At 40.7% G+C, this 144,179-nt stretch overlaps 1 protein-coding gene and 1 long non-coding RNA gene across 5 annotated transcripts; one reads left to right on the top strand and one right to left on the bottom strand.

Annotated features, from left to right (window-relative positions):
• Positions 1 to 5,599: 5,599 nt before the first annotated feature.
• LOC308624952 lies at positions 5,600 to 56,061 on the top strand. The gene is made up of 4 exons (XR_014017028.1): positions 5,600 to 5,675; positions 54,820 to 54,907; positions 55,017 to 55,107; positions 55,717 to 56,061. It is a non-coding gene; the product is annotated as an uncharacterized lncRNA (long non-coding RNA).
• Positions 54,500 to 66,526, bottom strand: PTHLH (parathyroid hormone like hormone). 4 transcript variants are annotated; one of them, XM_081248780.1, is made up of 4 exons: positions 66,372 to 66,526; positions 65,685 to 65,807; positions 59,341 to 59,763; positions 54,500 to 54,869 (listed from the first exon to the last, which is right to left on the bottom strand). In XM_081248780.1, exons 2-4 carry the CDS (start codon positions 65,783 to 65,785, stop codon positions 54,860 to 54,862), a joined length of 534 nt encoding a protein of 177 aa, XP_081104906.1. In that variant the 5' UTR covers positions 65,786 to 65,807; positions 66,372 to 66,526; the 3' UTR covers positions 54,500 to 54,859. The 4 variants fall into 4 exon arrangements, with proteins under 4 accessions (XP_081104906.1, XP_081104905.1, XP_081104904.1 ...); XM_081248779.1 differs by having other exon boundaries at positions 66,327 to 66,526; XM_081248778.1 differs by having other exon boundaries at positions 66,311 to 66,526.
• Positions 66,527 to 144,179: the final 77,653 nt, after the last annotated feature.

The following is a 144,179-nucleotide window of genomic DNA, read 5'->3' on the forward strand; positions in this document are numbered from 1 at the left end:
TCCCTGTCCTGGACACACAGCCAGAACATGGTTGCCCATCATCCTCTGTTACGTCTCAAATCTAGCATTAGGAATTCTGTTACATTTCATTCCGTCTTGAGATATGGAAGTAAGAACATACAATTACTTTTGTTAATTATCATTGTTTCTGGATTTTAAGTCCTGGAACACGATTATGGAAGACATCTTAGGTCATTATGGTAAATTTAATTATATGGCAAATCAATAGATATAAGGGCTTCACCCCCCACCCCCACTAAAATCAGCAAAGTTAGAAGAAGAAATGACCTAACTATAACCCTAAATATAAAACCAGATATTAAACTGGCACATACTGACTTGTGTTTCCCAGACCCAGATGACTTTGGCAAACAGCATGGGGAGATTCCTTTGTGTCTGTTGTGCTAGTGGCCATGGCCTCCAAGGACAATCTGCTACCACAGCATATGACACTGTCACCTTCCTCAGTAGAGAATCCTCCAGGGTGTCAATTTTCATATTTAATCTTTTCCAATATTATTCTCTATTTGGTTTCTATACAGATATTGTAGATGCTCTCAGGATAGAAGAAAATTGAACTTCTTGTGGAAATACAAACACACCAGGAAAGAAAGTAAAGGTCATTTGTCACATGATGGTGAGGTTTTGGCTCTTATTAGAACATCCACAGAGTTTAAAAATCATTCAGTATTTAATAGAGACTTGGAATCATGTAACTGCATGTACCTCTAATTATTACCCTTATGAATGTGCATTCAGGGTTTTTTCTCTCTTATTTTCTCCTTTCTCCTTTTCCTCCTCTCCTTTTTTGTGCTTCAGCCCTAGGCTGAAATTTCCTGAGAAATGTCTTCATCACATTTCAGGAGTCCAGGGGTGTGAGCTCAGACACTTGGCTTTCAACATGTTTCAAATAGTTCTCTTCATGTTTGATGATTCACCAGTCATCTTTTAAGTCTCTACTGCAGGCATAAGGGGATGTGGAAAACAAAAGGATAAAGAAGTCAGAATCTTGACACTAAAAACAGATTTCACCTATGAAGGACTATGGGTGATGGTGACTGAAAATGAATGCTCTCTCGGTAGCTAGGGAATCTGTTAACTCTCTATATTCTCTTGACTTAGTTAAAATGCTGATACCTCCTATGAGATTACTGCTAATGGACATTTCAAACAGTGAGTTTGTTAGGAGAGGGAAAAGTGTGTGGGAAGGTGGGTCATTCACAGAAAAGGTGGGGAAATCTCTCTCTTCCTTTACAGAGCTCACCTTAATTTTTCTTCTTTGAAAGATAAGGATATTCATCGAAGCAGCCTTCTCTCTCTGATTGAGACCCTTCTATAGGATCTTACCTTCCTCCCGTACCATCTCCCCACTTCTATTCGTTATGTTTCTCCATGTGTCTGATTGACAACTCAGCTTTCCCTCTTCAAATCTTAAGCATGAATGAGGGAAAAATATTACAGGGACTGGCTATCCTTGACTTCTTTTTACTCTTTATTTTTCTTTCCACTGTTTGTTACTTTTGAGTGCTACAGCCTCCAAGTTTATATACCCAAGTCACGGTAGGAGGTAATCTCTAAATAAAATCAACATTAGACGATTTTGCAATGAGTTATTTTCCGTATTTGCTGGTGCTTTTCCCTTTGCCTGTCCTGTCTTCATGTACAGTGGAGGTTTGATTTCTAAGGTTCATACTGGAAGTAAATCCTTTGGTTTTTTCCCTTTGGTGTTTTCAAAGGCAGGAAAGAATTTCTCACCTCTGGAGTTCTGCTCTGCTGCAGGTAAAGAATTTAACAGTTATGGGGGTGATAATTAGAGCCAGTAATAATTTGACTGACCTATTCTAGGCACTAAATTGGACAGTAGATCTCTCTGTCATGTTGTAAGATGCTTATTTGACTCTCTACATATATGGTTTAAGAGATCTACATTGCCTCAAAGTCACTGATAAGGTGATTTAGCCCAGAGCACATGAGTGACTGTTGCCTGTGTAGATTTATGTGGATGAGTTTCAAAATTTATTTTGAAATAATTTTAAAATATTTATCCTGTTAAATATTGGGATGAAGGGGCGATTCAGAGGTTGGTGATCAGTTTTGGCCCTAGTGTTACAGGAGGAGCTGGGGACCCTGGGGCTCAGAGGAGCAGGGCAGCAGCCTTCACCGAGAAGATGGCAGGGAAGTGTGGATCTGGGTTCCACCAGGCCAAGCCAGATGCCTCGGGATCTTCCTTAAGTTTCTCCCTTTCTCTTACTCTCAGATTCAGTGTCACCTCTGTGCACCATGGCCTCCTTTTCTGTCCCTACAGGCGTTACCTTAATATGGGTCTCGTCGTGTCTCACTTGGATTAGTTGCACAGGCATCCTGGCCAATCAACCTACTGTTTTTTGTCCCAAGGAGCAGAGATGTTTTCTAAAATAAATATCCAGCCGTGTAGTCAACACTGCCCCCAAACACACACATGCTGGCCTGCACACACACGCATCTTAAAGTTCTTCTACTGCTTCCCTTAATCTAATAAAGCACAGAGCCTCTCTGGCGGCATTTCTGTTTTCCTACTTAGACACACCTGAGGGGAGTGGCCTGCTCAAGGCCTGATGCCTGAGGGAAGGAGGCAGAGAGGAGGTGTGTGGTGAAACTGCTATGACCGGTGTGTAATTTTGACATAGCTCCTAACGGGGTGGGGGGAGGGAGTGGGCACACTTCACCCCCAGCTCCCTTTGGGAACAACGGCTCTAAGGCACCAGAAGGAGAGAGACCCCCAACTTGGTTCACTGAAACTCTGACTCACACCAGACAAATCTCCGCATTCAAAGATACCTTCCTAAGAATATGAAAATGAATATATATATGTGTGTGTGTGTGTATATATATCTGAATCACTTTACTGTACACCAGAAAACAAAACAACATTGTAAATCAACTACACTTCAGTAAAAAAAGTATTTTTTATGTGTAAGTTAAAGTATTTACATAAATAGATGGTAACTTGTATAAGACTAACAAAACTTTTATTCACTTATGTGAATTATTTAATTAGTGTTAATCATATATTCATTTAATAATGGATAAATAATTTAAATTCATAAAAATATTAATCATTTTTATGGTCAAAACATAGACCTTTGGTAGAATACCACAGGTGACATCATAAGATTGTTTTAAAAATATGATTCTAGGGCTTCCCTGGTGGCGCAGTGGTTGAGAGTCCACCTGCCGATGCAGGGGGCACGGGTTCGTGCCTCGCTCCGGGAAGATCCCACGTGCCACGGAGTGGCTAGGCCCGTGAGCCATGGCCACTGAGCCTGCGCGTCCGGAGCCTGTGTTCCGCAACGGGAGAGGCCACAACAGTGAGAGGCCCGCGTACCGCAAAAAAAAAAAAAAAAAAAAAAAAAAAAAGATTATAGTTGGTTTAAAACTGTTTTTCTAAATTAAAAAAAAAAAAAAGATAACTTCCTAAGTACTGAGGAGCAAACAAAAGCTCTTTAATCCTGATGGGGCCCAGTTTCCCTCTGTCCAGCGATGCGGACTTTCAGCTGTGTCTTCAGCCCCTCAGTCTCCTCTCTCCTGTGCTCCTGACTTGCCCACCTTTCCTGGGTGCCTGGAATACTCTTTCCTCTTTCTGGCTAATTCTCACTCACCCTTCCAGTCTGAGTGGGTGCCCCACCCTTTGGCACCTACCACACTGTGGTGATGGCCACACAACCTGTCACTCCAGGGAACACCTGTCTTGCTTATTGTGGTCTCCCAGGATTCAGCCCACGGCCTTGCCCACATCGGTTCTCAGTACCTGCTTATTACATGAAAGAACAGGGAGAACAATGGGAAGTAAACAAGAATGATGTAGGCAGCATGACACTCCCCCAGAGATCTTCTCCCAGCTGCTTTTCTCGCAGGAGCCTTGGGCTTTGACTCTGCATCTCATCTTAGTTGTCACACTCCAGCCTCCAAGGGCTGGTCTGGCTCTGAAGCAGCTTGGGTTTGCTTTCTGTTTCCTCTCTCACTTCTATGTGAGAGGCACTGTTGATTTTCTAGCATTCAGGAACGAATCTCGTTTTGCTTCATCTATGATCGGGAGCTTCCTATCTTTCTTCTCGTGAGGTTTGGCTTTCCCTCTCACACTCCTGGGAGCTGTCACGGGAAGAGCATGCTCCTTGTGCTGTTGCCCTTTCAGCTGGGCCTCAAAATGAAGGCATAGGAAACAGACCAGACTCTAACCACATCCTGAATCAGGGCCACCCTTCTAGTCTCAGTCCTTAGAGTAAGAAGAGAGATGTCTGTTTTTTTTGTTTGTTTGTTTGTTTGTTTGTTTGTTTTGCGGTATGTGGGCCTCTCACTGTTGTGGCCTCTCCCGTTGCGGAGCACAGGCTCCGGACACGCAGGCTCAGCGGCCATGGCTCACGGGCCCAGCCACTCCGCGGCATGTGGGATCTTCCCAGACCGGGTCACGAACCCGTGTCCCCTGCATAGGCAGGCGGACTCTCAACCACTGTGCCACCAGGGAAGCCCCCGAGAAATGTCTGTTTTTAAGGCCACTGGGATATTTGGGGCTGTTTGTTACCTGGCATTACTGTAGCAATGGATGACTAATATAACATCTGTAATATAGGGAGCAACGGGTTCTCCTTGACTCCAAAGTAATATATCCTTAGGAATGTAAAAACTGTGGATTGCCTCCTTCATCATCCATTTCAACCTCATTCTAGTATTGTAGAGGCTGGGAAAGCTATCAATTACATTTTCCAGATTCTTTTGCAGCTAAGATTTCAAATGCAATTTAGGTTCCATCAATCAGATGAAGTGTGAAACTTGAATTTAGATCTGAGTTGAGCAAGGCAACCATTTTTGTTGGTGCAGATCATGGTAGATCATGGTAGAAACTTCCTGACTTGGTGACTTTTTGCATAGGCAGTATTGCTTACTATGGCAGTGGTCCTGTGGTTCTGGGCCTGGGAGTTTTACCTGGATCCTCTGTCCAGGCTGTTCCTCTAACTCTTCCAAAATTTTTGTGAACTACCTGATATTGTAAGTATAAATTCCTTTCTGCTTACATGAGTCAGAGTGGTTTCTGTGTCAGCTACCAAAATCTAACTAATAAAAATCATAAAATAGGAATCTCAAATGATAAACTCATAAAAATCATACAGTAAGAATTTCAAACTAAAAATTCGAGGCTGATCCATCATAGACTTTCAGTCACCTATGGGGAAAAGTCCAGACTGAGCCTGATATATGAGTTCCTTCACAATTTGGCCCAAACTACTTTTCCAAACTCTTTCCTTACATCTTTTCTTAACTATCATAACCACCAGCCATGCTGAGCCCCTAGACTTTCCCAAAGCACAGTATGCCTTTTCTGTGACTTGGACATGCTGTTCTCTCTACCTTCAATTACTTTTTAACTCATTGGTTCATTTATTCAGCTAATGTTTATTGACCATCTACAATATGCCAGGCCCTATGCTAAGGCACTGGATGTACAAAGGTAAGTAAACAAGGCCTCTGTACATAGGAGCTCCTAGTCCAGTAGAAGAGATTAATGTATAAATAATTAACTATGACAAATCCTGTTAAGTGCTAGAATATGAGTTTAAAAAAAGTTCTGGGACAGTGGAAGAAAAGAGGAACTTGTTTACCTGAAGTCTTGGTGAACATTTCCCAGAGAAGGTGATCTGGAGGTGAGTGTTATAATGTGAGTAGTGTGGAAAATTGACATATATACACTACCAAATGTAAGATAGATACCTAGTGGGAAGCAGCCGCATCGCACAGGGAGATCAGCTCGGTGCTTTGTGACCACTTAGAGAGGTGGGATAGGGAGGGTGGGAGGGAGGGAGACGCAAGAGGGAAGAGATATGGGGATATATGTATATGTATAACTGATTCACTTTGTTATAAAGCAGAAACCTACACACCATTGTAAAGCAGTTATACTCCAATAAAGATGTTAAAAAAATAATAAAATAAAATTAAATTAAAATGTTGTTTACATTAGGGAGAATGGTAAATCAGGAAAGAAAAATATGAAGTTTCAGCTTTTAAGGGGATGGGGGGTTGGAGAAGTAGGGTTGAAAAAGTGACACTCAAGCAAAGACCTGAAGGAGGAGAGGAAATGATAAAAAAAAATAAAAAAGAAAAAAGAAAATGATGAGGAGCAACTGAGGTTTCTATAGTAGGAGAGTGAAACAAAATGAGGCTGGATTCCAACTGCCAGACCCATTTGAAGCAATACTGTAGATTCCGTTAAGCCATGGAGAGTCTATGGAGGTTTTCCTATAAGGAAGTAATGAGATTAAGCTACACGGTCAGGCTAACTCTGGTGGCCGAATGGAACATGGACCACAGTGGAGGAGACTGATAACCAGGATATGATTTAGGAGGTGGTTGAAATACAATGAGACTTTGAACTAATTCAGTAGCAGTAGCGGGTAGAGAGAAAGGGGTCAGTTGTCAGAAATGTGTTTCTGGAGGGAATGGAAGGACCTGATGAACAGTTGCATCTGGGGAATGAAAGGAGGGAGGAGTTGGGATGCCTGAAGTTTCTGGCTTTGATTACTGGTTAGATGAGTACAAGGACTTAGTAGCACTCAGTACATATTTGTTGACAAAATTACTGCAATTTGTTTCACTCACCAAGATGGAGAATATGAAAGAAGGATGAAGGAGGATTGTGTGTGTGTGTGTGTGTGTGTGTGTGTGTGTCTGTGTGTTTTGGAGTTGGGGGAGGAAAAGATGATGTTTTGAAATGTTTCTGGTAGACAGGAAGTGATCTGGGGCGAGAACAGAACTAGAGGTATGTATTGTGCTTGGGTGTGGTCAGCGTAGAGGAAGGTGAGAGTGGTAAGATCGCCCAGGCAGAGTGTGTAGAGTGGAAGGCGAGTGGCCTAGGGATAAGTGTTTGGGAATACGGAGAGACAGAGGGGGGAGGAAGAAGAGGGGTCAGAGAAGGAGACAGGGAACAAATCCAGGGGAGAAACCCATGTTAAGGAGGCATTTATGGAGCCAAATGCAGCAGAGTAAGAACGGTCAGTGTCCAGTGGATTGACAATTAGGAGAGCCTTGCCCACTTGGCAAGCGCAGCTTCACTGCAGTTTTGTGGTAGAGGAGTGGACAGCACCTGAGAGTTGGAGAGAATTAATACACTTACAGGTGGGGCCTGGGGGAGAGGAGGAGGAGCGGTGGCGTAGTTCTTCTAGGGAAGCCAAGGCTAAAGGGAAGACCTTTTCTAACGGAGAATGAAGAGGAAGGAACTAACAAAACTGCTTTCACCATCACCACCAGCTCTGCTAACACCACCATTTACTGAAGGTGAACGCACCTTGTCACCATTTTACATCACAAGTGTGGCGCTAGAAACCTTTTCCTAAGTTTCACAACAGCCATGCAAGTTGGGAATATCTATTTCCTTTGCTCAGTAGGAGGAAAATGAGGTCCAGAGGTCACGCAGTGCAGAGGCGCTGGACCCAAGATCCAAACCCTGGGCTAACTGTCTTCCAGATCAGCATAACAATGACTCCAAAGCCCACCTGCTTTCTATAGCACCGTTGTATGTCTTATTTAGAATGGGAGACGTTGGCAATAGAGAGAAGCGAAGGATAACTAACAGAACAGAAACAGAACCGAGGCCTGGAGGAGATAAGGCTAATAACAACAAGAGTCAATACTTATGGAGAATTTACTATATGCCAAATGATGGAATATTTAATTTTCTTTTTACTGTGGGTTTTTTTTTTTTTTTTTGCGGTACGCGGGCCTCTCACTGCTGTGGCCTCTCCCGCTGCGGAGCACAGGCTCCGGACGCGCAGGCTCAGCGGCCATGGCTCACGGACCCAGCCGCTCCGCGGCATGTGGGATCCTCCCGGACCGGGGCACGAACGCGTATACCCTACATCGGCAGGCGGACTCTCAACCACTGCGCCACCAGGGAAGCCCTACCGTGTTTTTATTAGTCTCATTTATGGATGTTTCTTCATTGCGGCGGCAGCAAGGGAAAAAAAAAAGGAAACTTTCTTAATGCATGCACAAAGGGTATGATACTGCCCTAAGGCAATGGCGAACATTTCTCCACGTGCTTACGCCCGCTGAGGCCGGCCTGCAGTGCCCGGAGCTAGCCCAGCATGGGTCAGGGGGCGCACTGGGGAGGGAGGAACCTGTCCCCTCCTTGGCCGTCTTACCTCACCCAGGGACGTCCAGAAAAAAATGTTGCCGTGTCCCCGGTCTCTGGTCTGTGGTCCCTGGTCCCTGGTTTGTAGCCCCTGGCTCCGGTCACGGTGCTGAGCAGAGAAAGGTACACCGGGAGGATCGGAACCAGGCCCTGCTCTTGGGGGTCCCTCAAAGAGTCCCCACTGCCCAGGGATCATAATGCGTCCCACTCACTCGACTGCAGGCTGTCCTGATGGAGTATTCATTAAATCATCACAGGGGCTTCCCTGGTGGCGCAGTGGTTGAGAGTCCGCCTGCTGATGCAGGGGACACGGGTTTATGCCCCGGTCCGGGAAGATCCCACATGCCTTGGAGTAGCTGGGCCCGTGAGCTATGGCCTCTGAGCCTGCGCGTCCGGAGCCTGTGCTCCACAACGGGAGAGGCCACAGCAGTGAGAGACCCGCGTACCGCAAAAAAAAAAAAAAAAAAAAAAAAAAAAATCATCACAAACAACCCTCTGTATTGTTTCCCTTTTACAGATGAGAAAACTAAGGTTCAGAGATATTAAGTAACCTAAACGTATAAGGGTCCATAGCTAATGAGTCAGAGTCAGGATTCACTCAGGCATTCTGACTCTGGAGCTCATATTCTTAACTCTTGGTCACTGGTCCCCCAGGTGGAAGGTTTTTTTTGAACATGAAGAAGGAGGGACCCATTGTTCTCTGAGAAGGAAGAGAGAGTTAAGGAACATGTAGATCTCACTGTCGATGAGTTGGATGGTGGTAAGGATAAATGAAGGAGTTCATCCTGATGACTTATTTTCTTGGCGAATCAGGAGGCAGTTACCTGGGTAGAGGAAGAAGGTTGGGTAGAGGGAGGCTGGGCTTGGGGGTTGAGCAGAGCAGCAAAGATTGGGTTTGGCCACTGGAAGAAGTAGAAATCAAGGCAGAGCAAAGTTCAACGAGAAGTGCTGGGGAGGCTTTACAGAGATGAGAGACCAACTGTTTGCACAGGTATGTGGTCACCCGGTTTTGCATATTTCTCCAGTGCACACAGTTGTCAAAGAGTGGAGAAAGCAGATTACACCACTGATCCAGGCCTGGGGGTTTGTGCAGCATACCCGGATGACCCCTTGTTATTGATACTCCATCGGTAAGCTCTGTCAGTTTTACTTCCTACCTCCTAAATACCTCTTAAATCTATTCACTTTTCTCCATCTTTACCATCATCACCTTAGTCCAAGTTACAGTCACCTCTTCCCTGGACCACTGTGTTAGCCTCCTAACTAGTTTAATCCTCCCTCCGTGGTCTCCATCCCTTTCATTCTCCACACAGTAGCTAGAGTGAGTTTTTCAAAAGCTAATCTGGTCCCACCATATCCTTTCTTAAGCTTTCTCAGGGGCTCCTCTTGGCCCTCGCTCAGCATGGAAGGTCCTGCAAAGCCTCTCAGTCCCAGCTCATGCACTTGCTTTCTCCATACCAACCACACTGATATTCCCCCCTAACCCCCCCAAAAAATTGCCATAAGGCCTTTGCGTGTGTAGTTTCCTCTACTTGGAATACTTTCCCCTTCCATCTTCACCATAGACAGCTTCTACTCTTCTTTCAGATTTCACCTCTAGCACTATTTTCTTTTCTTTGGGCTGCGTTGGGTCTTCACTGCTGTGCTCAGGCTCTCTCTAGTTGCAGTGAGCAGGGGCTACTCCTCGTTGCAGTGTGTGGGCTTCTCATTGCGGTGGCTTCTCTTGTTGTGGAGCACGGACTCTAGGCGCGTGCGCTTCAGTAGTTGTGGCTCGTGGGCTCAGTAGTTGTGGTTCACAGGCTCTAGAGAACAGGCTCAGTAGTTGTGGCATATGGGCTTAGTTGCTCCACGGCATGTGGGATCTTCCCGAACCAGGGATTGAACCCATGTCCCCTGCATTGGCAGGCAGATTCTTAACCACTGCACCACCAGGGACGTCCCTCTAGCACTATTTTCTGAGGCAGCTTCTCCATCCTCCTTGTATCAAACCTCCCCAGTCTCGGTTTTCACAGCACCAGGTACCTTTCCTTTACAGCACTTGTCACAGTCTTACATTTTTGTCTCTCTCTACTCTCTAGACTGTAAGCTCCAGAAAAGAAGGGACCATGTCTTTTTTTGCTCATTATTATCTTACCCCAGCAAATGGCATGATGTTTAGTAGGTGATCAATAAATATTTGTTTAACAAGTAAATGGTTGAATAAAAGCATTTATTAATTGCCATCCATACTATATACAATGTTCTTTCATTAAGTAGGCATAATATTCAGTGATTTATAATGTCCCTTTGGGGCTTCCCTGGTGGCGCAGTGGTTGAGAGTCCGCCTGCCGGTGCAGGGGACACGGGTTCGTGCCCCGGTCCGGGAGGATCCCACATGCCGCGGAGCGGCTGTGCCCGTGAGCCATGGCTGCTGAGCCTGTGCGTCCGGAGCCTGTGCTCCGCAATGGGAGAGGCCGCATACCACAAAAAAAAAAATAAATAAAAATAAAAAATATAATGTCCCTTCAAACTCTTAGGCTAATTTTTACATGAGGAAAATTTTTTTTTTTTTTTTTTCGGTTCGCGGGCCTCTCACTGTTGTGGCCTCTCCCGCTGCGGAGCACAGGCTCCGGACGCGCAGGCCCAGCGGCCACAGTTCACAGGCCCAGCCGCTCTGCAGCATGCAGGATCCTCCCGGACCGGGGCACGAACCCGCATCCCCCGCATCGGCAGGCGGACCCCCAACCACTGCGCCACCAGGGAAGCCCTCATTTTTAGGCTATATTTATCACTTCTTCATGCCAAATATTCTTATGCCAAGACAGTATGCCATTTATTTATCCCTTGAATATTAACTCATGTTATTAAAATAGTTGTCCAATTCTAGGAGGCAAAGATGGAATTTGACTTAGATAGGTGAAGAAAAATATTGTCAAGATATATTAAAATATTTTTAAAGAATAGTTATAAAAATAGATGATTAGTCCCTTTGAAGAGAGGGCTCTGATGACTTGGAATGGCCTAAATAATAATATATATATATGTCATGATACAAATTTAACTGGCATGAAGCAAAATAGAAAATACATTATGGCAGTTACCTCATGACCAACAACAAGAGATTTTTTCACTGTTGGAAACCTTAGAATTATGAAAGGACCTGTCTATGAACCAATAGCCACACTTGTTTTTAAGGGCACAAGGGTATATTTTTAGAATAATATGTCTTTTTAAAAAATTTTTATTTTATATTGGAGCATATTTGATTTACAATGTTGTATTAGTTTGAGGTGTACAGCAAAGTGATTCAGTTATGCATATACATATATCTATTCTTTTTCAGATTCATTTCCCATATAGGTTATTATGGAATATTGAGTAGAGTTCCCTGTGCTATACAGTAGGTCCTTGTTGATTATCTATTTTAGATACAGTAGTGTGTATATGACAATCCCAAACTCCTTCCTCCACCATAAGTTTGTTTTCTATGTTTGTGAGTCTGTTTTTGTTTTGTAAATAAGTTCATTTGTATCATTTTTTAAGATTCCACATATAAGTGATATCATATGATATTTGTCTTTCTCTGTCTGACTTACTTCACTTGGTATGATAATCTCTATGTCCATCCATGTTGCAGTTGATGAGACATTTCTGAGAATTGAAGATATTCTTAGAAATAACTCCATTAGTTGGTGAAGAAGTATCTATTTTATTCTTTGCTGGATCAATAAAATATCTAGTACAGTGCTATATATACATGGGTCCTTAAGAGTCATTTGATTCTGATAAGGAAATATACACTAGGAAAAAAAATCAAACCCTCTCCTTGGAGGACAATATGGATGAAAGCTATGGCAGGTTTTCTTCTGAGCTCTTTGTAGCCCACTCTATTTTTTTTCTTTTTTCGGTACGTGGGCGTCTCCCTGTTGTGGCCTCTCCCGTTGTGGAGCACAGGCTCCGGACGCGCAGGCTCAGCGGCCATGGCTCACAGGCCCAGCCGCTCCGCGACATGTGGGATCTTCCCGGACCAGGGCATGAACCCGTGTCCCCTGCATCTGCAGGCGGACTCTCAACCACTGCGCCACCAGGGAAGCCCAGCCCACTCTACTTTTAAAGGGTGAGATCAGTCTCACTTAAAGTATTCAGTACTTAGAGGCATGATTACTGAGCTTAACATACAGTAATCTACTGCCTTGATTTACTTCTTATATGTCTTCACCTCTTCCACCGCCTCATCCCAGAACTTTGCATGGTCCTCAGACCCTGTCTCTCTTGATTGATCAGTTTGTAGCTTTTCACAACAGTACTTTAGAGACATTAAGTTGTAGCTCCCAGTTATGAAAATGAATATTGGTCTTTTTTAAAGTAACAAATGTTTTTTTATCATAGGTATTATATTCTTAAAGATAATTATAGCTTTAATCTTCAATTAAAAAAACCCCATGATACAGTACTTTTCACAGTCTCCCACTTTTATTATAGCCTTAATATTCTCACTCTCTGATTTCGCTGGAGCAACCTTCCTATAATATTCATGTAAACTGTACTGTGAGAAGATCAGTGCCTTTCCTAGGGTTCTTGACGATACCCGAGGTGGGGAGTTGGGGAATGGGGTGCCCGATACCCCCTTTGAGGGGATGAATGGCCCCCAATCCCTGCTCCGTGTGAACATTCAATCCCTGCCCATGGCTTTGCCTCTGTGATGGCTTCTCTCTGTTCATACAGTTTTACCTCCCTGCCCATGGCTTTGCCTCTGTGATGGCTTCTCTCTGTTCATACAGCTTTACCTCCAGCTCCCTCTCCTTCCCCAAAGCACAATACAGCAAAGCTGCTGAGAACTGAGGGACAAGGACGGGGGTCACAGCAGAGCACCTGTGGGTTGGCTTTTCCTTAAGCCTCTTTGCCTCCATTTTGGTCAGGCGTGCTTGCTCTACCAAGATCATTTTCCCAATCCCTTTATCTGCTTTGAGGTCCCAGTTCCTTATCCACTCTCTCTGAGATACCATCTGAAAACTTTAAGTCCCTACTACCATACAGCTCGGTTCGGGGCCAAATTGTGTGTATATATTAAAAGGCCTGCTAGCAAGCTCCTCTAAAGACAAACACATAGAACTGATAGATTTGGAAATTTTTTGGCAGTATTCCACCTCTAGTGTAGATCAAATCTAATTCATATGTAGAGCTACCCATACCCACTGCACCCCCGTCTCCTTGTTGATGCCAAGAATTCCTACAGGGAAGAATCTGGGTTTATTTTTTTCTTTTACATTAAAATAACACTGATGATATTATCATGATATTATCAGTAACCTGAAAAATAGAAAAATCTTGTGAAATACTGGTCTCAAATGTTGAAATTAAAAATAGAATTGTTCTTCCATCATAATTTCTTTTCTATCCTGAGTCTGAAAGCTTCTGCTAAAGGGTATGGTACTCCTGATACTTGCCAGCAGGGCTTTTCAAATCTTTTTGGTATTACATCTCTGTTTTTTATTTATAAACGAAAAATTTGAAATATGTGAAACTATAAACCATGAGCATGGAAATAGAAATGAAATGCACTATCTCATAGCACACTCAGAATGGAGGAGGAGAGAAAATAAATGTTAAAGGGTATTCTTTAGCCTTAAGGGGAGAAATCAAGGTCAGGGATATTTGAGAGAAAGAGTTTATTTGATCGACCATGTCTTTGGAGTGAGAAAGATTTTGGATCACAATATCAGTTCTGTCTCTAATTAGCTGGGCAAGTAACCTTGGACAACCCTCTCTATATCTCACTTTCTTCCTTTACAAAATAGGGATTATAATACCTCCATCTAAGAGTTATAGTGAAGATTAAATATACTGGGAATGTGTCTGGTATGTGATGAGTGTTTGATAAATGCCACCATCCTTCTGTTCTCCCTTCCTCTCTTCTTCCTTCTAAAGTGGGGACTGCAGCCGGGCAAAGCCACACAATTCTGTAAATTAGAAATTCTTATAATTAGGATGAGTAAAATTTTTTATAAAAAGGGTTATATGTATATTTAATATATATTTATATTTTAAAGCAGAGAGGATAACTAATTTAAAATTTTTTATCTATAAGGAATGGGAGAAAATATAGTGGAGGAGAAAGGGATGCAAACCAGGTTTCTTAGAATATCCTTGTTTTGTTTATTTGACTTTGAAACTGTGAAAATATTTTATATAATTATAAAACAAAATTAAGGTTAAAATCCCTAGACAGTGAAGAGTAAATGAAACAAAATCAACCTTACTGCATATTCAGTTGTTGACAGAAAAGAACTGTACTGAGTAACTTAAAACCTGGTAATTGGGGCTTCCCTGGTGGCGCAGTGGTTGAGAGTCTGCCCACCGATGCAGGGGACACGGGTTCGTGCCGCAGTCCGGGAGGATCCCACGTGCCGCAGAGCGGCTGGGCCCATGGGCCATGGCCGCTGAGCCTGCGCATCCGGAGCCTGTGCTCCGCAGCGGGAGAGGCCACAACAGTGAGAGGCTTGCGTACAGCAAACAAGAAACCAACAAACCAAAAAACCTGGTAACTAGACAGTATATCCCGAGTAGTTTATATCCTAAGCTGAGGGGAGAATGAAAACCTTTTTATAAATAGTTTTCAGGGGTCATATGTTTACCTGAGACTGTTCTATGTGTATTGTGGGACAAAGCAAATGAGTAATCATATGACATTCTAAATCAAACTTTAGGATTCTCAGCTTGAAAGATACAAGAGTGTAAATAAAAATACTCTACTCTCAAATTTGAATTAGGAGTATCAGTCGAATTCAAGAGGAATTTTTTTTTTTTTTTTTTTTTTTGCGGTACGTGGGCGTTTCACTGTTGTGGCCTCTCCCGTTGCGGAGCACAAGCTCCGGACGTGCAGGCTCAGCGGCCATGGCTCACGGACCCAGCCACTCCACGGCATGCGAGATCCTCCCGGACGGGGCACGAACCCGTGTCCCCTGCATCGGCAGGCGGACTCTCAACCACTGCGCCCTCAAGAGGAATTTTATCTTACAAGTTTTTCCCAGTTTTGTCCACTTAAAAGGCCTAGTAACAGTAGCTGACCCATTAACAATGAACCCTCTTTGTGTCCAGATTGTGGTTTCTAAATACCGTATCCCACTAAAAGGACCCTCAGCCCCTTGTAGAAATGTCTGAATCCAAGTCTGGGGTAGGTAATGTACACAATGAGCCTAGAGCATCTTGTCATATCAGAAAGAAAGGAAGGAAGCTGTGGTATAAAATTTATATTTACATTTATATTTCTTATATGGCATTTGTCCCCAGTTTCTGGCACAGGTCTATTAAAACCTTTGCAATTTCCTGAGTGATAGCAGTGCGTTTTGTTATTCATTATAAACACCTTTCAACGATATCTGAGTTTATGCTAAAGAGGTGATTCTTGGTGGCCCCTAAATAGAATTAGGATGGGGGCTGGTTACAGAGGAACCAAACACATGATTTGAGGGTCTGAACTTTCAGCCCCACTTCCTTCTGAACTCCAGGGGGAGGAAGGTGGCTGGAGATCAAGTTCATTCACCAAAGGCTAATGATTCAATTAATCACGCCCAGGTTATGAAACTTAGATAAAAACTGAGAAAGAACGAGGCTAACGGAGCTTCCAGATTGGGAGGATGGCAGGCCCAGGGAGGGTATGGAAGTTCTGCACCCCTCCCCCCTTGCCCTATTCATCTCTTTGTCTGATTGTTCATTTGTATCTTTAATGACAATATGAAACAACAGAAATTTGAATGCTCCTGCAGGTGTGGTTCTCTGGAAGGTAGACTCTGAGACAAAGATTAGTAGCAGGGAATTGGCTGGGGAGTACTCCAGGGACCAGCACCTGTGGGGGAAAGGAAAGCAGCAGCACTGAACAGAGGAAGCTGGGCTCAGATGTAGTTACAGCAAGGCATCTGCCATACCCACAGGGAGCACTGCAGCTGCGATGGTTCCTCAGAGCAGGACCAAGCTGGGGCGGGGCATGTGGGCCTTTAGCCCTACACTCACCAATCACTGGGTGTGGGCTGTCCCAGGGAAATGTGCATGACTTTGAGGGAAAAGGGTAAAAATAGTGAGGGCTGTCAGCTGGTAGCACACCCAGCAGCTGGAGGAATAAGGCCTTCGACACTGAAGGGAGAGCTTGGTGGCACCATGCACCATCCACTACAGATGCTGGCTGGTGGTTTGATGAAATTAGAAAATGACTTTTAATCTTCTTTTAGGTGTAATGCTTTTATTATGATTATGTTTTAAAATGAGTCACTATCTTTTAGAAATAGAGACTAAAATATTTACTAATGAAATGATATCACAGATGGGATGTACTCCAAAATAATATTTGGGGGGTGAGGGGTTGTGGAAATATAAATGATCCGAGTTGATAATTTGTTGAAGTTGGTAATGGGTATATGGGCATCATTATACTCTTCTCTCCATTTTTGTATATTTTGACTTTTTCCATAATTAAAAAAGTAAAAAGAGATAATAAAATTAAAAAATCATTTATAAAACAAATAGGTCACTTCATATGGCATAACAGATTACATTTCTGTGAACATGATTAATGTTCATTTAATACAATTCTTCTATATAAAATGTTCATAAGTAGATAGAGATTCTATTATGTTTTAATTTCACAGAGAAGATAGTAAGAAAAAATAATGAGAGAAGGATGAATTTAGGTTTGAATGAAGGACAAATGCCCTAAGAAATAAAAAGTTATTAAATATCATATTATTGGGAAAGAGTAATCTGGGCATCTTAAGAGTAGAACAGATATACATCCTTCTGAGAAGCCTTACGTGAAATCTGACTGAAGGCAATCAGGGGCATTGCAGCCCTCTGACTGTCTTTTGTGCTGTAGAATGTAGTGGAGTATTTTTTTCCTTTCAACACATGGTAATTATTTCTCCCCCTCAAAGGGAAAAATGGCTTTTATGTGTGTCATGAACACAAGATAATTTTGTCCTTGGTAATGAAATATTTGTACATCTAGTTTAAGAACTCGTGATAAATAAAGCTAGGTTAAAAATAACAGCGAATGTCATTTTTTTTTAATGAAAATTCTTTCATATAGCACATTTCCTGACTGTGCTGTTTCTAATTTCTGTTTTAGTTCCTGCACTCATTGTCAAGAGAAGTGAGTCAGACTAGCTGCAGAGAATGTTACCTTGAGCTCTATTCTGTAATTATGATTCAGTAGGAAGACTCTGTGTGTGTGTGTGTGTGTGTGTGTGTGTGAGAGAGAGAGAGAGAGAGAGAGAGAGACACTGAAAAGCATTTAGGGAAAAAAAAATCTTAAATTAAGCTTATAACCCACATAACTATTTCAATGGCACAATAAGGTGAGTTTGTGTATGCCATATGCATCATTAATAATTAGAAAATATACCACATTGCCCATGCTTCATGCCATTCCATGTGGGGGACTTGTCTTCACACTAAAAGGATAAAAGAACATCTGTTCCTTGGCAGTTTTGGCCTCCCTGGGGCCTAATTTGGCCCACTCTATTTGGACCAGATTCCCAGCAAAATGGGATGTGGGCCCTGCATCCTCTAATTAATCTTGCTGTATTTCTTGCTCTTTGCATGGCTACTTTTCTTCTAACTTTCACTTTGGGTCCTTGTCTCAGATGTTATGCCAAGATAAGTTGAGAGAAACTATTGGTAGGCCAGGAGAAAATCTAGAGGTCTCCTGGGTTTTCTGAAACATTAAGGTTTTAGACAGTACTAAGTAGAGTAAAAGCATAATATTAATGCTAATGCTCTAGAAATCTCCACTAAACCAAGCACTGCTAATATTTCACTGCCATTATTACAAATATCTGGGTCATTCATTAATGAGGAGGTTTTCTCTCTTCATGGCCCAGATACGAGAGGGTCCAAACTACCAACAGAGGCTCCTCACCCAGACACGGGCCAGGAGGTCCTGCGTTAGCAGGCACTGTCTGGTTCTTGCTGGTGCTCACACCATTCCCATCCATCATTTTTTTTGCCTTGGCTCTTCTTTCTGCCATTTTCTTCTTTCACAATCGTTTCTTACCCACTCTCTCTTGTCACATGGTTCTTTTTCCCAGCATGCTTCACTCACCTACAAAAGCTGCCCCAAACCAGAGTGTGAAGTCGAAGGATTCCTCTTGGGGCCCTTTTCTCCTTTAGTCCGTACCCCTCCTCATTGTCAAAAATGCTTTCGTCACCCTCCCTCTGATCACAGCTTCCTGGAAGGGAAGGGGCTGCTGAACTCATGCAGATACTGAGATATAAATAAGGATGCAGAACACCTCCTCCCCACAGTGAGATCTGTATTTTAATAGTTGCCCCATTGCTGCCATTTTCACACTTCACCCTCCTTAGTTCTTTCTTCTCATTTTTGCCCATAGCATGCTAGTTCTTTGCTTATACCTCCACCACTGCTAGAATACAGGGTAGCCCACCTCTCAACATGTCTTCCTTTGACCTTCATGAATCCTAATATCTGTCAGCTTTTAAATATGTGTGCCTGGGCTTCCCTGGTGGTGCAGTGGTTGAGAGCCCGCCTGCTGATGCAGGGGACACGGGTTCGTGCCCCGGTCCGGGAAGATACCACATGCTGCGGAGCGGCTGGGCCCGTGAGCCATGGCCGCTGAGCCTGTGCGTCTGGAACCTGTGCTCCGCAATGGGAGAGGCCACAGTGGTGAGAGGCCCACGTACCGCAAAAAAAAAAAAAAAAAAAGTTTGCCTGACTAAAAGGACCAGGAGCGTTCATTTCCTTGTAACTTGTTTTCTGTTACTTAGAGCCAGAAAATTCATCAACAACAACAACAGCAAAGTGGTGAGCTTGCAGTAAAATTATATATGCACCCAGGTACTTAAAGACCACAGCAAAGGAAGGAAGGCGACATCAGTTAGGGTCTTTTGTTGTGAGAAAAAAGAGATTCTGGCTAACATGGGGGAAAGGAATTTATTGGAAGGATCTGGAGTAGCTCCAGGAAAAACTAAACAAAGGAGTCATGAAAGGGATAAGGATAGGGGCAGCTCTAGGGGTCCAGGTGGCAGGAACTAAGGCCCAAGATCCTTGAGGCACTGCAGCCTAATGCAATGGTCAGCCATTCCCCAGTCTTTGACGCCCTATGCTCAAGACACAAATGACAGAGAAAGAGAGGATGATGGGTCCAGTTTGGGTCACAGGCCCACCCTTCCACCGGTGAGAGATGCGGGAATGGCGGGAATGGGGCATTTAGGCCTCTGAATACCAAGCAGTAGGTACCCAGAAGAGCCCAGAGTTCGAAGCAGGATCATGGTGCTGTGCTCAAAAGAAGAGGGTGCCAAGTGGGCAAAACCTACAAGGGGCCAGCAGAGTTGAAAAATAAATTGATTCAAATGGGGACAAGTAGATTTAACCTTTTTTTAAATTTATCGTTTTCTGTCTGTTGAGAGTAGCCACTTCCCCTCCCCTTTTTTAAAACACAGAAAGCCAAGATACAAACAAGTCAGTGTTCAAGGTCAGGCTATCAAGAGGATTCATTGACTAAAAATAGAACTACCATACGACCCAGCAATCCCACTACTGGGCATATACCCTGAGAAAACCTTAATTCAAAAAGAGTCATGCACCACAGTGTTCACTGCAACTCTATTTACAATAGCCAGGACATGGAAGCAACCTAAGTGTCCATCGACAGATGAAAGGATAAAGAAGGTGTGGCACATATATACAATGGAATATTACTCAGCCATAAAAAGAAATGAAATTCGGTCATTTGTAGAGACATGGATGGATCTAGGGACTGTCATACAGAGTGAAGTAAGTCAGAAAGAGAAAAACAAATATCGTATATTAATGCATATATGTGGACCTAGAAAAATGGTACAGATGAACCGGTTTGCAGGGCAGAAACTGAGACACAGATGTAGAGAAAAAATGTATGGACACCAAGGGGGGAAAGTGGCAGTGGGTGAGGGGGGTGGGATGAATTGGGAGATTGGAATTGACATGTATACACTGATGTGTATAAAATGGATAACTAATAAGAACCTGCTGTATTAAAAAATAAATAAAATAAAATTCAAAAAAAATAGCTAGTGGGAAGCAGCCGCATAGCACAGCGAGATCAGCTAGGTGTTTTGTGACCATCTAGAGGGGTGGGATAGGGAGGGTGGGAGGGAGATGAAAGAGGGAGGAGATATGGGGATATATGTATATGTATAACTGATTCACTTTGTTATACAGCAGAAACTAACACACTATTGTAAAGCAATTATACTCCAATAAAGATGTTAAAAAAAAGAGGATTCATTGATTAAGAATATTAAACATGATATAACCCTATGAGTCAGTATATGCTAAGTACTTTCCATATATTTGCTAATTAATTCCCACAACAACCCAGAGAGGTGGGATTCTTATCAATCCCGTTTTATGAAGGAGGAAACTGAGGCCCAGAGAAGTTAAATAACTTACCCAAGACTACACAGCTGGTACCATATACGGCAGAGTAAGGATTCAAGCGCAGGCCGTGTGGGTCAGTCTGTGCTCTTATCCACCATGCTGTCTACCTCAGAATCTTTCTATAACAAAATAGAATTTTACAACAAAATACTTCCAGAAAATGTGCAGCTCTGATCATCTTTCCTATGTTGGACGGAAGGAGCAACGGGAACAGGGACATTTTATGTTTTTTGTTTTTTTTTTTTGTTTGTTTTGTTTTTTTCTTTTTGCGGTATGCGGGCCTCTCACTGTTGTGGCCTCTCCCGTTGCGGAGCACAGGCTCCGGATGCGCAGGCCCAGCGGCCATGGCTCACGGGCCCAGCCGCTCCGCGGCATATGGGATCCTCCCAGACCGGGGCACGAACCCGTATCCCCTGCATCGGCAGGCGGACTCTCAACCACTGCGCCACCAGGGAGGCCCGAACAGGGACATTTTAAATGACAGTCAATAATCCCGCCCGCGTGGGCCCGACTTGGGGATTTTATCAATAAACACCTGTTTCCATTCAAATATAATGCACCAGGACAGAAGTCACTGTCACGGAAAGACACAGGCTCACATCCTGGGAAGCCGGCTACATGGTCCTATTTCCTCAGGGCAGTTATTCGAAAGTATGGGTCGTTTTATTTTTAGTTTCCTTCAGATTCCACCTCCGAGCACATCCCTTCACTGTCTCTCCCAGACACTCCTCTGCTTTTCAAAAAGAGAAACACTGAACCTTCTCTCCTTCACACTAAAAGGCCTTTGTCCGAAACCACACATGTCGATTTTAAACAGAAAATCATATTAAAGCACAGTGCTTCCTTTATGTGCCTCCTGCAGCTTTCTGAGTTCCTGTGTCCCTGGATTTATGATGTGCTTGCTCTACACTTTCCACATTCTCAGTGCTGTTTTCCCACATTTGAAGGAGAAATGATCAAGAGATTTGTGCTGGAGTAAATTTATTCTGTCTTGAGCTGTGTGAAGGTTCCAAATTCACCACAGCATGGAAAATATAAATGCCGTAAGCATCGTGCTTCCTTCCCAGACACTGCCGGCAGGCAAACACTGGGCCTGGGGCACCAATGAACGTGGCATTCTTGTCATCACGCCTCTGCTCAGAGCTGTTTGCCTTTTCTGAATTGAGTGACAGAAACCTGACCAGATTTCATGACCCTACCAGTTGGTTTCACACGGGGAGAAAAATCTCCTGGGCCCTTTTTAGCTCCCTTGCTCTCATGGAGGGGAACATGAGCTTTGGGGGCTGTGAGCACTGAGCTGGGGATGTGCCCGGAGTCTCAGGACAGGACACTGCGGAGAGCAATAGAAGAATGTGTAAAGTGGAAGTTCATCTTCACCTTTCAAGAAATTAAACTGTTGACTCTCAGTCATCATCTTAAAGGTGTACGTCGCTCTATTTAAGAATAAGGACCTTAGGCAAGGGAGCAGAAACTTGGTAATAATGGTTTGCTGGGTGGGATTTTCACCCAGGGGGTCAGGATGCTGCAGCCTTCTTTTCTGTTTACTTCCATATGTAATAGAACTGTCCACCTGCTCCTGCCCTGTCATGTCGAGAAGACTTCCTTCTGTAGTGCACTTGGTCCCTCAGTGAGAGGTGGTCAGTCACAGGGCTGGGTGGGATGTCAGCAGACAGAACAATCTGCAGGGTTGGCGAGGGGATTGGCCACCTCCCCTTGATGTTTGAGACGGGCCATGCCCCGTCATAAAGCATCTTTACTATATGAATTTGGTTCGGTCAGTTTTCGAGCCCTTCATGCTTTACTGCTTTTCTTCTTTCCCCTTTAGTATAAAAAAATCACTTATTCCATAGTTTCTTTCAGTGTCCTAATTGGTAAGACAGCAGGGCAAGGGCAGACAGTGTTCTGCCTTTGGGTGACCTGCTGGGTAAGACCAAGAGTATCTTTCATCTAGAAGTCGAGGCAAACAGAATTACGGACATAAAGAACAGACTGGGGTTGCCAAGGGGGAGAGGGTTAGGGGAGGGATGGAGTGGGAATTTGGAGTTAACAGATGTAAACTTTTATTTATAGAATGGATAAACAACAAGGTCCTACTGTATGGCACAGAGAACTATATTCAGTATCCTATGATAAACCATAATGGAAAAGAGTTTAAAAATGTACAAATATGTATAACTGAATCACTTTGCTCTACAGCAGACATTAACACAACATTGTAAATCAACTATTCTTCAATAAATTAAAAAAGAATGGAAAGAAAAAAAGTAGAGACAAATGACCAGGTAACATTAAAAATCAATGGAGGGAGATATGGACTAATCAATAAGGAAAAATGAAACCATTGCTTATCCTCATGGAAAAGAAATATCATAAAACCTTTGCTTATTATCATGTTAAAATCTCAGTTTCAGGCTTACTAAGATCTAAGTGGGAAAAATCAAAATTTTAAAGCTTTTAAGTAAAATATAACATTCTGTTCAGAAGACTTTCTTTAAAAGGGACACAAAAAACTGCACACCAAAACTGAAGAGTTGATAAATTTGAGTATATTAAACTTAAAATTTCTGTCAAACAAAAACACAAAAACCAAATAAAGATAGATAGCTACAGACTAGGGAAAGACATTTGCAAAGTACACACATGTGCGCACGCACACTCACCCACACAAATAAATAAAAAATAAAAGCAGAGACCTTTCATTTCCTCCCTGGCCTGGATCCAGTGTCTCTCCCCTCACTTTCTTGTCTCCAGTCAGGCTAGCCTCCTTGCTGCTTCTAGAACACCCATAGGCACTCTCCCACCTCAGGGTCTCTGCTCTGGCTGTTTCCGCTGCCTGGAATGCTGCCGCCCCATTTGGTATCCACTCGGCTAATATCCTCACTCTCGTCGAGTCTTTGCCCACTTTCTCATTAAGGTCCACCCTGAAACTCGTATTTCACTCAGCAACTGCTCCGTCCCCCCAACTCCCAGTTCCCTTGCCCTGCTCCTTTATTCTACAGAACTTACCCCTTTCTCACAGCTATAGCACCTATTTATTTATTATACTTATTATTTCCTTCCATTAACGCTCATGGGGACAGGGATCTTTCTTTATTTGGTTCACTGGTGTATCCCAATTTCCTGGAACACCGACTGGTACAATCACGCAAAATAGTTATAGGAACTCAAAAAAAATTTGAAGGAGCAAAGGAATGACCCTCATTGGAAGTCAGTGCTTACCAATCAATGTGACACAACCCTCTGATGTACCACCAGTGGTTTACAGATGTGCTGAGATATTGACACCCTCACCCTTGGGGCAGTTGGCCAGGGTCTGGGGCAGCAGAGGACCTGTGCAATTATGTCCAATTATGCTGTAAGTAGCCTTTTCCCTTTACCCCACCGTCTTCATAGTATTGACACTTTCTAGGTGTGCCAGGACATTAAAAGTTCAGGAAGTACTGCAATGGCTAAGCTGTGCCTTGTCATGTAAAAATGGATATATTGTGTACTTTTCACCCTAAGTGTCCCTCTCTGGATGTGCCGCTGTATCTTGACATCAGAATTCCCCAAACTCAATCAAATGTTGATTCAATGACAATTTCTGTTTTTCCCCCATGAAATGTTCTTTTAAACAAATGATTTTATGCCATAAATTGCATGTTTTAGAACATGAAGAATGTATGTTAAATGAATCAAAGAATTAATGAATATGTAACAAGAGAGTGGGAGAAATATTTCAAATGTTAAAATTCTTGATGGTTGTGGCAGAGAGTGGTGGTGAGAAAATCAGGAGGTCTGAAAGATGGTGCTAATGAATTTAGTCCTAAATTTTTCCACCTGGTTGCTCTAAAATGGAAGTTCCTTTAAGAGGGAGGGTGGATGGGAGCCCTTCCCTACAAAGACCTCAAAGTCTGGGGATCTGCTTCCCAAAATATTCCTCCTGGGCCCCTTAACACGAAGAAAGCTCTTAACATCACCTCTAGTTTAATCCTCACCTGGGTATATATAATAAGGAAGGTCATGGTGTTAGATCTACCTGCACTAGTTTTCTTAAAAAACATCACTGTGGGGCATATGCAAAGTCTCGGCTGCTGGGTGAACAGGTATTAAAGCAGAGCTATAAAGGACTGAGAGGTAGCGAGCCAGAGATTGAGAAACAAGACCAGAAGAGCCAGGGGAAGCCTGGGAGGAAACCTCAGGGCCAGACAAGGCAGTTGGCTGGATATGGGAGTGCCCGGATTCTGGCAAGCATGAGAGATCTTGGAGCCAGGAGTTAGGCAGAAGCCAGGAAACTCTGGGTTCATGAGGTGAAGGCTGAAGGGTGTGGGAAGAGAGAGTCAGGAACAAGGCAGCAGGAACCAGCATCAGGGATGCCTTGAAACCACGACAACTGCCTCTGCCAGGCAGGCTTTTATATGCGTCTTGCCAAGGCAAAATGCAGCATCTGGAACAGTGTGCCCGGGACTGCAGGTGGGAACAGGGTGAAGAGGTGACGAGGTTCGATGGCCGGGCTATAGCTACAGCAAAGGGAAGGTTCTGGCATTCAGCCTCTCTCTCTGAGAAGACAATCTTTCCCATCCCCTCTTTCTAAATCTTATGCAGCACTGAAGGATGAGAGTTGGATGTACTGTGACAACCTGTTAGGACTTTTTAGGACAGTCAGTAATGTCAAGCATTCCATCCCTAATAGACGTGGCCCTGCCTTGGTCCCTCCTCTGCCATCTCTCATGTTACCCTGGTCATTTGAACCCCATTTATGACCTAGAAACTCTGGGACAGTCTAACCATGAAGCCAAAAATGAGGATGCATGTTTGCCGAGGTCCCTTTAAGAGTGGGGTCATGGACAGAGGAGCCACAGCTATCCACTCTGAGGACTCCGGGAAAGGTTGATAATGTCTGAATGAGAGGAGTTCAGGATGGGACACATCCAGGATCTGACCATCACACAAAGGGCCTAGGTTCCATATTTGTGATTTTAAGAATTAATGCTCGTCAATTGATGTAATAAACATGGTTTCTCTTCTCCATTTGTCCAACTAATGTTTATTGACTACCTACTACATGCCATGCCTATGCTGCTCCTACCAGCATTAACCTGGCTCCCCTGACCAACATGGGATGCCTGTATTCTGTTGCTCAACGCCCTTCTCCACTTAGCTGATACTTTGCTCTCTGAATGAAGTTTGCTATAACTTTATGTTACTCTTACCTGCTAAAGATTTTTGCTGCTATCTGAATTTCTAACCCTTCTGCAGGCATTTAGGAGATGACTGTTTGGCTTCTGCATGTTCTTCTGCTGTTACATATTTCCAAAGCAAGAAAGGGCATTTACATGGAAGATGAAAACCCAAGAAGCAAACAGTTACAGTGTAGCCTGCAACCTGTTCTCCAGCCCCAGATGCACTTGGACTTGGTATTCTAGGGCCTGCAAGCCATTAGGGCATAGACTATTTAGGTGATGTGATTGGACCCCGGGGACCGATGTGTTAGATAGAGTAGGTCAGATCTAGCAAAGATGGAGAGAAAGAATAGATGATAATAAAGATGGATAATTACAAGAATAATAATAATATGGTAATCACTACGACATAGTTATGGGGGAAAACACAGACTTTGAAGTCAATAAGACATGAATTCAAATACCAGCTCTGGGCTTCCCTGGTGACGCAGTGGTTGAGAATCTGCCTGCTAATGCACGGGACACGGGTTCGAGCCCTGGTCTGGGAGGAGCTCACATGCCACAGAGCAACTAGGCCCGTGAGCCACAACTACTGAGCCTGTGCGTCTGGAGCCTGTGCTCTGCAACAAAAGAGGCCACGATAGTGAGAGGCCCGCGCACTGCGATGAAGAGTGGCCCCCTCTTGCCACAACTAGAGAAAGCCCTCGCACAGAAATGAAGACCCAACACAGCAAAAATAAATAAATTAATTAATAAACTCCTACCCTCAACATCTTCTTTAAAAAAAACAAAGCAAAAAAACAAATTAAAAAAAACCCAGCTCTGACACTTACTATCTGTGTAATCCTGACCAAGTTACTTGACTTTTTGGGTCTTAGTTTCTTCATCTCTGATATAAATATAAGAATGCCTACCTCACAGTGAGACTTGCTTTGAAGATTAGATAAACAAGGTCATACATTTAAAGTGCCTAGAGGACAAGTCCTTTGGTTGTGACACAAAACAGGTGCTTAATAAACGGTAGGTCATAGTACGAGTAGCTGCATGTGTTAGTGCTTGTAAAAATGCTAGACTCTGTAGCTGGAACAGTAATGTTTTCTCATTTACTGTCACCTGGGAAGTAAGAATTACCCCCCCATCTTAGAACTGAGGAACCTGAGACTTAGGGAAGTTCAATAAATTACTAGGTTCACATAATTAATAAGAGAGGTGGCCCAGGTAGGTAAGAAAAGGGGAAGCAAATGAATATTTACAGAATGCTTACTGTGTACCAAGCACAGTACTGATGCATCACAAGCATTAACTCATTGAATTATTATAATAATCCTACAAGAGAAGTGTTACTATCTCATTTTACATGAGGAAATGGCCATTTTCTCAAGATTGTACAAATGCCCATAGGTGGAAAGTCAGGATGCCATCCCAGATTCCCAAAGCGTATAACCTTTTCATCTTGAAATGAGAGAGGGAAGTTAGGGTACTGGTTTTGTCCACCATGAGATAAGGCTTGGGTCTTTAGAATTTTTTTAAATGGCTGATTTCAGGCATGGAGAACAGATTTTGAGCTTGGTTTTTTTTTTTTTTTTTTTTTTTTTTGCTGTATGCGGGCCTCTCACTGTTGTGGCCTCTCCCGTTGCGGAGCACAGGCTCCGGACGCGCAGGCCCAACGGCCATGGCTCACGGGCCCAACCGCTCCGCGGCATGTGGGATCCTCCCAGACCGGGGCACGAACCCGTGTCCCCTGCATCGGCAGGCGGACCCTCAACCACTGCGCCACCAGGGAAGCCCTGAGCTTGGTTTTGAAACTTATTAATAGTTTGAGCTCTGTACCTCCTCCGGTGACTCTCTTTGCTTTACTTCCATTCTCAGTCACCCCAGCTGTACTCCAGTAAAGACAGGAGCTAGCAGGTCCCCTCCCTAGGAGGTTAAACTTCGTGGACATTTCTGATGCCTGGTCACCTAGAGGATCGGTGGCCCTGGCTTGTGGGGTTCAGGCAAATGCATCAAATCAGGGCAGATGGTCTCTACACCTGGACACAAGACCCAGCTTTAAGAATGACAAAGAAAACCCTTACCTTATCTTGAGAAATTGAGAATCCTTGATCTGCCAAGCTGCCAGATTAGCTCACTTTATACCCAGGATGGTTCCATCCTGATTGAGAATCTTCCAGGGCATGTCTATAGGTGTGGGAGACATGACTGCTAAGGAAAGCAGGAAGAGAAAGGAGTGTTCTCCACCAGGTGTGCCGTGACAAAAAGCAAGAGAGGGAGGAAGATGGAAGAAAAACAAGCACAGTCCTCTTGGAAAGTCTCCATCAGATTAAATTCCCCATATCCTCACAATGACAGGAGTGAGTTCATTTGTATGCTTGGAGGAAAGGGGTCTTGCACACCACCACTGTGCTGGGGACTTTCATTTATTCAACATTCAATAAATAGTTACTGAGTTTCTACTGTGGGCTGGATAGGATACAACAGTGAGTAATCAAAGTCACTGCCCACCTGGGTCTTATATTCTAATGGGAGGGGGCATGTATAGACAACGAACCAAGCTAAGTAACTAATATAGAGTATTTTATACAATGCTAACTTTCATAGGGAAAATTAAGTTAAGAAGTGAGGATTGGGATAGCTGGGGAGTTTGGGATTGACATGTACACACTGCTATGTTTAAAATGGCTAACCAACAAGGACCTCCTGTATAGCACAGGGAACTCTGTGCTATAACTCAATATTATGTAACAACCTAAATGGGAAAAGAATTTGAAAAAGAATAGATACATGTATATGTATAATTGAATCACTTTGCTGTACAACTAACACAACATTGTTAATCAACTATACTCCAATATAAAATAAAAAGTTAAAAAAAAGTGAGGATTGGAAGTGCCGATACAATCACTCTGAGAGAAAGGTATTCTTATTATATTAATTTTTCAAGTGAGAAAACTGAGGCCAAGAGGAGTTAATTTCCTGAGGTCACACTGCTGAGTTACGGTAGACCTTCAACTGTAATCCAGGTTTGTTTGAAGAAAGCTCATTCTCTCTCTCTTTTTTTGAAGTGCCAACTTTTTATTTTAGAGTAAAAGACATTAAAAACAAAACTACCATCTGTTGTACCATCATTCTATAAAGTTAATAATTAAAAATCTTTAATGTTGTATCGCTCATTCTCTTCTTTATTGCCTTAGCTTCATGTTGAAACAAAGGAAGTCAGGAAAATATAAGACAATCTGTTATTTAGGAGTCTTTTCTAATTGTCTAGTGGGCCGTGACAGAATTCTTTAGCATGTGGTGATGGAGAATTTATGTAGAATATATGGTTCACTTAAGAAATGCTCTTTCTCCTGCTAAGAGCAAAAATGTTTTTGAGGTCAGCATTTCAGCCTTAGAGCTGAAGATGAGCTAGAATGAAAATTCAAAAAATTTAATTTAAGAAAATAATTTGTATTTCCATTGTGTGCAAACCCATGGGAGAGCTTACAGTAGGTTCTGCACTTTGCTGTTGACAAGCATTGTTATGAATCAGCAGCCCATTTCCAGCACTGTGGTAATCATTTGATCTTTTATTAAAGAACAGTCTTCCAAAAATATTAATTTAAAAATTAATGTCAACACTCTCTGACATTCCATCCCCGAATGCTGAAGAAGAAAAAAGTTTTAGAGTTTTTTAATAATCTTGGTAAATATTATTTGAACTTTACTTCAAGCCAAAACAAGTTTCATGGGGAAAAAAAATCCTTTCTTCAGCCATGGGCAATAAACTTGGCCAGGAGGGCCTGGAAGCAAGAAACTGAACACGCGAAATACTAAGTGGGCATTCATACTCGCGAACACCATGATTTTCCGGGACAGTGATTTTATTCCCCTAAAATCAGAAATGTTTTCAAGAAAATCCTCAATTCTTGTCCATCATCTCTTTATCTCCCCAGTGGGTATATGGATACACCTCATGGGCTTTATTTTATTTTTCAATATCCAGTGGTTAATAAAAAAACCCGCTGGCTGGACACATTATCCAGTGTTCTTCATGTTTGGTGGAAAGAGGAAAAAAATAGGAGGCTAATGATTCACTCAAAATCCAAACATCTCTCTCCAAGATCAAGGTTTTTTAAGGATTAAGGGGTGTGTGTGTGTGCGCGTGCGGGCACATGTGTGTGTTTGTAGTGACTGGTGTGTCAACGAAGCTTTCCCTCCTTTCCTGTAAATGGAGCTTTATTTTTCATTTCTTTTCATTGTGCTTATGAGGAAGATATCTCAGGGCTTGAAGTAGCAGAAAGGATTCCAAGTGGTTCTTTCCCACCAAGAGAATGTGTTTACTTTCTCTTATTTAGTAGTTGCTTGCGTCAGTGGAGGAGAAGGGAAGACAGAGAAACAAAAGCAAAGAAAGAGAGGAAGACAGTGGAAGGGGGAAAGGAAAAGCAGTGGGGGGTCCTGGGGGTTCTGGATTGGCTCCGAAGTGGAGAAGAATGAAAACTGCTTGAGTAACTGGACAGTAATCTCTCAACCCCAGGCTCCAGATAAACCTGATGCAAGAAAATAAGGTATAGATGGTGAAATGAATTTAGCCCATTACTTGGTAAAGAAGAAAACAAACAACTTTTGTTTTCTCACATAGCAGAAGTTGGATCTATTCACTGTAAAGCTTGGGAGGAGAAGCCATTTAACCTGGCTTCAATCTGACTCTGCTGCTCTCTAGCTGGTGACCTTGGCCAAGCCACTAGGAATCCTCCAACTACAACATGCTGACAGTAATATTCCTTTTCATTCCTAACTCATAGAGTTGCCCAGAGGATCAAATGAAATAATTTATTACATATGCGTTCTCTCATTCTACAAGATTTGTTGAGTATCTTCTATGAAGAAATGGACAAACACTTGCTTCCTGAAGCTTACATTCTAGGTACATTCTAAATATATTTCAGAATTTGCTGTAATATATGAAATATACATATATATACACACATATACATATCATTCTGCGCATATTATAATATACAGAAACATATTTACTTTGTTATGTAAAGATAGTTATTATGTTACTCTCACATGTGGTAGAAGTTCATAAGAGCACCTTCTGGTGGGTCACATACTATATATATTTGTGTGTAGATGTGTGAATTCAAAATGTAATTGAGCACATTTGTGGATGATTGGCCTGCCTCTTCCCTGACAGTTGGCCTCATCTAGCTTCATCTCTATTCATTTAGGTTTTCCAACACATAACTGGTGCTGCCAGAAAAAGAACACCTTAAAAAAAGAGCTGGGGCTTTGCCAAGTAACCGAAGCAAAAGATATTAACTGCTTCAGTCAGTTTGGATGGGACATTCACACCCAGCTAAGGCTCACTGCTCTCAGACTCAGAGTGGGAGGCGGTAGACTACTTTTCTTTAGCTGGAACAATACAACCCCTTCCTCAAAGGTCAGAAAACCATTGCTTCAATGGTTAATATCTGAATAAATTGTATTCAGATTTGCTCTTGCTTGAAAAAGCAAAGTTTCTGGAAAAGGATCAAGATTCTTTTTTGGACTTCTTGCCTCCCATCCTTACCTAGTTCAGTTTTGTTCAGATAGTTTACCACAAGGTAGAGGCAGCCAAGGTCAGGGTTAATGGAAGTTCATCTACCCCCAGAATAGTCACCCTGTGCCCTAACCAGTCCCAGCTGTTGAGAGCGGTAAGCTTGAGGATGGGAGAGATGATAGTGTCAGGGATGGAGATTTGGCAAATGGAAAACAGGTCTGTAAATTATTATTACTTCTGTTTTATAAAAGGGAAGATGAAAGTCCTGGTTCAAAATCTTAGAGGGGTGATTGCCAAGAGATATGTTCTTATAATAATAATTATTATTTTTTTCTAAGCTCTATTCCTGGAAGTTGTGGTGTGGCTCCATGGTACTGGTTGCATGACTTTGTAAGTTTGCTCTCTGAAAGTATTTTCTACCCATCCAATGTCCACGGTCACGTCTCTCCCTGGACACCAAAGAGAGAAAATCAACATGTAAAACTGTAGAAATGGAATGAATAGAATGAAGTAAGTATTGATTTTACTTCATTCTGTTTAATTCCATCTGCAGCACTACTACTAATTGTGACAATAATTTGTACCATTTAGTGATCGCTATATACCAGACATTTGCTAATTGCTTAACACACATTATTTAAATTAGTTCACCCAACAATCTCATGAGCTAGATTTGATTATTAGGCCCACTGTATAATTGAGGGAACAAGTGTAAAGAATTGAGTAGCTTGTCCAAGTCACCCAGCAGGAGAATGTGAAAGCCAGGATTTGAAATCATGACTTCATTCCATGTTTTCAATCCCTCACCATTCTGCCTTGCCTTAGATGTTCTCTTCAGCTTCTTTCCTGGCTTTGCATGACTCTTCTTCATTTTCTTCCCTCCACCCCACTCCTCACCTCTAGGCCTTCATTCCCATCAGGTAATTAAAGAAACCAAATGGTAACATTTAAAAACAACAACCAAAAAAAAGAGAGTAAACTCTAAGAACACACAGAACATTACTATGTTTTCTCACTCTTCTGTGTTTGGAAACACATGCTGGTTTCATGATGGCTTGGGAGAAGAGCCAGTCTTTTCCTTCAGGGACTCTTCACCAAGTCTTGTGCAGATCTAAGTGATAGCATTTCTTGGGCATCCTCAAAGCAGATTTCAGGCATGGCAGAGAACGTGCATTTTATGAGAGGGCTGGTTTCTAAAGCCTTCGCCCTTCCCAAGAGCAGCACAACAAGACAACTACAGGCCATCGGTGGTCTGTGGCAACCAGAGTGACAGGCTTCCTTGCTGCTCCCCAAGAAGAAAGGCAGCAAATATCTGAAGACTTCCATGAAAAAATTTCAAACTTGATTAAATAAGTAGAAAACAAAGAGGTGAGTTAGAAAGGTTTGCAAAAGTAAAAAGAGCAAATATAAATAACTCTGAAAGAAAGGGATAGAGTGCCCCAAAGAAAACCCTCCATATTTATTATGAAGAGTGTCTCAAGTATTTTTTAAAAGCAGTGGTTCCATTGGGTTGGAGTGCTTCATCTTGTTCCATTGGAATTGGGGTGGTCTGAGAAAGGAAAGGGCCTCCACATTTCAAAGCTGGATGGGGGTATAAAGAGCATAGCTCCAGTTGAGGGAACAAGCAAAAACAACATGGATTTATAATGCGCTAATCCTACATATAGACCCTACCCAGATGTCAGGCCTGAATTAAATTAACATGGAAAATTTTGGTCTGTTCCACTCACTGCAACTCATCTGTGTGGGACATTTAAAGTATATGTCTGGCAGGTGTATTGGGACTATTATTAAGTTATTTGGTGAATATATAAAATCTGTTTATAAAATACTAATACTTAATACTTTTGCCAGTAAGTCACATATCATCCACTAAACTGCCATGGAGACACGGTATTATATCCTTTACAAGGTCTTTCCCCTTATAGGCTCAGCCACAGGTCTCTCCACATGTGTACAACGGCCTCCAGGCTCCACCGTATGAGTCTGTTTCTTCTCACCTGCATAGTACTTTGGTCAACCTCTGTTTTAGATTCTTGTCTTACTCTCCAACTTGGTGTTGATGCTTTGGATTTTCTCTTGCTTTCTGGACTATCTTCATTTAGAGGAAACTCTTCAGTCACCATATTCTTTGTGCCTTGCAGCTGAAGGTCAGTTCTGCCTACTCCCAAGATCAGCCAGAGTCCCATAGATCCAGATTTAAAGCAGAAGCCTGGCCTGTCTCCCCAGCTCAAATAGGGGAATAAGCTGCACCATTACACAATGCTTAAAACAGGTAGTTTGTATGACAGTTCTGTGTATTGATATATGCCCAATTTTCACCTGTTTCTTACCTACAAATTCAGGGTGGGCCCAAGAATCCCCTTACTCCCTAAAATTATAGATAGAGTTCTTTTTTCTTTCTTCTCCATCATCTTCCCTTTTTATTCCCATTGCATAGCAATTTCATTAGTCTGGATTCAATATGAGGAGATATCTGGTATTGTGTCTTGGTTTTGGGAAGGAGAAAAAGAAGTGTGAGAAACAGTTTCTCTCAAATGCAGCCCTCTCAGTGGTATACTTTCCACGCCAGAGGCAGATTTGTCTCCATACTATCAGTGTGTGAACCAGAATAACATCTTCCCATGACTGAGTGTTAAAGTAATTTTCTAATTTACTGAGTCACCACCAGTAATAATACTTCACTTCATATGTGATGTTCTTACTTAAGGACACAGAGGATGCTAAAGATTGTTGCCAAGTAGCTTCTGAGCACTTGAGCACTTCCCATAATACTCAACGGTGGGCACCCTGCAAGTGTTCAGAAAATGTTGACCCCCTTTCTTTCTTTTTTTTTTTTTTAACATCTCTATTGGAGTTTAATTGCTTTACAATGGTGTGTTAGTTTCTGCTGTATAACAAAGTGAATCAGCTATACATATACATATATCCCCATATCCCCTCCGTCTTGTGTCTCCCTCCCATCCTCCCTTTCCCACCCCTCTAGGTTGACCCCCTTTCTTGTCTTTCATTTATCTTTTTCTTATTTTCTCATTCCTTTCACCTCCTTTGTATCTATTTTTCTTCCTCTCACCAGTTTTCATCTTTTCTCCTTTCCTTCCCATGCCTCCCTTTCTACTGGTGGCTCTCTGGTTTGGAGAGATTCCTTCTATCTAGACCTGTGCTGTCCAGAATGGCAGCCACAGCAACCGTGTGGCTATAGAGCACTGGACACATGGCTAGTTTGCTTTGAGATAAGCTGTCAGTGTGAAATGTACACTAGATTTCAAACATTTAGTAGGAAAAAAGAATGGTAACTATCTCGCTAATAATTTTTATAATGATTATGTGTTGAACTGATAATATTTGAGATCTATTGGGTTAAATAATATATATTAAAATTAATTTTGTCTGCTTCTGCTTACTGTTGAAATTAAATTAAAAGATTTCTATATGTGCCTCACATTTTATTTCTACTATACAGTGATGATCTAGACTGTGTGTAGGTAGTCTTTTTGGCACTAGGAGAATGATCTACATATTTGAAAGTCAACAGGTTGCATTGTCCAATCATTGGCAAATGTCATACATTTACATAACACTTTTTTGGGCTTATATAGTCCTAGAGTTAGAAAAAGATGCAACATTATTCTCTAAAATGTTGTTGTCATCACATTTAGTTTTTGAGAGAGGGGTAAATACATGTCTACTACAATGTTTTTTTCATTTTGTCTTTGGTGTGTTCCCTCACCCTGAAGATTTTGCTGGTCTTTGCTAACTGTAGTATGTATTAAGAGAACAATAAAAATATTACTTATCCTAAACAGTGTATGTCTTCTCACCACCTTGGGTCATCCATTCTTTGGTAATACTTCTTCTAAGTTAAAACTAAAACAATAACTGGACACAGTCAACAGCTCATGACTTTTTGTAAGTCGCAGTTGCTTTGACAGATCATAGAGTATCAAAATTCAAATCTATGGGACGATATACAACAATAAGCTAGTATGGAGAAAAAAGTACAGTTAGATTGATTATCACAAGTTTCAATTTTTCTTAAAAATCCAGATTGCTAGGTCAAAAACGTTAAGATTTAAATGAAATTTTCTCAGAAATAAACTTCATAGAAATTGAGGTATTCAAATATCTTTGCCACTATTAGTCAGGTGAACTATGGCAAGTCACAAAATTTAACTCCTTTATGCTATATTATCTGTTTTTAAGTTTTATTTACTTCTTTAAATGGAGGTAATAGCTATCTTATTCAAGGAGAACAATGGATTGAGCAAAATAAACAAACCATTTACAACAGCAATTCAAGGAGGAAAGAAACGGTCACTAGGTAGAAATGCAAGCTATGAACCACAAACTTTGAATTTGTTCTCTGGAGAAGCAACTTTGCAAACTACTGATCTGGGATGATAAGTGGGTGGTGAGAATCAAAAGGAATATTCTGAGTGTGTATGTTGGAGGGGGAGTACAGGTGATGGAGGTGGTTAATAAGGGAAGATTAGCCCTTCCAAGTGTTAAACAGATTTTAAAACAAACATAATTAAGACATTGTGGACCTTCAAGAACATGCAAATCCCTGGAACAAATAAATGGCCCAGATATTAGTCAAACACAGTTCAATAGAGAAAAAATAGTCTTTTTAGCCAATGGTTCTGAGGCAACTGGATATCAACATGCAAAAGAAGGAAGTAGGACTGGTACCTCACACTCTATATAAAAATTAACTCAAAATAGAACTTAGACCCGAATGAAAGGGCTAAAACTATAGAATTCTTAGAAGAAAACATAGGCATAATCTTTGTCACCTTGGATTAGGCAATAGTTTTTTAGAAATGACACCGAAAGCACAAGCAATTAAAGAAAAAAATAGGTAAATTTGTTTTCATTAGAACACAAAAAACTTCTGTGCTTCAGAAAACACCATCAAGAAGGTGAAAATACAACCTATAAACTGGGAGGAAATACTGGCAAATCATTTACCTAATAAGGACTTGTAGACAGAATATGTAAGTAAATCTTCTGACTCAAATACAAAAAGACAAATAACCCAACTGAAAAATAAGTAGAGGATTTGCATAGACATTTCTCCAAAGAAGATATACAAATGGCCAATAAGCACACTGAAAGATGTTCACCATCATTAGTCATTCCAGAAGTACAAATCAAAAGCACAATGAAATGCCACATCACACCCACTTACATGAGTATAATAAAAATGGCAGACCATAATAAGTGCTGATGAGGATGTGGAGAAATTGGAACTCTTACAGATTGCTGGTGGGAATGCAAAATTGTGCTGTTGCTTTGGTACACAGTTTTGCAGTTCGTTGAAGAGTTAAACAGAGTTACCACATGACCCAGACATTCCACTCCTAGGTATATACCCAAGAGAAAAAAAAAATATATATATATGTCCACACAGAAACTTGCACATGAATGTTCATAGTTACATTATTCGTAATAGCCCAAAAGTGGAAATAACCCAAAGGTTCATCAACCAATAAATGGATAAACAAAATGTGGTATATCCATACATTTGAACATTATTTGGCCATAAAATAGAATGTAATATTGGTATATGTGACAGCATGAATGAACATTGAAAACAAGTGAAATAAATCAATCATAAAAGGCCACATATTGTATGATTCTATTTACATGAAATGTCCAGAATAAGAAAATTCATAGAGACAGAAAGTAGATTACTGGCTACCCAAGGCTGGGGTAGGGAAGGATGAGCAGTACTGCTAACAAGCGGGTGGTCTCTTTTGGGGCTGATGAAAATGTTCTGGAACTAGGTGGTGATAGTTGCACAACTTTGTGAATACACGAAAACCACTGAATTATGCACTTTAGTGTGAATTATATCTGAATAAACTTGTTATTAAAAATTAACTAGTTTATATAAATGACTTTAATATATAATGGAGTCATTACAGAACAATAAGGAAAGGAGTTTCAATAAATAGTATTGAGACTATCTACAATTTTGAAAAAGTACAAAATTTACATCTACACTGCTTCAAAGTAAATTTCAGAGGGATTAAAGATTTAAATATTAAAATAAAATCATAGAGAAAGCAAAACAAGAAGGTAGAAATAAATATTTTTTAGGTATTTATCCATGGAAATAAAATAAATTTCTAAACTTAGAAACAACAGAAGAAACCACAAATGAAATGCTCAACATAAAATGGCCACATTAAAAATAAATACGTAGAAATTAAGAACTATATGATATAAATTTTAAAAACACTAATAGAAAGGGAAATAGATTAGCAAAGAACATATTGCAAAGATGTGACTGACAAAGGTTAATACCTTTATTCCAGAAAAAAATAAATAGTTTGATAAGATCTAAAAATAAAAATAGGGCTGAGGATACAAACAAACAACTCACAAAAGAGAAAGTCACACAATTCAAGTCAGGATAAAATTTCTGTAATAACGTTTGTTGTAGAAAGATTATATGCTATGGCCTGCAGAGAAAGGAAATATCCATTCAGTTCGGAGGAAAGAAATAGTAAGGGGTAATGTAATTAAAATGTAGAAAAATACTCATGCGTGTGTGTAATCAAAGATGTGTAATTTAAAAACAAATATCGTATATTAACGCATGTATGTAGAATCTAGAAAAATGGTACAGATGAACTGGTTTGCAAGACAGAAATAGAGACACAGATGTAGAGAACAAACGTATGGACACCAAGGGGGGAAAATGGAGGGAGGGGTGGTAGTGGGATGAATTGGGAGATTGGGATTGTCATATATACACTAATATGTATAAAATAGATAACTAATAAGAACCTGCTGTGTAAAAAATAAATAAAATTAAATTTAAAATATAGCAATTACCCTTTCTCCCTCTATCCAATTAGCAAACATTTTAATTCTTGAAGATGGTGTGAAGAAAAAGTGAAAGTGATATATTCTCAAACATAGACAATGTAGTGTCATGAAAATATCACTCCTGGTTTTGGAGTAAGGCAGAATTAACATCAAATGATAATTCTGTCACTTATAAGCTGTGTGATCTTGGGTAACTAATACAATCTCTGAATCTATATTATTAACCATAAAATGGTGATAACTCCCACCTTGTAGCATTGATATGAGGACTGACGATATGTGCAAAGAATCCAGCTGAGTGCTTGGCATATAATAACAATAACTATTAAAACATTACAGTTGATCATGTAAATTAATAAGAAAGAAATTTAGCAACAAATATCAAGAATCATAATATGCTCATATTAATTTATCAACTAATTTTACTTGTGACAGCATAAATTCTAGGGAAATAATCACTAAGAACAAAGGGGGAAAAACTATAAGCACAAACTTACTTTCATGGCATTATCTAAAACAGGAAATAATGTCCCATAATAGAGGAATGGTTAAGTCAGTTATGATGCTACCACTCACTGGGTGAAAGGATGATGTGGCTGCCACAAAGAATGATAATTGTGAAGACTATGTAGCTTTCTTTTTAAAAAAAATTGATACTTCTGTTCACCAAAGGACATAATCAACAATGAAAAGGTAACCTATGGAATGGGAGAAAATACCTAAAATCATGTATCTGATAAAGGATTAATTTCCAGAATATATCAAGAACCTCTAAAACGCAACAACAACAGAAAGACAAATAACCTGATTAAAAAATGGGTGAAGGATTGGAATAGACATTTCTCCAAAGATGATATACAGACGGCCAACAAACATGTGAAAAGATGCTCAACATTGCTAATCATCAGGGAAATGCAAATAAAAACCACAATGACGTATGAGTTTATATCTGCCAGAATGACTATCATCAAAAACACAAGAGATAAGTGCTGGTGAGGATGTGGAGAAATTGGAACCTTTGTGCACTGTTGGTGGGAGTGTAAAATGGTACATCTGCTATTGAAAACAGTACGAATGTTCTTCAGAAAATTAAAAATAGAACTCACATAAGATCCAGCAATCCTACTTCTGGTTATATATCCCAAAGAACAGGAAGCAAGGTCTTGAAGAGATGTTTGTACCCCCATATTTGTTGCAGCATTATTCACGATTGCCAAGACATGGAAACATCCTAAATGTTCATCAGTGGATGAATGGATAAAGAAAATGTTATATAAATATATACATATTAAATATATATATATATATATATAATATACACACACACAAAAGAATATTATTCAGCTTTAAAAAGGAAGAAAATCCTGTCACATGCTACAACATGAATGAAATGTGAGGACATTATGGTAAGTGAAAAAAGCCAGTCACAAAAAGGCAAATACTGTATGTGGCACTACAGTGTGAATATACTTTACTGAACTGTACACTTAAAACTGTTGAGATGGTAAAGTTTATGCTATGTTTTGTGGGGTTTTTTTTACTACAATTAAAAAACTTTTTTGAGAATAATAAATATGAACTGAGTGCTTTTCACTGTGCTGGTGCTGCAGTCTGATGGGAGACTCTGAGATGTAAAGGCCATATGGACCATCCAGGGCTGTTTAGAAGGAGAAAGACGAAGCCACTGACAACTTTAAAGCAGGGATATAGACTTATTCTGTTTACATTTTGAAAATATCGATCTCACCACAGTGTGGAAAATGGACTAGATGAATATAAAATTGTATGTTCACTACAACTATGCAAAAATATGCATATGAAGGAAAAAAACTAAAGGAAATTAGCTAATAGGTGACTTTTTCTTCCAATGAAAGAAAATTCTCATTCTTATCTTCTCTAACTCATAAAGGGCGTGACCAGAAAAGCCACAATTTTGAAATGTATAACAGAAGGAGAGGCTTGTTTAATCTCCTTCTATACCTTTCTCTGGCCAGCCTACCCCTCTGGTTATGAATTGGCATAAAGTTCAGTTCAAAGCCTGAGTGTCTCCTGTGCTGCCACCTAGTGGTAACTCTCAGGCTGTCACCAGAATTCAAGATTATGCCAATAACAATTCGTTTCATGTCAAGTAATCATAGCACAATCTAGGAATAGGGTTGAAATTATTCTAGAAAACAATCTTAAAATGTCTCTTCGATACTAGTCTTGATCGCAAGTGGTTAGGGAATGAACCTTGTGACCTCTTTAAATTTCTTCCAGCTCTCCTTTATGTGGTTTTATTTGGGAAAAAACAAACAAAAAAAACTTTTGAAACTCTGGAAATTTTATATTAACATGGCATAATTATGTTGGTTTGGGTTTTTTTAAATGTCAAATTTAATAATGGTGAAAAGACACTAGAGATTTTATAAAAGAGTGATGGTTTTAGACATAGATATCATGGCTAAAATTTTTAAGTTGGCAAATTTAATATTTTCTTTGCCAATTTGTTACTTTGCAATAAGAAACTTCTTAAAGTAGATGATCAGATAATTCTCAGGGACCAAAAATGTTATATTTTGAGATTCAAAAAACGTAATATTTTAATATAAGAATATCTGTGGTGCTTGTTACTTCATAACTTTTAAGTAAACACAGTATAAAATAAGGATATTATCCCATAATTTAAAAACTAGTTTCTAATTAATGGGAAATGTTAATTTTTTTCAGAAGAAAAAATAGATATCAAACTAATGTAAAATATTTCAAAATCTTACCTTATGCATCTGCATTTTTCTCCTTTTTCCTGTTTATCAATTGTAACTACTATGTAGCAAACATCTCTGCTTTGTAAATTCCCAAATGATGTCTCAACTTATGAATGAATCCATATTTTTATGTAAAACAGAGAGGGGCTTTGGACTCAGATTGCCTGCTTCCAATTCTATGACCTTTCTAGGTGCACGTTCCTTGGACCAATGACTCCAACGGTGCTCATCTGAAAAATGGGATTAAAAACCCTACTGACTCAAGGGTTTTGAAGGAGTAAACGAAATAATGCATACAAGGCACTTATAGTGCCTGGTTCATAAGAAATGCTCAAATAATCTTAGCTACGATTATTACAAATGAAGATAATCTATACTTGTGAAATAAGTCTATAATTATCAAAGCTTCATTTCTCAAATATTTCCCACCAGATCAGTGGCGTGATTTTATAAAAAACTTTGTGTGTGTTTGTGTGTGTGTGCGTGCATGTGTGTGTGTGTTGAATAATTGATACCTGCCTCCAGTAACTTTTATTTAGGAGTTCTTATATTGAAGAAATGATGATCACATTTGGACATCAGGGTCTGTTCTTCCTTAGGTATCGATCCTGTACAGAGGGCTCAGAATAGAAATGAGAAAATGAACTTGACCCAGAGTAAGACATGTTGTAAAGTTTTACTTTAAAAGATATAAGAATAATTCAAATACTACATAAATTTATTCCTACTCCAAAATATTTAAAACTACTCTTGTATCTCAGTGCTTGTTAAGTACTTTTTAATAACACTTGAATTAAGCATTTTTGGTTAAAAAATTTTTTTAACATATTTATTGGAGTATAATTGCTTTACATTGTTGTGTTTGTTAGTTTCTGCTGTATAACAAAGTGAATCAGCTATACATATATCCCCTCCCTCTTGTGTCTCCCTCCCACCCTCCCTATCACACCCCTCTAGGTGATCACAAAGCACGGAGCTGATCTCCCTGTGCTATGCAGCTGCTTCCCACTAGCTATCTATATTATATTTGGTAGTGTATATATGTCAATGCCACTCTCTCACTTTGTCCCAGCTTACCCTTCACCCTCCCCGTGTCCTCAGATCCATTCTCTACATCTGCGTCTTTATTCCTGTCCTGCTCCTAGGTTCTTCAGAACCATTTTTTTTTTCAGATTCCATATATATGTGTTAGCATACAGTATTTGTTTTTCTCTTTCTGACTTACTTCACTCTCTATGACAGACTCTAGGTGCATCCACCTCACTACAAATAACTCAATTTCGTTTCTTTTTATGGTGGAGTAATTTCCATTGTATATATGTGCCACATCTTCTTTATCCATTCATCTGTCGATGGACACTTAGGTTGCTTCCATGTCCTGGCTACTGTAAATAGTGCTGCAATGAACATTGTGGTACATGACTCTTTTTGAATTATGGTTTTCTCAGGGTATATGACCAGTAGTGGGATTGCTGGATCGCATGGTAGTTCTGTTTTTAGTTTTTTAAGGAACTCCATACTGTTATCCATAGTGGATGTATCAATTTACATTCCCACCAACAGTGCAAGAGGGCTCTCCAGCATTTATTGTTTGTAGATTTTTTGATGATGGCCATTCTGACCAGTGAGAGGTGATACCTCATTGTAGTTTTGATTTGCATTTCTCAAATGATTAGTGATGTTGAGCATCTTTTCATGTGTTTGTTGGCAATCTGTATCTTCTTTGGAAAAATGTCTATTTAGGTCTTCTGCCCATTTTTGGATTGTGTTGTTTGTTTTTTTGATATTGAGCTGTGTGAGCTGCTTGTACATTTTGGAGATCAATCCTTTGTCAGTTGCTTCATTTGCAACTATTTTCTCCCATTCTGAGGGTTGTCTTTTCATCTTGTTTATGGTCTCCTTTGCTGTGCAAAAGCTTTTGCGTTTCATTAGGTCCCATTTGTTTATTTTTGTTTCTATTTCCATTTCTCTAGGAGGTGGGTCAAAAAGGATCTTGCTGTGATTTATGTCATGGAGTGTTCTGCCTATGTTTTCCTCTAAGAGTTTTATAGTGTCTGGCCTTACATTAGGTCTTTAACCCATTTTGAGTTTATTTTTGCGTATGGTGTTAGGGTGTGTTCTAATTTCATTCTTTTACGTGTAGCTGTCCAGTTTTCCCAGCACCACTTATTGAAGAGGCTGTCTTTTCTCCGTTGTATACTCTTGCCTCCTTGATCAAAAATAAGGTGACCATATGTGCATGGGTTTATCTCTGGGCTTTCTATCCTGTTCCATTGGTCTATATTCCTGTTTTTGTGCCAGTACCATACTGTCTAGATTACTGTAGCTTTGTAGTATAGTCTAAAGTCAGGGAGACTGGTTCCTCCAGATCCATTTTTCTTTCTCAAGATTGCTTTGGCCATTCGGAGTCTTTTGTTTTTCCATACAAATTGTAAAATTTTTTGTTCTAGTTCTGTGAAAAATGCCATTGGTAGTTTGATAGGGATTGCATTGAATCTGTAGATTGCTTTGGGTAGTAGAGTCATTTTCACAATGTTTTTTTTGTTTTTTCGTTTTTGCGGTACGTGGGCCTCTCACTGTTGTGGCCTCTCCCGTTGCAGAGCACAGGCTCCGGACGTGCAGGCTCAGCGGCCATGGCTCACGGGCCTAGCTGCTCTGCGGCATGTGGGACCAGGGCACAAACCTGCGTCCCCTGCATCAGCAGGCGGACTCTCAACCACTGCGCCACCAGGGAAGCCCGAATAACATGGTTTTTGATTAAAATTTCAAAATTATTTTAATAAGTCTTCTAAATGCCATTTAAGGTTTCTTAAAGCATTGATTGTTGCTCACCCTGTTGTTTAACTGGGGAAACAGAACAACTGAAGAATCGTTGATGCTGTGATGTACCAGAAGTCAAAATATGTATGGTACAAATTAAGCACAAAAATCAGAGGGATGCAGAGCACAGCTCAGAGTCAGAAGTAGAGTAAGGAAGTCATCTATGGAATGTTCTGGAAAGTAATATGTTGGTGAAGTTCTGGATTGTTGGAGAGACTGTTATGGACTGTCAGGAACTAGGTGAGACTGTGACCAAGGGTCAGGCTGGTCAGAATAGGCTTGATGGACAGAAAAGAAGATGTCTCTGCTGGACATTGAAAAATAGAGATGGGAGGTCAAGGTACCCAAGCAGGGGAGATAGAGTGGGCAAAAATACAGAATCTGAAATATACATGGTGTGGTTTGGCTGAAGAAAGAGCACCTGGATGATGACTCTGCTAAACATCAGAATTCTCTCATCCAAGTGTTCTGACCTAGCTTTGGTGCTCCTGAAGTCAGGGATGCCCTGCTTATGGAGAGAGCGGCTATGTCCTACTCATCAAGTTGACACATGCTTATTTAGCTTATTATGTAGCAGAAACCACTCCAAACATTAAGGAACATGATATAGTTCTTGCCTCAAGGAGCTTGGTGGGTGACAGATATGGGACCTTGCAATTAGAGCACAGTGTGACAAGTGCTAGATCAGCAATATAGCAGAAGGCTTAGAGCAAGGGTTTTGGCATCATCTGGATCCTGTTATGCAGAGTAACCTTGGGTGAGTTGCTTGATCTTTCTAAGCCTCAGTTCCTTGTCCATAAAATGGAGGCATGAACAAAACCCATTGCATTTGGGTTGTTATGAGATTTACATGATATGATTCCAGCCAAGATCTTAGCATAATCATGGCCCATGGGGAGTACCTAATAAATGTTAGCTATTGGGAGGAAAGACAGAGAAATGAGATATATGGGAAATAGTCCAATTATGAGGGAACCAAAGAAATAATAGCAGAGGCAACATAAGGCAAGACCCAAAAAAGTTAGTCTGATAAAGGTAGGGGCTTGGGGAGAGGGAGAGAAGGAGTAGTTCTAGAGAAGAAGAATTCTAGAGGTGATAGAATGAAAGCCATGCGGAAGGCACTAAAAATAATGGATAAATGAACATAAAGTGGAGTCTGGGGAGATGCACAGGGCTTTGATTGTGTGGGGTCGTATATGTTATAGAGTTCTTCAAACTGGCCAAGAACACCTGCCTCATAGACAATGGTTTGATGTTCCTTCTGCCTGGGGTGCTATTCTTCCAGAAATCTTCATGCCTCTCTCTCTTACTTCCTTCAGGGCTTTGCTCAAATGTCTCCATACTGGGGAGATCTTCCTTGACCACACTGCGTAAAATGGGGTTTATGCAGCACAGGGCACTGGTAAAGCACAGATTCAGGAGTCAGGCTGCTGTGATCGGCATCCCAGCTCCGCCTCTTCCCTTCAGCAAGTTACTTAATCTCTTTATGCTTCCGTTTCCTCATGTGTAAGATGTGAACAATAATAGTGCTGGTGCAGAGGGTTGATTAAACGAATTGGTAAGAGTAGAGCCCTGAAAAGAATGATCGACACACAGTAAGTACTCTGTAAGGATCTGCTGCTGTTATTGTTACTGTTATAATTATCATTGTTCCAAATAATAATTGAGCTGTGAAGTAGAGGCCATTCCACAGTTAAAGTTAGCACCCTTTCCCTGCTCATTGCTTTGGAGAAGCTGCTGGAAGCTAGATTTCCATCAGGGGGATAATTTTTTATTTTTGTTTTTATTTTTGTAATTAGGAAATATATCAAGCACATCAAAAAGTATATAGAATTGTATTGTGAATACCTGTACACCCACCACCCAGCTTAATGACTAAAACATTACAAATACAATTGAAACATCTTAAGGTGTTTTGGTCCTGATTTCTTTGTTATTGTTACACCACCTTTTCCCAAGGGAGCCACTTGCAAGCTACTTCTGTGGGGTGTGATGTGGGGAGAAAGTTGGGAGATCGGGTTCCAATTCGTTCGGGAAGTACTGGGTTTTTACAAATTAAAATAAGGTTATTTTCTGTGGGATTACTCAAAGCTTCCCGAATTGAACACAGACGCCCCCCACCCCCTTCTTATGCCAGGTCTTTTGGGACTACGTTTCACATGAAACATTTTTGAAAACAGTATAGCATCAACTCCAAAAAGTACTAGTAACCTGATCATTTTCATGTCATTCAGAGGATGGATTAATTTTAAATATTAAGTAAAAAAAAAAAAGAGGGCTTGATGAATAATCTGAGTGCCAAAATCAGAGCTAAATGGGCAATTCAGCTTTACTAACCATGGAGGACTCTATGGCCTGATTATTTATGTTCCAGTTTTCTCTGTCATCTTGCTATTTTACTCTATCCACATTTTCCTTGATCTTGATGTTTAATTTTAATTGTCATTGTTTGTCATGTGTTGTTGTAATCTCAAATCCCATGGAACAAGGCAGGGAATAGATTCATTAAACTCAAATGAAATATACCTAACTGTCTTCACCACAAAATGCTAAATTTTACAATGTTGATTTAATGACTATTGAACATTTCTTTTGGTTCTTTCCAAATTTAACATTGATTAATACTGAGATTAAACCATTAGTATTGACGTAAGCCAGAAGTTGGACTACAGCCACACCATACTTCTAAATTCAGTCATTTCAAGGTTATGCTGTGGTGGAAGTCAGGGTCAGTGATGAGCTGATGGATTGGAAGATGGGTGGGAAAAACTCCTTGGAGCAGTTGGTCCTTGAGTTGTGATTTAAAGAGGAGAAACTTGTGGTTTGGTTGTTGTTCCATAGATATGGAAAAAATTGAACAAAGGCTCACAGCCAGGAGAGGAAGAACCAGTGGAAGGAACCACATGACAATAAATTTAGTTAGTCTGGAAGGTGAAGACAAGGTTAGAGCAGGAGATGAAAACAGTCAGAGGGTGGGTCAAGCCAGTAGAAGCCTTTGAAAGAAACACTCAGAAATTTGTGTTTGACTTAAAGGGTGATAGGAAATCAAGGTAAGGCTGCAATTCACTAGAGGATATGGTCAAAACGATGAACAAGGAAAACATAAAGAGAAAAGAAATGACCTTAGAAACTGTAGCCCTGTGAGCATAATTTATGTACCAGTAAATATTTATTATACATTCTATTTGAAAGCAAGTAAACAATATTTGTTGAATGGTGAGTAAACAAATGATTATGCTGATGTGGGTGGGCAAGTCAGTTTACAGAACCCAAGTCATAAGGTAAGCGCCCATAATCAGGAGGGTGTTTTGTCACAGACTTCCTGGGAGAAAGTCAAGAGGAATAATAATAGTAATAATAATAATAATATAATAAACTATAATACACACACATATATTTCTGTGTTTCGGGCACTGCTCTGACAAATATACAATAAAAGAGGTAAGGTAGATAAGATCCTCATGTAGAGGTAACGTATTCATACCTGTTCAACAAATTCTTACTGAATACCTACCATTGGCCAAGCTATTCCATACACTAGTGATGGAACAAAAGATACAGTCATCATGGAATTTACAGTCTACCAGGATATAGAGAAGTAGCTGGGCAATTAAAATACAGTGTAAAAAGAATGTCTGTAGGAAAAGTACAGAGAGCCAGAGCTAGACTGAAGGGGTGGATAGCTGTGCAGGGTGTTAAAACATCACTGAATGTGTACAGAATGGAGCAAGTTGTGTTTCCAAAACTTGGGGGACTATGATTGTCATTGAAGGACTATTTTGATTAGCATCTTGGAGTGGGGTCAGTGAGACACCCAAGAGGCATGCTTAAATAACAACAATGAATCACTAAATTGCATTCTAAGAAGGCTGAGGCTGGTTATCCTCAAAGCTTTCCTTTTGCTAAACTGGGAAGTGCAAATCTGATGTTATAGGGGAACTGTTGACAGGCAATAGAAGAGAGGGTAATTGCTGGCTACCTCAAGAGTTTTCCCCTCTCTACTCTTCCCTCACATAGCATATGGCTTCCCCTCTATAAAAATATTTTAAATATTTATTGATTTTAAGAGGTACTCCTTGTTGGCTCATTTTCTTGGTCTTGATTCTGTTCTGCAGTGTGCTCTAGCAGGAGAGTGGGCCACTGTGGTGGATACTTGTCTGTGTCGATGCAGCTGGGCTCTGAGGTGTCCATATACTGTTCAACATGATTTCTGAGTGTGACTGTGAGAGTGTTTCTGGATGAGATTAACATTTGAGTCAGTAGACTGGGTAAAGCAGATTGCTCTTCCTGTGTGGGTGGGCCTTATCCAACCTGTTGAAGTACTGAATAGAATAAAAGGCTGATAAGAATTCTTTTTCTCTGCCTGTTTTTAACCTGGGACTTGTTTTTAACCTGTTTTTAACCTTTGGACTTGGACCAGAACTTACACCATTGGCTCTTCTGGTTCTTAGGTCTTTGATCTTAAACTGGAACTATACCATCAGTTCTCTTGCGTCCCTAGACTGCTGACTGTAGATCTTGAACTTAGCCTCCATAATTACATGAGCCTGTTTCTTATAGTAGTAAATCAATCTCTCTCTCCCTCTCTCTCTTTCTCCCCCTCTCTCCTATTGGTTCTGTTCCTCTGGAGAACCCAGACTACTACAGGTACCCCATATTGTTGGGTTGGGGAAGAGAGGTGGACAGTGCTTGAACATGTTGGTGGTCTTGGATGAGAAAAAAAAAGAACTATAACTCAGGCCTCCGGTACCAGAGGAAGTTATTGCAGCTTTGGAAATTATGTGGTAACAAGAAACCCTAGAAAAGCCTGCCTACTGCTTTAAGCCTGTCTTAATATAAGTGAGTAGTGTGTTATTCCTTCTTTATCTCAGTTACCTCTGTGGTCTTAAAATGATCTGTTATTGTAGCTTAGCTGCTCAAAGACATTCTCTGCAGTAGATATAAGGCTGTTGGAAAAGAGGAGAAAATCAGGCAAGTTAGAAGTCAGGCTTGTTTTTCAGAACCCTTTAGATGTATGTGACAGAACCTAACAAAACTAGTTTAAGAAAAAGAAGATTAAAAAAAAAAAGAAAAAAGAAAAAGGAAAAGGAGATTGCTTCTCCTCTCCCCCACTCCACAGCCCCTTGCCATATAACTAAAAACTTTAGGAATGGGTGGATCCAGGGCACAAACCCTGGTGTCAGCATTGTCTTTTTTCATTTCTTGTCTCTGATTTTCTTTGTAAGTTGGATTCTTTCCCTCCTGTACTGGACAGCTTCTTTTATGCATCTGGGGAAGACGAACACACAAAAAAATGTAGACATTTTTCTTACAACCCAAGAATGCAAAAGAAGTAAGAACATAATTCCCATAATGCACGGCAGAAAAGTTCAGGAGAACTCTGATTGGCTATTTTTGATCATGTGCCCATCCCTAAACCAATCAGGGATAATGGAGTTCTCTGTTTGACAAAGTTTGGGTCATTTGCTCACTCCGCCGACTAGAAGGTTGTGTTAACCCTCCAGTCCTCCAAAACACATGGAATGGAGAAAGGGTGGGTCCCTCAAGTGGAAGATACTGTTGTTACAAGATAATTTTAAAAAAAGGAAAAAAAAGTCTGGTGTAGATATGTAAATGAACATGTGCTACAGGTTTATTCTACACACTAATCAATGAGAGGGCAAGACAGATTATAACACATTCAAAAAAGATTGAAATGAATGTGCCAATGGAGGCAGAACTATTTTTTCCAAGGCTGGGGGTGTTGGGAAGAAGTTAATTGAACCTCTACAGGACAAAATTATAGACAAGAATTATTTTGTCTTGCTACTGGTCACTTACAATTCAGAGAATTATAAAACAACTCCCACAGAATCGGAATCTGATAACCCAGAGAGGTTTTGCCTAGAATCTAGTTGCATAGTTTTCAACTGGAAGCACAAATATTTTCCCTTCCCTGGGAAGACAAACAACATGTGTTCACTAAACAAGGGATGCAGTATTTGAAGCAGAAATATTTCTCCTCCTAATTCCAGGTGGTACCAGCAGAAAGCTTAGCAGAGTTCAACTGCAGTAGGTAATCTATTGGGTCCTTGAAACAGGGACTGTGCCTCAGTTGTCTCTATGTCCTCTGGGCCTAACTCATAAGAAATGTTTATTAAGTGTGTGGAATGAATGTTGAAGAGCGCATCTGCTGAGTGGACTTCTTCTGGAACAATAGAAAAGCACCCTAGAACCATTCTCGAGCTCTTACTTCTCACCTATCAGAAAAGCCCTATCATTTTATTACTATAAAATACATTGCATGTACTTAAAACACTCAAACTTTGAATTTTTATTATAGATTACTCAAGGTTGATTTGGTTCTCTGTAGATGTTATTTCTGTGGTGGTTGACTACAGAAACACTAAACGGTCGTAAGGGATTATTATTATTGTCACCATTATAACTACAGTAAAAGATGATTGAAACTGTCCAGGATTTGTATTAAGCTACAGTTTGTGTTGAATACAAGTGCAACTTCCAACCCTGATGAAGAAGATGTTTCCAGGGGACCCAGTCACTCCCAACTAAAAAGATATGTATTTACTAGGCAATAGGCTGCTGCTAGGCCAACCCTCAAAGAAAAGCTTGAACGCAATAGGAAATAAGGGCTAAAAACATATTTGGTATAAGAAAAGATAAAATAAGCAATTGCAGATTCAGCATGGCATCCAGAAAGGCCAAGTAGTATATGAACTGCAGACCCAACAATCAAATCAGTTTCACACAGTCTGTTTTGACATTGACTTTTCAAGCTAACTGCCTCTTGATCGTGACATCATAGGAGCAGGTGATATCAGGACAGAATCCACCAGAAAACTAGTTATCTGCAGGAAAGGACAGAATTGACTCTGCCTTTAGGTTCACAGAGTAGCTGTCATTGTCATCACTCAGGCACATGAATCTATGTGATTCTTGGAAAATGTGGGACGAGGAGTTGTGTCATGAGCGCTATAGCCAATTGGAGGGACACGGTCTAATAGTCCAGCACAGTAAAAAGTAAAAATATGTTTTTTACCCCCCTAACCGGTGAATTAATAAAGTATGTGTAGCCATTACCCTAAGACTTGTGTGTCCCTCTGGGAATAAAACATGTATTTAGTTGTATCTCTTTAGAAGATTCACTTAGTGTAAAAGAGAAAGACGGCTCTGATTAGGGCAGGATTCTTCACAATTAGATCGAGAGCTATAAAAGTAGAAGGATAAATCTGACTAAGAAAGGTAGGGAATTTCAGACTCTCGGAGGGAAATGTGGGGAGATTTCAAGAGGGTGGGGTGAGGGCCTGCCTGGTGGCGCAGTGGTTGAGAGTCCGCCTGCCGATGTAGGGGACACGGGTTCGTGCCCCGGTCCAGGAAGATCCCACATGCCGCGGAGCGGCTGGGCCCGTGAGCCATGGCCGCTGAGCCTGCGCGTCCGGAGCCTGTGCTCCGCAACGGGAGAGGCCACAACAGTGAGAGGCCCGCGTACCGCAAACAAAACAAAACAAAAACAGGCTGGGTGTTCGAACCCAAGTCAAGCCAGCAAGCACCTCCAGGAGCTGGTGTGCGTCCTTCACCGTCATCCCCAGGCTGATTTCCAACAGAAAGAAGCTGAAACCCGAATCACGCCTCGCTCTGTTCCCTCGCAGCGCCCTCCCGCGACCAACGGCATCCTTCTTCCTTAAACCAAGGTGATCTCGATGGAAACGTTTTCTTTCCTCTTTTCCAGGTAATTTAAAAAGAAATAAATAAGTAGCCAAAAGCCAACCCAGAGAGGAAAACCCTTTGGAAAGAAAGGATGCTGGCTCACTCATTGTCTCCCCGTGTGGGCAGTGGACTGCCGGGCACGCAGGCTGGGCACGTGCATCTGTTAGCTGGGCAAAGAATTAACTGCGGCGACTGGGCGATCGTTTGTGACTCCTAAATGCAGCTGCTCTGCAATGTGCCAAGTGTTCACACAGAAAATCATCAAACTCCGGGGGAGGGGGAGGGGGAGGGACACTTGGAAAAACTGAATATTGGAGTTTTGGAGCAGGTTGAGAGGTAACAGGAGGGGGAAGATTTCATCTCTGAGGTGGTCCCATTTTAAATATGTTTTAGCCTTCTTACAGAAAGTGGCTCTCTGTATAGTTTACACACCGCCTGCCAGCCAGTGCTCCCTGGCCTCCTCTGCCACCTTCCTTTTAAAGCAACAGCTGCTCATTCATGGGACTGTGCAAACACCTGGGCTTCTTGCGTGTGTGTGTGTTTGTGTTTGTGTGTGTGTGTGTGTGAGAGAGAGAGAGAGAGAGAGAGAGAGAGAGTGTGCTTTATGAGCTTTGTGAAATAGAAGGCTGTAGTCAGCCTTAGAAGATGCCAAGGAGGAAAGCAGGCGAGAGGCTGGTAAGGGGTGCCCTCCCAGACAGTAGAGAGTGGAGGAAAATAGGATCATCTCAAACCTATGATCTCACTGAACTCACTGAAAGCAAGACCAAAATAGTTTTGTCTCAAAGATGCTTGTTCTGACCAAGCTTTACTGCAACGCTGTAGCAATGGCGCACAAAGTCCAGACTCAGGAGTCAGATGCCCTGGCTTTGAGTCCCTTCTCTGCCCTGTGACCTCTGCTTGTTCTTGGGCAAGTTGTCTAATCCGTCTCAGGCAAAACTGCATCACCTGTGAAATGGAGACAACAAACCTCTACCTCATGAGATGCTTGGAAAGATTAGAGTGTAAATTAAGTTAGTGCAAGCTGGGCATAATAAGCTAGTGGAAAACAAGTATTAGCTCTATTATATTAGGCAATGTGTTAGGCTAACTCATTCTTTATGACATACTAGTTGTTATAATGTCATAAAATGTTGTTATGGAATAAAATTTCTAGTTCTTGTGGAATTAAGAATCTCTCACTCTGTCATCTGAAGAGAAAAAAATTCTCCTTAAGACAACATGCCTGTTTTCTAGTTTCTTTCACCTCTAGATAGCTATGATACAACACTTCAATGTATTGTTTGTGTTCTACATTGACTCAAGCGTTCTACTAAAACTCATGATGAGTGAAAGAAAGAGTAATGTGAATATAGAATTACTAAATCCAACTAAATCCAACATGTAATTGTTTTGATTTCATTTTGTAGAACATGGATTATTTGCCAGCAGTTCTTCGGTGACAAGCCAGTGAGCTCAAGTGGAAGATGGATGGGTGATTTTGCTTTTCAGGCCTCAAAGCAAAGTAGACTTGGCAAGGAGTAGGGGTCACCATTAAAACAATCCATGTTTTCAGGGGTGACACATTTTGTCATTTGTAAATGTCTTCCAGCTTGGAGGAAAATGTAAGGAAATTCTCTGGAAGATGTTTTGAAGTTTAATTAAAATGCAGTTTGAAAACATACCCCTTATGCTTTGCACTTGTAAATGTGAGCGTATCAGGAACTTGCACAGAGATGTGAATGTTCTCATCCTGATGTTGGGTAGCTCTGGTTGGGAACTGTGTCTATTAATCTTCTGACAAAATAGCAGTGTGCCTCTTTGTGCACAACTGGACCTTATGGGTAACGTCTGTGCAGTATATTCATAGGATGGTAACCTGATATTTTAAATTCTCCTCACTTCCTCTGGGAGGTTGCTGTATACTCAGCACAAACCCTTGCTTCTGGTACTTTCAGGGCTGGAAAAGTTCCTAGTAAACCAGAAGTTGAAAAACAAAGGTCACTCTGGTGAAAGGTTGATAACTTGGAGCAGTTAGTCATTCTCTGGGCTTCTTGTTATTGGAATAAGAGAATGGCATGACACGGGAGTCTGAAATACTCAAAACTCTGATCCATCTCCTACATCCAGCAGACTTTTTGCTTAACTCTGCTTTTCAGTTCATTCATCCAGAAACTGAAAGAACTTTTAAGTTCTGTTCAATGAACATTTCTTGAGCACCTGCTATGTACTAATGCTGTTATCTAGTGTTGGATGATATACATTGACTAAGACAAGGTTCCTGCCCTCAATAAGTTCACAAAATAATTAGGGAAGTAACACTGGCAACTTGGAAGTAACAGTACTTCTCTTAAGGAGTTGACCCAGGACACATGATAATATAATTCAGTGAAGTAATACCTTCAGCCTTTGGAATCTTCGTAGCTACCAGTATTTAACACCTCTGAATCGTTTGATTGAGTCCTTAGGAGGAGCTTTGCATGTGGCCATGTTTTGCTAAATGTATGATAGAATCTTTTTTTTTTTTTTTTTGCGGTACGCGGGCCTCTCACTGTTGTGGCCTCTCCCGTTGCGGAGCACAGGCTCCGGACGCGCAGGCTCAGCGGCCATGGCTCACGGGCCCAGCCGCTCCACAGCATGTGGGATCCTCCCGGACCGGGGCACGAACCTGCGTCCCCGGCATCGGCAGGCGGACTCTCAACCACTGCGCCACCAGGGAAGCCCTGGACTAAGTTTCTTTAATTTTTTTTCTCCTGACTTTTCTCTGCTTTTTTTCTGCCCTCTCCACTCTTCACCTTGAATTGGATGTACTTCATAAAATGATGTCTAGATAATTCAGCCATTCTGCTGAATTGAACTTAAATATCAGACAAAAATACATTTTAAGTGGTTTTAAACTAATGTGAAAATGTTGGAATTTGTACCAATATAAACATATTAAACTTAAGACCATATTCAAATACAGTTAAAAATTACATCATGTTTCTTCTACTAGGAATCTTAAAGGATATATCTATGTACACATAAAATTCACCTTCTGAGTCATGGTGTAATTTAGATTATATTTTATTAGACATTCTTTACAAATTTAAAATACTGCTATTTTTACATGCGCAGAGGAAAATCAGTTTGGATAATTATTTAGGCATTCATTAATATCAACCACAATATAGAGACACTTTATTGTGTCATTTATCAACATACTTGATATGTATATCTAAAGTGCATTATGTTACAAAAAATATAGAAATTCAGCAGCACCAAGACACATTTACAAAATAAATACATCAGTTGACAAAATAAATTATGGTAAATGTGATAATAATAATTGGATTAGCCTTGGCAAAAAAAAAATATTCACAATGACCAATGTGCAGTTTCATAGAGCAATGGGGGAGACAGTTTTATTCCAATGCATTTACAGTATTTACAGACAATAAATATTTCTAATACTTTCCATATGTTCATTATTACAGAATCCTGCAATATGTCTTCTGAACGTCTCTGCTGAAAATTTCAATGCCTCCTGTAAAGAGAAAGAAGGGAAAGAAGAGGAGAAAACAGGTTAATTCTCTTTACAAATGAAGAGACATAAAATAAAGGATGTAAATTAAGGAACATAGAATCACAATAGAAAGAGATTCAGGGGACTGCTTGTAAATATCTTTTACAGAAGGTGATTGTGGGATCCACCTGACTTTCTAGAACCTCTGCTACAGGCCCGGTCTTTAATCTGATCAAATGGTCAGCAGAAAGGAAAATGGGTAAGGGACAAATTTGAGAATTCAGAAATAAGGCCAGGTTGTGCAATACATCATTAAATACACCTTGCTTAGAAGTTTATTCCCCGGTGATGCCCAACAGAAGTGATGCAAAGGTTGCTTATTCTGTTCAGGTTCTCATTTGGCCAATCTCTCACTAAGATAATGGGCTGTTGTGAGGGTAGAGTGTGTGATTTGGGGTAAAGGTTAGAAGGATGTGTAATTAAACAAAGTATGTTTGGTTGATGATTTGATGATATCTGTCCCTCCTTAGCTGTCCTTAAACACTAATGAATAAAACTATCATTGGATTTTAGTTTTTGAAGCCAAAACTAAGATAGAATTGCTGCTAGTTTTTTGACTGAATCTTGCATTAGAGATTGGGAAAGCCCATTTTAAATTAGAGAATAAGAATCAATTAATTTTAAAGTATAAAATAACAATATTTCATATCACTGTGTTTGTTTTATTACCCAAAATAAGTTACCACTTGGGACTGACACCTTTTCAAACCCTTCTAAACACTGGAATGACAGTATTTTAAGATGAGCTAGTGACTTTTTCTCTGCTTTCCTCTCTCCTTTTCTCTTCTCTCTGTGTGGTCTATTTCAGGGAATACATATTGGTGTCAAGGAAACAACTACGGAATGGAATCTGATTGGCTGTGTCACTGCATTAACAGCCAGAGTTTTACATGGCAGACCTGCATGATTGTGAGACCTACCAAGAAGCAAACTCTTGACAATTTAGGAATTTTATGTGCAGCTTGAAGAATGAAAAGCAAGTTTAGCATTTAGGGTGTTTTAATGTCTTAAGGAATTGACCTCTTCACCAAGAGTCTTGTTTGGAATGATAAAATAGCTCCTAGTTACACAGAAGAAAAATAGTTTACGATTAAAATTTTAAATGGTAGGTGGATATGGATGGATGCTATGAATAAAGTCCAAAAGGCAACTGTCAAACTCAATAATTTGCTTACTGTACTGATTTTTAAATGTCTTGGTACTAAATGGTATTTAGTGAATTGAGTTTAAGAGTAACACAAGCAGGGAGGGGATGAATAGTCTCGAACAATTATTTCCTCAGAAGGAAAGAAAAAGGAAATAAATTAAAGGACCAAGGAAAAGATCTTTTGATTAAGTTTCACCCTGCCCAGCCAGTTTGCTTGTTATCTTTCCTTCTGATTTCCCTTTAACAAAGGCATGTAGTGGAACAGTCAGGTAAAATATATACCATGACCTAAAAGTATATGTATATGTTTATTACACATATGAGTATGACGACACTTTAGACCTCTAGCTCTTCTGAGTACTGAAAAGCTTTTATATTATTTCTAAATCAGTGTTTGCCAAGGCAAATTATATGGTCTCAATTAAATGAGTTCTACTGTAACTGGACATCTCATTTGCAACATCAAAAATTCCAAAATGTAATTTCCAAAATTTAAAGCTATGTATTTTCCACTGAATGGTTCACGTGAGAGGATCCAGACAGTGTTAGCACAATAGTTTCTTTTAAGAAATACCATCACTATTATATAGTATAATAAAGTCCGTGCTTGCTATATCATCAGGCCTCTTAAATCATAGTATAAAAATGCAAAGAGATTAAAGAGAGGACATTAATAAAAGGTTGGTTGCTTACAAATCTTTAAAATAGTAATTCTGAAAAGATCCTAGTTGGATTACAAAATTTGCATGACCCCATATGTTCTCATCAGTACACTCCTGAATTTCCCCACTCTTCTCTACACCTCTATTGCATTGTATTGGGAGAATGCCAACATCTGGCTGCCAAATGAACAGTGCTTTCCATGAACATCCCTCAGAACCAGGGAACAGAAAGGAGAAGCAGAAGTATTCTACTTCTTTCAGTCCTAGGTCTGGATTTGATTAGGGTACTGCCTAATTTTTACTAAATCTATTTTTTTAAATATCTTTATTGGACTGTAATTGCTTTACAATGTTGTGTTAGTTTCTGCTGTACAACAAAGGGAATCAGCTATACGTATACATGTATCCCCACATCCCCTCCTGCCTGAGCCTCCCTCCCACCCTCCCTATCCCACCCCTCTAGGTGGCCACAAAGCACTGAGCTGATCTCCCTGTGCTATGCAGCTGCTTCCCACTAGCCATCTATTTTACATCTGGCCGTGTATATATGTCAATGCTACTCTCTCACTTCATCCCAGCTTCCCCTTCCCCCTTGTGTCCTCAAGTCCACTCTCTACGTCTGCGTCTTTATTCCTGTCTTGCCCCTAGGTTCTTCAGTACCATTTTTTAAGATTCCATATATGTGTGTTAGCATACGGTTACTAAATCTGCTTTAACTTAGAGACACCTTTGGGATAAGAATTGACGAGGGCTGGTTTTCAATTCTCCAGATATTTAAGAGCATTGCAAATTTTAAATGAATAGAATTCATTAAAAAGTATCTCTACTTCGGTTTTTAGAACATATATATTATATATATATATATATATATAATGGATAAAAATAGGTTCTGGCAATAAAGTAAAACCCTTGCATTAGTTATAAATATGTACAATTAGGATCATATCTTAAAATACACTGAATATGTGCATTACACCAAGATTTATGGGGTTTGTTACCCCTTATAGATCCATTAGATATCTGCAGAATAGATAATTCACTATGCTAAAGATTCCTCTAGTGCCACTGCCCATTGATTACTGAAGCTGTACTACTTAACCAGTATAACTATTATTTATATGCTATTTAATGATGGGCTTTGTCAGCGTAACTCGAAGATAGATGTGATGGTAAAAAGGTTCAAAATCCCCTTTGAAACATCACTCTGTCATCCTATCTCTACCAGTCAGGGGAAAGGATTGGAGAAGTAACAGGGGACTCTTTAAATAATGAGATCATTACTGCATATGATGCATTCTTGTGTTGTTTTCCTCTTTCTTTCAAACCCCACAGAAGGGCTGTACTGAAAAGTAAAAACCAAAAAAGATCCTATCAGCGGAAATGCAGGGGTAAAGAGCAGCACTAACACGGCGCTGGCCTAAGCGTCAGGAAATGAAATAAAGGCAGCTCTGAGGACCACCTATCCCAGTTCCCAGGTCTGCTCAGTTGCCTTAACTGTGGAAGGCCTTCGTTTTCTATTTTATAAAATGAGATTAATACTTGCCCCGTTTTTGCCTCACAGAAACACACATAGGTAGATAGATAGATAGATAGATAGATGGATGGTACAACCAGAACGAAATCTAAAAGCACCCAAATAATAATTCCATGTAATCTCACTTAATCTTCACCTGACCCAGTGAGGTTGGCACAAGTACTATCTTTATTTCACCGAAGAGGGGAGTTAGTCTTAGAAAGACCTTAGAAAGGAACTTGCCCAATGTTATGAGCTTTAATAAGTTTAGACCCAAGACTTGAACCTAAGGGTTTTGGCTCCAAAGTCTGTGCATATGAGCATCTGTGAGCTAAGAATAAACAAGCCACATAGATGTGGTTTTATTATTCCTACTATAATACCCTAGAGGAAGTATTTCAACTTGCTCTGGACAAATAGATACATGAGAAAAACTTATATCTTATAACGAAGTCTATACTTAAAAATTTTCAGAAATCATGATTTTTGTTTCATGAACTGGTAGAAACCAGAGTTAAATTTAATTAAATAAATGTAAAGTCTGTGTTTAAAATTTTAAATTTAATTAAATGAAAATATATTTAATTTTTAATTAAATTTAAATTTAAAAATGTGGACGGCTGAGAACTGTTTATGGTAAGATATTTTTCTGTAGTGTTTGTAGGTCATATCAAAGCCTTCTGCATTCTCCCTTGGAGTAAAAAAGAAAGAAAGAAAGAAAGAAAAAACCATCATAAAGTTTGACGTGGTGTGAGTGGGGGAAATCAATACGTTTCTCTAACAAATGGTGAAGGTGCAGTAGCTTCTAAAGCTTGAGTGAAAAAATGAAAGGGGTTAGTACAGCACTAAAGGATTGGTGTCGGGATTTGTTGGTGGAGAAAGAAGCAGGGTGATTAAACCCCCGTGGGTGTTGAAGGGCTAGGAGCACACTGCTTTAAGGCAGGCCGTATCCTGAGCCATCTTGGTTTTGTAAGCTTTTAAATTGTGGAGCCATTGATGGAGGGACAGATAGGGAGGAGATTCTAGGTCTGTGCAAGCCAAAGCAGAATAGAGGCTCCACACCCCACCTGGGGGCACGGAGGAGGGGCTGGGGCTCCAGGAGCCGGTTACCGTGAACTGAGCTCCAGCGGTGTCGCGGAGATGTCAGACAGGTGGTCCCCTTCCAGCCAACACCCAGCCACACCCGAGTTCAGCCAGGCAGATCGAGTTCGCCGCTTCTTCTTTTCCTGCTCCTTGCGTTTTCCAGGCTTGCTTTTCTTTTTCTTGCCGGGTGTCTTCAGTGGCTGCTCTTTGTACGTCTCCACCTTGTTGGTTTCCTGAGTCAAGTATCTGCCCTCATCCTCAGACCCAAATCGGACGGGGTGGTTCTTGGTGTTGGGAACAGGCTTGGAGTTGGGGGACACCTCCGAGGTAGCTCTGATTTCAGCTGTGTGGATTTCCGCGATCAGATGGTGAAGGAAGAATCGTCGCCGTAAATCTTGGATGGACTTCCCCTTGTCATGGAGAAGCTGGTGTTCAGACACAGCTCTTTTGCTTTAAGGGAAAAAGAACAGGAGGGGAAGGAAACAATGACATTTTAGTAGACGGCAGAGACCACAAAGACTTGAGGAAAGCCCTTTAAATTGTCTAGTTGATCCAATACAGGATACAAACTAAGCTGGGAGAGCTGCAAGCTGACTGAGCAGGGAAGGGGCGAGAGCGGAAGGGAAGAGCCGGCCGTTAGGAGGCTCCAGCTCCAGCCTCAGCTATGCGGCTCCCTAGGTCCGTGACCTTGGTGAGAACATGACGTTACTGGGCCTCAGAGGCCCCATCTGTTTAAAAGGAAAGGATCAGATTCTGAGATTTCTATGCTGTTTTCTCAATTTAAAATATTATGATTCAGTTATTCAAAGAAATGGACAGAAACCACTGGGCTTTTTTCCCCCACATTTTTCAGAGTTGTGTTGCGGAAATAAATCCAGGTGTCCTAGTCTGGGAAACAAAAAGGTGGTTGATTTCACCTGAGTACTCGTCCCAGGCACACTTGTGCATGAGCAGGCATGCATGCACACATACTGCTCCCCACTTGAGAAAATAATACTACTACTGAATCTCAAAGAAGAGCAAGCTCTACTAGTAAAAGCAAACAAAGACTGAAGGATGAAGTGAGCTGTGAAGCCTGTCTAGGAAACCACCTAACACACTGAATTTGAACGTGATTGATATTAGACTATGGGCTACCAAGAACCTATATTTGAAGGCTAGTTGTCAGAGAGAGCATGCATCATTTTCTGTATTTAGAAATCTGTATTTAGAAATCATCATTTTTTAATTTACAATTTCAGAGGGTAATATCCTTAGTACTCAACTGAGAAATTCACTTTTCTATTTGTTCTTTGTCTTAAAAATATCTCTAGAAACAAATATGATTTTCCTATTTAAACAACACTCTAATGAAAATATAGTGAAAAAGAATAAACTAATTCTCTATCAGTTCTTTTAGATAACACCCCGACTCCTGCTTAAATGTCCATTCATGCATTCTTGTATTATTCTGTGTGGATTTATTAGCCACATTTAGGAATTGCATACATGAATCAGTCACATTATGTCTGCTACAACTATGCTGCACCTAACTCCAATTTGTACCACTGAAACAACCCCCCAAAGTGGCTCATTTTCAAAAGTATCTGAAGGGGCCTTCCCTGGTGGTGCAGTGGTTAAGAATCCGCCTGCCAATGCAGGGGACACGGGTTCGAGCCCTGGTCCGGGAAGATCCCACATGCTGCAGAGCAATTAAGCCCGTGTGCCACAACTACTGAGCCTGCGCTCTAGAGCCCGCAAGCCACAACTACTGAGCCTGCGTGCCTAGAGCCCGTGCTCCGCAACAAGAGAAGCCACCACAATGAAAAGCCCGCGCATTGCAATGAAGAGTAGCCCCCGCTCGCCGCAACTAGAGAAAGCCCATGCGCAGCAACGAAGACCCAATGATGCAGCCAAAAATTAAAAAAAAAAAAAAAAAGTATCTGAAGGTATTTCACAGGGCTGCATCCCACGTATTGTCATTCTCCTGACACTACGATAGATTTATCTGGTCTCTTATTACTTTCATTAATACAACTTTAACTCCTCAGAGAAATATGACAAAATAAATAGCACTCTCCTCATTTTACAGATGTGGAAAGTGAGGTTCAGAGAGATTAAAGGCCTCACACTTGCTCACATGATGAGAACAGGCAGAACCAGGCTCCAAAGACGAAGTTTTTGATTCTAAAACCAAGATTGTTTTTTGACTTCCTCAACCCTTTCTCTTGCCGAAGCTGAAGTGTATGTTGAGGAAACGAGAAAGGAAGGGCATAAAGAGCCTGTGGTAGGCACCATGGCAAGGGGCAAATGGACAGCAATTTATCAGTTTCCTTGAAGACCAAGCTTGTCCCAAGAAGTACATTTTCCTCACCAGAATAACCAACCAGGATTCCTAGTCTGGATTATCACTGGGGGAATGAGAGATTGTCTGGTTATATTGTGAGTCCCAGAAGGGTAAGGCATGAAAACACAGTCATTATTTCTCCAGACCTTATAGCCAGAATACCAGCTTCCTTTCAGCATTGTAGCGTGTGCACTGACTTTAAACCATGAAGCTTGTGCAAAAAAGACATGACTTAATGGAAAGGAATTTAACAGGAGCCTGGTTTAAATGAGGCATGAAGGAGTCTCTCTTCCTTTTTGAAGGTGCCACATGTGACTAGATTAAAATTCACTTACTTTGTGGCAGTAGTTAGTATCCTGGAAACTTTTAATAACCTACAAATTGGAGGCTTTGCTACAACAGATTTATATTGTCTAATAACATTTTTAAAGAATAGGACTGATATACTTGCAAGTATTATAAGTATTGCAGTTTAATAAGTATCTTTTAGCAAAATGTCACATTAAAGAAGGAAGATCTTAGGCGTGATCAATTATATTATTTGGAGCTTTTATTATTTTCTCAATTCCTGGCAGATAGCCACCCATCTGTATTGTTCTCCAAATGTATAATACAGCCTATTGTAGCGTAACTCGGGGTCAAAACTTTTAACAGTTAGTCTGTTCTAATCAAGCCACCATTGCTCATGCCTCCTCTGACTGGCATATATGCCTGTCATCCTGGCTAGCCTGTCAACTGTGAGTCATGGTGCCTTCCTAACTCAGGCACTGCTCTTTCCCAGGATGGTTCTCATGGGAAATGGAGAGATCACTCTATCCTCTGTTTTATAAAAAGCCTACAATATGGCACAACTTTGTCCAGATTAAAATAGTACATCTTTCATGGGGTACAAAGATTCTTTCTGCCTTTTAGGGGTAATTATTAATATATTAGAAAACACAGACTTTCTCAAATGTTAAATCGGAAATGCTGTTACATAATTTACTTACTAGCTCAAAGATGTCTGCATTTAAAATATTGTGAAGAATGAATTTCCGATTGAGCAACTACATTAGAGGATCAGGGATATAATAGTATCTTTATTGTCAACAAGAAATAAGGTCCATGGAGTGTTCTATTTACTTTCCAAATAAGACATTAACTGAGACAAGGGTAAGTGACTAACATGTACAAACTAGATGTACACGGGGGGTGGGCAACATGTTCCAATTAGGGAGGCTTTCACTTTAGATAATTCTGAAGTGCTTAAGTTGTAAATATGGCCTCAGTAACAGTCTGTTTTATATGTCTGTAAACATTGCATAGCACAATGGTTCATATGACATTTATTACGTACCCAACATGGAAAAACACATATGCTATGTTCATGGTCTCCTTTGATTATTATTAAAAGATGCAAAAATGTGGAGGACATGCTTAACACAGATAACTCTGAATTCAGTCAAAATACAGCTCTTCTGCCTTAAAAAAAATCACTCTCAAGGGAGTTTTCAGGGAAGAAGATTACATTTCTAAGGAACTCTCATGGAGCAAAGGGAATAGCTGGAGAGATGGGAATTCCATTTTCAGCACAGGAAGAGATGGCATGCTCGTGCTGATGCTAGGCACCTAAGGAAGGCATGTGGGTTTGAGAAGAAAAGTTCTGTGGTACATGGAAGAGTCAGGGTTAGGGTGTTAGAGTTAAGATGACTCACCAGAAGTCCCTTCCAACCCAAATGACTCAGTCGAAAGTTATGCTTTTCACTAAGTGGAATAGACCCAGTCTGGCTCCCAAGCAAATCAGTCAATGATGTTTTAGGTTTCTGAATCTGCTGGGGCTTTCTAAGTTAAACACAAAGACTGCCACCTGCTGAAAGCCACACAAATCTGGACAAGAATGTCCACAGGTCTCCAACTTACTCACGCTCTAGACTCATTAAGTAAAGTCCTTTTGGACTCACAGGTCCAGAAGGTTCACAACCTACATTGCCATGGCCTGGGAAGTGTTATTGTTGTAGTAGTTTCCTCTCCCTTAAAAGTTAGCCCTTAGCTAGAAAACATCTAAAGCAGTTTCCCTAATACTTGGTGTGAAAAGTAATCGGGGAGTAATATGATTTGATTATATGTTAAAATTTCTTTCAAGAAACTAGGTTGATTTGTCGTAATAGTAGACTAATGCTTTGTCTAGCACACAAAATTTACTGTTACTTGGTAATAATGCAAAAATAATGACTTGTTTTTTTAAACTCCATTTGGTTGCAATAATTTGATGAAACCTTTTAATCTGCTGATGATTTCAGCCTCCATGAAAAACCATGGCTGTAATATGATGATCTATTAGCCATTAACTATAAGAATGTTTTGTGGTAGTTTTATAACCATCTGCTGAGTGTGAGTGTTTAACTGCAATATTGTATTTCACCCGCAAACAAAACTATAACAGTCTCTGGATGCTAAATGGTTTCTGATGTGTCTTTTGCAAGGTGCAACAAGGAAAGAGTTAAAAATAGCCTTTAGGACTAACTTAGCACTATTTTTATGTCATAACTGTAGATTTAATCATGGCCCATTTACTGTTTCTCAAAAGAGAAAGCAGGTATTTCTTAAGCAACTTTAAAGAAAAAAATTGGCTCTGTTCCAAGACAGTATTTTTTGACCAAATAAATACAGCATTTAAGTGTGCTTTTAAAAATTTAGTCTTCATCTATATTTATATATGGATTTTACATAACTGAATTAAATACAAGTTTCAAAATGAGCAAAAAGCCAATACAATTTCCAGAAATACATCAGCAAAATGTTGATTTGAAGAATACAATGCAGCTTTATCTTCAGCACAATGTTCTACACGATTTGCCTTAGGAGATTCATAATAGATTTTCATTTTGGTGCCAAGGTTCAGACATGTCTAAAGTAATTTCATTTAAGGATTTTCTGCTTTAATAATAATAGACCAAGGGCACATATAAAAAGTTGCCTCTTTGTACACCCTTGGGAATTTACATGGAAGCACCAGGAACTTGATTGTAAGCATTAGATATTGCTATTTTTATTGTTAGTGTAAAAGTTCTCCGTAATTCCTTCATCAGAGGCAAACTTGTCTCAGTTCTCAAACTTTATGGTTTTCCCATCCTGAACACCGAGAGTGCAGCTTAAAGATCACCCAAAGATGGTCTTAAACACATTAATGAACTGCTAGGTCCAACGGATTATTAAGCTAGTGTACTTGCCCACTCTTCCAACTTTTCGGTCACAAAACATGGTGTTAATTCTCTGGTGTGCTTTGAGGTATGACTATTTTAAAGTCAAAATTATCCTTAAAGAATCACCAAATGAAAATGCCAATATACAAGTTTCCAGTCTACAGTGCAAATATTTGACTCCAGATTAAAGAGCTGTTAGCAATAATTCCAAGGGGGAAAAAAAGTTTCCACACCTAATATTCATTTTGGAATCAAGCACTCTAGCGTTCTTGAACGGTATCAATACCAATGTTGGAGTTGTGCCATTGCAAAGTTGTTACTACTTCATTATATAATATGCCTACATTATGTAATGTGGTCCATTTTATATGCTTAAAATAATGTCATTCATAATAAAATTGATGTAAAGTTTTTGCTTTTCACACAAAACCTGCCACCCACATGCAGTGTGTACGTATACAAGTGTACACAGACATATGTCTCCTGGATCCCTCAGCTTCCTCCGAGTTATCTAAGTCTCTTGCAATCTTCACAGTTTCAATATCTTCCCAGGTCCTGAAAGTAACCCCCTTTTTTTTCACTAAAGGAGATCTTGCCTAGAGGAGATTCTGTAAAACGCTCCCTCTCATGGAAACACAAAAAACTTGTCTCTTGCCTGTTTCCCCTTGAGGTTCAACCAGTTCTCCCGCCGGGTTTGAGGAGCCGGGCTCAGCCCCGGGCAGGTAGCGGATCTCTCCGCTCTCTAACCTGGGCGAGGAGCACCAGTGACCGCGGCGAGCCCTGGGCAGCGCCCCAGCCTGGTGGCCTCTCCCCCTGGACTCCCCAGCCCTCACTCGGCGCCCTGGGGAGGACCGGGCACTTACAGTCGGCGGCCGAGCTCCTCCACCGAGCGCCCGCAGGAGGGCACCGAGTAGCTCAGCAGGAACACCGCGACGCTCCACTGCTGAACCAGCCTCCACAGCATCGTATCCTCTCTCTCTGGGGACCTGCAACGGAGAGGAAAGGGGCCCGAAGTGTCAGTCCGGCATCTCCATCTCCCCGCCCTACCCCGCTGCGCCCCTTCAGCCTGCTCTCAAATAGCCTCTTCAAGGGCATCTCCCAACTTGAAAAGAGCAAGAAAAAAACTTTCTCTGGAGCCTCTCGGCACTTACTTATTTAGGAACAAACTACTGTGCTTTTTCCAAACCACACAGGCAAAAAGGGACCAAAAAGAGGAAGAAAAAAAAAAAAAGGAAAAATCAGAGGAGCCTTCTCCGAAATAATAACCAAAATGAAATGGGTTTATATATGTATCTATGATGAGTAGCGTGTTTACACGTCTCCCATAGCAATGTCTAATTAATCTGGCCGGCAGTATCTTGGGTTCGGGAAGCAGGGCTAACCCCTTCTTAAAAAAAAAAGAGAAAGTTTTCCCTTCCGAAGTCTGCTTCTTTGCGAACTAGACCGTCTTGTTCCAGAGCCACTTGCAGCGAGACCCACATATATATACCTAGCTGTCTGTCTACCTCCTCTGGTGGGCTGGTTGCTTCCGGAAAGTTGATTCCACACACCCTGGGAACCAGTTTCAAGTGCGTGTGTCGTCGATCAGGAGGGCCAGGTGGCGGCGAGGGCGGGTTAACAGCGGCGCGGAGGGGCGGCGGCGGCCTGAGCGAGCGACGGGGCAGCAGCGGCCCCGCTTCACGACCGGGGAGGCATGCTGGCCGGGCGGCGCAGGTTGGAGGAGAGTTGAAAGCCGAGCAGAGGAATGTTCACACGCTCGCAGGCAAACCTGCCGGAGAAGTGAGCGAGTCGCAAAGAGGTGGCGCCCTAGGAACGCGCGCGGGGCGAGCAAGGGCGCGGGCGCGCGGGGGGCGGGGGAGGCGACGGGCGGCCGGAGCGACCGGAGGGGAGCCCCGAGCCGGGAACGTCCCGCCGGCCACGGGGAGCCCCCCTCCTTCCCCGCGGCCCCCGGCGCTGCCCGGAGCTCCCCCGAGCCCCACGCCGGAGCGCTGGCCCCGCCGCGCCAGCCCGGGGCCGGGGACGTGGGCGGATCCGCACGTTCCCGCCGGGTCCCTCCGGCCCCGGACCGCTCCGCGGATCTGCGAGCCGAGGTCCCGAGGGCGTGCGGACCGCCCGGAGCAGCCACGACCCCGTCGCGCAGCTGCAGCCGAGCCCCGCGGGACTCGAGCCCCGCGGGCGCCCAGGCCGCCGGGGGCGGTCGGCAAGGAGGAGGCCGAGGAGCCGGGGCGGAGAGCCCGGGCGCCCGGCATCCTCGGCGGGGAGGTCGCGGGCCTTTGGCCAGTGCCTTTTAGGAGCCTTAAGCCCGCTTTGGGAGCTCCGGGAGCGTGATGGGAACCCTCCTCCCTGGCCCTTTCCTGGGACAGGCTGAGTGGGGAGTGTTGACTAGGCAGGGGGGAATCCTTCGCACAGAAGAGTAAAAACGGTTTCAGACTTCAGGTCGAGATGGCATTTCTTGCTGTCTCAGAACAGCTGAGGACATCTGGAACCTGTCCAAGAAAGCCCGCGCACAGGATGGAGACCCCCTTTTGAATTGCAGAGGGGGACCGAAAACTCCTGGGGAGCGCACACGGCCCTTCCGCCCACAGACAGGAGTCTAACCCACTCTTTTCCCCGATAACCTACTCTGTTCCCCGCCCCCCCCCCGACCCCGCGTCCCCTGTTACATATTCTAGGATGACTATCCTTGTCGCTTCAGCCTGCAGAAGCAGCGGAACTATCGCTCTAAGCTGCTCTGCCTCGGAGAAGCGAAGGGAAAGCAGGGGTTTTTCCCAAAACTGTTGGGCGGGGAAGAAAGACTGCTCTGAATTACTGGGCAGTATCGTCTAGGGAGGGCTTGCAGCGGATGTGAACGCCCTCCCCACGGACTCCTCTATCTTTCGGAAATGAACCCGGGTGGTTGGGAACCATTCAAGAGGTGTTTGTCTTCTAGACAGACAATCCCACTGGTAGGTTTCACTACTCTGTAGAAGGCTAGTGTGATTTAGAGATTTGAGATGATTAAGGGAGCCTGACCTTTATCAAGCCTGGTTTCTGGCTGATGCTCCACAGATTTTACCAAGGTTGGGTGAAATAGCGCCCTCTCACAGACCCCTCGCTCATCTCGGCTCCCTTTTCCCATTGTTAGCTGCTTAGCTAACTAGCTTTAGCTAACGTTTGCTGCTTAGTTTGGGTAGGTGTCACTCCTTCTCAGAAGCTGTTATCTCCCTCATTTGCTTGCTTTAAACTTCACACTTATAAAAAAAAAGTAAGCAAAAAGCAAAACTTGGCTTCCTCCAACTTAAAAAGAAATCTGGGAATTTCCACAACTTCCCTTGAACGTTTAAGAATCTCTAAATGTTAGACCTGTTTGCATGGCATGAAAAGACAAAGTATCAGCACTCAGAAATGTCAATCTTTGAACCTCTAACACTTTCTGATTTATAATAAATTCTTTCCAAAAAGACGTAGGAGCCTTAATGTAATCGTTAGAGCTGAAGGGGGAAATCTGTAAAAAAGTAAATCACAAATGAGCCATTTAATACTTGCAAGTTGTTTAACATTAAAATGATAATATTTGCTTCCACAATGAAAAACCCAAAGGTACTTAGCCAAGTTTCAAACTACCCAGGCTTTAGAAAGTCAACCCTCCCCCAATAAAAGGTTAAAACAAAAAGCAGATTGAAAATATTAAATCACTTACACTGTAAATAAATTCATTATATTCTCAGAACATTATAAAGATTGGCCTCCATAGACTGCTTTGATTTATGTTGCTTTTTCTACTAATTAAACAAAATTGACCCCCTCTCCCTCCCTCCTTTCTTTCCCTCCACACACTTTTCTGATGTTAATGGCAAAACATCCATCAAATATTTTTAGAATTTCCTCTCTACAAAAAGAGAAAATATAGACACAGGAAAAATAAATAGTCTTTATATACTTGGAATGCTGAAGCTTTCCTCATAATTTATTACTTCACCTTTTCCTTGATTTACAGTCTTCTCTGCTCTTCTGGCCAAAGGAGGGAGATCTTCTCAGCAGTCTCTTCCAGAAATAATTTTTTTGTTTTGTTTTTCAAAAAAGTAAAATTAAGTCTTAAATGAATTAAAAATTTCCTGTAAGGAGCCTTCTGTTCCCACCCAAGGTAATTATTAGAAAGCAGGTCCCTCTTCTAAAGCCGCCCAGTTTGTTACTTTCAGTAGAAATTCTCCTCAAATATACCCTCAATATATACTTTTCTGAAAAGGTTATTTTCTGACATCATAAGTTCTCAATATAATTGAGTAACCTCTACGATAATGCTGAGGACACATGACTGCAAATGAGATGACTCCACACTAGGAGGCTTTCTTCTTTTCTTTTTCTTTTCTTTCTTTTTTTTTTTTGAGGTTTAGGAATAGAAAAAGTGCCAACAGAGCCTGAATGTTTGCTTAGGCCTTGCTATCACATAAATGCACCTTAGCAAAGGAGGATTTGAAGACCTGCCTTTAACCTGAAGTCTTGCCATGTTAAGACAGATTAGCATTGTGAGATCTACTCCTACACGAATGCCTAACCCATGAGCAAGCCCCAGACTTCCATCTTCCCATCCCCAATGACAGAATTATAAACCGATTTTAAAAAGAGATTTTCTAAATTTCTAAGTGTACCTTTACTCTTAAATTCATGTTTATATAACCAGTTGATGTCTATCTCCAGGGATATCTCCTCTTGCAATTTAGGAAAAAAACAAAACAAAAAAAACCTAGCATTTATGTTTAGCTTCCTCATCTTTCTCCCTTTTCCCCTCCTTGTCTCAAACAACAAGCAAGCAAGCATACAAATGAAAAAAAAAAACACCTACAGCTCTTTAAGCAGTGCACCTGGGCTCAGAAATTCCCTTATCTTATTACAAAGAAACATCCAAATGTAACATTTGCCAATCTGTAGGTCCAAGCTATATCTCTAAAATCCTATGAGACCAAACAACAAAACTCATCCCTTCTCTTCTCTGATCTTTTTCTTTGTTTGCATAATTCACTCATGTAAAGTTATCATTTGATTACATTAGAACATGGTTCAAATTACTTTGAACCATTCATTGCCTGGATTGGGACTTGAGAGCTGACCTCGAGGTAGCAAAAAAAAGGAAGTAATGCCTTTAAATCCCACATTGGGGCAGGAAAGGGTATGTTTCATTATTAAATCTCTTTATAGTTAGGTGAGGATAGGACTCAAAGTGAGGCTGTCTTCTCTAGGAACAGGACTGGCTGCTGACCTGTGGAGGGGCTGCCTCAGGGAGAAGCGCCTAGATACCATCAAGCTGATGTGATTCTTTTATTGGCAAAGTGGGTCTCGTACCCTCCTGGCCCTTCCCTACTTTCTGGGCAATGTTCTCTGGGCAATGTTCAGCTTTCTCCAAACAGGACCAGAAAGCCCACGGGTGAGGCAGTTTTCCTGGAGGGCCCAAGCCAATGTGAGATGAGAAGGTCTTTAAGAAAGCGGGGTCTCCAACAAGTTCTCCAAGGTCAAGCAGTGGTGCAACCTTCGAAACCTGTGAACATCAAAACATGACTGAGAAGGAGTCTTCTGGCCAGGGATGGAGCCCCTGTGTGTGTGTGTGTGTGTGTGTGTGTGTGAGAGAGAGAGAGAGAGACAGAGAGAGAGAAAATGGTTGTGTAGTGCAAGAGTCCTGATCTCCTGGACTGATGCCCGCTGGATGCCCTTGGCTGGGCCCAGTTCCTGGCTCCCTGAAGCAGGCAGCTCTGGACTTGTGCGAGACCACAGGGGGAGTTCCAAGTCCCACCTGGCTCAGACAACAACCCCTCCATCTGAAACTGATCTTGGGCATGTCACGCAGCTTTCCTGGCAGGGACCCAGCTCTCCTGTGAGCAGAGTCGTCCTTTCTTAAAATTTGAGCCCTGTTGTCTGGAAGGCGTTGCCCCCCGGGAATCGGCAGGACCTCGGAAGCAGTTTACATCCCTAACACCATCCCCCACCCCTTCAAACTAGGCCAGGTCTCAGCTCTGCACAAGGCAGCACCAGACTAGGGTACCCATCGTCTCAGGCAGAAAGGTATCCAGACACCCACACTTCGCCGGGGTGTGTGTATTTAGCTTGAGCTTGTGATTACGATGTGTTCGGGCCCTGCCTTCCCTTACTGGGATTCCTGTCAGAAATAAGGCCGCAGGAGAGCAAACATGAAAGCCGCGCTCTTCCCTCTCTGGGGTCTCCCGGCCTGGTAGTTGCGCTCTGGGCGCAGGAAGGGGAAGCGTGTGTCTCCTAATGGCAGGAGGCCCGGGTCTTGGAAGAGGCGTGAGACGACAGGACCATCTTTATCAGCCCTCACGTCCCACTACAGATTTAGGTAGCCCTTGCGAATACGGTACCCGAGGAGGCTTGGTTCTCGGGGACCTTAGACTTGATGGAAAATTTAGAGGCCTGGGAGGCCCTCGGAGGGTCTAGCTACGTTCCCTGGCTTCTTGGGCTTTTCTTTCTCAGCATCTGGACTCCGATTGCAGCACAGAATCCTTCTGTCCGCAGCGGTAGAACTGAGGCCTTCGCGCTCCGCCCATCCCGCTAGGTTTACTGCATGGCTTGGAACTCGGTACCGAGATGCCCGCCCAGCTCGCCCCCTCCTCCCAGAAGGGCCCTGCTTCTGGCTGCAGGGGAAAGGAAGCTTCGGGAACAGTGTGACCCGAAGACAGGGTCCGAGGCACTAGCGAAATTCCTCCTAGCAGGGCTCTCTCCTCCCTTCTCCCTCCTAGGCAATCTATGACTCAAACTTGACATCAGCTCCCGGCAGACAGTGACCATAAGTTCCCAGTGGGGGTGGGGCGGCTGTACCCCGCCCCCGGCCTGTCCCGGTCCAGGTCCGGTCTCCAGGGGGCTGTGCAGGCTCAACCTCTCCTCCTGGAGGCCCCGGGACTCGCTGTCCTCGGGCCCGCCTCCCGCGTGTCCGTCCGGTTCGGCGCGGCCAGAGCCCCGGAGCCCGTCTGCTTTATTTCATTTAACACGATCGGCAAAGCCAAGGCGGGGTGAGGGGCGGCGCGGGCCCGAGGGAGGAAATGAAGGGACGTGGAACAAAGTTCTCTCTGCCAAGTCTCCCCGTCGGATTCTTAGAATCCGGTGGCACCTTGAAGGCCTGATGTGAGGGCAAGGAGACGGGTTATTAATTCTTGAAGCCCGCTCTATCTATATATAACTGCTCAGTGGTTGCTGTTGGCGATCGCGGGGGGTGTAGACCGTGGAACACATGGCACCTCTCCAGCGCTCAGAAATCAACCTAGCTGGTGGCTCCCGCGGAGTTCGGGAGCGGCGCGGCTCAGGCTCCGGAAAGCCAGTGAGCTGTCCATGGTGTTTAAGGCTCCTTGACGTGCGTTCTGGGCCGTCTGGTCGAGGCGCAGACCCCCGCGCCGGGGGCTGCCACACCTCCAGCCCCAGCCTGCCGGCCACCGAGCCGGTGTGCGCCGGGCACCGGAGGGACGTGTTCGCGTGCACAGCCCCGCGACGCGCTCTCGCAGGGCATAATTCCAGAGATAGACGGAAAAAACCTCTCGAGTCCAAACTGTGGGTTTCCTTTTAGCTCCTTCCTGAAGGTGTCTTTCCCCCTCAGGCAACACTTCTCGCACTTTAAGAAACGTCGGTCCAGCCAGCAGCCTACCTCCCTTCCCTACGCCAAGGTTCTAGTCTCAAAAGAGCGAGAAGCAAGTCACCGATCTTACTATGCTTCTCATAATGGTTAAAAGCATCTACGAACTGACCGTCGCTTTTGGACCGTGTGGTATCGCTGGGGTGACGCTCGCCGCTTCTATTGTGTGGTGAAGGCGCTGGGAGATTGTGGGGAGTCTCAGGGATTTCGGTCAGTTCCTTTCCGAGGGGTGATTGGGGTCCTTTGTAGAATATTATTGTTCAGAGGAGTGACTGCTTTATTATTCCCCAGAGCCCTGAGCAGTGTCTGATTGCCACTCTTAGGGAAGGAGGAAACAAAGAAATTGTCATGTAATATTACAATGCAGTAGGTCCATTCTCAGTGAAATACAGTTCTGCCTGGTTCTTGTGACCTGGCCTTAGGAAGAAATCTTTATGAACTGAATTAAGCTCTTATACATGTTTAAGACAGAGAATGTTTTGCCTTTTTAATTATCACCACATCTTACCTTTTTGTCTTTTAATTTCTCTTGGCAATTTCCCCCCTACTTATCTCTATTAGAGATCCCATCTCCATTTGAGTAACAAACTTCTTTAAATACTACAAAAAGTTAAGAAAAAGATTGTAAACATTTATAACTCTTATTTGAGTTTTGTGCCTTTACTTATGGGATATTTAATTAACATCCAGAACATAATGGAACCTTTTATGTTTCTGAACAAGACATCAGATTGGAACACATCATTGCTTGCTGCTTTTACCCTTCTTTCTTATCGTAGTGCGGTACTTAAAAAAAAAGGAGTGTGTGTGCTTATTAATAACTCTGAGAATGCCTGATGTAAAATAGAAAGTATTATGATTCAATAATTTTCATAGCTTTTGCATTTATAAAATAAAGATAATTAGTGAGGGAAAATAGGGTATTTCTTTATATCAATAAAATTTATATTAACATTTTACTTTTCCTTTCTCTATTTATAAAAATTAATAAAATAAGGCTTGAATGTGTACCTAGTTCCTTGAAAAGTATGAAATAAACTGGCCTAATAATATTTTATTACTATTGTTTTGTAGTTTAGAAGTTTAGTTTTGTTCTATGAATTCTTTGGTAGCTAGGCTTCCTCTATATATCCCTCTACTCTCTTTTCTATGAAAGGAGAAGAAAATAGAATGATATAAATAGACTTCATTCTTTTATTCTTTATCTGCTCCTATAACTTAGGAAGCTATCCTCCCCAACTCCACCTCCACTGGTAGCTTAGCATTTTCCTTTCCAATTAATACCAATTGAGAGTTTCCCCTTTAAAGTTCATCCAATTTCCTTCAGTTTCATTATTTTTTTTTAAATTTAGCTTTCCCCAACAGCTTGTTAGATTTTAAAAATCTCATTCTTTTATCCAGAGAGGGTATTAATCCTTCCCACCAGCAGTTCTGTTAAAACTTCCAGACATTTTTTTCTGCTTCCAAGAGGAAAGTATTCAATCAGTATAATTGTTTATGAGCTAAAAAAGAAAAAACAAAAAATCCATCGATCTCTTGTTTGTGTTCTGCTTACTTTCCCAATGTACTCAGCACTGCTATGAGCCCAGAAGAGGTCTTCTGAAGATATCTGTGGAATCAAATTGAATTGTAGTTCTTTCCACCTGCACTTTTGAGAAATGAAAGCATATATTAAAATTATTTTAGATCTACTTCCCAAAATTCATATATAAAGCTCATTTCTCTGCAGCTGAAATCTTTGTGTAAGGCATTTTCTTTTAAAAATCACAGTGGATTGGGGGGAGGCATCCCATGTGTTATTCTATCCCAAAAGTCTCTCTTTCCTTAATGTTTGGTGCATGGTATTGCTTTCCTGAAGATATCTCTCTCTTCATTTCATTTGTGCTTCACTTCCCAGAGACTGATAAATGTGGGGGGAAATGTGGATTCATGATGCATCATAATATATTGAGATAAATTATGTGGGAGTACTTACGTTAAGAAAATTTAAACTGACCTTAGCAGAATTTTGTTGCACTTTGCTCCTTTACTTCTCATCCTGCTAAGCTGTTAATTGTACATAGAACTGCCAAGGTACTTTTCATGGTTAAAAAAAAAGGAAGCCGCTTTTTTGTGGAAAGGATAATTTTTTTTTTTTTGTCCTATAAACACAGGTCACATTCTTTGTAAAGCTGTTTTTAACAGGCAAAAGTGTACATGTCTATAGCAGTTAAACTTGCTCTTTAAAAGACCTAGCATGTCCTTAAATGGAGCAGCAACTCAAGTGTAGTTGATATGGTTCCCAAAACCCCACGTTTTAAAAGGCTTTCATTGTCGAGGTGCACCAGGATGTACTTTTAGGTCTATAATACACAGTCTGGGCATCACAACCACATATTTCCCTCATCTCATTCCAACCCTGGTGTGGTGAAACCAAAGAGACTCCAGATCAAGGAGGGTCAGGATTTGCAGAGAAAGGGCTGTGTAAGTACAGTGAGTACAAATCTTTAAGACCTTCCCCAGACTTCTAAGCAGTTGAGAAGGTAGCTTGTTTGCTAAGTGGGGCAAAGTGTCTCCAGGTCTATCGCTGGAGCTGCTGACATAATTAATGATTTCATTCGGAGCCTGAAAGAAGGCACTTGTATTCTCTCTGGCATGGGCAGGGCAAGTTCATGTCCAAACTCTAATACTTTGGGTTGATTTTAGCTAACAAGACTGTTGGTCCTCTTGTTGCCTACCCAAAACTTGAAAGCCAAATATTATATTAGGCTATGATACTTCCCAGCCTTGAGGAGGTTGACACATCCTAAATATATAAACAGACACTATTATCTAAAGATGAATTACATTCTGGTTAGAGATTCCTTATTCCTAGGTCAAACCAGGAAAACTAAAAACCATAGAACAACCCACCACCACCACCAACCACACAGCAAACTACTTTAAAAATCAACATTTTCCACTAAGCCTTATATGTAAAAATTTTCTTGTCCCATTTTACACTATGAGGTTAGTGACGATCCTTGAAAATTAATTATGGTACTGAAAAAGACTTTAATAACATTTCTGCTAAAAATAAACTGGAGGCAGTGTAGTGCCCTGGATTCATGATTGCTTACATCTGGTTTCTATTTTTGTGAGTTTCATCTGGTTCTCAGAGAGTTCATTCACAGTCATCACAGGTTTAGTTTCCTGTTCTCCAATGGGAGAACTTGTCTTGATGACCCATCTATTTTTCATCTGAATACTGCACTTTTTTACATTAGGAAATGTGGAAAAGGAGAACGAAAAATATATCAGGTCTAATCAAGCAAACTGAAGTCTGAACAGCATCTTTTAGCACCTGATTTATCCTGAATCTGGTGGCGAATAACAATGAGGAAATCACTCTGTTTTAGACCCTTGTAGAAGCAGGTAGGAAATAAAAGAGAAAATAGATAGAAGGAAGAGGAAGGGAAGATGGAAGGAGAGGAAGGAAAGGGGAGAATGGAAGAAAGAAAGAAATTAAATAAGGGCTTCTTTGTCAATAAGAACACCCATGCCCACCCCATTATATTCCCACTGCCCATAAGACATGGTAATGTTTTTTTCTTCCTTTCCACGTTAACTTTCAGACCTTTTTCAAAGAAAGGAATGAGCTGTATTGTATGCTCATTGAAAACAATGTCTTGGACTCCTTCCCACACTTAGGGAGAGAGGGGCAGGATGCCATAGGAGCCTTAGTCCTTGCTGATCTGGACTTGGGTAGACCAGTTTGACTCTAGTTTATAAGTTATTCTATCTAATATCTTTTTTTCACCATCTAAAACTTCCCAGTGATTCTCCTCTGTGTAAGCAACACCATCCCCTTTTTGAGATGACTACTTTATCTAAAGATCCTATGTAGTTCATATTCCAAGGTCTCATGAAGCCTATTCTTTTCACCTCACCATATGATTTTCCTAAATTTCCTTCCTGCTGATATCCCAGAAATAGTCTCCAAAATATCCTAGATGCTATCTACAGTCAATAACAGTAACTACAAATATTATTGAGCTCCTATACCTAGGACTGTGATGACTTCAAAGAGCATTAGTTCATTCACAATAGATTGCAGCATTACCTTTCTTGACTAGGGTAAATAATTACTAGAACTGAGATTTGAATTTGGTTTTGACTGACACTATGGGCCTCTCTAGTATGACACAGGATCTGACTGCCACATCTCATATCCACTGATCTATACGGGTTAATTTGGCTAATGTGACTGGCTAGGCAACTGTTATCTTCTCTCACCCATCCATGTAGGTTCCTGAAAGCTATGCACTTAGTTGAAGAGGTTGAGAAGGACCATTTTTCCATCAAGCGTTATTGAGACGCTGAGTATCTTCACTGGACAGCAAACTGTAAGATGCTCTAACTCTACAGACTAAAATGAAAAGAAGAGCATTCTTTTTTTCTCCCCTGCTGATTACATGATCTTATTACACACTACAGAAATAGTTCAAGAATCAACCTTATCTGATGGTCTTATGCCAACATTTATTGAGGTTCTACTTTACGCTAAGTTCTATTCTTAGAGCTTTAAAGAAAGCCACATGCATTGGATTATTGCTCTGGTGCCCATAGCAATTATTCAAGGTAATTTCTTTCCCTTTCCTTTCAACATCATATTTGGACCTGCCAATTTCAGCTTTTGTTAAGGGGCATAACATATATTTTTGAAAGTCATGTGAAAACTATGTATCTTTTGGGAAATTGTTAGCAAATATACTTTCATTTAAGCTATTTATCACCTACTATGTCCAAGCTGTGTATTTTTTTCAAAAACCTATATGCCATGATTACATTTCTTCCTCTATTGCTTGGGCTACTTTCTTTCCCTTTTTGTTGTAAGTTACTTCAAATCTTTTTTGGAAGTAAACAGGTAAAAAAGAAAATCTAGTACAAGGTTGAGATATAGTGTCAGGGCTATTTTCAGAGAACATGAAGTCTGTTCATTTGTTCATTCAGTCATTCAATAAATAGTTCTTAAATGTCTATTAGGTCAGGCACTTTGTTAGGTGCTGGGGTTACACTGATGACATGGAATTTGCAATCTCTTCAGAACTGTGAATCTCTTACTTCTTGTTAACTAAACATTTGACAGTTTTATTATAAATCTTTGAATTTTGACATAGGAAACATTTTACTCACATTGTTTATTGTCTGTCTTCTTCCAGTGGAATAAATGCAAACTCTGTGAAGGCCAAGATCTTTGTCTGTTTTTGTTGTACCTCCAGAATCTAGAGCAATGCTTGCACATGGTAAGAAGTCAATAAATATTTCAAAGAGTGAAAGAATAAATGAAGATTAAAAGGTACAAATATTTTCCCCCTAAATACACATCCTGGTACAAATACATATATGCATATTTCTTTGATAAGACAGATTTCTACCCTGAGTTGGCAATTTTCTTCACTATTGCCACATACTTATTAGTATCTTATATCAATATACTAAAGGATTACTGATAAATGGAAATAATGTCAGTTTAAACACAATAATCTTTTAAAATATTCTATGTAATAATAAGTTAGACTTGCCCAGAAATGAATTAGTTTTACCATCAAAAGCAGGTCCTATTTTCATTTCTGTGTGCATTCATTTTAACTCCCAAACTATAACATAATTAGAATAGTCTCTATCATCAGATCATGCAGCCAAAGTGGAGAATGTAATTTCACCACACCCGAGTAAGGATTCCTGCTAATGGGAAAGACTGGCTATTGTCCTTTAGGTGGTTCCATCATAGCTGAATCATTAATCAGCAAAAGCCTTAAGGATGTTGAATTTGTCTTTTTTTCCTACAGTAAGTAAATACATGTTATTGTCATGGTAGATGAGCTGGGCAGATGAGAATCATACCTGAGTCAGTTCCCCACTCCTTTCCCTGACTGCCACATCCAATTGTATAATAATGCCTATGAATGCATTTTTCAGTCATTTTAAAAAACCACATTTTCCCCTCAAATGACCTGTTATGGCTGTGGTTTAAGTGCTATATTTTCCTTGCAATAGCTTTGAGCAATAGCCTTCCACTTCACCGTGGAGTTTTGAGCTTAATATACGTGCTACATTAATTCAGTAGAATGAAGAATTATATTAAAAACCTAAAATAAATCTGATCTACAAATCCTACATATTACCTCTCACTGGAGTTTCAGACATCTGTGAATGCATGAAACCTTATTATTGAATTATTTTTCAATCCCGTCAAGAAAGGCTACTGCATGGCCCAATAGGTTAAAACTTAAAATGCAAGCAACATTGCCTGTTAAAACACATCATTGGATAGGACTTGAAAATCATAGTTGCTGTCTTGCTCAGTCATCAGAGATCTTGGCCTAGAGTTCTTGGCAGAAACAGTGTTTGAATGGGGCCTATCTCAAGCTCTAATAGAAGCTGTTGAAAGAATAAAAGTTGGTAAAATTTTCGGCAGAGAACCAAGGATAGTAGAAACTACTTTCATATTATAAACTGGAGATAATAGAACCTCATGACCTTAAGTATTGCTTTTAAAAGAGACATCAGATGACCTTATGTTTAATAAGGTGTCATATTCTTGATTTAAAGGATGAAGCTCAAATAATTAGAACATCATTGAAGTATAAATATTGAATATCAGGGGAAAGGTTGAGTGCTATAGCAATTTCAGGAGGAGAAAGTTCCTTGGTGTCACTCAGTCAGCCTTCAGCATATTGTACTGTGCAAGTCTCCTTGGGAATATCGTTCATTCATTAGGTTCTCCTAAATGCTCCTCAAAGAAACCTCATCGTTATCTAACATTAAACCAAAGAGAAACAGACAAAGGCAAAGCCACAGTCTCCATATAAAGGAAGCAGCTCTGAATTACAATCTGTTGGCTTCCAATTTTTGCTACATTTGCTTAGGCAATGAGGGCTATATTCATCTGTATTTGTCATGAAGGTATATTGGCAATATGGGCAGTGGAAAAAGTGAGTCCAAGACCTAGAATTTCATCCTGGCTCTTCCTTTCACCAGCTAGTTTTGTAAACTTAGAAAAGGCACAGAACCTCTCAGAGTTAGTTTATTCACCTATGAAATGCAGATAGCATTAGCACATACTTCACAGGGCTGTCATAATGATTAAATGAAATAATACAGGTAAAGTTAAATCCTTATCAAGATATTTAATTAAATGCATATATTACATTTGACCATTATTCTATACAGAAATACATAGATCTTAATCTGAATTATTCCCTCCTCAGGCATTCAGATAAGTATTTGATACACATCAGGACAATTAGACAGTGAAAATGACTTTAAGATTGAGAGCTTTGGTTTGGCTTTTTACTCTCTCAATATTTTCCTTCCTTTACCTGATAAATATTAGCATTGTGTAAATCATTTCAGGAAATACCACTCTCCTTGATTCCCAGCATGGATACCATACTGAATATTTTTTAAATAAGGGGCAGATAATTGATTTGTAACAGGGGTTGGTCTTTTTCAATAGCTGCTGTTATCTGAGCATCTTTGTTTGGATAGCTATTTCAGCTGTGGCTATTACAATCCCTGTGGCATCCCATGAATCAGCAACATTCAGTTTTGGGGAGAGTCAGTTTGACCCCTTGTGTAACCGTGGTATCTAAGGCCTTCTCAGACATAACAACAAACTTCGAGTTTGGGGTCAGAATAGAGAGATAAGAATTGGAAGTCAAGGAATAAGAACCAGAGGGCAGGAATCAGTATATTCAGCAAATACACTGTGTTACAAGAAAAGGGGAAAAACCTAAATCTTTTAACTGGGGAGATTAAATAAGGGAGCAGGATGGTAAGGAGAAAAAGGGGAAAATCTCAAATCATATAGAGAATTTCATTTGAACTTACTATTTGTGTGTACATCTGTCTGAACTTGTTGAAGTTCTGATATTCCCTCCTATGGGATTTTCAACCCACTAATTCTTAGTAAGGAAGATCCAGGTGATGGGCAAAGCTGAAACGAAATGGATTGATAAGGTCTGACCAAAGTCTGAATTCCTCCAGACAGTGCTTGCCTGATTTAGGAACTGTAATTTTTTTCCCACCGAAGCCCATACCATAACCATAAAGAGCATTAGAATTGCAGCTTGAAAGTCCCGCTTCTGGGTGATCTTTGTGGCTGGAGTCATGGAGAAGAAAGTATCCTAAAGCCAGAGGATCTCTGTTAATGCACACAGGATGGATATGGACCCCACCTAGCTTGGAGCCTTAACTCTGGTTGTCATAAAGGCTTATGTTAATCCTGGAAAGAATTAATGAGATTAACAATTCAATTCATCATTTGTTTATTGAACTGAGTTCCTACTGTATGAGGCTAGCTCTATAGGAGATATAAGTATGAAAAAGACACATCTATTCCCTTGAGGGATTTACAGACTTGTATGTGTAGAGATTAGGCCTGTATAAAATCTTTAAGCCCTCCATTTTTACCCCTTTTCTATCAGAGGCATAACGTGAATAAAAATAATTCAATCATATGCAGTGTCATTTCTCCAATAAGAAAGAAAGAACATACAAAAGCCTCCATTTCCTTTTGATGCCATCAGGCTTCTGATGGACCAGAAAAAAGGCCCAGTGTACTGCCGCACAATAAAGCTTATTCCTAAAGAGGAGGGCCGAGTCCTGTCACTATGAGTGTTCTTTCATCAGTAATGATGACTGTGTACCATTTCTATGAAAAATTAATATCTTAGAGAGATTACTTACTTAGTAGACACCATTGGTTACCTAATGTCTTTTCTCACACATCCTTCCTCCTTCTTAATAGGTCCCTGATTTTATTCAGGCATTTAACCCTCTCTGTGCGACCACATTCTTTAGGGTGGGCAAACCCCAGCCCTGACCCGGGCCTAGGGATACATCCTGGTGGGTCTAAACCCATTGTAGCGGGTCTACCCCTTTGCCAGTGATTGGTTAGGTATAAGCATGTGATCCCGTTCTGTTCAGTAAAGTCTATAGAGTGAGGAACATTGGGAAATTCTGGAAAGAGTTTCTTTGCTTCTAAGAGAAACAGGGAGAGTCACCTCTACCTTCTGTAGACACGGGTTGCATCTGGATATGTTACCTGGATCTGTGTCACCCACCTTGCCCTCAGTCTCAGGATGAAGCTAACCTACAGAGGAAGGCAGACTGAAGAGGGTCTTAGAGAAGCAGAGTCAAAGTCACCTTTTTGACACCTAGAGAACTTTGTGTAGGAGAGATAATAAATGTTAAAATATCAAGCCAATCTGAGTTGAGTTTTCTGTTATTTGCAGCTAAGAAATTTCTTACAGATATAGTCACTGTTTGAGGGAGCCATAGCTAACACTATGTGTTCTGTAGTTTGGGAGAACTACTTTCACCTTTGCCCATACCTGAAGCCCATCTTTTACACCATGAGCTTGAGCAGAGGTGAATGTCAGTGTGGATCTAATTGAAGCCCAGGGTACACCTTGAGGTGGAGAGCTCAGAAAGCAACAAAATATCAGAATTTATCTTCTGGAAGTGTTTTCCTGAAGGAAAAGTTGGAGGTGGTCTGGGAGACTTGAGGGGCATGACAGACATGGGAATCTAAGTTTTAAGGTGTCTTCCCTAATGTTCACTAGGGAAGAAAGTCCCTGCTTTCATACTTTTTGTATGAAAGTCCAAAGCAGCTAAAATTACATCTTTTGCTCCTCCCTTCTGAGACTGCTTACTTTAATCCCTCAGTAAATTACTTAGAATACGTGTCATAGTCTTATGTGTTAGGCTGGTGGAAACTGTAGGACAGGTGGCCAGGGGTAGAGGTATTTGCTTTATTTTATGGTCCTTTTGGCACTACCAACAAGTTTTTCATTGGACGGACTATAACATATCATAGCAATGGAGAGTGACAAACAACCTTGGGATCACCAGTGGGGAGAACATACTTCATTTTCTCTAAGACAGTTGTTTCCCCTAGCATACTTACATCTATGAAATTGGACTGCATTTCACAATTGCTCTTAGCCAAGTGGCAGTCATGATGTAGCCTGTCATTGCTTGTTCACACACATCAACACTCGTAGAATTGGCTATAGTGACTTAGAAGAAATTCCTCGAGACAATAGTGGAGCACTGTCTTAAGAAATGCTGCATCACGAACAGTCCAGATGGTGCAAGGGTTGATAGTGTGCGCCAAAACATGGACATGGTTGATTCTGAGTCTGAAAGTTATTCAGAAAGTCATTCATAAAATATATGGGTAAAGTTATTAGACAGTCAATAACGTAACCAATATATTTTATGAAGAAAACTGTCATATATGCCTATATGTCTAATGCATTTCTCAATAAATATAAAATAAAAATCCTAAGTTATAAGAACACATTCTATCCTAGCTTTACTGGCAGTATTAAAAATATTTTAGAGGCGCATGAAATAATGATGTTGATAACATCTCAGATTCAACGAAAGATGGTTCCTGGACAGTCAAATCGCACTGTCACTGAAGAACCAGACACTTCTTCTACTGCACTTGTCAGAAGGTTCCTTCCTCTGAGCACAGCCACCTCTCTTGTTCTTTTTTGAATCAATGCATCAAGTGGGTACTCCTGATTGGCTAGACTCAGTCACATAACTTCTTCTAACTAGAAAGAAATCTGAGGATGTGATCTCTAATTTCTGTTGTGGGAAGATGAGACTCAGAGCATGAGAATATCCCAGATTGTAGAAAAATAGTCATACTTCAATAAAGAAATGACATTTGAGATGGATGTCAAAGGTTATGTGTTGCTTGTAATGAGTAGAGAAGAGTGGGGAAGATGTTCTTAGCAGAACAGCTAGTATAGAGGCAGGAAAGCACTGCTTATATTTTGGGAAAATGGAAGAGTATTGCACATTTACGGGGATTATAGGAAAAGTACATGGGAGCTGGATAGTGGAAGGTCTTTGGTTTCAGGCTTAGGAGTTTGTGTGTATTTCAGGGGCCTTATGGAATTATTAGCTTGGGAAGTGGAAGATGCTGTGGTTTCTTTAGTCTTAAATAATCCATGGTCTCCAGCATACTCCCAGAAGGACAGAATTTGTTCAAGGATTCTTCTAGGTATTTAGAAGTGATCTGTGTTCAGACTTAATTTTTCTATGCAAATAGATTTTCTAAGGTGCTAAAAAGTACATACTTAATTAGATACCTCAGCTCTTGCACAACTTTCTTTATGAAATGTTCAGATTATATGATTAGTTTCTAAAACAGTCATTGAGGGATTTGGTATGGATATGGGTTCTATCCTTTATGCATTTCCCTATCTTTTCATCCTCCTTTTAGCAAGAGAATTTGAAGTGGTTTGAGGTTTGGAAGAAAGGTTGGAAGACATGTGCTCCAGCATGCCAGTCTTCAATATTAAATGAGTGTTGACATAACATTTTATTCCTTTTTTCTTTGTTTTTTTCTCCTCTTGGACTTCAAAGCATAATTCTTATTTCATGCTATGAAAACTGTAAGTGAAGTTCCATTGTAATGGGAAATGAATATAGATAAAGGGTTGTATCCAAACTTGAAAGAGCTGAATCCAGTCATTTTAAGAAGAGCTGCCGCATATATTCTCATTACCAGCTCAGCTCTCTATGAAGGATGCACTGGGACAGGTAGTGAATCACAAGGTTTTTGTTATAAATAAATCAAGCAGTTGATGCCTCTGTAGCTATCTGTGATTTTTCTGCTAGTACTATCAAAAACAAGCCACTAAACATAAAATTTATTATGTGCATTTTCTTCTTTTTTAAATATACCGCTAATGGCAACTACCAACTCTGAGACTATAACACAGAAAGCTGACGTGATAAGCAATCTACATGCCATGCAGAATCTTTACAGTCCTTAGTTTTGCTGCTACTCACAATGTCTGCTGCTATTTGCAAATGGTAGCTTAGCTTCATGATCTGCCTGATTCTTTTTCTTCCAAGCTCACTCATTGTGTCAGTTAGCTTTTGCTATAGACAAACCACCTAAAATCTAGTGGCTTAAAACAACAACCATTTATTGTTACTCATGAGTGACAAGTCATTTGGGTGCTTCTGCAGATCTGAAGCACACATATGAGTAGCTAGGCTCCCTAATGTCTGTGATCTCCTGGTGACTTGGCTGGGGGCTGTGTATGAGTGAAGATGGCCTCCCTCATGTGTCTGGTGGAAGTCTATTAGTGAGAAAAATGGGGATACCTAGGCCACATACCTCTCACCATCCAACAGTCTGAAAGCTGTTAGGCCTGTGGAGGCTCAGGTACAAAACTTTCATGTTTTAATTTCCTCCACATTTTGTCAGTCATGGTAAGTCACAAAGCAGCCCACATTCAAGGGGTGGGGAAACAGACTTCACCTTTTGATGGAGGAGCTACAAAGTACTGTGAGCATTTTTGCAGCCTCTTACAATCACTTTCTCTCAAGATAGAGTGACTGGCTGGTATGTCTTCCCTTATAGTCGTCTAGTTGCAAATATCTATGCTATGCAAAGTTGTTTCCCCTCTGTTCACCTTGCTTATTAATTATCTCTGTTTATAGATTGCAAATTTTGCTGTCTTGCTTTCTCCTTAGAGACTCAAATAAATATACCCTGACCCAACCAGCATAGGTAATGAAAAGAGCACTAAGCCTTTGTTTTCATTTTGATGTGTCAAGAGGCAATGGGAGCGTTCTTGCAAGTAAAGCCTCTGTTACAATTTTAGAAAGTATGCTCTGCATAAGGTTACCTAGTTTAGGTAGAATGTGCACTCAACTCAGCTGATCAGCATCGCAGCTGCTTCCCCCCGGAGGGAGGGTCATTTTTCTCTAATTCATACAAAGGCACCATATATTCCAGTGGCATCCTGATTAAAAGCTCTGAGTCCTAATTTCATCAGCTGAAAACTGAGCAGAAGGAACTCTCAATTCAATACCCTTTTATGACAAAAACTTCCAACAAGCTAGACATAGAAGGAATTTATCTCAATATAATAAAGTCCACACATGAAGAGCCCACAGCTAACATCGTACTCAGTGGTGAAAAGCTGAAAGATTTTCCTCTAAGATCAGGAACAAGGCAAGGGTGCACACTGTCACCACTTCTTTTCAACATAGTGCTAGAAGTCCTAGCTAGAGCAATTAGGCAAGGAAAAGAAATAAAACTCCTCTAACTTGGGAAGGAAGAAGTAAAATAATCTTTGCTTGAAGATGAGATGATCTTATAGGTAGAAAACCCTAAAAACTTTGCAAATAAAACTGTTAGAACTAATAAATGAATTCAGTAAAATTGCTGGATATGAAATAAACATACAAAAATAATTTCCATATACTAACAACAAACTATCTGAAAGGGAAGCCAAGAAAATAATCCCATAATGTTAAAAAGAATAACATACTTAGGAATAAACAAACTTAAACCAAGGAGATGAAAGACTTGTATACTAAAAAGTACAAAACATTGATATATTAAAGAAGACACAAATAAGTGGGAAGATATTATGTCTTCATAGATTGGAAGACTTCATATTGTTAAACTGTCCATGCTACTCAAAGTGATCTACAGATTCAATGCAATACTTTATCAAAACCCCAATGTTATTTTTCACAGAAATTAAAAAAAATCATATAGAAGCACAAAAGACTGTGAATAGCCAACGTAATCTTGAAAAAGAAGAACAAACCTGGAGGCATCACATCTCCTGATTTCAAAATATATTACAAAGCTACAGTAATTAAAATGATGTGGTACTGGCTTAAAGATAGACATATAGACCAATGGGACACAACAGAGATCCCAGAAATAAGGCCATGCAAATACAGCTAACTGATCTTTGACAAGGGCCCCAAGAATACACAATGGGAAAAGGGTAATCTCTTCAACAAATGGTGTTGGGAAAACTGGATATCCACATGCAAAAAATGAAACTGGACCCTTGTCTTACACCATACACAAAAATCAGCACAGAATGAATTAAAGATTTAAACAAGACCGGAAACTATAAAGCTCCTAGATGAAAACATAAGGGAAAATCTTTATGACATAGATCTTGATAGTGAATTTTTGGATATGACACCAAAAGTACAGGAAACAAAAGCAAAAATAGACAAGTGAGATTACATCAAACTCAAGGAAACAATCAATGGAGTAAAAAGGGAAACTGTACAATGAAAGAAAATATTAACAGACCCAATATCTGATACGGGATTAATATCCAGAATATACAAGGAACTCCTAAACTCAATATCCGAAATAAATAAATAAATAAATAACCTGATTAAAAATGGGTAAGGGCTTGAGTAGACATTTCTCCAAAGAAAACATACAAATGGCTAACAGATATATGACAAGATGTTAAGCATAACTAATCATCAGGGAAATGCAAGTCAAAACCACAATGAGATATCACTTCATACTTGTTGGTACGGTTATTATTAAAAAAACCCCACAAAAGATAACAAGTGTTGACAAAGAATGTGAGAAATTGAAACTTTTGTACACTGTTGATGAGAATGTAAAATAGAGTGCAACCAGTATGGAAAACAGTACAGAGTTTCCTTAAAAAAATAAAAATAGAATTACCATATAATCCAGCAATCCCACTTCTGGGCATATATCCAAAATAACTGAAATCAGTATCTTGAAGAAATATCTGCATTTCCATGTTCACTTCAGCATTATTCACAATAGCCAAGATATGGAAAAAACCTAAGTTTTCATTTACAGGTGAATGGATAAAGAAAGTGTGGTATATACATAAAATGGAATATTATTCAGCCTTAAAAAAGAAAGAAATCCTGCCATATATAGCAATATGGATGAACCTAGAGGACATTATGCTAAGTGAAATAAGCCAGTCATTGAAGAACAAATACTGTATGATTCCATTCATACAAGGTATCTAAAATAGTCAAACTCAAAGAAACAGAAAGTAGAAAGGCAGTTGCCAGGGGCCAGGGGTTGAGGGTAGTAGAGTGTTGCTGTTCAAAAGTGTATAGTTTCAGTTATGCAAGATGAATAATTTCCAGAGATCTGTTGCACAGCTTGGTGCCTATAGTTAACAATACTGTATTGTGCACTTAAAAATTTGTCAAGAGTATGGATCTGATGTTGTGTTCTTACTACACTAATAATAATAATAATAAACAAAAACAAAAAACATCTTTCCAACCGTTGTCATAAAGCTGTTCTGGGGATTCAATGATACAATTCCCATGGAATCTTTAAAAACTATAAAGTGCAGTAAAACTACTTGGTTGCTATTCTTATCGATATTTTAATACTGTTTAATTCTGATGGATGGCTTATATTTTAGAATCTCTTAGTAATAACTCTGACTTTGCCATTTTAAGGATCATTCATCATGATCAATGAAACCATCTAGGAAGACAGTATGAAGTGTTTATTGTCATTATTTAGCCAAACATCTATTAGCTAATCTCCTATTGTGTATTTAGCAAAATTCTAGGCACTGTGGGAAATAGTATTAGGTGGACATCATCCTTCTCTTTAAGTAGTTTAATGATCTAGTTAGGAAAATGAAGCTATCACATACAAGACAATTAGCAAGGAATGAAACAGTAATGAATCAAGAACCAAGTAATATGCAGTCTCAGACCCAGTTGAAGTTCAAAAAAGAGGAAGATCCTGGAGGTGTGAGTGCTCCATGACATCTTCTTGGAAAAGGCGAGGCATCAGAGAGTTAGGAGAGAAACAATCGCAATTGCTATGGCTGCTCTATTGGTACCGTCCTTCTTTTTAGGGTCTCCAAAACTGTAAGGGCCTTCTTGATTCAGCTGTCAATTATTAGACAGTGTGTGGTTTAAAAACAGAATTCCTCCTCTAGCTTGGAAATAAATTTCTCCCCACATGTCAGGTTTCCTTGATACAGGCTTGAGCATGACCTTGGATCTTTTTAGATTACAGAAAGTTTTTGTAGAATCTTCACAGCCAGCATCATTTCTGACAGGAGGATATCTTTGATGTTGATGATAATCATCAGAAATTTACATTGCTTTATTATGCTTTCAGAGGATGTGAAGTTACTAAGTAGATTCACCAGGAGATACACATCAGTCAGCAAGCAAATTAATTGGCATCCTTATTTCATAGTGTTTCTTTCTTTTTCCTTCAACAGTTCCTTATTGCATTGTTTCTCAAAGTGTGGTCTGTGGGCAACCTACACCAAAATCCACTGGGTGTGGTAATTAAAAATTCAGGTTTCTGAAACACATCTCAGGCCTACTGAATCAGAATCTTTGGGGAGAGTCCAAGAATCCACATTTGTGTGAGCTTCCCAGACGATCTTTTGCACATCAATGTTTAACAATCATGCCTTAACGCTTGCTGAACTTATAAACATCCAAATGTCCCCTCTACCTCTCAACTCTGTGCCCCCAATCAAATCAGATCTCTAATGTTGGGACCCAGGCATCAGAGTTTTTAAAACTTCAAGGCAATTCCAATGTGCAGCCACAGTTGATGACCATTGGCTTACAGCAGTACTTCTCAAGCTTTAATGTGTACATGAGCCACCTTGGGATTTTATTAAACTGTGATTCTGATTTAGGAAGTCTGAAGTAAGGCCTTAAATGCTGCATTTCTAATAAGTTCCCAGGTGATGTAGATGCTGCTGGTCCATGGACCCCAAATTGAGTAGCACAGGCTTAGAAAAAAATACATTTAATTGCTTAACTGCCCCATTCTTCATTGACACAATCTTCTGCATGATTTATGTACGATCAGACCTAATTCCACACTAATTTATGGCATAGTGAAATCTCTGTTCCAAAGAATCCTTTTTCCAGCTTCCCATAAAAATAGTATAATATTTCTTCCAGACTTATACTGGCCAACAAATCCTGGGTTTCTACTTCGACCTCTTTTCTTACCTCTCCCTCTAAACGTGCTTTCTTTTCACATATGATAGCTCATTTCTGCTCAAGGCCTTTGCCTTGTGGCTTCCATGCAGACTCTTCTCCCAGTTCACTGTAAGGCTGGCTCTCTCTGTCCTTTCAGGATTAAGTTCCAATGTCATCTCTTTTGTGGGAATTTCCCTGTCTTCCTCCATCCCATTCCAAATATATATTCTCTATTACATTATCATGTTTTGTTTTCTTTATAGAACTTAGTATTTGAAATTCCTATTGATTTATTCCTTTCCTTTTAAATTGTCTATCTCCCCACTCCACCGCCACCACCATGGCAGCCACACAGGGGTTAAGGCCTGGTCTACCTTGTTCACAGCTAGCCCAGTGCCTGAGACAATGCCTGATATATGGTGATTGATCAATAGATGTTGTTGGGACTTCCCTGGTGGCACAGTGGTTAAGAATCCGCCTGCCAATGCAGGGGACACAGGAAGATCCCACATGCCGTGGAGCAACGAAGCCCATGAGCCACAACTACTGAGCCTGCACTTTACAGCCCACAAGCCACAACTACTGAGCCCTCGTGCCACAACTACTGAAGCCTGCGCACCTAGAGCCTGTGCTCCGCAACAAGAGAAGCCACCGCAGTGAGAAGCACGTGCACCGCAACAAAGAGTAGCCCCTGATTGCTGCAACTAGAGAAAGCCCACGTGCAGCAACAAAGACCCAATGCAGCCAAAAATAAATAAATATAAATAAATAAATTTATTTTAAAAATTAAAAAATAAATATTGTTGAAGGAATGAATGGTAGTCTGTAACATCATCCGCTGTGTGTTTGTTTACAATACGAATTCCTGGGTCCCAGCCTCAGAATATCCATTTCAGTAGTTCTGGGATGGGCTCCAAAGACCCTAGGTTGAGAAACAAAGTCCTAAAGTGTGTGTTCCTTTCTTGATTGCCTGAATATTCTTGGATAATAGCTATGGATATTAGAATTCCTAACTTCTTTAGAAAGGGAATATGTCACAAAAATAGGATATATTTCTCTTGCCTTTTAAGCTAGGGTAGATTTACTATTAGTACCACATCAGACCACACCTCTTATCTACTGAAGCAATATTTCTGGATAACAGTTCTAGTAATTTTTGTTTCTTAAAAGATCTCCAGGTGATACTGCTAAGTATTCAGTTTTGTGCAGCACTGGAGTGTGAGGGACTCATTATTAGAACTGATGGGACACAAAACAAGCATTGATGTTAATTCTCCACAAGCATATACATAAAACCTCTGAATAACATGCTGTATCTGATAGAAATGGTTTGGGGGCAAGCAAAGACAAAAAAATCTGATTAACAGTAGATTAAACAATGGGTGATTTTTCCTCTTTCATAACGAGAAATCCGAAGTTAGGTGTTTACTGGCATTGGTTCAGCAGCTCTGCTCAAGGATTCAGATTATTTCCACCTTTATCTTCCAACCACCCTCATACACTTGCTTTCTTCCTCGTGCTTGTAACTTTGTTTGCATAAAAGCCCACACAGCTTCAGGTGTCACGTCCAAGGAAAGAAAGAAAGAAAAATCTCTCCCAGGAGCTCCCTCAGAAGACATTTTGTTTTTCCTCAGCCAAAACTTGGCATTCTACCCTAGCTGCAAGGATGTCTGAGGATGTGAGTAGAGAGCTTTCCAGACCATACTGGGGGGGAGGTGGCCAGTGAGAAGGGGATTGGGAATGGTCTTTAAGTAGCCAAGGAACAGCATCTGCCACATATGCCTTTTGTGGAAACAGGATTTAGCCCAAGACGATGTCCAAAGGGAGACTTTCACCCTCTCCTGCTCCATTCAATCTATGCTTTTCTAGGATTATTTTTTTCTTTGCCTAGAGAATTTTCACCAACTGACTGATTTTCTCTTCCAAAGTCTTTTTTTAAAAATTGGGATATAATTGACATATATTGTTAGTTTCAGATGCACAACATAATGATTTAATACTTGTATATGTTGAGAAATGACTACCACAATTAGTCCATTTAACATCCTTATCACTTCACATAGTTAAAAATCTTTTCTTGTGATGAGAACTCTTTTGAGAACTCTTAGCAACTTTCAAACATACAGTACAGTATTATTAACTATAGTCCCCAGACTGTATGTTACATCACCAGGCCTTATTTATTTTATAACTGGAAGTTTGTACCTTTTGACTCCCTTCACCCATTTCACTCACCCCCCATCCGCTGCCTCTGTGAACCACCAATCTCTTCTCTGTATCTATGAGTTTGGACTTCCTGTTTGTTTGCATTTTTTTTTAGATTCTGCATATAAGCAAATCATACAGTATTTGTCTTTCTCTGACTTATTTCACTTAGTATAACATCCTCTAGTTTCATCCATATTGTTGCAAATGGCAAGATTTCCTTCTTTTTTCAAGGCTGAATAATATTCCATTACCTATATCTATATCTATCTATTTATATCTATATCTACATAGATATATCACATTTTCTCTATCCATTCATCTATCCTTATCCATTCATCTATTTATGGACACTTAGGTTGCTTCCATGTCTTGGCTATAGTGAATAATGCTTCAATGAACGTGGGGGTACATATATCTTTTTACGTTAGTGCTTTTTTTCCTTCAGGTAAATACCCAGAAGTGGAATTGCTGGATCATATGGTAGCTCTAATTTTAATTTTTTGAGGAAGCTCCATACCCTTTTCCACAGTGGCTGCACCAATTTACATTCCTACCAACAGTGCACAAGGGTTCCCTTTTCTGCACATCCTTGGCAACACTTGATATTTCTAGTTTTTTGATATCAGCCATTCTAACAGGTATGAGGTGATATTTCATTGTGGTTTTGATTTGCATTTCCCTGATAATTACCAAATGCTTGATTTACCCTTGGCTGTAACAATGACAACTTATATGTTCCAGGCATTATCTATAAGTATTTTATATACATTAACTATTTAATCTGCATGAAAAACTTATGTAGTAGATCCGATTATTATCCCCAGTTAACAGATGAGGAAACTGGGTTATAGAGAAGTTAAGTAATTTTTTCCCGAGGTCACTCAGCTGGTGATTGGTAGAGTGGGATTCAAACCCAGGCAATTTGCTTCTAGAGTCCATGTTCTTAACCATAATACTATACTGAACTCCCTTCCATGGTTACTTAGGTTAAAGTCCGCTGACTAAAGGAAAATAACCTAGTCAAACAAAGTTAGTCTTCCTTAGTTGCTGCAGGAAGGGAAACACACATCGGGGGAATAGTGAGGAACCTCAAAAGGGGAAACCAAGTAAGGGTACTTAAAGGGTCTGGGGGCAAGAGTTAGTCATAGGAAAGGCTTAGCAAGGATAGCTCAAGAATTTGTAGACTACATGAGTTACTAGAACACTCAGTGATCTTTGAACCATGAGTTGATGTGGAATTACTATTAGAACAATTGGGTCTGAAGGAGCTGGGGTTAAGAGAGTTTGAGCTTAGTTAGTTAATCTTCATGTCATGTCATCTGTTTTGTGAGTTGCACAGTTTTGCAAGTAGTGATTTATGTTTCCATTCTTAGTACCGTCCTCACCAGCTAGCTGCCAGCGGGTCCATTTTTCATCTATCAGTCTCGCCTTCTGGTCATTCTTCAGTCTAAGTGGAAGGATAGGTCATTGTCTTTCAGGGAAATGATGAATCCAGATTAGTACCACTGTTCAATGGGTCATGATTGTGTTTGCTATCTCAAGTGACAGGCCTTCTGATTCTTTTCTGTTGGATAATTATTTGTGGAATCTTCTGGAGTGAAAGTGGCTCTGGAGTTATTTGGCTGCAATATAGAAACACTGAGACAGGAAATTACTTAAGTGGAACATAATCCATGTGTACCTTATGCTACTTAAATCCTGTGATAACCAAGAGGCTTTTTCTTTGATTTAATGTAGGTACTTCATCTTTCCCCATGTCTGGAGGATGAATCCTATTTCTAATAATTATTGGGAGCAAGAATATCAGGAGTACCATGAGTAAAGGCTAAGAGTGTATACTAATAATTTAGATTCTTGAACCAGCACAGAAGGAAGAAACTAACCAAAAGGATAAAGAACAAAAACTTGCAAAGAAGCATGTGGTAATCAGTGGCTTTGGGAATCTGGGGTCTTGGGCATAAGCCATCTACTTAACATTGTCTTCGACTTCTGGGCCAAAACAGCCCTGTAAATGTTGACTCACTCACAGATGAATGTCCAAAGTGATGAGGGCAATGGTATGCATAAATTTATTCTCTGTGGTATCAATGGTCCTTTACTGAGATTCTTTAGATTTTTTTTTTCCCCAGAAAACTCATTTCCTCAATATTTCAGTCAGTACTCTTAAAGATACATGTTTTGGCCAAGAGAGAGGGGAACTCCATCACAAGTACCAAGAAAAGTCTCTGAGTTCATGTTCTGTGTACTTAAGGTCAGAAGTACATCAGTGCAAACATATGTGAATATAAAACATAAAAGGGCAATCTATCATTAATTTCCCCTAAAACACACTTGCACCTGCAGACTTCCTGGAGGTTCTCTTTTTTTTTTTCTTTATGAGGAGTGTCTTGAAGTACAGGGACTCTCAAGCACCTGGAGGCAAACAACTGCAGATGTCCGCCTGAAGGCAAAGATTTGATCTGGTTGATGAAACCATCATGGTATGTCCTAGCAAAACAATGATCTACCGATTACAAAGCTTGAAGTGGTTTTAATTCTGAAGATATGCAAATCCTATGCCTGCAAAAGGGGTGGGAGATCCTGCAACAAAAGTCTGGAATGATTTCCAAATGTGTACCATCAAGAACGAGAATTTTTATTGACATTAAGAGTTTTATTTCATGCAGATTAATTCTATGTTGTTTGAAAATAGTTACTGGTTGTCTCAAATATGGCTTAAGTAGAAAAGAAAGGAAGGTTCTTTATGGCCTTGTATTCAGGGTCTTTTTTTGTTAATGGTCCAAGGTGGGACTCTGAACTTTTCCCAGAATTTAAACTAAGTATTAGTTTTTAAAATAAAAAAGATATTAATATTTACTCTAAAAAATCCTCTAAAATCTTTTTGGCCACCTAAAATATATTAAAGACCAATATTGGGAATAAGAATAATTAAGCAGGGCTTCCCTGGTGGCGCAGTGGTTAAGAATCCTCCTGGCAATGCAGGGGACACGGGTTCAAGCCCTGGTCCGGGAAGATCCCATATGCCGTGGGACAACTAAGCCCACGTGCCACAACTACTGAGCCTGTGCTCCAGACCCTGTGAGCCACAACTACTGAAGCCCGAAAGCTTAGAGCCCAGGCTCCGCAACAAAAGAAGCCACCACCTGCGCAAGGCAAGGAAGACCCACCAGTCAAAAATAAATAAATTAAATAAATAAAAAATTTTAAAAAAGAACAATTAAGCAAATTTCCTTTGATTAATAAATTATCTTCCATTTAAAACAAAAGAAGAAAGCAAAACTGCTTAAAGTTCAATCAGCCAGGATGCTTGTTTGAAAAGCTGTTGGGTTTGCCTATCCCTGGCTATTCTTTCTGATTCACATAGAGGCCCGTGCTATTGCTCACAAACCTGACTATTTTGCATAGTTACTACAGTTACACTGCTCCAAGTGAGATTTTTTAAGGTACTTATGGTACTGTGTAAAAATTAAGCATTTCGCAGGCTTGGTCATACCACGTAATTGCAAAGGTTCTTAAGTCCAAGTCAACTTGAGCAAGCTTGTTCTTGATTTATGTGTTACTTCCAAAAATATGTCAAGGTACTTACTTCCTTTCGCAAAGGAGCAGTGAGGCAAACATAAGTTGTTATTGGTGATTGCACCCTCACCTGGAACTAGAGGACCCAATTTTTGGACTTTGGTCACACCAATTTTAAAATTTTAACTCTTGTGGTCATTTACTCTTTACTGATATCCTCTTCTCAACTTTGTTCTAAACAATTTTCTGCCTTTTTTGAGCCTAAGAGCCAGGAGACCAAAACCTTCCACTCCTCTTACCAGTTAAATGCAGGCAATTAGGTGTAAATGCCCCTTTAAACACAGGTTTGAGCACACCAGGTGTAATTCTCAGCCTTACCTGGATCCAAGGGTTAACCTCAAGAATCTCTTGACTCATGCTATAAACTTTTCAGGAATATTTACTGGAAAAAAGTACAAACTCATAATCTTTCCCATCATTTAAATTGTACATTTCGAAGCCATCATACTGTTCACAGTAGTAGTGTGATACAGTATAGGATTGATGGATACTTACTTATGTTATTTACCTTCAGGAATACTAAGAGGCATCTTACATTGGAAGAGTCAAAAAAATTTTTTTTCTGATTTCTAAACATTATTTCAGACAGATTTATCCTACTGTCAATAGTGCTTTCAGTTAACTACAGAGAATGAATACATATCTCCCCCAAACTACATCAACATATTCAAAAAGGGTGCTATTTTTTTTCAAGAACTTTGTGTATCCTCCCAGATTCATCTAGAAATTGATAAAATGGTCAATCAACAAATGCAAAGATGCAAGTGGAGATTATTAAGTAACAGTTCCAGGCTCTCTTTTCTCCTCTAGCTGTATTGATCAGCTGCTGTTTCTCTAGGGGGTGGAGTGGCGCTGACATTTGCCCCTTCATTGTGCCTTGTGTTGAGAAGAAGCCGTTTTTTTTTGGGGGGGGGAGGATGAGCTGATTGGATCCCTTTTAGACCAGTTATGACAGAACACGTACCCTGCTCACCTCCCCAGAGTGGGTAGGGGAGTCAGTTTCATACACGACTCACCTTACCGATGGCTCTTCATATCAACCCTGAAAGTGTTACTAAGAAAAGCCAAGAATTAACTGCATATAACCAGTTGAAGCCATAAATGGACTGAGGGTCAGTCCGCTGACACCTTTTTCCTGAACATTTGATTGCTGAGCAACCAGAAATAGAATAGTCTTGAATAGAAGACTAGACAAGTTGTGTTTTAACTAGGATTTTGGAAGAAGTGTCTTTTAAAGTTGTTTTTTTTAAAATACATTTATTTATTTTATTTATTTATTTTTGGCTGCGTTGGGTCTTCCCCAAGAAGTTGGCTGTGCGGGCTTTCTCTAGCTGTGGCGAGCAGGGGCTACTCTTCACTTCAGTGTGCAGGCTTCTCATTGCGGTGGCTTCTCTTGTTGCAGAGCACGGGCTCCAGGCGCCCGGGCTTCAGGAGTTGTGGCTCACAGGCTCTAGAGCACAGGCTCAATAGTTGTGGTGCACGGGCTTTATTGCTCCGCGACATGTGGGATCTTCCTGGACCAGGGCTCGAGCCCGTGTCCCCTGCATTGGCAGGCAGATTCTTAACCACTGAGCCACCAGGGAAGCCCTCTTTTAAAGTTTACTTTCAAGTATGAACAATGATTAAACCATATAGATCTGCTATAGAATCAGTCTCTCCCAAAGTCAGAGGAAACCTAGTGATAAGAACCTAAACACCCCCCCCAACTCCCACCAGCCTCTTTCGCCTCCCCATTTCAATCTCTCCTCCACTCTTCTGTCACAGTTCTCTTTTCTAAACTTCCAATCTAACCCATGCTATTTTTCAGCCTAAACATCTTCGATGGATCCCCATTCCCTTAGAAAAAAAAGTCCAACCCCCTCATCTAGGCATTAGAGGTCTTTCATAATCTGGTCCCAGTCAAAGATTCTAGACTCTTCTCTTTTGACCCAGCTTGTCCTCAGCCACACTAAGCTTTTCACTGTTTCCTGACTACGCTGACTCTCCTATGTTGTTCTCTCTACATGGAATGCCCTTTCCCCACCAGGGTCTATGCGTCCAGATAGCAACTTAGCTCTTCCTAGTCTGCCCTCAAAGGAGAAACAATGCCTGGGCTCTGAACTTATCACATGACATGTTTGGTTGTTAGTTACGTACTCATGAGTCTGTCCTACCAAGTTGTGAATTCTTTGCTGGAAAAGATAATGTATTATTCATCTTTATTCCCCCATTTTCTTGTGTAAATGTGGTGCATAACACACCTTCAATAGTTGTTGAATTTCAGAGTGTTTGTTGAATAGCAAATTTGGGCAGGATATGCTGCAGATATGTGATAATAGTTTTAAAATATTGACTTATTTATTTTTGGTTCCCGTTACTTGTTCTGCTAGAGCAGTGCTGCCCAATATAAATATAATGTAAGCCACAGATGCAAGCCACATATATAATTTAAAATTTTTTAGTAGCCACGTTAAAAAAGTTTAAAAAAAGGTAAAATTAATTTTCATAGTTTTTTTAAATCAAAAGTGTCTAAAATATTGTTATTTCAACATGGCATTAACATAAAAGATAATTAATGGGATAGTTTACATTTTTTAAGACGTCTTAGAAATCCAGGATGTATTTTTCACATCTCAATTTGGACTAGCCACATCCAAGTGATCAATAGCCTCATGTGGCTTGTAACTACCATATTGGACAGCACAGCTCTAGAGGTTTCTACTACTTCCATTCAGGAAGTTGCTGGGGGCTCTATAATAACTGCTGTAAGAAAGGCATGAAAAACCAGAAAGCCAGGAAGAACTTCATTTCCTGGTTTTTGAGTTTCCAAAGTCTAGTTCGCTGTGGGGAAAGGATAGCTTCATGCAGAGGAAGTGAAATAGACTTGAGAGAAAGCTTATGAAGTGAAAAGAAGGCATCCTGTGGCCTTCTCCCCCAAAGTATGCACATGAGCAAAGAATCCCTAGACCAGGCAGTGGGGGAAAATTTAAGAGGCAGTAGAAAGTGAACAGGCAGTGTGCGTTCTTGAGAAAAAAAGACCCTTACCTCTCTTTCTATCTCAGGTTCAGAGTAAGAGGACAACTGAAACTCAAGTTGGCTGAGGTTTTGAGAACAGTAGAGGCCTGGGACCCTTTTTTCCAAGAAGGGCTTAGGAAGGTGGCAAGTAGAAAAGCTGTTCTATAGTGTGTCCAGGCTGATGGACATGAGATAGCCTCACAGAATTCCCACGTGCCCCAGAGCTTTATAGTTAGCCTCATGCACCCAAGAATAGCTCCGACACAATTACCGCTTATCAATAGTCCCATTGAGTTTCCTGGAGCTCACCCTTCTGTAAGAGAAGCAGGAGGATCCCAGGCACCAGAAGGAGAGAAACATGGATATTAGCAGAGAGAGACATAAATAGACAGACAGATATAAACAGATATAGACAGACAAACAGACAGATTCAACACATAGACATGGAGGACCCCTGTGGATAGGAAGAGAGGACAACTGAGCAGTGACCTATGTGGACGTGGAGTCAAAGACCAGATAGAAACAGGACATCTGGACAGATGTCACCACACACAGGTGAAGACTCTGATAAAATGACACCTCTCTCAGGCTTGGGTACCACATATGACTTCCTGGAAATTAGACACACCTCCAAGGAGAGAACGACAAGCCTAAATCAACTGGGCTTCAATTTCTCCTACCTGAAGCATGAGGGCTTATAATTAAAATGAAATTCAGTCATGAAAACTATAGGAAGTTCCATCTCTTACACAGCTGACATTGTGAACTGAGATTCATGACCACCATTCAAAGGATATTCTGGACTCCTGGTAAATTGGTTTTATATTTCTAACAGTATTTAGAATAAAGTCTCCTCTCACCCTTAAATATTTTTATTCAGGAAGGCTTTAAAGTCACAGAAAGAAGCTCTGAATGTTTTCAACTGCACATTATAATTAACTATAAGTAACTAAGCACCTAGGAGATTCAGAGCATCTAAAAATTGGAAGACAGATGTCTCTGCGTGTAGTCAATGAAGGAGAGAAATTAAAATATAGATGATGCTGAGAAATACAGGCTCAGTGAAATTAATAACTGTCACTAGTGCTCTAGAGAAGTGCTAGTCATGACGAGTATCATCTTTCTATAGGGCTGCAGTGTACCCTTCTGCTTTCCTAATTTTTAAGGATTATTGGAGAAAGAAGGGAGGAAAATCGAAGCTGTATGAAAATGAGAATTCTTTCCTAGATTTCTCATAAGGAAGAATCATTGGGCCTGAATTCCCAGGGTGAAGGTGAGTGCCCTTTGCATATATGTATATAAAATCTATGCTCTGAGAGGGCAGACAGCAGAAGCAAGGAGAACTACAATCCTTCAGCCTGTGGAACCAAAAAACCACATTCATGGAAAGATAGACAAGATGAAAAGGCAGAGGGCTATGTACCAGATGAAGGAACAAGATAAAACCCCAGAAAAACAACTAAATGAAGTGCAGATAAGCAACCTTCCAGAAAAAGAATTCAGAATAATGATAGCGAAGATGATCCAGGATCTCGGAAAAAGAATGGAGGCAAAGATCGAGAAGATGCAAGAAATGTTTAACAAAGACCTAGAAGAATTAAAGAACAAACAAACAGAGATGAACAATACAATAACTGAAATGAAAACTACACTAGAAGGAATCAGTAGCAGAATAACTGAGGCAGAAGAACGGATAAGTGACCTGGAAGACAGAATGGTGGAATTCACTGCTGCAGAATAAAATAAAGGAAAAAGAAAGAAAAGAAATGAAGACAGCCTAAGAGACCTCTGGGACAACATTAAATGCAACAACATTCGCATTATAGGGTCCCAGAAGGAGAAGAAAGAGAGAAAGGACCAGAGAAAATATTTGAAGAGATTATAGTCGAAAAATTCCCCAACATGGGAAAGGTAATAGCCACCCAAGTCCAGGAAGCGCAGAGAGTCCCATTCAGGATAAACCCAAGGAGAAACAAGCCGAGACACATAGTAATCAAATTGGCAAAAACTAAAGACAAAGAAAAATTACTGAAACAGCAAGGGAAAAATGACAAATACCATACAAGGGAACTCCCATAACGTTAACAGCTGATTTCTCATCAGATACTCTACCAGGCAGAAGGGAGTCGCATGATATACTTAAAGTAATGAAAGGGAAGAACTTACAACCAAGATTACTGTACCCGGCAAGGATCTCATTCAGATTCGATGGAGAAATCAAAAGCTTTACAGACAAGCAAAAGCTAAGAGAATTCAGCACCACCAAACCAGCTCTACAACAAATGCTAAAGGAACTTCTCTAAGTGGTAAACACAAGAGAGGAAAAGGACCTACAAAAACAAACCAGAGTTACTTAAACTAAAGTTACTTGAATGTTAGCCCCCAAAAGACTTATAAATACTTTTGACATCCTTTCCTCTTCTAAAACTAAGAGAGAGAAATAATGAAAAGTTCACGAGTTGCAGGGCAAAGATGTTTGACCCACCACTTCTGAAAAAACCTTGATTCTAATCATCCTGGAAATCCACCTGACCCAACTAGTCAAGAAGAAACAGAGATTCAAAACCTTCCAACAAGTTCAGAAAAGTACAAAAGAATTAGCCGTGAGGTGACAAATTGAGAACATTCTAAGAAAACCTACTTCAAATATGATTTGTCTGGGAGTTAAATGTATTGCAAAAATTTAAAGAAAAAGAGAGACTAAAATACCAAAAAAAAAAAGAGTCGTCCCTAAATAATGGGGGTGCACATTGCCTCACAGGCTTGCTTTCTCATTGCCCCCATCTCCCATGCGAGGGCCTCGCTAAAGACTCTCTTTTCCCCTTTTTCCTTAGATGAGATAGAGGAGAGGAGAACGCAGCTGTTCACTTGTGGGATGGGCCCAAGGAAGGCAGAATAATGGACGGGCAATCTCCTTACTTCCTCATCAGAAATCTTTTAAGAGATCTAGTTTAGTGATGACTATTTGCGGTGGGAATTGCAAATGCTCTTTGTTGTCTATTGTTTCCTAAAAGGTGAAATAGTAATTTCCATTCTCTCAGAGGTTTCTTTTCTTTTTTTTTTTTTTTGCATTACGCGGGCCTCTCACTGTTGTGGCCTCTCCCGTTGCGGAGCACAGGCTGCGGACACGCAGGCTCAGCGGCCATGGCTCAGGGGCCCAGCCGCTCCGCAGCATGTGGGATCTTCCCGGACCGGGGCACGAACCTGTGTCCCCTGCATCGGCAGGCGGACTCTCAACCACTGCGCCACCAGGGAAGCCCTCTCAGAGGTTTCTTAAAAGCTAGCAGAGGGAAGTTTGTGAGCTAGAACTCAAGCAAGCAGATAATATTCCTGAAGATGTTCATTCTGTGCCCATGTCAATATCCTCTCCTGGGGATCCAGTTGGTTTTTACGCTGTTGTAGCAGCAGTCCTAGTAGTAGTGGTAGTAGCAGTAGTAAGTGGAGTATTGAACACTTACTGAGATTTTATTATGTGTCAGGCACTGTAGCAAGCACTTAACCAGGAGTAATGGATTCAATTTTCATTATACCTATGGTTATTATTATTCTTCCCACTTTAGAGGTGAGAGACTGAGGCTTAGGGAGGTTAAATTTTGTCAAGGTCACATAAATAGCAAATAGCAGAGCCAGGAGTCAGTCCTTGAGCCTGTTTTTGTCTTTTATCTTAACATGCAACACTGAGTGCCTACTACCCCAAGAACAGGATACATAATTTTCAGGGCCTGTTGCAAAGTAAAAATGTGGGACCCCCTAGTTAAAAAAATATAGGAAAGTCAATATGGTGCCACAGAGCATTAAACCAAACTCAGGGCCCTGAGTGACAGCACAGATCACAGGCCCATGAAGCTGGTCCTGACTGTATCTAACTTTTGGGGATACAATTATGAATAATATCCAGTTCCTGTCCTTAAGGACTGACAGTTTAGTCAGGAGAATAGACATGTAACAAGGAAATTTCTATTACTCATCAGGTGAGATAAGGTCGTAGAAGTCAGATACAAAGCAACCACCACCCAGCCTGGGGCTTCAGAAAACAATAGTTATTATTATTTGTAGTAAATGCAGTAAGGAAATGACCTCTCTTAATTGCCTTTTCTTTCTCACTTCTTTATTTCCTTCCCCGGTTGAGAAACCTGACATATGACACTGAGAGACAGAGATAAAATGAAGCCTTAATACTGATGGGAGAAGTGGCTTCAGATGTGTGGCTGAATGGCCTTGCTCCTACACTCCTCCTTCAGTCTCCTGATTGAAGCATTCCACTCTCTGGTCCCTGCGGGACAATTGGGAGCCCTGCAGGCTGCCCATGTAGGGGGACCTGCCCCACTCAGCCCACGGCACGTGGCATTTGTGAGTGGCTAACCCAACAGAAATGCTCAAGGTCTTCTCCAAAGGAGCAGGAGGGTGAGTGAGCAGCTGAGAACTGTCAGGACTGGTGTCCAGTAAGGTCCCTCTATCTGGAATCACAGGATGCCAAAGTGAGCCTGTCCCTCAGCGGGTTTTATAACTTTTGTTTTAGGGTAGATTGGCTCACCTTTTAATCTGAGTACCAACCCTTTACATTCTTGCATTTTTCAGGCCCATCAGGATGGTAGTGGTCTTTTACTAAATCCCTTGATCTTTCTTATATTTATATAATAATTTTTGAGGAATGGGAAAAGAGTCTGTAATCAGAACATTATTCTTCCAATTTTTTTTTCAGTCCTCAGGGAGTAGGGAAAATCTTTCTCCTCTCTAAATAGTGAGAAGCTTCTGTTTTATCCTTCTAAAGGCAAAAGTTCCATTTCGAATGCTCTGCGTTAGGTTAGAGAATAACAAGGGTGAGTGAATAGAGGTTGATTTGAGTGAGGTAAGTGGTTGAAGACACTAAAGCCTTCTTTGTTAGAGGTGTTTATTACCCCAGTAATTGGGAAATTAGGATACAAGGAGATGTTTTAAAATATTGGACTCCGTAGTGGGCTTTCTTTTCCCCCTCTTTTTAAGTGAATGTTATGAAAGTATTTCATTTTTGTATACTTGTTTACTAATGGTGTGAGAAAATTCCAAGGACAGTTTCTCTGTGTGCTTGTGTGTGTGTGTGTGTGTGTGTATCTAGGACAGTGTCTCTCAAAATATGATTCTTGATTCTTAGACCAGCTGCACCAGAGTCACCAGAGAAACTGATTAAAAATGTGCATTCCTAGATTCCACCATACTAAATCTGCAGACATCTACATCTATACCATGCTCCATGAGAGAATCTTTTCCAAACTGAAGTTTCAGAGGCCCAGAAATCCATTTAAAATGACTCATCTCTGACAATATTCAGTAATATATGGTAGATGAGAAGTAGGTCTAGAGGTGATCCTGAATGAGGGTTCGAAGGAGGAAGCGTTCACTTTGGGCTGGGGGGTTGGGTGAGGCTGTGAACAGAGGGAGGAAAATAGATTTGAACAGAGGAAAGGAAGGATATTTCAAATGTGGAGAGAGCAAAGGCCATGGGGAAAGCTACTGTTAGTCCTCTTCAGGGGATGGGAGATAGGTATTTCCTTTGTGGTCAGGACAGGAGATAGAGATGAAGAGCATATGAATCACTGAGCCTTTCGGCAATTTTCTGTTCCTAACTTAGAGTGGAAAACAGTCACTCTCTCATGAGCCTCTGTAATAGTCACTCTTTTGGTCCTACATGATGGTATTTCGAGAAAGAAATGATGGATGTAGATGCTATCTACAAAGGAAGGTATTACAATGAAGACGTTGACTGATTCCATGGGAGAGATGGAGGCCAGGCTCCCTAATATCTCTGGCATGTTGACCAGAAAGTCCCCTATATCTGCACAGCCAAAGGAAGTGAATGAATACATTTATCAGCCTTCTTTGAAGCCATCATTTGGGGCTTTCAAAAGTCTAATTTGGGGATCTGCTTTTACTATCAATCTGCACTCCATGTCGACTCCGCTAATGAGTCTTTACTCACATCCCTTGTCAACCCCCAACCGTGAGCACCTGCTTACGGGTGCCCCAACCCTTGGGAAAGCAGAGCCAAGTTTGAGGCCTGTTCTGAGGTTCGCTTAAAGCTGATCTGTAAATCAGCAAAATGAAGTTTGGTAAAATAAACCATAATCCTATTTTAGAAACACTATTTAGGGAATTCCCTGGCGGTCTAGTGGTTAGGGCTTAGCGGGTTCAATCTCTGGTCAGAGAACTAAGATTCCGCAAGCTGCGTGGCATGGCCAAATAAATAAATGAATAAATAACTTCAAAGCAGAAACTTTATTTAAAAATAAAACAAAACAAAACACAGTTTAAAATATATTTACAGGATTCTCTGACTCTCCCCATGTCATATTTTGCAGCACTTTTCTATTTAAGTTTATGTCATTAAAAAGAGAAGAGCTGTAGTCACAACAAGGACTGTTTTTATTTTTAATATTATCTTTAAATACACATAATATTAAATTTCTACAGACTAAGGTGTTGTGTTATTTGTTTTCACACTACATTACAAGCCCAGGACTGAGCTCTAGCCAAAAAGACTTGTGCGTCATCTCAGAGCACTGCCTTTCCTGCCCAGGTGCTGAAAACAAGGGGGCCACTGACGGCTGACCTGGGATGGAGGCGGTCTGCCCAGCTGTCATCCATCTTACTCTGCAGGCCCACCTGTCCCAAGTAACTTCCTTTCTTCCCCTTTCCCTTCTTCGTTGCAATGAAATATATTTCTTCTGTACTCCAAGAGATATAAGAAGAAAGTACGTCAAGGGCACCTCATTTGATCCTGGGATGGTTCAGGAAATCCTAAAAGAAATCTAATATTTGGATCCATTCAAGGCTTTCCTACCATTGGCTCTGTCCCGGGGTCCTTTGTGACCACCTAAACATTCACTTCTTTCTCCTAAGGCCTGCCTTACCAGAATCCTCTTCTCTCCTCTAATTCTAGAAGTGTGCATACTTGGAGGTGCAGGGCGTGGAGGGTAGTGGAAGGTAATGGAGAAAGATCAGAGGTCAGCGAGACACGGGCAGCACGTCTTTCAGTAAAGAGAAACCTGTATGTTGAGATGTGATCCTCCCAGGTGATTCATTCTGATGGCTGGGCTGCTGTGGTCAGAGGCAGTTCTGGCCTTAGGCAGAATTGTAGTGCAAGAGACATTTGTTGGAGCATCCCCTACATTGCTTTACACACCCTTGGCTATACAGAGTTCCCTCTATTCTGCGGTGTCTTTTCTCTTCTGACAGACATACCAAGAGATCATGCAGACCAACACAGTGACGTTTGCTTCGGATTCTGTAGTCTCCATGTTTCCCCAGCTTGAATGTTTCTCCTGGATGGCAGCAACCCTCTCTCATATTCTCCTATAACTTGCAGGGCATATGCCACCCACCTAAGCATGTAACTGAGCAATTGCTCAGTAAATATTTGTTCATTGAGAACAAAGTCTTTTTTGAAATCAAAGAATAAAATCTCTCAGGGTGAAATTTCAGTTACTGTGATGTGAAGATGCAAGATATTTTGGGGAAAGAGAAACTTTTTTATACTTCCAGTCACTTATATGGTGTTCTTATAGGGTGTGGAGCACAGGAAGCTTCTCAGAACTATAAGGATGTCTGCTGGGGCTGTGATGGCCCAAGCCTCCTTACTGCAACAGTTTCAGCAAATATGAAGCTTAGGGACTTCCCTGGTGGCACAGAGGTTAAGAATCCGCCTGCCAATGTAGGGGACATGGGTTTGATCCCTGGTCCGGGAAGATCCCACATGTCATGGAGCAACTAAGCCCATGCACCGCCCGCGAGCCACAACTACTGAAGCCCACGCACCTATAGTCTGTGCTCCACAACAAGAGAAGCAACCACAGTGAGAAGCCCATGCACCGCAATGAAGCAGTGAGCCCCTGCTCACCACAGCTAAAGAAAGCCCGTGCGCAGCAACCCAAGACCCAAAGCAGCCAAATATAAATAAATTCATTCATTCATTAAAAAATAAAATATGAAGCTTAAAGATTGGGTGAAAAATATGGGAAAAGGAGGCTTCAGGTCTTCTGAAGTTATCTGAACTCCTTTCTAAATCTTTAAAAAAATCTCATCCCACCATCAAAAAATAAATAGCTTGCTTGGGATCCAAATGTTTATGAATATTTGTGACCCTATCCATCAGAGCCTCTGAAAAGCAGCAGAGGCATGTGGCCTATTTAACGACAGTGCACATTCCACTGTTTAATAACTTATATTAATACTTCTTGGAAAAAATGTGACTTTTATAATAATACCAGACTTTAAAATACTTGTTGAAGTGTCATGGTTTCTTACTCCTAATTAGTATAATTATTAGCCAATTTTTCCAATGTCGAAGAATTATTTTTTATTGCCAGCTAAAATTACTATTTTCATTTGCATCACAAAACTCTTAAGTGGTTTGGTAAAATATGAAAACATCACAAAACTTCCCTTGAGATGCACTGGATACATACTGGGATAACTTTTATTCTCTGAGTAAAAGATGGAAAATTTGGCTGTTCTATTAATTCTTACCTCAGCAGATTTTTTTGAACAAGGATAATTGCCTTAACAGAAATGACTTTTCTCATTCTATAAGGGACAGTTTCTAGTTGAGTTCATTCCAGTGTTATTCCTGCTTTACAAAATGCATAGGAAATAGAACCAGAGGTTTTTGGAAATTCCAATATGGTATAGTAGCTAAAGAAAATAGTGATAAGAATTTTCTCAAAAATTTGTGCAGTTGTATTTGTCACTGTAAGAGGAAATGCTAATGAAAAAACTAGAATGGGTTAATAAATTGCCTCATTCATATGTGTATATATAGTTTCTTTTTAAGTGTGCAATGTTAATTAAAAATTGAAGGAGAACTTTAATATTTAGTTATTTTTCATTTGTATAGAATATATATTTCATTATATACAATATATATTATATATTTCATTATATATTATATATTTCATTTATGTATTATATATAATTATATATATGGTTTCCTTGTAGGTGTGCAATGTCAATTAAAAATTGAAGAAGAACTTTAATTTTCAGTTATTTTTCACAGCTTCTAGGTTAAATTTCAAATTACAAGAAGTTCCTCATTTTGATTTGTAGCTCTTCTTGGAAATGGAACATATTCCAATTAGAAAAAAAAAAAGTTGGTCGAGTTAGTTAAATAAGAACCAACAATGCCTAATTCAAAGGCTTGAGGCCAATTTATCCCATTGTGCCTCTCATCCATATCATCCTTGGCCAAGATCCAACTACAGAACTTTTGATCATTTATCTTCTAAATGCACAGCCTGTTACTGCACTGTGCTGCTTCTCCTTGATCTATTCTCTTTTTTCTACTGTGCCTTCTGGAAACCCATTTCAGAATGTACCAAGAAGAATAAATCTAATTTTTTTTCTTTTAGTGGTACCCCCGTGAAATGTTTTTTGGGATGAATGTCTTGATGAGCCCACTCAGAGGCTGGGCCTCCTGGGCCTGTGGGTAGACTAATGCCCTGAGAAAACAGGCTCAGAGCTCAATTGCACTGGATAAGAAAGGGCCATGCAAGATGTAAGGGACATGAAAGTGTCCAGGAAGAGACAATGAGACTCAGCAGCTTGTGACTTCATGAATGGCTTTGAAAGACACTTAATGAGGATCTTTGGAAAGAAATGTTATGTGCTGAGTGATGTATCTACCCATGCTCAATCCCAAATTCTTAAGTAAATTTTGTGTGTTGAGCTGGCACTCCATATAGTAGTTTTTCTTTAAGGGGAGAGGGTGAAGAAGTGCAGCATCTTACTTCAAGTCTGACATGAGGCACAAAACAAAGTTGCCCTTGATCTAAAGTGTTCCAGTATGTCTCTCCTTTCGACTTCAGAAATTTCCAGAAAGAATGGTCCACTGCCTATCTCCACTTCCTCAATTCTAGTGTACTTGATGCACTCTCCATGGTCAAGGTAACCCCTGCCTGTGGCCTACACTACTATTAATATCTGATTCTCAAAGTTGTTCTCCAACCTAATCTGCTCCCAGAACTTAAGGCTTAAATATCTTTTTCTACCTGGATGTTCTATAGGCCTGAACTTCATCTTCAAACTTCCAGGTTTTTCATCAAAGTCAACATGTCACATCTGAACTCCCCATCTTCTTCCCCTTTGTCCTAAACCTACTCCTTCTCAGGCTTTCTGCAACCTACTGTTACCAGGATCAATCAAGCTAGACATCACACCACACTCCCTCTTCAACCATCCTGTTCAGTCATCAGACCCTGTTGAAATTACCTTCAACACCTCGACTGAGCCTTTTTAAAATTTCTCTCTTAGAAAACTTACATGAAACTTATGATTCCATTTTTTAAAGGATGGCTTCTGTGTTTATATTCATCACCAGTCTGTGAGTTCCTTGATGACAAAGACTGTCTTACTCATCTCCTTCTTTGTTTATCTCTTTCCCTAGACTCTAGCTCTTAACACAGTGGATCACTTATCTATCACTACCTAACAAACCACCTCGAAATGTGGAGGCTACCAACAGCAGCTCTTTATTTGCTCGTGATTCTGTGGGTCAGCAACACGTACAGGGCTCATCTGTGATGTCTGGTCTCTGCACTACGGGGTATTGGCTGAGCTCATTCATGCATTTGCAGTCAGTTGGCACATCAGCTGGGGACTGGCTTGTCTTCTTTGGCTTCATGTACATGTCTGGCAGTTGACTGGGGCTGTTGGCTGAGGTATCTTGGTTCTCCTCCACATGACTTCACACCTCTAATGGCTCACCCAGGCTTCCTTGTACAGCAATCTCAGAGCAACCAAAGCGGGAGAAGAAGCTGCAAGGCCTCTTGAGGTCTAGTCTCTGAAATTGTATAATGTCACCTCTGCCACATTTTTGTAAAGTCAAAGCAATGGCAAGGTCAGGCCAGATTCAGTGGGTGGAGGAATAAACTCTATCTCCTGATGGGAGGAACAGCAGAGTTACACTGCACAGGAGCATACACGTGGGCAGGAATGATTCACTGGGGCCATACATTGCTTCTGGCATGTGGTCAAGCTTCACAAATGCCTGTAGAATAAACTGAATGGATGGCTGGGTGGATGGACAGATGGAAGGGTGAATGAAAGACAGTATGGCATGGCAGCTAGAACACCGGATTACGAATCTTAGTCCCGCTGCTGTTTATTACTAATTATTTGACCCTGGGCAAGACACTTTATCTCTCTTACCCATGTTTCCTCACCTATAAAATAAAGGTAGGAGACTAGAAGTAGTCTAAGGTCTTTGTTGACCTAACATTTATGATTCTGTAGCTATTAATCATATTATTATGCCACAGCTAGCAATAATTACTTGCCACTTGCTTTCTCTAAATGACTTGATTCATCCATGGGTAAGGCACATGGCTAAGGGAAAATCATGTTGGTGCTCATTTCATGGGAACATCCCAAAGGTGTTTCTATCGTTAGTCAACTAGCTAGAAGCAAGAACATGCCCGTAATAGGCATTCTCTCAGTTTTTTTTGGTGTGTGTGTGTTAGTGGTTCCTTTGAAATGACTATCAAGACTTTCTATTTAACACTATTAAAAATGTAATCCCTGTCCTTAAATGCAACGTAGAATGTACAGGCTTCCTCTTCATTCATCCCCCTTAACGGAGGCAGTTGGGAAAATATTGTTGGATACTTAGAAAAGATTAGGTTTGCTAAGAATTGTACGTACTTTGCAAAATATATTCTTTCAACTCTTTTCAACTTTGACTCTGCTTGGTATAAATCAAATATAACATGTCAACCTGTGAGTCTGCAAAGGCTTAATTGCCAGGTATCAAGTAAGTTATTTCCTTTGCACACTGAAAATAATATTTAATCTTTCAAGCCCCTGGAAGATCTTCAAATTACACATAAATTATATAATAGTTGAATATATAAATATTGTGTTGAATTATATAAATATTGTGTGAGTTTTACTTTTTCAACTCCTTTGATATGAAACAGAATAACATGCTATTGATTTTTTCAATTTTATGTTCAATATCAATTCATACCAATGGTGGTAGGATGAATGGGGAAGGTGGAAGGCAGTGCTGATAAGAATCCTATGGATTCAAGGTCATTGTATCTGCCTCAGTCCATTCAGATAATCAGTCTTTTGATATTTCACTTAAACTAGTCTCCTATACATTTTCAGGCTGGTTTTATTTAGAAGGCATTTCTTTTAAAGGAAACTGCTTGGAAAGCAGTGTTAATAAACCTTGAAAAAAAATCAGATGTGATGTATTCACATGTATTTTTATATTAGTTTAAGAGCTGTGCTGAAATGAGCAACTTGGTTCTGTGAGTGGAATGGCTTATAAAATGAATAACTGAGTTATGTGAGTCTTGATTTTAGTGAATGACAAAACAGCTAAAAATACAAAGCATTAAAATGGAGCAAGAAGGATTAAAGTACAGGTCATATCCTGAGAGAAAAATGGTTGTGAGGGAGGAAGGAGGGTGGTGGCATGGAAGGGAATGGGTGCGGGTCATGTCCAGCTGGAAGCACATGATGCCACTTGATTCAGCCGGTCATTCATACTTACAGTACATCCTGTGCTGAGGGTAGTTACTGTTGTTACAAGTTTAAAATAAAAAGGCATCATGGGTAAGTAATGCAGTGGAGTTCAGTGGAAGGGTGTTAGTTCTTTTGGGGGCAGGGAAGGAAGTAGAAGATTGAAAGGGTAAAGAGTCAGCTTTAATTAGCCTTCAGATGGTTTTTCTAGGCGGCTGATGGAATCTGCCTAATTCTTTGAGTAATGCCTTAGTATTATGTATGGCTTCCTTATTCTATGGCAGTCTCGTTGTTATTTATTTATAAGCCTTCTACTTCCAAAAAGGATTTGAAACAGCTTATAATAAAAAGCACAGATATAATAAGCCCCTCAAATCAGCAACAGAAGAGTAAAAGAAAAGAACTAAGTATTAATAGTAGTAGAGGTGGGGGAAATAATTATATGATATTAGAAACAAATGACTAAGGAAGTCACCACAGCTCTGAGCTTCTTTTTTTTTTTTTTTTTTTTGCGGTACACGGGCCTCTCACTGTTGTGGCCTCTCCCGTTGCGGAGCAAAGGCTCCGGACACACAGGCTCAGTGGCCAAGGCTCATGGGCCCAGCTGCTCCGCAGCATGCAGGATCTTCCCGGACCGGGGCACGAACCCGTGTCCCCTGCATCAACAGGCAGACTCTCAACCACTGCGCCACCAGGGAAGCCCAGCTCTGAGCTTCTTAATGGTCAAGATAGGAAGTTTTAGTAACTAGGAAAAGTTTTTCTTGTCCTCCAAAGAATCTTATGAGCAATTTAGGTCATTTTTTAAGATGAATATAAGCAATAATTAAGTACATTTAAGAAAAATGTGAGACATGATTAAAGAAAATCTAATCCTACCACTCTCACAGAACCATTAACTTTACTTTTTAAAAAAAAACACATTAACTTCTAGTTTTTGTCCTTATGAAAAGTTTTTTTTTTTGGCCATGCCACGTGGCTTGCAGGATCTTAGTTCCCCAGCCAGGGATTGAACCCGGGCCCTTGGCAGTGAGAGCTCAAGTCCTAACCACTGGACCGCCAGGGAATTCCCCAAACATATTTTAATATCAGGGCAATCATACTGCATTTTGTTTTCTTTTTTTTTCCATAATGGCTAAATATTTTTCAGGCTTCACTGATGACTGCATATTACTGTTTTTTAGACTGTGAAATAGTCAATCATGTTTTTATAATGCTCTCACTTAACCATTTCAGTTTTATTGACCTAGTTTCTCATATTTTACTATTGTAAAGAATACCTCCGGGTATATAATTTTTTTCCTCTTCTGATGAGTTATTTCTTCATTCAGTCAATAAATATGTATTGATAAGTTTTTGTGTGTGCCTGTCAGTCTCCGTGTACTGTAAACACAGAGATCAGTATTTTCCAAGCACAGAGGAAAGGTGTGCTACTCTGCCTGGGCAAGGAGCTGCCAGGGGAGGCTTTACAGAGAATGTGAATATTTAGACAGTCCCTAAGAATAAAAAAAAGTGCTTGCCAGATCTCTTTCCATACAGGTTTTGTCAAATCATAATATCGGTATTGTAAAAGGTTTCCTTCTTTCCCACATCTTCAAACCTCTACCGGTATTTGTGTTACCATTAAATTAAAAAAAATTTGTATCTCAATTTGCTTTAGGTTACTTAGATTATATTTGAAGATAATATAGTATATATGTAGATTCTGTTCATAGTCTTCAAGCTTTCACTTACATGGCAGGGAAAGGCAGGAAAAAAATAAGACATTGGAGTCCCATTTGTAAGATGGCTTTGCCACTTATTAGTGATATAAACTGGGGTAAATTACTGAATCTTGCTAAACTACAGTTTTCCCAAAAGCAAAATTAGAATAACAGCACTTAACCTTGCATGATTGTTGAAAAGATTAAATCAGAGAATGAATAAAGCGCCGGGAATAGGAAGAGTTTTAGGAGTAACTATTATCGCTTATTGGAATACTGATGTTCTCCTTGTAAGATTCAAGAGTTCTTTACACAAGTTAACCCTATGTCGTATTTGGTGGAAATAACTCCCCTACATGTTGCTCTTCTATTTTCAATTTGTGGTTTAAGACTTTTATATTTTAAAATTAAAGTTGGGTAAGTTATTGTTTTGTTCAATATTAGGGTTTCTGATAGTTACTCTATTGTAGGATTATATGTAAATCTCTAAACCATTTGGGATCTATCTGAGCATATAAAAATTTAATGTTTGACACAGCAAATATTAACTTTGCTGTTTTGCTGAACTTTTTTTTTTTTTTTTTTTTTGCGGTACGCGGGCCTCTCACTGTTGTGGCCTCTCCCGTTGCGGAGCACAGGCTCCGGACGCGCAGGCTCAGTGGCCATGGCTCCCGGGCCTAGCCGCTCCGCGGCATATGGGATCTTCCCGGGGCACGAATCCATATCCTCTGCATTGGCAGGCGGACTCTCAACCACTGCGCCACCAGGGAAGCCCTGCTGAACTTTCATACAAATTTTTGTACAATAAAATCTGTCTCAAAGCATGAGAGTTCAACATTGCTGGTATTTTCTTTTTACTATCTAAAATCACAGATTCCCCAAGTAGGCTACAATAGACATACAGCTTGTTGAAATTGCCTTTTAAGATGAAACTGCACACTTGATGTGAGATCAGTGAAATCATAAGGGCTGAGATAATATTTACAGAATTATTCATGTCGACAAACACAGCTCTGCTCATTGTGTATTCACTTGTAGAGCATTACAGAAAAAGGTAAATATTTCTTGGAACTTTCACTATTATAGTCTGAGTCTAAAACCTGAAACAAAAATTGTGGGCAATTACAAGGTCTAACTTCCATAGTCTGTGAATTTAAATTCTATTTTTGACATGATTTTGAAATGGCATCTTATTATTTACATTTAAGAGATGAAAGATAAAGGAAGTTTTTTGGTTAATAAAAGAAAACCTTTTTGCAGTCTGGTCTTATTCATTTATCTAGCCTCAACTCCCACAGCTTAGAAATTTATAACAGAAGCACTCAAATTTGCAGAGCTTTTTGTACCCTATATGCCTTTTCACATTAGTCTTTCTGTCTGCAATGGAATTGCAATTTTTCGAGGCCTGATCAGGTTCTTATCCTTGTAGGCTCAACATAAATACAACTTCTCTGAAAGCTTCAGCATCATTGTTAACTCTCTGTCTTGATCGCCTCTGGAGTATTTATATACTTTTGCTGTTGCGTGAAACCCATGGCCTGTGCCTGGGAGGCAGTATTCATTGGCTTTAAAGGAAGGACTTTTAAATCAGACATGGGCTTGAGTCCTTCCTCTTAGCAATGTAGGCTTAAGCAGGTCAGATGACCTCTCTATGTCTTAGTTTTCTCATCTCTAAAATGGGGATAATAATATTATCTCACAGAGTTATTGTGAGAAACAAATGAGATAATGCATTTTAAACATTTAGTCTAGTTTCTGACACATAATAGAGACAGTGCATGTTTTTGTTAATATAAATATTTCCCCACTACTGTTATCTATTGCTTCATATTGATATCCCAAAACCTGGTGGCTTAAAACAACAAACAGCTATTATTTCAGTTTTTATGGATCAGGAATCTGGGTGCAGTTTAGTTGGGTGATTATGGCTCAGGGTTTCCCACAGGTTGCACTTAAGATATCAGCTGGGGCTACAGTCATCTGAAGGTTCGACTGGGGAGGTTACACTTCTAAATTCACTCATGTGACTATTGCAGGTGTTAGATCCTTGCTGCTTATGGCCAGAGACATCAGTTCTTTGTTATATGGACCACTCCATAAGGCAGCTCACAAAGTGGCAGTTAGCTTCCCTCAGAGCCAGTGAAAAAATGAGAGGGGATGCCCAAGACAGAAGCTATAGTCTTTTGGTCATCTAATCTTAGAAGTAACAGCCCACCATTTTTGATTTATTCTATTGTTAGAAGTGAGTCTTTAGGTTCAGCCCATACTCAAGGTGAAAAAAATCACACAAAGGCCTGAATACCAGGAGGAGGAAATCATGGGGACCATCTCAGAGGCTGCCTAGCGCCAAGAGGGCTGGAGCTTACTTACTGATTTTTGTGTTGTCGTGTTTTCAATGGTATCTGTCTCCATAAACCTGTACCCCTATGGCTAACAACTTTTTCTTAGTTCTGGAAAATATGAGAGATTCTTACTTATCAGCTGCTCACACAGTGTTGTTTTTGTTGTTCTTCCCTAGGGGAAAAGCAATTACCAAAGCACAACACTCATGAAAGGTGGAAGAATATTGGCAGCAGCTTGTTATAGGAGGGAGGGACTGCCAGATAGCATGTGTGAAGAAGGATGAAAAAAATTGGGGGAAATTTACACACATCAGTTACTTATCTAAAAATTTTTTCACTGTCATAATCTAGTCCATCTTTAGATTATGGAAAAGAAGAGATAGAGTTTTGTGTTCTTTCTAAAAATCATTAGATGCTGCTGCATTTAAGGGAAAGAGAAATCGAATTATAATTAACAAGGTAAGACAAATATCTTTTACAATATAGTACCTGGTTGTATACATCTGATTGTAACCATAGTTTGTGTTGATCAACCTCCTACCAGCTGGTTAAATAAATTCCTAACGTTCCAGGCTCCTGGGGTGAACCCACCTTTGAGAAGCCATGGGTTCATGGCTCCTAAGCAGGAATCTTGTTTCCTCTGATGTAACTGAGTGTGGCATGATGCTGTTGGAAAGAGGGTGCTTAGTGGTCACATATTTTTTGTTTTAGTCTTCCTACTGGGTAACCCCAAAGTTCTCGTGCAGGCCACTTAGAAAATACTCCTCCAGTCTCAGAAATTTTCATTTTCCCCCATGTTCTTTTGAACATCTTTCATGTTGACGGCTAAAAGTTATTAAAGCAGTCCCTGATTGTTATTTTTAAATCTTTACCATTGATAGGTAGAGTTCTTTCACAATCTTAGGCGTAGGAATGGTACCCGATAGATCTCCAATAAATGAAAGCTACTCTAATGATATTATTACAGTGCTTTTCTCAGATCCTCCCTTGGGATTGTTTCACAGCAGCTAATGATCATGGCCTGTTACTTCTGCATTTATGTGGACAGAGAATCCCAGAGTAATAAGCAGGAGACATTGAAACCCCTCCCTGAATGACTACCCTGTCTGGGGTGCAGACTTTTTTTTTAGCGTGCACAATTTTGTTTTCTTCTCTTCCTCTCCATACCTAGTCTCCCATCCTTCTGCTAGACTCGCCAACCCATCTCCCACTGCAGTTCCAGAGCACTCCTCTTTGATCCTCCTCATTGTAACTTTAGATGTGAGGCTGCAAAGACTCTTCCTTCCCTTTTGGAGTCTTGGAGCACCTATAGCCTTCCACCCGCCTATCTATTCCTTCATTTCTTGGTACATTCATTCATTATTTTAAAGGAACAAAGATAGGGTTCCTGGGCTCACAGAGCTTGTGGTCTAGGTAGTGGGTGCTAAGACCTGGCATGCAGAGTGATGCAGAACAGGATGGGAGAGGCAGTGTGAGGGAGGACCCCACCCCTGGGATTTGGAGAGGGAAGGTCACTGCCACCCAAAGTGATCAGAAAAGACTTTGTGGAGACCGTGTGATGAGGAGGATTCTGACAGGCTGAAATGGTGGGGGAGACATGCCACAGGGTGAGGAGAACATGAAGAAAAGTGTGGAGATGATGGGAATAATCCATGAGTGGAAGGTGGCCAGGAGTCCAGTTTGCCTGGGAGCAGAGAGTGGGGGAAAGGGCAGTGGGTCTGAGGTGTGCAGGCTGGGTTTGGGTCCCAGGCCTTCTGGATGAGGAAGAAACCAGTGTCAGACTGGGAGATGGATGCTGAACATATGACTTCATCTTTCCAAACCTGTTTCCTCACCTGAAAAGTGAGGTTGTTTACCTCACAGAAGTGTGAGAATCAAAGGAGACAATTAATGTACTGTGGCAAGATAATTAAAAGAGCATGAATGGATGATGTCCACCCCCACTTGCCATCATAATGTTCCCCTTTCTGTCCCTCCCCCTGCTCTTTGCCTCAGGGAGAGAATGTGGCAGACCACAGAGAAGAGAAAAAAAGGAGCATCTTCCTATTTCACCCGGAGGGGAATGGAAAGGACTGGAATGGGATCGAAAATATGGGATTATCCAGATTGTTGAGAGTCTGATGAATGTTAGGATTCTTCATGTTGTCACCTGAATCCCCCCGGGAGAGATGGGGTGGGGATAGGGAGGCACTGGGTCACAGATAGCACATCTCCTCACAACCTCCTTGACTGGTGAGCTGTCAAGCCCAAGAGGATATTTGGGTAGAGTCCCCTGAGGCCATGTGGCCTTAGAAGGGAATGGCTTTGCAATGAGTCTTGGCAAATAGGGTCATAGCCCCACAGAGAATCCCACATTCTACCCTGGTAAGAAAGCCATGGAACAATAGTGCTGCTCCAAAGGGTGGCACCTGAAGTGGCCTGGAGACGGGAGCTAGGGCTGTCTCAGAGCTGAGCCAGAGGATCAGTGCTTGAAGGGCCATAGATTACTCAGCAAAGACAGAGCACGTGGAGAACCGGGTCCATCCCCAGACCCCACACCAGCTTGATAGCCTGTGAACCCTTGGATCTGCCATAAAACTGTTGAGAAAAGCGAGTTTCAGCTGAACCAATAATTAAATTTCTGCAGCCCCTAGGAAATAGGAACTCAAAATAGAAATGAAGTTGTTGTAGGAAAAAAACTAAATGAACCATTTTTCTTGCTCATCGAGGTTGTGGATTGAGAAGTATATCCATTACGGTAACTTTAAAAACCTTAAAGTGACATACCACATTAAGAACTAAAATGAAAAGAAAGTTGGAAAGCTCGGTGCAGACTGGGGTATGCACAGCCCTGGCATAGCATCCTGGGAGGGCTCTGAAATGGAGCCTGGCTGTTAGGATGCTTTAATTCCCTATTCTCAGCCCCAGAACAGTAAAAACGGTGGCACAGCTGTTCTGGTTGTAAAGGGCAACTATGTAGGGCAGTATTCCCAGAAGCTTTCTTTGCTCCCAAATCAGCTCCGTGAAAAACTAAGTGTTCTAAATATCAGGCATGTCGATACTGACAACCACAGCAAATTCAGTGCCAAACTTTTTTATCTTTGTGGCAGATGGTGGCCTGTTTGTGAAGCAGCACTTCACAGGGCAAGGGTGCCCTTCAACACTTGAAATAGCTGAGGCCACTTATAATCCTTCAACTCCGAAGAAGCATCAAGCTTTGAAAAAACCTCTGGGGCAACTTCTTTCTTAGCACCAAATGCCTGGTGGAAAACCATTGTTCCATATCTGGCCCTTTCTTTCATTCTGTAGCTGAGCATTGTTCATTGATTCCATTAATTAACATTTATTGAACACCCTCTGGGCTGGCCAACATGAGAGGGGCTGGTGATACACCAGTAAAGAGGCAGGACACCTTTCCTCAAGGAACTTGAATAATTACAGTAACATGTGTTAGTAATAATCGATCTATAAAGTAAGTTGTAGAAGTACCCTCATTCTATAAATAAAGCAACTGAGATTTAGACAGGTTAAGGAACTAGCCCAAGGGCACACAGCTAGAAAAGGGAAGACCAGAATTCAGATAATTCTGGGTCCAAAGTTCACACTTCTAACCAGCACATTCTAGCATCCGGTGAGGAATGAAGGTGAACAGGTTGGGGGCTACATATGAGACGGGATGATGGGAGCTCTGATTAGGGGCTCTGTGAGAACTTGAGAAGGCCCCATCCCTGTTGAAGAAGGCAGGGCGCGTTCCCAGAGGAAGCCACGTTAACAGAAGGATTGTCAAACTAAGCACCTGAATCAGAGGATTTGCTCTGGGTCCTAGCCATGGACATTAGAATCTGTCCCTCATTCTCCTATCTATGAAATTTTCATCCAGAGCCCACATTTTCTCGTATTTTTCCCCTGTGGAACAAGGATAGTTGCTTTTCATCGAGCCTGGGTTCTTTATTACCCCTGTCCTTATGCCGTGAATCTAAAGATGGGCTGTTCCCGTTCACTGGCTGTGGATATAACCTAAGGGGTGAGCTGGAGGAGGGCCCAGCTGGTGCCAAGGCAGCACTGTGCCCGTGGCTGGGACAGGACTCTGAGTGCGAGGACCAGCCGTCCTGGTCAGCCAGCCTCCCGCTGAGTCGGGTGAGGCCATACCGACCTGAGTAACTCTGGGTCAGCAGGTGACATCACTGAGTGTCTGCGGGGACTTGAGACACAGCGAGGGAGGAAATCCACTAGAAGAAAGCAAAGTAAGTCAGTAAATGACTGTCATTAGTGTCGCACCTCTGACAGGAAGGAAAAGGAGTGCCTCTGCTCTAAGGTAAAATTTGACAAAGACCCTTTAGTCCTAAGCCCTTGAAAGTGCCCTGGAGTTCCTTTCGGCATTATTATTGCCACCCGCCATCTCGTCTTCTCTTATAAGATCTGTTTTGCCTCAGGCACCAGAATTAAGGGTAACTAGGACCAGTTACTTAACTACGTTCTCAATATCGTTTCGTTACGAATGTCCCGAAATGCCTATGTGTACGTACCTTTTCAAAGTGTATCTAGAAGGTAGAGGTTTAAAGGCACATCTAACATTTTGAAGGCAATACATGCTACCATATAATTTTCTCGTCTGGATTGCAGGTATAGGGCATTTCAGCCACGTGGGGATCAAATACGTTTGAGAAAGGAGATAGTCTGGGAATCTCACCACTATTTGTAATGTTTGTTTCTTTGGAAGCTATTAGAAATGAAAGTAACCACTTTATAATCAAATTTTAGTAACACATTAAGTAGGAAATGGCAGGCATGTGCTAAAATGGCTATGATTTTCCATTAGTCGGCTTTGTTTGGTATGTATGACAGGTAACCCAGTGGCACGGCAGCAAATGGATAGTCGTTCTTTCTCTGAAGCTATCGATGAAAAGGGGACTCGCTCTAGCTCCCTAGAAGCGAACAGAGTTGTTTAATGCTCAAAGAGGAATGGGGCCACCCTCTGGGCTTCTGAGGCTTGCTTATGATGTTTTAAAGCAGCCTGCCAGGAACAAAACAGGCAATATTTGTGTAATTGTAAACAGATCCTTAGATCCTTTATAGCTGGGATAATCTGTACAAGGAAAGGGGCTGCCTTTATTCTTCATAATAGAACCAGGACCTTGTTCGCTCCCTCTGTAACTGCCCATCGAGGCTGTGTAGCGTGCAGCCATGTGTCCTGCAGAGCAAATGGTCATAAAGTGATACGTCTCTAATGAGGAAAGTCTTCCTGAACTAGTGGCATGAATCAGGTATCACAGTAATCTGTTATGAGTATGACTTGGGTTAGGCAGGGTCTCTGCAGGAGGCCAAAGTGTGGCAGAGAAAATTCGGAAGGGGGCCTCAGGGAAGCAGGTTCCAGACCTTTTACACTTTACAAACTGCGTGGCTTGGCCTAATCCCTTACTTTTTCAGGAGCACGTTTCCTGGGTCTATATAATATATTGGAGCAGTCTTTTAAAACTGAGGTGACTGGTAGTATAAAGTTTGGAGGCTAGGCACACAGACTCCGGAACCAGCCCTCCTGAGCTCAAGTCTGGCTGTCACCGAGAGCTCCGCGACCTTCCACAAATCTCTTATCCCAGGGCCTCAGTTTTAGTAAGCATGGATGCAGGCTATCTCAGCCGGCTGCTGTGAGGAGTAAATGAGTTAATATTGAGAGTTTAGCACACAGTAAACTCTCTATAAAGACATGTTCCCTATCATGGTTACGGTTGTGCTTTCTGGAACCCAGTTCTGCAAATACATAATTTGAATATCATGCTAAAGTATAGGTTTGATTATTAAAAATAACATGCAAAGAAAAATAAGTGACATGTCCACATGTAGCTCCGATGACAATCTTTCAATTTGTGCTGTTTGTTTAACTTTTTTCTGTGTAGTCATTGGGACAACGTTTCTCCTGCTAGATCTCGTGACTGTATTCATATTGATGAAGAATGCTGGTGTTTCTTAAAATCCAGGTCTGCACATGGGCCCCGTGTGGTACCGTCCAGCATACTGCACTGTGGTAGCACACATACCAGAACCTCAATTAAATGACAAGAAAGTCAGCCAGGTCCAGGCGCTTCAGTGTCTGACGCGGGAGATGAGTAACAGGAGGAGGACCTCTGACAGGTCACGTGGGAATCCACATGGTATGATGGAGAGTTTATGCCCTTCACGTGTTTTAGATGCTTCTGATCTGACTTTTGTGTTTGTCATAAAACAACGTGTTAGATATTGTTAGTGATCCGACATGAAAACAAACACATTCTGCTTTTCTTCTTATAAGCTTCTGCATCAGTTAGAAAGAATCCTGAGCTTATCAGGAGGCCTACTGCAATACCAGTAACAACAAACTATCATTCACAACTCTTTACTTATCCGAATCAGAATTTCCCCAGTACTGTGGAACCAAAACAAGTTCAGAAATAAACTGGGTTCTGAGGCTCATGTAAGCATGCAACTGTCACTCTCAATATTATCTTTTCTTTTTTGGGGTCATTGAAATGGCCTTATTTTTTAATCAATGGGCTTAATGATAAATGAATGTTATGAATTTGTATTTATTAAAAAACATTTACGCTGGCAAAACAGAGCTTTTGTTATTTTACAGTAGGGTGACCACTGTCTCGGTTTGCCTGGGACTGCCCCAGTTTTAGCACTGAATGTCCTTCATCCTAAAACTCCTCAATTGTCCTGGTCAAAGTGGGATGGCTGGTCACCCTGTCTATGTATCAGAATTCTGTGTAAGATTTGGTTTTAAAAAAAGATGCTGCTGCTAAAATTGTTTGAAAGTCACTGTGATAGATGATATAGTATGGTGAATAAATGGTTTGTTATCCAAACCTGGACAGCCTTGGGAGTGAAAGGGGCACAGACTGGACAGGAAGCAAACCTTATCCTAAGGTACCTTCAGATTCGAAAAGGTGTTTGTATTCTTTTTGATTGCAAACTAAATAAAAACCTTTTAGTAGCAATCATCCTGAATATCCCACAGCACTCTTCGCTTAAGGATCATTGATCTGAGCCTAAATTCATACTTTTAATTTGATCATAAATATAAAAGATGGACAAGATGAGCCAGATGAGATCTTTACTAATACGTGGTTACACCTGGGGATTGGTTGGCTAAAAAGATTAATCCCCCATGTCAAAGTACTTTCTTGTGATTCACTTTATTTCTCATCAAAGCAAATGAAAAAGAAAAATGTTAATTAAAGGTTGTAGCAAGTTAGTCTCCAGCTGACTAAGGTTTTATTTTGTCTAAAACAGCCTCTAGGGTGAATCAACGTTAACCGTTTCACGAATGAACAAAATTCATGTGGTCTGTTACCTCTGGATAATCTCAAGAAAAAATACTTTAAAAGTCCGGCAACTTACAAACTTCCGGTCCCGAGAAGGGCTGACAGTGCGCGGGATGGTTGGGGGCGTGACAGCCCTGCCCCTCACGTCCACACCAGCTGCTTACAAGGCAGAAGGCAGGATCCAGTCCTCCAGCATATGTGCTTTGTGCCATCCTGTCCACACACCTTTAGCTCTTCACTGACCTTTCTTAAACTGCTTTATTTTCGTGCTTCTTATTAACTTAGCTCTGCATCGGCAAACTCCTCCCTGTTCCCCTCCCCCCTTTCCTGGACGGACGCTCAGAGATCATCCGGCTCACTTCTGCTAAGGTGGAAATACTGCGTGACGGCAGTGGACCTGGTGCTGTCATTTCCAAGCAGATGAGGTGCTCTTGATGATTCCGGGACATGTGGTCTCTCCCACTTTCAATCTTTCACCCTAAATATGATGAGGGTACGTTTCAGTAAAGGGAAGTCCTTGCTCAGCACCGCTTAACAACTTATACTCTTCTTTGTTTATAGCTGTATCTGCCTATTTTCTTTAAATATGTTTAGGAACAAGGAGTCTTTTCTGGTGAATTACACCTTCAGGTGATAATGTGGGGATACACTTTGCATTTTTTATCTTTTTTTTCATGTTGAACATCAGCAAGTTATATAAATGACGACAACAAGCATTGCACTCAAGCCCTTTCCTTAGTGCTTCATTGCTGTCAGCGTTTGCATAGATCTGCATCATTACTCTGATTCACTGGCTGATTAATCTATTCTGTCTCTGGTCTCTTTTCCCCATTTTTCCAACAACCCACTCAGGACTGTTTTAGGTAATTCTAAGACCCATTGTATCCTCTATAGAGAAAGCACTTTCATGAATTTCCTGAAGGGCTGTGGGCTTGAAGAATGTATGTGCAGTTTATATGCAGAATTAAATCTTTGGATTTAAATGATTGACCCATAGATTAATATCAAAATGGATAAATCCATTTTTTGTATGGCTAGTAATTCAGCTATTGGTAGGACCCTGATGTAAATAGGGAGGAACTTGTTTTAAGTGGTTGCAAATAAGCACGGACATAGATCGAATATGTCTAAGGTCACATTTCTGGCTGAGCAGAGCTTGAACACAGATAATAAAAATCCCTCATGATTACTAAGGGATTACTCATGATTACATGCAGACACTGATCAACATACTGTGCTTTATATATACTACTCACATCATCTTCATAGCATTGTTGAAGTAGGTACTTCATTGCCCCACAGAATTTAGGTAACTTTTGCACGTTTTCCCAGCTGGCAAGTTGTAAATCTAGGGTGACCAAATGTCCCGGTTTTCCCAGGGCTGAGGGTGCTCTCAAACAACGGAAACTTCAGTGCTAAAATCAGAGAAGTCTCCGGCAAATCAGGACAAATTGGTCTCACTCTTGGTATGGCCAAGAACTGCACCCAGGAAGTTGGGTTTCAGAGGGTGCACTGCTGACTCTCACGTTATTTCTCCTCTCTTTGGTGAGTGCAAGAGTAAGTCAGTTTGCAATAGGCACGCCCCGACTTTTTCCCAAAGTAAAGATTCCAGAGCTGAAATAAGCCATTGATATTAGGGTGAACTTGGGAGCATCCTCACTGACAGGTTTCCCTGCTTCTCTTTTTAGTTGCATAAACCTGAACATGTAAAATGTTCTTATGTAAGTAACACAAAATTACTATTTTCTCTGTTCATGGTGTCATTTTTTTTAATCCCTTCTCTTGTTTTTCCTACATTCCAAACCCCAATTCCTAAAGCTTAGCGTTTCCAAGCACCACTTTATCTCCACACAAGGAGGGAGCTTTTCTAAAGTTGCCCCATGCTATAGAGCTCTGCTGGGTACAGTAGAGCATTCTGGCTCTACGTGACTTTAATCTCCTGGCTTACGTGATTAAGTGCGCAGAAAATTCCAGGGTTTTCTCCCAAATCCCTAAAAGAGGAGGGCCAAAATGCTTGCTTGCTTCTCAGAGTACTCTTCTGCCTTGGATTCGGCGCTCTGAATTGGAATTAATATTTCCTTTTCCAAAAGAGGAGTCCCTTGTACAGAGATCCTTAAAGACACACACTTTGCCTGAATATCTTCCATGCCCGGTCACTGGGAGTTCCAGAGGCAACACTTTGCTTTTAGAAAGAACTAATTGTGGCAATATTGTGGCAAATACCGTGTTGAGATTTGTCCATCTGCAGTGTTATGAATTCTATCTCCTGCTTTCTGAAGCAACCAGCATAAACTACTTCTGCTTCAGATATATGAAGGCAGCATAAATGTGTCCCTTTAACTTTTTCTTTTCCAGACCAAAGATCCTCGTTTCTTCAATTTTTTCCCCATGTCAGTGGTTTTCACGTATTTTTTTCAAATGAAATCTTACATTGAAATGAAGGGTGGAACCATTCATGAGTTCAGTCAGTGTATAATTATTTTATACATTTACATTTATAATGTTTCCTTACTATAAAGTCAGTTAAGGATAGTAAAGGGACTACACATTAAAAACCAAAACATATACTCAATATATATAAAAAACAATATATATATATATATAAAACTGAATCACTTCACTGTACACCTGAAACTAACACAACATTGTAAATCAACTATACTTCAATTTAAAAAAAAGGAAAATATTTGATGATCCTAAAACAAATAAACAACAAACAACACCCCCTCAAAAAAAATTGAAATGGAGGCTTATAGTTTATTGCCACAAACTTGCATCAGTATCCAGTTATCTTCTGTGTTGAGGAGATCCTGAGTTGCAAATAGTGTTAGTTTTTTAAAACAATTCTGATTGTAATCTGAGGATTCTCTTTAATTAAACTGATGCAAACATTTGGAAGTGGATAGACGTGATGTTTTTGTTTCAAAATTTAACAGCTAATAGTATCTATCAGCTGCCTGCTTTTCTCATGATGCATACATAAGTCATATAGAAAGCTTATAATATGTGTCAAAACTCTCACATGATGTCACCATGACTCAACGGATCATGGTAGTCACTTCTTTTTATACAATTCATTATTATATACACCCTGACAAGGGCATACAATGAATGGGTGTGCCGGAGCCTTACTTGCCATTTCTTTGAGCGTGGCATACCTGGCTACTGGTCTCTCTCTGTACAAAAGTACTGCACTCACAATTGTATGTAAGCAGACATATATGCTGGACTGCATTTTGTGTGTGTGTTTGTGGTTGGTGATTCTGAGTGATTTTTATTCTCTTTATTATTTTCTGAATTTTTGACATGTTTCACAATAAGCATATTACATATCAACTTTACTCTCAGAAAATATATATTTATTTTTAATTATCAAGATATGCCTGTCTCAATACTCTAAAAATGTAAAAATAATTATAGAACAAGAAACTATAGGGAAATCACAAATATAATTATGGGGTGAGAAAGACTGTTTCTTCCTACTACTTTTCAAGTTTTCTTATAAGAATATGTAATTTTTTTTTTTTTGGTGACAGTTTACTAATCTTTATTTAATGGGATAGAGTTAAAAAATTACTACCAAACTTAGACATTTTATTCAGAACTGCATTAAGAAAAAATGACTAGTACAAAGCTGCAGCATTTCTTTTTTTTTCTTTTAAAGGAATCTTGATTTAATTGATATTCACTTTATTTTTTTAACACCTTTATTGGAGTATAATTGTGTTACAATGGTGTGTTAGTCTCTGCTGTATAACAAAGTGAATCAGCTATACATATACATATATCCCTATATACCCTCCCTCTTGTGCCTCCCTCCCACCCTCCCTATCCCACCCCTCTAGGTGGTCACAAAGCACCGAGCTGATCTCCCTGCGCTATGTGGCAGCTGCAGCATTTCTGATAATATTTGCAGGTAATTAAGATACATGCACAGTGATATGAGGAGAAGCTTTGTTCTGAGAACTACACAATGATGACATTAACACAAGTTATGGAATAAAGGTCTGCAAGGGTCAAATTTTGATACCTAATATATTTGATTATTTTTATTATAGGTTAAATTTTTAAAATATAACTTAAAGTAAAATTCAAATTAAGCAATTGCAGAACCCCCAAATATCACCATATAACCTCAGTAAAAAGCCCATGATCTGTCAATACAGTACAAAATGGCTATTCCATCAAATAACCTAAATTATATTTTATACTTCTAGACATAATTTTAGGTTATGGAGTATATTCGTTTGTTAGGGCTGCCATAGCCAAGTACCACCGACTGGGTGGCTTAAACATCAGAAATGTATTTTCTCACAATTCGGGAGCTAGAAGTCCAAGATTAAGGTATTGATGGGGTTGTTTTCTCCTGAGGTCTCTGTCCTCAGCTTGTAGATACCCGCCTTCTCCCTGCATGTTCACACGGTCTCCCCTCTGTACAAGTATCTGTGTCCAAATTTCTTCTTCGTGTAGGGACATCCATCATACTGGATTAGGGCTCACTCTAATGATTTCATTTTAATACCAAAAACATCATTTTAACTTAATCACCTCTTCAAAGCCTCTGTCTCTAATTACCGTCACATTCAGAGGCATCATCACGTGAATTTTGTGAGGGACACGATTTAGTTCATAACATGGAGTTTCATGATCTTCTACGTTCTTGTTAAAGAAACTTCTTCCCTTCACAGAAAGCAATACACAACTTTCCCAGTTTTTATTTAGTCATGTATTTGTGTGTAGATACATTTATAGAAATAAAATGTATGCATCACTTACTTTGCACTCACACAAAATTGTTAAATGTCTTTAAAGAATCATTTGACATTTGAAGAAAAAAAAAGCTGTTTTGGGGGTTCTGGAATGATTTCACCTTTGGCTATTTGCAATTATCACACGGACTTGTGTAAACCAACCAGTATCAAGTTAAAAGAAAATCAGATCAATGGTTGGAAAAATCAAAACAGATGCTCATTAGATTCGTCTAAGTCAGAATTAACTCCACCTTTCAAATTTTGTGGGAATTGTGTTTAACATCTGCAGAACAAAGCAAATACATTTAATTCACCACAGCCTTGAGTTTATAGTTCAAATTTGGCCTCTCTGATCTATTATATTTGTGCTAAAAAGCTAAGGAAGTGAGTTATAAAAACAGAGAAACTAGAAATATTAATTTTTCTAGTCCAAGATCATCCTCCTCCTTAGGTTTCACTTTTTGTAACTTGGGGAAGTTTTTGGTATTAAAATGGAATATTGTCCATTCTCAACTTACAAACCAGATACATTCCGAAAATTCATTTGAAAGTCAGTTATTAGAGACTTTCAAGAAATTTTCCCATAAAATAATGTTATTTATGATGGTTACACCCCGAGGCCAGCCCATAAAACCCTGTTTAACGCCCATCGCACAAAGTATGGTATTGATAGTATAGCGCTATGAAACTCCTAACCAACAAAAACACTGCCTTGATGGAAAAAGAAATAGTGTCATGAGGACAAGATATATTTTTAAGTCTATCAGCATGCTTTTCTCATTTCTATTTCTCTCCGATTTGCCAGAGGTATCCATTTGTATCGGGGGGTTAGGATTGTTCCCGCAGCAATGCAAAGAGTCTGTATTCAGCTTTTGACAACTGGAATAGAATTTTTGAGACTATGGTCTAGAAATTTAGAGTTTATCCTGAGAAGAAGCATTTTTAAATTTCTGAACCACTCATTACATAGCCACACGCCTACAAAGAGTGAGACCTTGAAGGTACTATAAGCCAGGGCTGGAGCGAGCTCAGAGTACCACAGGAGACACCATCCTGATGCAGGGAGGGCTGGATGCAAGGCAGGAGAGACAGAGAGGAGGGAGGCAAGCTGTTAGACTAGGATGTTAAAGCCCGGGGCCATTTAGATGAATTGAAGGCAAAGCCAGAGGAAGGGAGGCTGTTTCATGCCACTTGTCATTTTGAGCACCGGCAAGGAGACAACCATGCCGAGTAGCCTGCCGCAAGGGAGGGCAGCCATCACTGGTCCTCCCGCAGGACCAGCTGAGCTGAGAGTTCAGACCTCAGGCTCGGCAGGCTCCATCCAACGTCCACTTCCAGGGACGCGCCCAGAAGTTCTGCAATGGAGAACCGTGGAAGCCAGGAGGTGGACACAGATCCAAGCAAGACCCCTAGAAGGCACAAAGTTACTGTCCCTTGAACATGTGTTCTAGTCCTTTCTCTTCATTCCACCCCACCCCCAGCAGGGTGGGAACTCATCTGGGATACTAGACTAGGCAGAGGAAATAAAGAAGCTTCGTTTTCTTTGCATATCTTTGTACAATACCTTTCATATATTTTTAAGTCAGTTATCATTTTAAAACAAATGTGTGCTTAACTTCAATTAATCTTTAGAAGAGTCCTAATGAGATAAATATTATACCTTTATCACAGAGGAAATTGAAGTAATTTTGCCCCAAATGACACAGCTTTTGAAGGGGAGAGCTGGGATTTGAATCAAGGTGAGTCAGTCTCTGGAAAGTCATGCTTCTCCGAAGAATTCAGTTACCGTTTGGGGAATCTGGATCACATATTCCCTTTATCTCCTTTTTCTGGGAAAAGGAGTGGCCTGAGGTGGTGGCTCTGAGGGCCTGGGGCTGAGAACAGATGAAAGTCAAGGTGTATGGAGTGAAGAGCAAGGCTGACTACACCTTAGGGGCCAAGGCCTCAGATTGGTATAATCTCCTAGTGATGTTTTGGATTCTAGGCTGCTTCCTCCAGACTACCTTCCTTATTTCTTCAGGGATTCACTTATCTGATTTTTGTTTCCACCGTCATCACCTGACCAGGGCCTCTTTCTTCTGTTATTCCCTGAATTCCTAAACTCATTTCCCTTAATCTGCTTTTGCCCTGTGGCAGTGTTCTGAAGGGTGTAAAATTCATAGGTCATTTGATATCTCTTCCTGGAGATTCAAGTTTACTCAATGATAATTGGACCACTTTTTAGAATATTCCAATAAGGCACCAAAATAATGAGGGGGAAAGCAAGTTTGGTGTGAAATTTTGAAGTATAGTACAAGATTGCTAGTGAGAGCTGCTTTGGACTGCAATGCTAGACCCCTGGGGTATACACTTAATTAGCTCTGCTGTTTATAGTAGTGTATTTTGATGAAAAACTTAGAGAATCAGAGTGCTAATGGAAGCATTTTTGAGGTTTACTTAGAGACTTTTCTGCTAAGAATAGTAGGCAAGCCAGGCTTCCCCCAGAAAAGTAACTGGGGCAGGGATTTACCCCCAAGAAGCCAAAATATAGAGGGAGGGTGGCAAAAAAATTTAAACTATAATTTTAAAAACTTAGTACCAAGCTTTTAAATTAGCTAAAACATGAATCGTTAGCTAACACAGGAAGTTACCAGATGGCTCAGCCTTGGTATTAAAACCCATCTGTGAGCCACATTATGAACTGGGCTGCTCATTTGAGGGAGTTTTGTCCTCACGTCAGCTGCCCTGCTCCAGCTCCAGCACTGCCAGTGAAGACCCTGCTGCCCTGATCTTAGAGAGCCCATCCTTTTTCGTCTACTCTCCCCCAACCTGGTTTGCTTGAAAGGGTTTTTGAAGAGAGGCTAAATTTAGGACTTTGTATATGCAAAAGAATTAAGTCATTTAGCTGTCACATGCATGATCATTTCTGGATCAGAAGGGAAAATAATCTGGGGGAGAAAGACGGGAAGGTGGTGCATAAAATGGGGTTGGTGATTGTACTTTAACAAGAAGGGTGGGTGGGAGGGTGACAAGGACACAGCGGCTTTGTGTGAGTTTACAGAAACTTCCTCACCCTCTTCCCTTCTTTTGGCAGCCATCCTGCCTTCAGAGGATGGAATGGGCGGTCTACAGAAGATCCCTCAGCAGGCAGCCACGGTGGGATGATTAAGTGAAGTGACACGTGGTAGGGCTGCTAGTAACTAGACACACTATCGGATCCTCCCTCAACTAGTATAGGGCCAGCATCCTACTGTGGATCTACCACGTGTTAATTTGTGGACATTGAAATCAGGATTCTAGGAGTTTCTAAGCAACTTTATTCTACAAATCTGATAACTCTTACAGCTTTAGGCTCATGTGTCTCCATTTACTGGAATGGGCATCTGTTGCATCCCTGACCTATGTCATCTTTTTTTTCTCCTGGTAATAGAACATACATTGTGGTTCAGAGAACAGCCCCACCCCCACTGGATTCAGCCTTGCTGACATAATCAAACAAAATGCTTTGATTCTCCCTGGCCAATAGAAAAACACCTTTAGTGTCTGCTCCCCGGAGCCAAAGAGCTATCCTGGTTCCTGTTGATTCAGAGATCTGGTTTTTCAGCTTCCCTTTCAATTCTCAGAGTTATTCATTATCCTTCTAATAAATTTCTGTCTTTGCTTATGTTAGCTAGATTTCCTCCATTGGTATATTTAGATATCCCCTTTTCTAAGAATCTGTTCCAGTATCCTCAAGGCTATTCATACAGAAGATATTAACGTTAAGTGTCCTAATACAGTTGGAAAAATTAGCAACTAGACACAGCTCCAAATCTCCAAAGCAGCGACTTCTGCTTTAAATATCAGGAGGCTCTTACCTAAAGTGAAGTGTGTTTCTTTTGCCAAAAAGACAGCCTACATGGTTAAGTGTATGGGCTGAGTTCAAACCTAGCTTCTGCAACTTAATATGCATGTGACCTTGGGAAAGTTACCGAGTTTCTCTTTGCCTCTATGAGACTGATAACGGCACGTACTACAAAGGCGTAAAGAGTGTACAAGAAGATATGTAGAGTGCTGAGAACAGGGCCGGGCACATAGTGAGTATAATCAGTCAAGAAAATATTAGCTCTTGTTATTTAAAGAAAAGTTGTTTTAACTTGGAATTTTATAAAATCTAAGTAGTTTAGATGCTCTTCTAATGACTCATCAGAAAATTAACATGCAAGATAATAAAAGCCAGTTTGCTATATTAATTATTATACTTGTGAGTGTCTTATTCTTCCTAATAGATTATAAACTCTTTTAGAGTAAGTCCTAAAAGTGTTGTAGAAGACACACGTGCACCTAATGGTGTCTTGCACTGTATTAGTCATTGGGTAATATTTACTGAATGAATTAGTTCAAATCCATCACTTGGGTACTCGTCATGCATTAGGCATGGTGCGAGGGATGAAAGACACAAAGGAGTAGAACATGTCCCTGTGGACTAGGAGCTCACGTTCTGATGGGGAAGATACACACATATTCTATGGTAACACAAATTAGACTCTGGCAAGTACCACCATGGAACTGTGCTTCCTCATTCCTTCATCACAATCAATCATTCAGCAAATGATCGTGTAGCGTTGACTTGGCACCAGGCCCTTCGCTAGGAAAGGAGATATATTAGTGAACAGAGGGATACGGTCTTGGTCCTTACCTTCTAGAAGCTAAGTGCTATGGGAGTACAGGTAAGGGAGTTCTCCATTCTGACCTTGATGCTGGAGAAGGATTCCCATAGGAGGTAATGTTGAGAAGTAGAATTTCTTTTGGCAGTGGTAAAGAGGAGAGGGCACTGCAGGAAAGGAGAATAGTCTACAGCACTGTGAGAATAGATGACGTCTTTTTTTTTTTTTTTGCGGTACGCAGGCCTCTCACTGTTGTGGCCTCTCCCGTTGCGGAGCACAGGCTCCGGACGCGCAGGCTCAGTGGCCTGTGGGGTCTTCCCGGACCGGGGCACGAACCCACGTCCCCTGCATCGGCAGGCGGACTCTCAACCACTGCGCCACCGGGGAAGCCCTAGATGACGTCTTTGAGAAACAGTTAACAGGTCGGGGTTGCCAGCACTCAGGACACTTGGAAAGAGCTCCTATGAGGTTCTTAGAGTTCAAGAGACTGTGTTTTTTCCTCCTTGTGGTGGCAGCATTTACTACACTGCCCAACATATATAGAGGTTCAATATATTTGTTGAATAAATATTTGAAGTAGGGAAGCATAAGATTTGAGTGAAAAAATGAGATGTAGATGGCAAGGTTCTGAGAGTGCCATGCTCACCCATTTGGATTTATCCTGAAGCCACTAGTGGGTTATCAGTGTTTTGAGTAGGAGAGTCAAACTCTCAGATGAATGAAAATACAGAGAGGGAGACAATGTATGTTGAAAACCAGAAAGGAGCCATTCTTCAAACGTAAGGGTTGTATATGCTGTACACTGAAAATATTAAAGTGGAGACTAGCCATCTGTTGGGGACGTCGTGTAGAAGATTCTTTCACTCTATTGAGTGGGAGTTTGGATCAGATGGCACTTCTCCACCCCACACTAAAGACTTCAGTTGGCTCCTGAAGAACTAACTCTTTTCTTAGAGCCACTGGAAATCATCTCATTGTTCTGTAACGTTTTGCACCTTCCTATTTTCTGATGCAATCAAAAGGCACTGATCTTTTTAAAGAATAGAGTCCTTTCAAAATAACATGACTAATGAATTCAAGGAAAGGTTTGGATAGTAGAACCTCCCCTTGTACTGTTTTATGCAAATTCATAGAAAGGCCTATAACAATTGAATGCTCTGTTGGGTAGTGAAATTGGTTCATTTTTCGGGTTACCAGAAAATGGGATGATTTTAGCTCTAAGGAGGATACTTTCGTATCAGGAGCCTTGGGCGAGGGCTGGCCAGGTAGACGGATTGAGCAATGAGCTTTACTGCACCTTATTTTTAAGCCTTATTGTGTCACACCTGTGCAGGGCCTAGCCGGGAAATTCTGAGCATGAGGTGTCAGCAGCAGCCTTAGCTCCTTCAAGCTCCTTCTTTCTTTCATCCCAACTTCCCTTTCTTCCAATTAACATGTATAGGGAAAACCCTCAAGAATCTGTCTTCTCCACATACCCTTTCTCTGCCCTAGTGAGACTAGGAATTCACAATGAGATGTCATTGTAGATGTTTGCTTTTCGCTCAAGACACACAACGCCTGTAATCTCTCACAGGAAGAGGAGCTGACGGAGACCACAGTCCATTCAGCACAGAAGACAACGCAGCTCTGACGCAGAGCACCCTTGCTAGCCAAGAAAGGCATCTCATCTAATACTGATGGATTTGTTCAAGTAGAAATTGTGAAAATGAACTTCAACTCCCTGTTTCAACTTTCCTCTATTTAGAAATTGTATAAAAAGAAACACATTTACACCAGTGGGGTAGGAAATGTAAATAGCTATGAAAACAGATTAAATACAGATAGAAAAAAACCTCCAGCAAACATAGTAAATTTTCCTAATTTAATTTTACTCTACAACATTGAATGAGAGGTAGACAAATGTGAAACTGGAAACAAATTGTGCAGCTTTCCAGTTTAAAACTAAAGACCCTCACTTTTTTCTCCGAGTTATATCCTTCAATTTTACCAGTGTGCATAGTATACAGAGATGCATAGTATATAGAAAATGCAGCTTTAGAAATGACTAGAACTGGGTAAATTCAGAGGAGCTTTACTATGTGATTATAAATACATTTCTCTTGGTCTAAAACATCATATTAAAGGAAGATTTAATCTGTGCACTATTATCTTCTTGGTTAAGATTTTTTTTTTTCTTTTTGCAGTACGCAGGCCCCTCACTGTCGTGGCCTCTCCCCTTGCGGAGCACAGGCTCCGGACGCGCAGGCTCAGTGGCCATGGCTCACGGGCCTAGCCGCTCCGCGGCATGTGGGATCTTCCCGGACCGGGGCACGAACCCGTGTCCCCTGCATCGGCAGGCGGACTCCCAACCACTGCGCCAACAGGGAAGCCCAAGATTGTTATTTTTAAATGAACTATTTGGGTCTGTGTTGATGGTGCTTCCAATCAAACTTATTACTGTCACAATGAAAACCATGTCAGGGGGCAATTCAAGACTTATAGGAGTCTTAGCTTAGAACAAAAGTGTGGCCTCAATTGTTGCATGCTCATTCCAGGGAAGCCCATTCCTGAGCCCGCCTGGAGTCCTCTTTGCCCCCTCTGTGGCCTCTGCCCAGATGCTGTTCCCCACCCCTCCCACTTCCTTTGGGTGGGAGGGGCTCCTCCTGGAGCACTCCCCACAGGAATCCCTGTCCCAGGGAGCAGTGCTTTCCACCTTGGAAATAGCCTTGTTCTTGCAGAGCCTGCTGGCTCTATTCCTCTTACTTTAGGCTAAGAGCCTTGAACTATCACCAAGCAACCTGGTAAACTGATGTGATCACAGGTGCTCATGTGTCGTCCTCCCAGGTAACCGTATTGGCATTGTAACATGTGCCTCCTAGAAACTTAATTCTGGGAAGTGACTAATGGATGTGGGGAAAGGGTGCTGAGTATCAGCCACTGTGGGGAGATATTTTGGATCAAAAGCCTTCAAATAAAATGTTTCTACCTTTTTTTGCTTGGTTTTAGACCTGTTATTGCCCAAAACCAGACTGAAAAGGAAATTTCTACAGTGGAAGGATCTTTTGCATCTGTGGTCATTCTGTAGAGGACCTTCGGCCATCATCATTCTCAGCTGTAGCGTTGGTGGATATACCTTGCCCTTGTGTCCATCACAAAAGGGATTTGTCAACCAAATTATTGGACAGGTATCAACACAAGACCACTGGGGTAACTGCTTTTCATTAATACCCTGGGATGGATCTATATTAGGCTTTTAATGAGGTTAAAAATCCCAGCCTCTGATTACCTATCTCCTGGTGTAACTCTTCCACCTAAATGGATTTCAGTTTTCCTGGGGTTTTATTAAAATTGTTAAGCTCATATAGCAGCTAATAATTCTAGTTTGTGGGAAGGAATTAAGTGGCTTATGTTGTACCTTGGCAGTAGTACACTTGGAAATAAAAGCAGACTCAAAGCATGCTGATTAATCTAGGAAAATGAGCCTCCTTCCCCAGTTGGTATGCCTTCTGCCTTGGCAGACTTATTCCTGATGCCAGAGCCTGATCTTAGGGGTTTTTTTTTTTTGTCTTTTTTCTCCTTCTTTTGTTGTTGTTTTCGTGGAAGAATGAACTAAGCACTACAGTCATGGCAATTTTCCTGTATTGAATTAGGGCTGTGCTTTCGTTCTTTCTGAGCTCCTTTGATCTGGATGTTTGGGCTGCCCTTGGGGTAAGGGCTGAGTAGCCGCAGCACACAGAGCAATGCTCTGTGGGATGCTACCTGTCCCCGCACCGCCTTGCTCACTCTTCCTGGGATGTGAATGTACGCTTAGCATGGGACCCACACTCTTAAGCTCACTATGAGAAAAAAGACATAGTCGTCATAGAGCAGTACAAGCTGAGCCTATTCCTAGCAGCATGGTAATTTGGACTGCAGCTGCTACAGTTATGGCTAAATCTTACCAGATGACAGGAGAAAAACTAAGTTAAAATAAATAGACTTGAGCCCATGGATCCTTGCTGAGAATAATGGATTACACAAGGGGCGCTATTTACAGACTCGAAATGCTAAAATTTTAGCTACAAGCGTGGTACTTCCTTAGTTCATTTCGGTCGTGAATTCGTATTCTTTGCAAATCTTTGTATGAATTACAATAAATAGAAATGCCAGTTCTTAAGAGAGTAACGTTGCACATCCTATCAGGAGACTTGAGGGATTAGCAGAACTTCTGTTTAGGAAATGACTTTTTAGTTTGGAAAACAGACACCAAGGCTTTCATGAATAGGTCATCAGTGTAAATTCAGCACAGCCAGTGGTGGGTAAATGTCACTACCCGTACGGCTTGAGTCGTTTGGACATGTCTCTCACTTCTAGCCTTAGAGGCAAGTACACATTGGCTACGATGTGCTGTAGTGCCAGGGTTGTGAGGAACAGGAAGGGAAAAACTAACTTTGGTTCTAGTAATCAAGCCACCTTCCCTTCATAGCTTGCATCTGATTTGAAAAACACATTAGCATTACCTTATCATCACCACTTTATAGATAAAGAAAATGCACTCCAAAGAGATTAAGCAACATCCCCAAGTTCACGTAGTTACCTGCACAGACACAGTCAAACCTGAGGCCCCCAGATGCCTACCTTGTTTCTGTCCAAATCGAGTGTTGTATAGTGTTTCTTCCCCTGTTCTAAACTTTTCAACTTATGGGTTGATCCAAATCTATGAAAACCCTAGCGCTATTATCAGGAATCTATGAATCCATTGGTGTACCAAACATGCTTATGGCCTGAAAATCTCTTCCTCATATACACATTGTTATTTTTCAAATGTATATAGATGTTTTTTTTTTTTTTTTTTTTTTTTCTTTTTGCGGTATGCGGGCCTCTCACTGTTGTGGCCTCTCCCGTTGCGGAGCACAGGCTCCGGATGCGCAGGCCCAGCGGCCATGGCTCACGGGCCCAGCCGCTCCGCGGCATATGGGATCCTCCCAGACCGGGGCACGAACCCGTATCCCCTGCATCGGCAGGCGGACTCTCAACCACTGCGCCACCAGGGAGGCCCTATAGATGTTTTTATGATTAGTTAAAATAGAAATTCATTTAAATGTTTCTTCATACCTAGTAGTAGCATCTGATTATCTATTTTCCTAAATAACACATATTGAAAGTACAGCCACAATTGTGCATCGGGGAAGGGAGTGTGTGTTCATGACTGATTTTTAAATTAAAAAATGGTTCTTCATGTGCAAAAACATTGAGGATCACTGATCTAGTATAGCAGTGTTATAATTGGAAACTAGGTTATTTTGTTGCATCTTTTTCTTTCTCTTTGTGGCTCAAATTAGTGGATTATATATTGCAAGGAGGAGGTTGCATTTCTTTCAACCTCCTTTCGTACAAGTTCCCGTCAATGAACAATGACTAATCAGTCATGCTACAAGCGTGGGAGAGGAACTAGGAAACAGATGATGAAAGAGAAAATTCTCCATGTCCCTTGTTAGCAGCCAGACAGATCTGCTGGAGAAAGTATACGCCAGACAAAAACTCACAGTATCTTTCAACATTCTCAGTCACCAAGTGTCTTCATACCTGAGCATCAAGTCCCACCCAGCAGCCTCTGATCACAAACAGGAAACAGAAGGAGGGCCCAAGAGAGATGCAAACAATCTCTGAAACAAACAAATAAATAGAAACTTAATAGGTAGGGAGGTAAATAATTTATGAACATACACCCGAGTGACTTGGTGAGGCTGTTTTCCCATAGTAAAGTTTTGTAACTTGTCCATGTTGGGCAGTCATGAAAAAATTTAAAAAGGCATTGAGTCCCTTAACTTTGAAGTATTGGAAGGCCAAAAAATCTTTCTTAGAAAAAAATCCAACATTTTGAAGCCAGGAACTCTATGTGGTAATTTGGGTGTGTTGCATTGGACAAAGATGGGAGAAACCTGCTACACCCAGAAATCAGCTTAAAACATGCCTAAGGACACCCACACATATAAAAGACATCAAGAAAATCTCCAAGGAAAAGTGACAGTGTTCTCCAAGACTGTTGGAAGAAATAACCACACTTTCTGATATTCCTCTTCAGTTGGATATGGCATCTTTTAGATCCAAGTCCATAAGTGGGTGAGAGCGAATAAACAACCAACCAACCCATTACCTTGCAATGGGGGTTTAAAGGACCATCCAACCTGGAGCCTATTTTTACCTAAATACCACTCTGATTTGAACTTGCTTCCTTATCTCAACACAATATTTCACTGAACACTACCTTTCAGCAAATGATGGTGGGGTAGTTTGTTCCTCTATCCCTGGCATAAAGGGGCAAAAAGGCTTTGAAGTTCATAGGAATTTCAGATACAAGGATGTTGGTCTTTTAAGAGCATTTCTCGTTTGTTTTCTTTTAAGACAGCAGGGTACTGTCAGTCTTGCTCACTGCTTAATCCCCAGCACCCAGAAGACTTGCCAGGCCCTGGTATATACTAGGCACTCAATAAATGCTTTGTTGAGTGGATGAGTGAATCCATCTCAGTCACACATCTCTTAAAAATGCCAGGGAGGCCTGGCAACAATTTTGAGAATGGGCTGGCTTCCGCTGGCATCCTCTTCAGCTGAAGAAGGGATAACTACTTGGCAGTACTGCTTGATTCATATCAGCCTTTCATCATGAAAACTGTCATCTTGCCTCTTTTGCCAGGGATCAAATTACGTGAGATTAATTAATCAAATAGTTGTGAAGTTAATATTAGGTGTCTGATATGGGGCTCTCATGAGCTCTCATATCTAGTCTCTTGCCTTGGTGGGCTTAAAGAGACAACCCAGAAGAATCTGAGTTTGATTCTGTACTGAAAACGTTTGTGTAGAACTAAAGTCATGATTTTCTTGTATTTACATCTATCTACCAAGTCAAAACCATCCCATCAATTATGGATAACTTAATTTACTCTTATATTTTGTTATCTTTTCTAAATTAGTTTTATCATGGGTGTATTTTTCTAATCAGAAAAAAAAGTGAAAACATTACCCACTCTACCTTGAATTTCAAATAGGATGTGGCATTTGGAAGGCATGACCTAATTCTCTTTTTTCAGGGCCCGAATAGCATATCCGGCTATATCGCAGGGAAGTAAAACAACATGCCTTGTGAATGAGAGCAAGAAATGTGATCGCTTTAGCAATTGGCCTGAATTGGCATTTGTGACAATTGTTCTGGTTTCCAAATCTGTCAGGGTCTATGGCCACACTAGCCATTTTAGTAAAGGAAAAAAATGTTACATTTTATAGAAATTCCAAGTTGTAGAAAAAATGCCTGAGACCAGATACAGTATAACACCTGACTGCATAAAGTACATTTCCAAGGCATTATGGTGTTAGTGAAAAGAGTAAGGTTTCTGGGAGTATGTGTTTGAATCCTGACTTTCTTATTTACTGCTCTGTGACTTTGGGTAACTTATTTTAGCTTAAGTGTACTCATCTGAAGAGAGGGCATACTATTACTTTCTTTGCATAATTATAAGGATGAGATGCAATAATACACATGAAGTACCTATGACAAAACTTGGACTGCTGTAGGCACTGAATATATGTTCATTCTTTTTGACTCTATAGGCATGTTCCAGATCCCAGGGGAGACGTACCTGGGTTGTATGATGCCTCCCTAAGGAGGGCAGATAATTGGAAAGGAAATATCCTAAAATCTTTGCGTTCATTTAGTAACTTGAAAACTAACACTAAAAACTGACTAAGGTATTTTGAAGCCTCATCTCTGTGTATGTGAAAGAGATATTCAGTAATGGTTCAAATGGAATACATTAGTTTTTCATTTCTCCTCAAGGCTACTCTAATTAACCTTTAATTCATAAAGACTTAACCTTTAATTACGGGAGAAGGACCAGCCCACAGTTTCAGCTTCCACCTCTACTAGACTGAGGAGGAGATGCATTAGAAAACCTGATAATCCTGTATGCTCTGCCAGGGAAATGCAAAGGAAGAGATCAATTAACTTAGTTTCTGATTAGATACGTTTATTCTTGCCCTTTAGCCCATTGACATGATGCTAAATGGAAGAAAGTTCACAAATATTTTAGTAAGCTAAGACCAAAAAACTCTTCCTATTTTCAAGTGAACTTAAAAGGGAATAAAATATATTATAAAAATTGGTGGGGAGGAACTGAGTGAATAAATCTGGGGTGTCAAAAATATGAGTTTATGGGAAAGTTCAGTCAAAGAGGCAATTGTTTAAAAGTAAGATTTTTTTCAATTTGCAAATGAATCAGAAATAGAATTTCTCAATTTTAGTTCTCTTGAAGTTTTTTAATGTGTTGGCATTTGTTTTTGTTCCTCGGAATCTGGACCCTTCTGGTCAGTGTGCAGATTTCGAGGGTTGAAACATCTGACTGAGGCCCAGCCACTGGATCCCCCATGGGGACCCTGAATTTTGAAGGGGAGGTGCAAAGACCCAAAAACAGTTTAGAAATTATTCCCAGGGGCTGTAGTTGCTGTTGTCTAGTGTAGTGGTGTCCAGCTGTAGCCGTGGTGGAGGTATCTGTGGAGATGTTTTACATAGATTCTTCACCTGGATTGCTTCATGGGTTTCCATGGTTCTAACTTCCTTGGTTCTCGCCTTTTCCCCCAAAACTTTTGTTGTCCAGCCTTTCTATTGATTGTGGCCTCTAAATTATATATATTTCTAGTAATTTCCTTTCTTGTTTAACTAAGTCAAAATGTATTTTTATTGTTTGACACCAAGACCTGACTAATACATATCGAGGTTTTGAAAATTACATTTACACCCAACTTTTAAAGAATACATGTTTCATGAGGAAAATCCACTTATGTTTAAGTATTAAGGGGATATAAAGAGAGCAGACAGAATGAAGTGAAGTTCACCTGCAAGGACTTGCCAGATGTACCTTGTAAAAGAGTTTGGAAGGCACCAGTAGGTATGGATTAGCCTGGAGAGGGTGGGAAGGCAGGGCAGGTTGTAGGCATATCAGTTATATCCTGCCTGACTCTAACTCATGAGGACATGAGCCTTCTTTAAAAGGAGCAACTCTTTTAAAAGAGAAATGAGAGCTGCTGCGTGTCCTCAGAAAGAGATCTCCAGTCTGACTGGTTGGGTGTCATTTCCTACTCAGCTGTCTTTGCAATAATCTCACCAACTACCACTCAATTTCAAACCTCCCATCCCTGGGAAACACAATAGAAGGCGGAAGTTGGCCAACTCAAAAGAAACACCTGGAGACCAGCAACATCTTTTTTCAATTATGCTTTTGACTTGGACAGGGAGTGAAAATTCCACTGAGGGCCCAACAGGTGATCTCCTTTGGGCTATGGACAAAGGCCACATGCTCGTGCAACTAGTTAAGCTACTTGTTTTGTGTCCCAGCCAAACATAATACACTACTACCTATCTGAATAGAAGACGGTGAGTCATGCAGCCTCAGAACACAGAGACGATGTGTATCTGTGCCTGTGTGTGTAATCTGTCCATGATCACAAAATACTATTACTCGCTTTCTGAAAGGTAATTAAGCATCATGTCCCTAAGGGCTTGGGAGAATCCCTCAAAACTGCTAGGAGAAATCATAAAGTATCAGGCCTTACAGTACCACTAAGGAATGAGAATTTCTATAGATGGCTAAAACATTGGACCCTCCTGGCTCTTTAGCAGTGGGGGTACATAGAGCCATCTGGAGAGCACTAGGCTTACTTCCTCCTTGGCGTTTGTGTTGTGGTCCTCAGCAGCTGTCAATACCTTGAGTCAAGCTGCTTAGGACTGGGAACAAAGGATTTTTGTTTGAATCTTAAGATTTTTAAGATATAGAAATGGTAACTTCAAGTGATGACAGGGCACGCGATTGCTGTTGAAAGTCAACAGGAAACTTCGAGAGCATACACTAGAGTCTTTGCTTTCCTGTTTCTCTTCACTATGTATCCTGTTAACGGGTGGATGAAAACTTTGATGTCAAGGTATTCAGGAGTGTTTAAGCATACAATAGGCTGTGTGTTTAAGAAATTGGTTAGTTCCTCTACTCTGTGTTAAGTTTCTCTAAACTTTTACTTTGTTATAATTGCAAAATTATATAAAAGTTGCAAAAAATAGTATAAGGAACCCTTATACTATCTGGATAGACCCTTATCCAGATTCACTGATTGTTTATATTTTGTCCTATTTGGTTTATCATTCTCTCTGTGTCTTTCCTCTCTCTACATGTATGTATGTATTTATATATGTTTATATGCAGAAAAAAAATAAATACATACACACACATACAGAGAGAGAGAGAATAATTTTATTTATTGATTTGCACTTATCCCTATTTATTTCCTAAACTATTTGAAAGCAAGTTGGAGGCATTACGCCTTTTTAAGCCTAACTATTTCAGGGTGTAAGAAGCATATATCCTATATAATCATCATACAGTTATCAAGTTCAGGAGAATTAACATTAATGTGAAACTTTTATCTAATCTACTACCCATATTCCAATTTTTAATTGTCCCGTTAGTATCCTTTACAGTATTTTTGCCTACCATACAGAATCCAGTCCAGCATCATGTATACAGCACTTAGTGTCCCATGTCTTTAGTCTCCTTTAATCTGTACTCATTTTGCAGGTTTTATCTTTCTCGACCTGGATATATTTTAAGAACCTCTGCATTACTCTTAAAAGTAGGTGTACCTACTTCTGTTCTCTTAATGTCTCCAATTCTCATTGCTAAGTTCCTGCTGCATATTTCCACCATTGACCCTTTGGCTCCCTTATCTCTATTAATCTATTTGATTTCCTATTTCTTCCTTCTCTCCATCCTGTAATCAGATTTTCTGCACTCCTAATAGAAAGAGAGGAAATTGTTCCATCCATTGTACTAAAATACAATAGCAGGCTGCAAAACAGTCCATGAGCTTACATGGACTCAACTGTCTTACTCTCTTCCTTTAATGGATCAAATGACTTAAGGTACAGTAGTTCTTTAAAGTACAGAAGTTTATCTATCAAGAAAACCTAGCACAGTTTGTACAGAAGCCTGGCTTTCTCTCTAACTAAGATGACACCCCTTTGGAAAGATTTCAACAATTAGACACGTTAGAGAGGTGTACTCCAAAACTTATTTAGGATTCAATTGGGGTAAATTTCTAAATATCAGGTAAATGCAACCACCCAGACCTTCTAGCTCTTCACTTCTTTACGCTGAATAAATAAGGCAAGGCTCCTGACTTCGTTTCCACGAGTTTTCTCCTGAAGCAATTTCTCTTCTTGGAAACACTTGAGAGAAGCGACAGCTCTATCTCCTCCGGGTCCAAACGATCAGCATGTGGCGTTTGTCATCCTCACTCCATGTTTTCCCGAGTACAGTGGTAACTCTGGCAGTTGGTTCTTGCCAATATGTAAGGTTCAATTCACCATTCCGGGGTCAGTAAACGGGAGAATCATACATAGAGATAAACTCTTAATCATTACCCTTGTTTCTGTGAAATTTGAGTGAGATCAAGATGTTCAGGGTCAAATTAAAAGCTCTTCAGCATTCACTAGAGTCTCTGTGAGAAGTGGGACTCAGTGCTCTGCGTGGGAAGCCCTGATTTCTACTCAAGACCAAAACTTTCTTAGTAGTCTTGGCAAGTTACTTTTCCCCCTTAATTCCTTCCTCTGTAAAATGAGAATAATTATATCACAGAGGTAATCTATGAAACAGCTAGAAAAGTGGCAGCAAAGACCCAAGCACAGCAATCATAAATATCCAATCAGGGCTGTCGATCATTTATGAGTTTTACTGCAAACCACTGACCCTGTTTCGCAGAGAATGGCTTACTGTTCACCTCTGTTTATTTAAAACAACCTCGGAAAGATACGATAATGGACAATGCCTCTAGGTTTTTGCTGTCAAAGATCCTGGATTAAGCAGCAGTATTCAGAGTACAGACTGGCATTGTGATGAAACTGGCCTCTTTGCTGTTTGGTAAAAAGATGAGACTTATAAGCACTCAGCACAGAGAGAAGCCTTGTCTGGGCTGGCATATGCTGTCTCCGTCTCTCCCCAGCCTGCAAATGTGATTCTTGGTTGCATCGCACATGGTGGGAGGGCACACATGCGCATGCATGTCACACACACATTCGCTCCATTCACCACGTACCAAATATGGCCTCTCATTCAGTCCCGCACTGCATCTCCTTCCAACTGCCCCAGCCCACCTACCACCCATTCTGCCTCTCTCTGTGCCCACAAGCTGTCTAGTAGCAACCATGTGTGAGCCTTCCCCTCTTATCTCTCCAATTAAACATAGCCAGCTCCGGTCTTACCCCTGCAGAGTCTTCTTCCAGAAGATTCTAAACTAATCTGTTCTAATGAAATTATGAACAATATTGGCTTTATGTGTTTCCCCTTCTCTTGCCTTATTTCAACAAGATTTTCTTGCTGTCAGTGCCTTTAAGTATCATAGCAGAACCACTCAGGAATACTTTTGGCAGGTGGAACTTCCTTTTGCTTTTAAGTCACACTGCTTGGGGTCCACAAGGTGCTAGCTCTCAGTCATTGCACTTGGTTGCTAATTAAGGAAACATTCTGATTTAAGGCAATTCCTGAAATAGGGCAAGTCCCACCATTCTTGGCAAAGGAGAACTTGGAATTCACGGCCAAAATGTTGGAGAGTGACAGTGATGCACTTTGTTTCTGAGCTCCCAGGTGTAGAAGTTTCTAGAAGATGCTCTATTGCTCATCAAGGGTAACGTTCATGTCTTACAAGGGTAAAAGGTCTTACCTACTAATCCAGGGACTCACTAAAATGTCAGTAATTAGGTCAGAATGAGTTGTTCTTTTGATATTATGAAAAAAATGACAAGGCGAAATAGCTAATTTGAGCTGTTGAGGGTTTCTAGAGTTTCTCTATATAGTGACCATTTGTCCTCAATTTTCAGGCTTAGAAAGTAGAATCATTTTCTTCATTCAATTAATTTTCCCTGTATTGTCACCTTCTTTCCTTAATAAATACTTCACTTTCCCTTCTCATTTTTGCTCACAT

This window comes from Mesoplodon bidens (genome assembly GCF_964165515.1).
Source record: "Mesoplodon bidens genome assembly, chromosome: 11".
NCBI classification, from domain to species: Eukaryota; Metazoa; Chordata; class Mammalia; order Artiodactyla; family Ziphiidae; genus Mesoplodon; species Mesoplodon bidens.

What these genes read in the sequence shown, in the direction of transcription:
- PTHLH (XM_081248780.1), bottom strand. Translation starts at nt 65,785, where the DNA reads ATGCTGTGGAGGCTGGTTCAGCAGTGGAGCGTCGCGGTGTTCCTGCTG. An exon ending in GAGGAGCTCGGCCGCCGACT is followed by an intron (nt 59,764 to 65,684) that starts GTAAGTGCCCGG and finishes TTTCCCTTAAAG; the next exon opens with CAAAAGAGCTGTGTCTGAAC.